Genomic DNA, 144,179 nt, shown 5'->3' on the forward strand with positions numbered 1-144,179 from the left:
AAACCCAATGTCCCTACAGAGAAGCCAAAGGAAGTCGAGAAGGCCGAAGCACAGTCTAAGGAAGAGAGGCCTGGAAGCGAGTATGAGTACACAACGATTTCGAGTGAAAAATTCCTATTCTTGATGCAACAGGCCATCAACAGGTCCAAGAAAAGGCAGAGAGAGGAAGCACGTGCTCATTGCCGACCGCACGCAGTGATTTAAGGTGCAGTCGAAGAACACTGCTGAAGAACAGGAGAAAAGACTTGCCTGAGGCGGAGGAGCAGGGAACCTGGGGGGGGACATGCCTCTGCACAACCCAGGCCCCATAGTTAACAGGTTTTTACACGGCTGAGGTAACCAGCCCTGAATGTAATTGTAAATGCTTTAATGTATAGATGTAAGGCAGAAATGTAGAAATGTTTTGCAGTTTATAGGTAATGTTACCTTGAAATGCTTTGTTCTTTAACAAGAGACTGTACCAGGACTTTAGTTGTCTCCGACATAATGCCCGCGGACTGGCATTCTTCCAGCGGGGAAGCATGTGGCATCCCAGAATTGGGCTACCCCCTTTTTGGTGCCACAGAATCATTGGTGGCCAGGGCTGCCTAAAAATACACAGGATTTCGGGGGGTTGCTAGGCAACCACCCCGCAGCAGCAAGGAGGACAGCAGGGACTTTAGGACCCAGCAAGGTGCTGGGAGAAGCAGGAAGTGAGAGACCTGCCTGTTGCTGGGCAGATTGGAGTGTAACCAGTTTGCTGTGAGCAGTGAGAGGAACCAGGAAGGCAGTCAGTCAGAAGTGTGCCTGAGAGTAAGGAGTAAGCAGCGCGTTACGCTGGGCGCGCTGAGGAGAGTGGTGAATAGTGGAGCAGAGGCAGGACAGAGCAGCCAGAGAGACCTCTGCAGCAGCTTCCCAGTGGTGATTGATGGTTGGGAGAGAGGGAGAGAGAGCCTGCAGCCCACACTCGTGTAGAGGCGTCCCCGCACAGCAGGACACCCACAGATCCTGTGTGTCCCCAGAAAGCCCTGACAGGAGTCAGCAACAGATGTGCAGGTACCCTGACAACACCCCACATACCAGTTACCCATCTCACCTTCCCCAATGGCCTTGTGGCCTGTCCTCTTCTTCTGCCACAAGTTAACCCAGCACAGTGCCATTTTAGCCTGAGGCACGGCCCAGCATACAGGGACTGCCTTTACCCTCACCCTACCTTACTTGGAACCGGATAACCCATTTATTCAACCAAGTGCCTTTGACTAGCCAGAACCCGGACCCAGGCCTTTTCTTCAGCAAAGTCCCTTTTCAATGTTGGCATTGTGCCAAAATTACAGACACCTCTTTTGCCTTGGATTACAAATCCCATTACTAGCTGTTTAAAAGACACGGTGCACCTAGGCCAAACAGGTACCTTATTTCTGGAAATACTGTAACTGCGCAGTTCAGGGACTCGCTCTTTTTAGCCTGGACACTTATGGTTATTTATGCAAGTTATAAGTACTGCATACCATGTTCATTTATGTGAAAGCTATTGCATGTCTTGTTTGATGATTTGAATTGGTTACACGACAGTATACCGTGCGAATTGCGGCCTGCAGGTGTTACAGGTGGCCCCATCGCGCACGATATCTTCTTTATAGAATATCTTTATTCTTTCATCTCTAATTGAATTTATTGTTGAACAGTGTATTGCATTTACTGCAGTGTATTGTGCGAAGTGCGGCCTATGGTGCCACAGTGACCCCATCGCGCACAATATCATAAGGGAGAATTGTCTTTTTCATAAACTGCCAATTGTTATCATTGTTATTGCATTGTTTCATCATTTTCATAGCGGTGATTCACAGTCCTTTTCGCTTCAAAAATAAATCCTTTTTGATCACCGTCCTCACGTGTGGCGACCATTCTGTGTGGTTGTGTTGGGTATTGTCTTCCCATGGTGCCTTTGTCCCTCCGCCCTCTGAATTGCAGGCAAGTCAAGCAGTCAGGTAGCAGCCAAGCAGTACCGAGAGGAGAACAGGAACATCAGGTAACGGTCACACACCTGCACGTAGTCTGACAACATCACACTTGGCGTCCGCGAACAGGATTCAGCGATGTCAGACTCAGACCAAGCAGAAACTCCCACATTGACCAGAAGGAGGAGACGACTTCCTGCATCACCTGGAGAAGGAAATCCAGTGTCAATGACGGCGGCACCAATCACCATGCCATACTATTATGGCGCGCCCTGGGTACCGACTTATTCGGGAAACAACACCCCGGGGACGCAAACGCTGAAAGAATTCAAAAACCGGATACTCTCCATGACACAGCTGTACCGGCTCAGCAACGAACAAGCGATTGAAATACTGGTGGGGCAACTGAGAGGCCCAGCACTACGTGAAGTAAGAACGTGGGAGGCCGACGAAAAGGAAACGGTGGAGCAAATTTTTGAAAAGCTGCAAGAGATCTTTGAATCAAAGACAATAGCAGATTTGCAGAGCCGCCTGTACTCGAGAAAACAGCGACCGAATGAACCACTGCGGGAGTATGCACTAAGCTTACAGGAAGCCATGAAGGCCATACAGTTGAGAGAAAAGAAACCAAAGGAACAAGTGGATGAAACACTAACCAACCTGTTCATCGAAGGAGCGCAGGAGGAGGCAGTCAAGTCCCAATTGCGCATGTGGAGACGACAACAACCTGACAGCACCTTCGCCAAATTTAAGGAAACTGTCCTACAAATCCTGGGCCTGAACCAGAGTGGTCGGGATGAAGATGAGGACTCAGCGGAAGGGGAAGCCTGCCACCAGGCCTCAAAAGGGCAAATTGCAGACACCCTATGCCTGAGCAGAGCAGTCACCCAACAGACACAAGCCCCCATGGAACCGGGCCCACTGGAAGTGCTAACCCGCCAGATGTCTGAATTAACGTGTAATATGACGCGCATGGCGCAAAAGTTGGAAGACCTAGACAAAAATCAAGGCAGAAACCGACGCAGAAAATGGCGTCAAGACCGTGACACAAGGAACCGTCCGTGGCGGGAGGTGACCCGAGAATCGAACCGACGACCCACCGACAAGTATGATCTACAAGGCCAACCGATTTACAGAAGGTGCCACCAGCGTGGGCACATTGAGAGGTACTGCCCAAACGCCACCTCCAGACAAGAGGATCCCGAGGCAAGAGACAGACTCTCAAGAGAAGCCCCAAAAACAATAGTGCAGAACCAAGTCCAAGTGAATGTGCCATCCGACGCTGTGGATTGGCGAATCAGAACAAGAAAGTTAACAGGCCAAGTGATGTGGTTTGAAGTAGCACGTGGCTATGGTATTATCCGAAGGACAGATAATGGGAGAACCGTATATGTCCACTATACAGGCATCCAGAAGACCCATCGGAATGAATGCTTCCGGACCCTAGCAAATGGAGAGTGGGTCGAATTTGAAATGGCAAGTGGAAGGAGAGGCGTCAAGGCCATTAACGTGACAGGCCCCGGTGGTGCTGCGGTAAGAGGCAACAGAGACACAGGCCAGAGTGAACGCAGACGCTTCACGCATCACTGTGATAACCCACACAGCCACCGGCCATATGGTCAGCAGAACCAAAGGGAAAGAAGACTACAGGAAGGTCTTGGCGAGACTGACAGGCCTAACACGAATTCTCCGCGACCTGAGCAGATGCCCAGACCACCAGAACCTAAAGTCCCCAGGAAGAGGGAATGGCTGGAAACGAGCCAGAGACCAGTTGTGATGACTCAGAGCGAAGCAGAGCAGCAGTGCATGGAAGGTGTGGTTAGGCCACAATTTTCTCCAGAGCAGAAGCGTGCTGCTACACAGGGAATGGAAGATGCAGATAACGGAGAAGCCAACCCTCGACTGACAGATGTTGAAGCAACAGACCGAGGAAAGGGCAGTGAAACCGTGCATCACGTGGCAGCGGAAGAAAGGATGGACCGCATGGAACCGAAGGGCTCAGAACCCATTATGCCACTGTCTAAACCCAATGTCCCTACAGAGAAGCCAAAGGAAGTCGAGAAGGCCGAAGCACAGTCTAAGGAAGAGAGGCCTGGAAGCGAGTATGAGTACACAACGATTTCGAGTGAAAAATTCCTATTCTTGATGCAACAGGCCATCAACAGGTCCAAGAAAAGGCAGAGAGAGGAAGCACGTGCTCATTGCCGACCGCACGCAGTGATTTAAGGTGCAGTCGAAGAACACTGCTGAAGAACAGGAGAAAAGACTTGCCTGAGGCGGAGGAGCAGGGAACCTGGGGGGGGACATGCCTCTGCACAACCCAGGCCCCATAGTTAACAGGTTTTTACACGGCTGAGGTAACCAGCCCTGAATGTAATTGTAAATGCTTTAATGTATAGATGTAAGGCAGAAATGTAGAAATGTTTTGCAGTTTATAGGTAATGTTACCTTGAAATGCTTTGTTCTTTAACAAGAGACTGTACCAGGACTTTAGTTGTCTCCGACATAATGCCCGCGGACTGGCATTCTTCCAGCGGGGAAGCATGTGGCATCCCAGAATTGGGCTACCCCCTTTTTGGTGCCACAGAATCATTGGTGGCCAGGGCTGCCTAAAAATACACAGGATTTCGGGGGGTTGCTAGGCAACCACCCCGCAGCAGCAAGGAGGACAGCAGGGACTTTAGGACCCAGCAAGGTGCTGGGAGAAGCAGGAAGTGAGAGACCTGCCTGTTGCTGGGCAGATTGGAGTGTAACCAGTTTGCTGTGAGCAGTGAGAGGAACCAGGAAGGCAGTCAGTCAGAAGTGTGCCTGAGAGTAAGGAGTAAGCAGCGCGTTACGCTGGGCACGCTGAGGAGAGTGGTGAATAGTGGAGCAGAGGCAGGACAGAGCAGCCAGAGAGACCTCTGCAGCAGCTTCCCAGTGGTGATTGATGGTTGGGAGAGAGGGAGAGAGAGCCTGCAGCCCACACTCGTGTAGAGGCGTCCCCGCACAGCAGGACACCCACAGATCCTGTGTGTCCCCAGAAAGCCCTGACAGGAGTCAGCAACAGATGTGCAGGTACCCTGACAACACCCCACATACCAGTTACCCATCTCACCTTCCCCAATGGCCTTGTGGCCTGTCCTCTTCTTCTGCCACAAGTTAACCCAGCACAGTGCCATTTTAGCCTGAGGCACGGCCCAGCATACAGGGACTGCCTTTACCCTCACCCTTCCTTACTTGGAACCGGATAACCCATTTATTCAACCAAGTGCCTTTGACTAGCCAGAACCCGGACCCAGGCCTTTTCTTCAGCAAAGTCCCTTTTCAATGTTGGCATTGTGCCAAAATTACAGACACCTCTTTTGCCTTGGATTACAAATCCCATTACTAGCTGTTTAAAAGACACGGTGCACCTAGGCCAAACAGGTACCTTATTTCTGGAAATACTGTAACTGCGCAGTTCAGGGACTCGCTCTTTTTAGCCTGGACACTTATGGTTATTTATGCAAGTTATAAGTACTGCATACCATGTTCATTTATGTGAAAGCTATTGCATGTCTTGTTTGATGATTTGAATTGGTTACACGACAGTATACCGTGCGAATTGCGGCCTGCAGGTGTTACAGGTGGCCCCATCGCGCACGATATCTTCTTTATAGAATATCTTTATTCTTTCATCTCTAATTGAATTTATTGTTGAACAGTGTATTGCATTTACTGCAGTGTATTGTGCGAAGTGCGGCCTATGGTGCCACAGTGACCCCATCGCGCACAATATCATAAGGGAGAATTGTCTTTTTCATAAACTGCCAATTGTTATCATTGTTATTGCATTGTTTCATCATTTTCATAGCGGTGATTCACAGTCCTTTTCGCTTCAAAAATAAATCCTTTTTGATCACCGTCCTCACGTGTGGCGACCATTCTGTGTGGTTGTGTTGGGTATTGTCTTCCCATGGTGCCTTTGTCCCTCCGCCCTCTGAATTGCAGGCAAGTCAAGCAGTCAGGTAGCAGCCAAGCAGTACCGAGAGGAGAACAGGAACATCAGGTAACGGTCACACACCTGCACGTAGTCTGACAACATCACACTTGGCGTCCGCGAACAGGATTCAGCGATGTCAGACTCAGACCAAGCAGAAACTCCCACATTGACCAGAAGGAGGAGACGACTTCCTGCATCACCTGGAGAAGGAAATCCAGTGTCAATGACGGCGGCACCAATCACCATGCCATACTATTATGGCGCGCCCTGGGTACCGACTTATTCGGGAAACAACACCCCGGGGACGCAAACGCTGAAAGAATTCAAAAACCGGATACTCTCCATGACACAGCTGTACCGGCTCAGCAACGAACAAGCGATTGAAATACTGGTGGGGCAACTGAGAGGCCCAGCACTACGTGAAGTAAGAACGTGGGAGGCCGACGAAAAGGAAACGGTGGAGCAAATTTTTGAAAAGCTGCAAGAGATCTTTGAATCAAAGACAATAGCAGATTTGAAGAGCCGCCTGTACTCGAGAAAACAGCGACCGAATGAACCACTGCGGGAGTATGCACTAAGCTTACAGGAAGCCATGAAGGCCATACAGTTGAGAGAAAAGAAACCAAAGGAACAAGTGGATGAAACACTAACCAACCTGTTCATCGAAGGAGCGCAGGAGGAGGCAGTCAAGTCCCAATTGCGCATGTGGAGACGACAACAACCTGACAGCACCTTCGCCAAATTTAAGGAAACTGTCCTACAAATCCTGGGCCTGAACCAGAGTGGTCGGGATGAAGATGAGGACTCAGCGGAAGGGGAAGCCTGCCACCAGGCCTCAAAAGGGCAAATTGCAGACACCCTATGCCTGAGCAGAGCAGTCACCCAACAGACACAAGCCCCCATGGAACCGGGCCCACTGGAAGTGCTAACCCGCCAGATGTCTGAATTAACGTGTAATATGACGCGCATGGCGCAAAAGTTGGAAGACCTAGACAAAAATCAAGGCAGAAACCGACGCAGAAAATGGCGTCAAGACCGTGACACAAGGAACCGTCCGTGGCGGGAGGTGACCCGAGAATCGAACCGACGACCCACCGACAAGTATGATCTACAAGGCCAACCGATTTACAGAAGGTGCCACCAGCGTGGGCACATTGAGAGGTACTGCCCAAACGCCACCTCCAGACAAGAGGATCCCGAGGCAAGAGACAGACTCTCAAGAGAAGCCCCAAAAACAATAGTGCAGAACCAAGTCCAAGTGAATGTGCCATCCGACGCTGTGGATTGGCGAATCAGAACAAGAAAGTTAACAGGCCAAGTGATGTGGTTTGAAGTAGCACGTGGCTATGGTATTATCCGAAGGACAGATAATGGGAGAACCGTATATGTCCACTATACAGGCATCCAGAAGACCCATCGGAATGAATGCTTCCGGACCCTAGCAAATGGAGAGTGGGTCGAATTTGAAATGGCAAGTGGAAGGAGAGGCGTCAAGGCCATTAACGTGACAGGCCCCGGTGGTGCTGCGGTAAGAGGCAACAGAGACACAGGCCAGAGTGAACGCAGACGCTTCACGCATCACTGTGATAACCCACACAGCCACCGGCCATATGGTCAGCAGAACCAAAGGGAAAGAAGACTACAGGAAGGTCTTGGCGAGACTGACAGGCCTAACACGAATTCTCCGCGACCTGAGCAGATGCCCAGACCACCAGAACCTAAAGTCCCCAGGAAGAGGGAATGGCTGGAAACGAGCCAGAGACCAGTTGTGATGACTCAGAGCGAAGCAGAGCAGCAGTGCATGGAAGGTGTGGTTAGGCCACAATTTTCTCCAGAGCAGAAGCGTGCTGCTACACAGGGAATGGAAGATGCAGATAACGGAGAAGCCAACCCTCGACTGACAGATGTTAAAGCAACAGACCGAGGAAAGGGCAGTGAAACCGTGCATCACGTGGCAGCGGAAGAAAGGATGGACCGCATGGAACCGAAGGGCTCAGAACCCATTATGCCACTGTCTAAACCCAATGTCCCTACAGAGAAGCCAAAGGAAGTCGAGAAGGCCGAAGCACAGTCTAAGGAAGAGAGGCCTGGAAGCGAGTATGAGTACACAACGATTTCGAGTGAAAAATTCCTATTCTTGATGCAACAGGCCATCAACAGGTCCAAGAAAAGGCAGAGAGAGGAAGCACGTGCTCATTGCCGACCGCACGCAGTGATTTAAGGTGCAGTCGAAGAACACTGCTGAAGAACAGGAGAAAAGACTTGCCTGAGGCGGAGGAGCAGGGAACCTGGGGGGGGACATGCCTCTGCACAACCCAGGCCCCATAGTTAACAGGTTTTTACACGGCTGAGGTAACCAGCCCTGAATGTAATTGTAAATGCTTTAATGTATAGATGTAAGGCAGAAATGTAGAAATGTTTTGCAGTTTATAGGTAATGTTACCTTGAAATGCTTTGTTCTTTAACAAGAGACTGTACCAGGACTTTAGTTGTCTCCGACATAATGCCCGCGGACTGGCATTCTTCCAGCGGGGAAGCATGTGGCATCCCAGAATTGGGCTACCCCCTTTTTGGTGCCACAGAATCATTGGTGGCCAGGGCTGCCTAAAAATACACAGGATTTCGGGGGGTTGCTAGGCAACCACCCCGCAGCAGCAAGGAGGACAGCAGGGACTTTAGGACCCAGCAAGGTGCTGTGTTACCATATATAATTTTGTTTGCATAGAAATTGAATATTATTTTGATACTATAAAGTAATGTAGCTATATCATTTAAATGTTTACAGAATGTAGCAATATTTGTATTTAGGTAGTCTGTGCTGTAAGGAGTAAGCAATGTATACACTATAGGCCAGACACCAGCCATCTGGTTTCCTTTATGGAGAATGTAGCTGCTAGTACATCATCCAAGTTACTTTGCAGGACAAACAAGACACTATTGTATTTTGACAACAGGAGTGTAAAATAGATTGATGCACAGGGAGAGACCAGAACAGGAGATCTCGCAAAGGAGATTACCACTAGCGTCCAGACAAGCAGGAGACCCTGTCACCATTAGCATCTATAAATTCAATAACGTCATGAGAACAGGGAACTTCAATTCATGTATTTGTGATATAAGGAGAGAGATAGAGTAGACATTCACTCACATTCGCACACAGACACACACGGACAGTCAGCAAGAAACCTATTCAGTGAGTCAGGAGGAGAGATGTGAGCCACGAGCAGGAGAGAGGAACGGAACCTAGAAGCGATGGGCTGGAGTGAGTGAGTAATCATGGTAGATATAAATGTTCAGTTGTTGATAAAGTTATGGAATACTGAAGTCTACAATTTATGTTAGTTTTATAGCAGTCTTAAGTCTGTCAATTGTTTAATGTTGTTTTAGGTAATATAAGCAAGGAGGCGTATATAAATATATATATAATAGCATATACAACAATCACTGTGTTAATGTATTCTGTATGGTTTGTTTTGCCTATAAATAAAATCCTCCAATTGGAGCTAAAATTACAAGTCTCGAACTCTCATATTTGGGGAATCAAATTATGACAAGGACTCTGCATATTGTATTGTAAAGTCTATTAGAATATAATTGCAGATGTCAAATATATATGTTATTATATCAATACCAGATATAATAAATATATTTTATATAATATTTCAATCTCAATAACCATTATTGGGATAAGAGAGATATATGACCCCTAAAATAAAACTCTACAATGGCGACCGCAGCAGGACTTGTACATTTTGGTATCTGATTGTATGATTATAATATTTATAAGGAGTAGCAGATGCGTGAAGCTGGCTACCTAACCTACAGAATCACAGTGAGGATGTATCTAGGAAAACGTAATACTATTGTGTATTTTTATCTTGCATTGTTTGTAGACCTAGAATAACGTATTGGTGAAACAGAACTGATAGTCCATTGTTACCATTATCTGGGAGTGCACGCTTAGATATTGATAATATGGCATTATTCAGAAACATTTTTAACTAATACTACATTTACTAGGCTTAGCACAAGGGCTGGTTAGCCTGCTGACACATTGCAAGATCACAGTGGGGTATGTTACTAATAGGCACTTCATAATTGTAAAGGCCTAGAATAAATAAACTGTGGAAATGAGCATTTCCAAATAAATTAAAATTAGTACCAGATATTAGAGTTAACTTTGAGAATCCGGACACTCTCATTGGGAGGATATCTTGTGTACAAAAGTATAAATACAGCATTGTAAAATAAGTGCAATGTTGAAAATGCAAAGAGTTGCTGTAGCATTTAGGAAAATGCACAGAGCAGCGACTTTAGAAGTTAAGCAGGAATGTAAAGAGAAATCAGATTCACGTCTTAAGAGTGCATGCCTTAAAATGAATGCAAATGTGAATTCCTTCTTAAAATCCCTAAAGGTTAAGAAGTGTACTCAGAAGAATTCTGAGACAAAAGTAAATTTTCTGGCAGATTGTGAACAAACTGCCCAGATCTCTCATGAAGGGATCACAGAAGCACCCAGCAAAGGTGTTAGGAGCAGGGATGAGACCACAGAGGGGCTCATTCACAAACAGACTACAAAGTCTGAAATGGTCACAGATGCTAATCAGGGCTCTGTAATAGAGAGAGAACGTAATATTACTACAAATAAGGCAGGAGCAATGAGAGATGTCCCCTGCACTGTTTTGATTAAGGGGGGAGATCAGTACAATAAGGAGAGTGATTCTGCAAAATCCACACTCATAGTCCCTATTGTGACAAAAGGAATTGTGTTGCCCTCAGGGAAAAGGGAACTGGCAATAACCTTGTACACACACACTCCAATTGTAGGTAAAGTTGTCACAGAATTAAATGAGCAAATGTATTCAGCCACAAATATGTCTGAGCTGAGCAATGGCATGAATTTGAGCATGCATGATCACACAAAAGGTTCCACCATCTCTGTAACCCCCACACAGCAGTTAGAGACATCTAGTGGTGGAGCAAATGTCCACAGTCTCTTAGAGAGACCACATGCAGAGTGTCAATCTGTGAACACCACACAGAAGTACAGGAATGCTAAAAAGCATCACCAGGATGAGAATGTTTATATGTCCTGGAGTCCTAACCATTTTATTTTAGGTTTGGTCAAACATGAAGCTCCGAGTCATACTAAGCATATTTGGTACAGCCTAAAAAGTTTTTCGCCCCACAAGTATATTTTTCAGAAGCTCCAAGTTTCCAGACTGAAGAAACTCGCAGGACCACCAAAAGCAAATCGAGAAAAGATGCATCCTGGCAATGACAACAGGGAGTATCGTTTTTTTACTTTTTAGATTAAATCTAGTCCTTGGGTGGTGTAAGAAACTGCCACATTTTTAAATGGATACAAGATCCAGATTAAATGTAACCTGCATCATATACCTGCAGCAAAGTTTATGTTGTCAGTGACATATACTATTACATAGGAGAGAAATGGTACAAACCAGAAAACATGGCCAGCAATGTTGGACCAGCAGATAGCACAAAAGATATAGCTAGCAATGTCACACCACTAGCAATAATAGTAATTGTATTTCTTTTTGTTTCAATTTTAGGTTACAAGTTCTACACAGCAGCTTCAATACTAATGGAAGCAAAACCCCAAATAAAGCTCCAATTCACACCAAAGAGCAAAGTTCTATTAACCCTTTTATTGCTGCAATTATGCAAAGAGCCAGTACCTCGCACAGCTTGTATTTGTCACCTAAGGAGGATCCAAAAACTGTCACATGGGCAAAAATCAAAGGACTTTTTTTTTTTATTAGTTTATTTTTCTTTCTTCAGTCCTTCAGAGAAGGAAAAGGTTTAAATACAGCAACTACTATTTGTTTTCTGGACACATGGACAAAATCCCCTTTTCTCTTCTTCAGGAGAAGTTCATTAACCCCCTCACTACAGCAATCATTGTTTGTTTGTTTGTTTGTCAGGACACTGTGACACATGGACATTCCATTTATAGTGTGCTTTATTCTAACCACCAAGCATGCAGAATCCTTTTGTACATACATTTTTAATTGCCGATCAATTCACACATATGATCTTCATTCTTATGTAATTGTATATACCTTGTAAATATTTTTCTTCTTCTTATGAGTATATGCTGATTATATATACGCTTCCTTCTTAAAAAGCTTCAAACTAATTTAAATATCAGACAAAGAATGGTATGCCTTACATCAAATTGTAAAAGAGAAACGTTTTGTTAGTTGTTGAGATGGACCATTCTCTTAATACAGACTTAACCAAGTCTAAGAGAATGAATAATAGCATAGATGGAATATTGTAGTTATTGTATATGCACATGGCTGCATATCACACAATACTGGATGGAATTCAATATAGTCAAGCCCATTCTTAACAGATATCTAATATTTGTTTGAAGCAAAATCATAGTCATTTATTGTATTGATAGGATGTTTTCATAGATACGTCAAATCAAAATATTATTGTTAGTTATTGGATTTAGTTGGTGAAGGGTTAATTTAGTTTAAGATAAGATAGTATATAGGAAGGTAGATAAGAGATCAGAGACTGAATGGTAAATTGTTATTCAGTGAGGAAATTTAGTATAGACAGGGTTATCCTTTAGAATCTACCCCAGACATTTACCTGCCAATGCCTGAAGATAAATGTTCTTATCAACAACTAAAGGAAAAATACTTGGTTAAAGTTTCAACTGCTGTATTCAACGTCACAAACTGTTTTATTCAACACAACGAGGTTGGGGTTAAAGAGAGACATGGACACTTATGATTGCAGCGCGATAATCTTAAAGGACGCACAAGGACACTTGTCACGATCACAGCGATAATCTTAAAGGACGCACAAGGACACTTGTCACGATCACAGCGATAATCGTAAAGGACATACAAAGCAAACTCGCTAAGGACTGCATTAATGAGGCTTACCAAAGGCCTGTGTTTTGCAAAACTGTGGTGAAGAAATTTATCAAGACCACAGCACTCCAAGGGCCACACATGTAAAGCAACATTTCAAGCAAGTCAACAGCCTCTACACAAGTAAAGCAACATTTCAAGCAAGTCAACAGTGTCTATGAAGAATTCTACTTCTACGTCCACCATACTGCAAATGTAAAGTGTCTATGAAGAATTCTACTTCTACGTCCACCATACTGCAAATGTAAAGTGTCTCCAAGAACTGCAACCCACACAGGTGACAGCCCTCAGCCAGGAAATCACTGTGAGCAACAGTACAAGGAAAGTGTCATCACACATCGACCAAACAACATCTACAAGGCAAGCTGTGGCGTGGCATATAACTGTCTGTAGCAATGAAAATATTTTCCTCATGAATACTGAATATAAATAACCTCTGTCCCTGGTCAAATTTAGTTATTATAGGGTAAATCAGGTTAATTAAGTTAGGATATTTCACACTAATGGTTAATGTATGGTTAGGAGAGTTGGGAAAAGAATGTTTGAAAATATATATGAAGCAATTATGGTAATTTACTGTGTGACCAATCAAAATAATTTCTCATGGTCACAAGCGGGGGACTGTTACCATATATAATTTTGTTTGCATAGAAATTGAATATTATTTTGATACTATAAAGTAATGTAGCTATATCATTTAAATGTTTACAGAATGTAGCAATATTTGTATTTAGGTAGTCTGTGCTGTAAGGAGTAAGCAATGTATACACTATAGGCCAGACACCAGCCATCTGGTTTCCTTTATGGAGAATGTAGCTGCTAGTACATCATCCAAGTTACTTTGCAGGACAAACAAGACACTATTGTATTTTGACAACAGGAGTGTAAAATAGATTGATGCACAGGGAGAGACCAGAACAGGAGATCTCGCAAAGGAGATTACCACTAGCGTCCAGACAAGCAGGAGACCCTGTCACCATTAGCATCCATAAATTCAATAACGTCATGAGAACAGGGAACTTCAATTCATGTATTTGTGATATAAGGAGAGAGATAGAGTAGACATTCACTCACATTCGCACACAGACACACACGGACAGTCAGCAAGAAACCTATTCAGTGAGTCAGGAGGAGAGATGTGAGCCACGAGCAGGAGAGAGGAACGGAACCTAGAAGCGATGGGCTGGAGTGAGTGAGTAATCATGGTAGATATAAATGTTCAGTTGTTGATAAAGTTATGGAATACTGAAGTCTACAATTTATGTTAGTTTTATAGCAGTCTTAAGTCTGTCAATTGTTTAATGTTGTTTTAGGTAATATAAGCAAGGAGGCGTATATAAATATATATATAATAGCATATACAACAATCACTGTGTTAATGTATTCTGTATGGTTTGTTTTGCCTATAAATAAAATCCTCCAATTGGAGCTAAAATTACAAGTCTCGAACTCTCATATTTGGGGAATCAAATTATGACAAGGACTCTGCATATTGTATTGTAAAGTCTATTAGAATATAATTGCAGATGTCAAATATATATGTTATTATATCAATACCAGATATAATAAATATATTTTATATAATATTTCAATCTCAATAACCATTATTGGGATAAGAGAGATATATGACCCCTAAAATAAAACTCTACAGCTGGGAGAAGCAGGAAGTGAGAGACCTGCCTGTTGCTGGGCAGATTGGAGTGTAACCAGTTTGCTGTGAGCAGTGAGAGGAACCAGGAAGGCAGTCAGTCAGAAGTGTGCCTGAGAGTAAGGAGTAAGCAGCGCGTTACGCTGGGCGCGCTGAGGAGAGTGGTGAACAGTGGAGCAGAGGCAGGACAGAGCAGCCAGAGAGACCTCTGCAGCAGCTTCCCAGTGGTGATTGATGGTTGGGAGAGAGGGAGAGAGAGCCTGCAGCCCACACTCGTGTAGAGGCGTCCCCGCACAGCAGGACACCCACAGATCCTGTGTGTCCCCAGAAAGCCCTGACAGGAGTCAGCAACAGATGTGCAGGTACCCTGACAACACCCCACATACCAGTTACCCATCTCACCTTCCCCAATGGCCTTGTGGCCTGTCCTCTTCTTCTGCCACAAGTTAACCCAGCACAGTGCCATTTTAGCCTGAGGCACGGCCCAGCATACAGGGACTGCCTTTACCCTCACCCTTCCTTACTTGGAACCGGATAACCCATTTATTCAACCAAGTGCCTTTGACTAGCCAGAACCCGGACCCAGGCCTTTTCTTCAGCAAAGTCCCTTTTCAATGTTGGCATTGTGCCAAAATTACAGACACCTCTTTTGCCTTGGATTACAAATCCCATTACTAGCTGTTTAAAAGACACGGTGCACCTAGGCCAAACAGGTACCTTATTTCTGGAAATACTGTAACTGCGCAGTTCAGGGACTCGCTCTTTTTAGCCTGGACACTTATGGTTATTTATGCAAGTTATAAGTACTGCATACCATGTTCATTTATGTGAAAGCTATTGCATGTCTTGTTTGATGATTTGAATTGGTTACACGACAGTATACCGTGCGAATTGCGGCCTGCAGGTGTTACAGGTGGCCCCATCGCGCACGATATCTTCTTTATAGAATATCTTTATTCTTTCATCTCTAATTGAATTTATTGTTGAACAGTGTATTGCATTTACTGCAGTGTATTGTGCGAAGTGCGGCCTATGGTGCCACAGTGACCCCATCGCGCACAATATCATAAGGGAGAATTGTCTTTTTCATAAACTGCCAATTGTTATCATTGTTATTGCATTGTTTCATCATTTTCATAGCGGTGATTCACAGTCCTTTTCGCTTCAAAAATAAATCCTTTTTGATCACCGTCCTCACGTGTGGCGACCATTCTGTGTGGTTGTGTTGGGTATTGTCTTCCCATGGTGCCTTTGTCCCTCCGCCCTCTGAATTGCAGGCAAGTCAAGCAGTCAGGTAGCAGCCAAGCAGTACCGAGAGGAGAACAGGAACATCAGGTAACGGTCACACACCTGCACGTAGTCTGACAACATCACACTTGGCGTCCGCGAACAGGATTCAGCGATGTCAGACTCAGACCAAGCAGAAACTCCCACATTGACCAGAAGGAGGAGACGACTTCCTGCATCACCTGGAGAAGGAAATCCAGTGTCAATGACGGCGGCACCAATCACCATGCCATACTATTATGGCGCGCCCTGGGTACCGACTTATTCGGGAAACAACACCCCGGGGACGCAAACGCTGAAAGAATTCAAAAACCGGATACTCTCCATGACACAGCTGTACCGGCTCAGCAACGAACAAGCGATTGAAATACTGGTGGGGCAACTGAGAGGCCCAGCACTACGTGAAGTAAGAACGTGGGAGGCCGACGAAAAGGAAACGGTGGAGCAAATTTTTGAAAAGCTGCAAGAGATCTTTGAATCAAAGACAATAGCAGATTTGCAGAGCCGCCTGTACTCGAGAAAACAGCGACCGAATGAACCACTGCGGGAGTATGCACTAAGCTTACAGGAAGCCATGAAGGCCATACAGTTGAGAGAAAAGAAACCAAAGGAACAAGTGGATGAAACACTAACCAACCTGTTCATCGAAGGAGCGCAGGAGGAGGCAGTCAAGTCCCAATTGCGCATGTGGAGACGACAACAACCTGACAGCACCTTCGCCAAATTTAAGGAAACTGTCCTACAAATCCTGGGCCTGAACCAGAGTGGTCGGGATGAAGATGAGGACTCAGCGGAAGGGGAAGCCTGCCACCAGGCCTCAAAAGGGCAAATTGCAGACACCCTATGCCTGAGCAGAGCAGTCACCCAACAGACACAAGCCCCCATGGAACCGGGCCCACTGGAAGTGCTAACCCGCCAGATGTCTGAATTAACGTGTAATATGACGCGCATGGCGCAAAAGTTGGAAGACCTAGACAAAAATCAAGGCAGAAACCGACGCAGAAAATGGCGTCAAGACCGTGACACAAGGAACCGTCCGTGGCGGGAGGTGACCCGAGAATCGAACCGACGACCCACCGACAAGTATGATCTACAAGGCCAACCGATTTACAGAAGGTGCCACCAGCGTGGGCACATTGAGAGGTACTGCCCAAACGCCACCTCCAGACAAGAGGATCCCGAGGCAAGAGACAGACTCTCAAGAGAAGCCCCAAAAACAATAGTGCAGAACCAAGTCCAAGTGAATGTGCCATCCGACGCTGTGGATTGGCGAATCAGAACAAGAAAGTTAACAGGCCAAGTGATGTGGTTTGAAGTAGCACGTGGCTATGGTATTATCCGAAGGACAGATAATGGGAGAACCGTATATGTCCACTATACAGGCATCCAGAAGACCCATCGGAATGAATGCTTCCGGACCCTAGCAAATGGAGAGTGGGTCGAATTTGAAATGGCAAGTGGAAGGAGAGGCGTCAAGGCCATTAACGTGACAGGCCCCGGTGGTGCTGCGGTAAGAGGCAACAGAGACACAGGCCAGAGTGAACGCAGACGCTTCACGCATCACTGTGATAACCCACACAGCCACCGGCCATATGGTCAGCAGAACCAAAGGGAAAGAAGACTACAGGAAGGTCTTGGCGAGACTGACAGGCCTAACACGAATTCTCCGCGACCTGAGCAGATGCCCAGACCACCAGAACCTAAAGTCCCCAGGAAGAGGGAATGGCTGGAAACGAGCCAGAGACCAGTTGTGATGACTCAGAGCGAAGCAGAGCAGCAGTGCATGGAAGGTGTGGTTAGGCCACAATTTTCTCCAGAGCAGAAGCGTGCTGCTACACAGGGAATGGAAGATGCAGATAACGGAGAAGCCAACCCTCGACTGACAGATGTTGAAGCAACAGACCGAGGAAAGGGCAGTGAAACCGTGCATCACGTGGCAGCGGAAGAAAGGATGGACCGCATGGAACCGAAGGGCTCAGAACCCATTATGCCACTGTCTAAACCCAATGTCCCTACAGAGAAGCCAAAGGAAGTCGAGAAGGCCGAAGCACAGTCTAAGGAAGAGAGGCCTGGAAGCGAGTATGAGTACACAACGATTTCGAGTGAAAAATTCCTATTCTTGATGCAACAGGCCATCAACAGGTCCAAGAAAAGGCAGAGAGAGGAAGCACGTGCTCATTGCCGACCGCACGCAGTGATTTAAGGTGCAGTCGAAGAACACTGCTGAAGAACAGGAGAAAAGACTTGCCTGAGGCGGAGGAGCAGGGAACCTGGGGGGGGACATGCCTCTGCACAACCCAGGCCCCATAGTTAACAGGTTTTTACACGGCTGAGGTAACCAGCCCTGAATGTAATTGTAAATGCTTTAATGTATAGATGTAAGGCAGAAATGTAGAAATGTTTTGCAGTTTATAGGTAATGTTACCTTGAAATGCTTTGTTCTTTAACAAGAGACTGTACCAGGACTTTAGTTGTCTCCGACATAATGCCCGCGGACTGGCATTCTTCCAGCGGGGAAGCATGTGGCATCCCAGAATTGGGCTACCCCCTTTTTGGTGCCACAGAATCATTGGTGGCCAGGGCTGCCTAAAAATACACAGGATTTCGGGGGGTTGCTAGGCAACCACCCCGCAGCAGCAAGGAGGACAGCAGGGACTTTAGGACCCAGCAAGGTGCTGGGAGAAGCAGGAAGTGAGAGACCTGCCTGTTGCTGGGCAGATTGGAGTGTAACCAGTTTGCTGTGAGCAGTGAGAGGAACCAGGAAGGCAGTCAGTCAGAAGTGTGCCTGAGAGTAAGGAGTAAGCAGCGCGTTACGCTGGGCGCGCTGAGGAGAGTGGTGAATAGTGGAGCAGAGGCAGGACAGAGCAGCCAGAGAGACCTCTGCAGCAGCTTCCCAGTGGTGATTGATGGTTGGGAGAGAGGGAGAGAGAGCCTGCAGCCCACACTCGTGTAGAGGCGTCCCCGCACAGCAGGACACCCACAGATCCTGTGTGTCCCCAGAAAGCCCTGACAGGAGTCAGCAACAGATGTGCAGGTACCCTGACAACACCCCACATACCAGTTACCCATCTCACCTTCCCCAATGGCCTTGTGGCCTGTCCTCTTCTTCTGCCACAAGTTAACCCAGCACAGTGCCATTTTAGCCTGAGGCACGGCCCAGCATACAGGGACTGCCTTTACCCTCACCCTTCCTTACTTGGAACCGGATAACCCATTTATTCAACCAAGTGCCTTTGACTAGCCAGAACCCGGACCCAGGCCTTTTCTTCAGCAAAGTCCCTTTTCAATGTTGGCATTGTGCCAAAATTACAGACACCTCTTTTGCCTTGGATTACAAATCCCATTACTAGCTGTTTAAAAGACACGGTGCACCTAGGCCAAACAGGTACCTTATTTCTGGAAATACTGTAACTGCGCAGTTCAGGGACTCGCTCTTTTTAGCCTGGACACTTATGGTTATTTATGCAAGTTATAAGTACTGCATACCATGTTCATTTATGTGAAAGCTATTGCATGTCTTGTTTGATGATTTGAATTGGTTACACGACAGTATACCGTGCGAATTGCGGCCTGCAGGTGTTACAGGTGGCCCCATCGCGCACGATATCTTCTTTATAGAATATCTTTATTCTTTCATCTCTAATTGAATTTATTGTTGAACAGTGTATTGCATTTACTGCAGTGTATTGTGCGAAGTGCGGCCTATGGTGCCACAGTGACCCCATCGCGCACAATATCATAAGGGAGAATTGTCTTTTTCATAAACTGCCAATTGTTATCATTGTTATTGCATTGTTTCATCATTTTCATAGCGGTGATTCACAGTCCTTTTCGCTTCAAAAATAAATCCTTTTTGATCACCGTCCTCACGTGTGGCGACCATTCTGTGTGGTTGTGTTGGGTATTGTCTTCCCATGGTGCCTTTGTCCCTCCGCCCTCTGAATTGCAGGCAAGTCAAGCAGTCAGGTAGCAGCCAAGCAGTACCGAGAGGAGAACAGGAACATCAGGTAACGGTCACACACCTGCACGTAGTCTGACAACATCACACGTGGCCCCGCACGTGCGGTGCCCTAATCCCAATGTGTGTGCAGTCTATAGCTCCCAGCACGTGAGGGAATGCTGAGAGTCTATAGAAAGCAACCTTGTGGTCCTGCCACTTTGACTCTGAACTGGGGAATCTGATGTATGTCCGCCACAACTTCTTTAAAGCAAGTAACACTTGAGTAAAATGCTTTGAGAAAGTGGCTTGTGATACCCCCAAGGACCATGAGGTCACGGACTGAGTGGAGCCAGTGGCCAAATAGTAGAGGGTACACATTAATTTCTGCAGCCCAGACACTACATAGTTGCCCCCCCCCCCCAAAAGGGACCAAATCATCTCTCACCTGCTCATATAAGTTCAACAAGTTATTGCGGTTCAGCCTAAACATCCCCACAACCTGTTGATCCGAGAGGGAGTCCAGGTACAGCCTAGCACGATACATACGTGGGGTACGCACTATTTGGGGTTGTACCTGGTTCTGGTGCGCAGCTTTCTCCCTCCTGCCCAGCTCCTCCAAATGGGCCAAATCCAAAATGAGCAACTCAAATCCACTCTGCACAATCTCCATGTCTCAAACCCTCACAGGTGTCCTTAATGATGTGGGGGTATATGTAGGAGTGTTTGTGAGTGAAATAAAGGACACCTGTGATGACATTAACCATGTGTGCACTTGACCAAATTGAGTTCTGGGCCAAATCGCCCAACAGAACCTGGTCTGAAAAAATGGCGATTATTAGACACCTTAAAAGTGCGATTTGCGAAATCCCATTCCATTAAATAAGCGATTTGTATACTTTTCTATTGGAAAACATCTGGATGCGATAAAAGTGCGAATTTTTACCGCACTTTTAGTACGCATGAATTATCGCACAAAATATGCGATTTAGGGACCTTTTCGCATCAGATTAAATATGCGATTTCACGGAAAAATGCGAATTAGCCGTTTTTTGGAGTAAAATTCGCCAAAAAACACAACTCTCATTCCATAGAATGTCACCCAACATATCTTAGATTGCAACAATATATGGCTATAAAGTAGGTGCATGTTACTATACATCATAAGGTCATAATTGATCCATCAATTATTAACCATTCTTTTTAAAATTCTTTAGAATAAAAATGTATAGAATAAAAGAGATCTCATCTTCTCTAATAAACATTGTGAGCCAAATGTAATAGACTGTACATTGCGAGAGATGTCACTCTTTACCCAGGCCTGGGTCTGATGGAGGGGCCAGGGGCCCGCTACCCCCTCCCCATTAAAGAGAGATGGGCAGTGGGAGAGAGAGGACAGGCTACAGCACAGTCTCTCTCCCCAGCCCAGCACACGCTGCTCAGTGCTGTTTACTGAGCTGGGGAGAGAGGCATCTGCAGCCTATCCTCTCTCCCTGAGCAGGTGTGCGATCCCACCTGCGCCATGCCACCTGCCCGTTTGGACACCGGCGGCCCTTGCTATTTATTTATTTATTTTTTACAGGGACATGGCCACACACCCTCATTTTACTGTGGCCCAGCAAAACTATCGGCATTCCTGTTTGTGGTGTTTCTTGATTACATACTGTACTGTTGTGAAGCTAGATATTTCAGTGTTTCCTGACTTCCAGAAATGCTGCTGCTTGTTGTTATTAGACAAAGCATATGCCTTGCCAAGGCAGGTGTAAAAACACAAGCGTCAGCATGCTTAGCAGTCAATGGCTGCCAGGAAATGCTGAGACTTGTAATTCTGCAATCAGATTGGATCTACTAATTAACCCCTTCAGTGGAAATCCCACGAGAATTTTCCGGGCTGTGCCTCAGTGCCTAGTCTGGCAAGCCTGGAAAATTCTCGGGATTGCCACTGTTTACAGCCCGGCAGCGCTGCTGAGTTTAATCACTGAACTCAGGCAGCTTCAGCGCTGCCCGTCTCCCTCCCCTCTGCAGCGCCGCCTCCTCCCTCCTCCTCCCCCCTCCCCTCCGGGTTTTGTATTGAAGTCCCCGGCTCCGGCTTATGACAAGCCGGCTGCCGGAGACAGGTACGCAGTGCGGGGGCACAGGTCCGGGCAGCCGCTGATTGACAGTGCAGCTGCCCGGACCCAGGGAGGCAGTGGTGTTTTTTTTTTAAGGGAGCGCTCCCCATAAAAAATTTGCCCAGTTGGGAGCACTCCCCAAAAAAACACCACCACTGAAGGGGTTAAGGGCCTGATTTAGAGATGGATGCTTTTGCACAGCAGCTGCATATTTGGACGTATCTATGGTGCAAAAATATACTAATACCTGAAGAAACCATCTGAAGAAAGAAGAAACCTCCTGCCAGCATCTTAGATCCAATGACTCTAAAGATGCATTATGGGACCATCGGCAGTATCAGACAGTATTCATAAGATACAAAACACAAAAAAGATGATGGCCCTTTAATGGCGCTCTTATCACCTGATATCCAAAATGTAAGATAATTTCCTCCTTGTTAGAGTCTTTCTCTACCTCGTTCTCTCTGTATTTTTCAAAGGTAGTTCATAGCAAGAGAGGAAAAGAAGAAAAAATGGTACTTGTTTCCTAGCACGGCCACACCGATTTACATCGGGGTGGTCGTGTCGGAAAAATCGGGTCGATCGCATCGCATGCGATTTGGTCGCATGCGATGCGATCGTCGCGACCGACCGATTTTGGACCCGATTTTTTTTTTTGAATTAAATGTAAATCGGGTCCCTGGGACCCGATTTTACATTGGATTCAATGTAAAATATTCCCAACCCCCCCAAATGTCACGGCGTACACCCCACCCCACGATAGATGCCAACCCGAAGCGTGGCGAGCGCAGCGAGCCCGCGAGGGGCGGCGGTGCGCGTCCTCCGACCTTTTCATTCCCCTACTATCCACGTCGGCGTGGAGTTGAGAATAGAATAGTGTGGCGAGCGCAGCGAGCCACCGAGCCCGAAGCGTGGCGAGCGCAGCGAGCCCCGCGAGGGGACGCGGATACCTTCACAGGTAAACGCGTCCCTTCGCGGACTTCACAGGTGTCCGCGTCGCCACGGACACCTGTGAAGCCCGCGAGGGGACGCGTATAACTGTGAAGGTATCCGCGTCCCCTCGCGGGGCTCGCTGCGCTCGCCACGCTTCGGGCTCGGTGGCTCGCTGCGCTCGCCACACTATTCTATTCTCAACTCCACGCCGACGTGGATAGTAGTGGAATGAAAAGGTCGGAGGACGCGCACCTCCGCCCCTCGCGGGCTCGCTGCGCTCGCCACGCTTCGGGTTGGCGTCTATCGTGGGGTGACGACAGGGACATCTAAAATGTGAAATGGGTCATATTGGCCCATTTCACATTTTTCACATTTTTTCAGGATTTCAATGTTAAAAAATCTTTTAACATTGAAGCCTATGTAAAAATCGGGGGCATCGCGTCGGGACCTATGTTAATGGTCCCGACCGACGCGATGCCCCCGATATTTTACCTTTCCCGACACGATTTCAATGTTAAAATATTTTTTAACATTGAAGCCTATGGGGAAATCGCGGGCATCGCGTCGGTCGCGTCGGGACCATTGTTAACGGTCCCGACCGACGCGATGCCCCCGATATTTTGTCCTAGCCGGCCAAATGGACCTGATTTCAAAGGAAATCAGGTCCATCGTATGGATCGTGTACCTTAACTAAAGATACACGATCCATAAGATTTGTGGCCGTGCTAGGAAACAAGTACCGAAAAAATATATATAGTATAGTATGTGTGACACAGTGACAGTCTGGAGAGACACTTTAAAACCTCGGTATCCAAATTCTGTAATTGGGGTCAGGCCAGTGATCTTATTCTGGGACACATGCAGAAAGGAACAGCCCTGGGTCACTGTACCTTTTCTGCAAAGCGGTGTGTCTGCCGGAGATGTGTTTTTGATGACGTCATACATAGACGTCCCTGTGGACCTAGCGGCGCGGGTACTGCACGGGTGAACTTCTCTATATAGATCACCAGATCCAGAACAGAAGGAGAACCATCCCCAAGTCCAAAAACAGGGGAGTTAAAACTCTTTCATTTTTAGCGCAATCCTTTGGTGGAGGGCAACTTTACCTTTTATTACGAGAATTCCCCTGTATTTGACTCCCAGCAAAGCTGCCGGGCGGGTGGGTGGGCCACTCAGACCGGCTATGGGAGCCGCATACGGCCCCTGGGCCTGAGGTTCCCCACCCCTGTTTTACAGGTTGAAGTGTTCATGAAACAAATAAAAAGACAGTTTTATACAGATAACGTTAGAGGAGATCAGGATCACTCACAGCTGATCGATATGTTTCTCAGTGACAATTTCACAATTTATTTTTAAAATAAATAAAAAAAGACCACATACTGCATAGTTATTCTCCTATTTGTGGAACACTGATGACAACCTAACAGCATAAGAAAAAGTAATACTTCATATCTGTCTGGCCAAATAGGTACTTTGCTTCCCCATTGCTGCATTGGTTTGATATCAATAACTGAAACAGTTGGGCTACTAATGATGACAGATCAGGTCAATGGTTTATATGTTCAGGTACAGCTACTGCTTGTCAGCAGGAAACTCAAATACAGTAGTTTGCTGAGAGTTTACATTTGGCATCTAAAACCTTGTTAAAATGAATTCCCTTTTCAGCATGAAGTCATATAATTGGAATTATAAATCAGCCAAAATACAAAAACAATGGTCATGTCAATGGAGCTTTGCCTTTTCATTTTAAAAGTAATGTCTGTATAAATATCCTATTGCTATGGACATGTTAATTTATCGTAAAGCTTCATTTTCTTGAGTTACAGTATTGTACTTTCCTCATAGGGAAAACAGCATTCATTTGCCATTATAACCAGCTGGATGTAACAGAAAATTATTACTGGCTTCACCTAGGGGAAACAAGTGGCCCAGATTCATCTTAAAAACAGCAACACGAGACAGTGGAATTCCATGTTGCTGCCATTAAGTGTTCAAGGCAGAAAGCCAACGATCCACTGGCAAATTGTTCTAGTTCCAGACATTAGTTCTTAATATGATAGAGTGGAACATAGAGAGGTCTGGGTCATATACAGTAGACGCATGAATTAGAAATTATAGCCTGTAAATTATGACCCATACTGCACACTGTGCATGCTTATTTTGATCATATACTATTTTTTACCAAATTGTAATTTATTATGAAACCTCATACACTTGCAGTAAATATGTGAGACATTAGGAAGTTGGAAGGCTAATAGTCTTTCATGACAATGGAAATCATTTATATGCAGCTGATCAATACACATCGGTAAGCTTACTGTAGTCTCGCAGAACTAGCAGCCTTAGGACAGGATGCATCATATATCGTATTATCATGGATGCCAATGTTTTTTTTTTTCTTCTTATATAGAGCAGTCCTGGCAAAGTGACTTCAGGGTCTAATGCGTATGTAGTATGGCATCAGATCCATCTTTGGTGCTCTTTGGCAAAAAGAAGGCTTTGATAACAATGGCATTTATTTAAAGATAAATGCCATTGTTATCTATCTTGCCCAGGTTCCTGAAGTTCTGCTTTCTAGAGCATGTTATATACAGTATACTCACATTGTGGACCCACAGAATTCTATTGGGCTCACTGCGGCTGCCAGATGTTTTTCTCACATAAAGCCAAAACGAAGCAACCAATTATTTACAACACCAATATAATTCTGCATATCTATAGACTAAGAGCTTTCATTTGGTAGAACTTCATTGGTTATTTCAAAACTACTACAAGCAACATTAATGTCAGAATTGTCTATCTATCCTGAATCCTGCAGGAGCATCCTGTTTTAAGTTCCTACCGTATCTCCTGCTGCCCTGTATCTGAATTTTACATATAATTTAATGCAGGCAGGGAACCACAAAGGAATTTGCAAGGGCAATGAATTGCTGCAGTCCCTATGACTGTTATCTGGGCACAGTAGTCCCACATGCTGACTCGCAACAACCTCATCTTAGTCCCCCCTGCAGCAGAGAACACTGTGTAACAGCAGTCTTCTTATCTCTTATGTGTGAGCTGAGGGTGAGAATGTTTCATTAGTAATAGAAACATAATTTGAAAACATATAACCACTTGGCCCATCTAGTCTTAAGGGCCCTAAATACGCAGAGATTTGTGCCAGAGATTCATAACGGGAGATTCAGCAAGAGAGATTTCACTCTCTCAGATAATGAGCCACATACAGAGAGATTTGTGTCCAAGATTTATAATGGGAGATTCAGCATGGGAGATTTCAAATGTCACAACTGTCACAGAAAGTGACGTAAAAAACTGCACTTCATCACAAAAAAATGTTATATGCTATAGACATCTACCACATAAATAATGTGTTCTTTCCCCTCCCTCTAGTGTGCCCTCCCCAAAAAAAAACAATCAGTGGCGGCTAGTGGACCCCCCCTCCCCCCAAAAAAACTTAAATCATTGGTGGCTAGTGGACCCCCCCAAAAAAACCTTTAAATAATCGGTGGCTAGTGGACCCCCCAAAAAAAACTTTTAAATCAATGGTGGCTAGTGGACCCCCCCCCAAAAAAAAAATACTTTTAAATCATTGGTGGCTAGTGCCCCCCCCCCCCCCCCATGCAAACATTTAAACATTGGTGGCACAGTGGGGACCAACAGAAAAAAATACTTAACAAGTCCGGGGTCCAGCATCGCGTCCTCTCGGTCCTACAGACAATAATTTTCTATAATAGCGAAATAATTTTAAAAAAATAATTGCGTGGGGTCATGACCAGCCCTGGGCTCTTTGGGTGGTCCTGGTTCCCAAAATACGGAGGACAAAGAAAGTGGCGGTCCTCCGGATTTTGGGGACCAGCACCAGCCTCTTGATCTGGCCCTGGTTTCCAAAATACGGGGGACAAAATGAATAGGGGTCCCCCGTATTTTCCCGCTGGTGGGTAAGGGGGGTCAGGGGTGCCGGTGGGTTCTGCGGTGCGGTCTGCGACATCCTCAGTCCCTCGGACCTGCTCATCTGCCCGCAGCCACAGGAGAGATGAGCAGGAGCTTTCTGAGTGACTGCTCTCAATTGTCCGGCGGGTCCTTTCTGAATCTTGGGCAGATTCAGAACGGCGTTGGCACGCATGTAAATCACTGTGTGGGATATACACACAGCGATTTCCATGCATTATTAGGCATTTTCTGAGTGATTTGTTAAAATCGCTCAGAAAATGCCTGAATATCGCTTGTAAATCGACAGACAGGGCTAATTTGGGCTGTTTTCTTAGCGATCTGTCTAGATCTCTTAGAAATTAAGCAAATATCACTCTGTGTGTATGCCCGATGTCGGTGAGCAGTCCCGTGCATCGCCATTGCCCATTCAGATCTTTAGCACACGCAGTCAAGATCTATACATGTGCTGAAGAAAGTATCAGTTAGCACAGATCGCTCAACACCCATGGCTATGTGTCTATGGGTAGTCTAGCCAGCGATGTGTGCTGAGCGATCTGTGCTAACTAGAGTGCTCAGCAGCACAAGTCATCATGTGTGTACGAAGCTTTATACACACAAGGTTAAATTGCATTTGAATTTATTGTATATACAGTACATCTATTATCCTGTATACTATGCTGAGTGAGAAGAAAATAAATGCCACAGCAAATACAGGTAGTTGCAAACAAATTCATTATTGCAGGCAGCAATTAATACTTGCTAAATTTCCCAAAATATACAGTTAATAATGTTATGTTATGTAGACATATTTCGCATTTAATCCCATATATGGAACTAGACACGTCCTTTCGTGGAGTATGATTTGCCCCCTCATCGGGGCACCGTGCAAAATTCTACTACCAACTGTAATCTCCCTGAAACTAGTTTTTAAAGTAGGCAAGCATGATTGAGGTTTGGCTAGTGCATGAAACAGATGTATGTATAGACTGTGCAGTTTCCATAGAGATCACTAGGAACAGAACCTCAGTAGTTGCATTTAGCCTGTGATGAATGTAGCTGAATGCTGACACATATCAACAGATGGGAACCTCAATTAATTTTCAAGTGAGAATGTGCCCTAAGGGCCTGATAAAATGGCAGACACTGCTGCAGTTGCTCATTTTGAAAATAGGGACATTTCTAGAAATAAAATGTAGAAAATTATTTCAAACAAACTTTTAAAATCTGAACAGCACCTCAGCATTATTGACAGAAGCCTATTATTCAGAATACCATCTGGGGGTTATTCTGGTTCCCACGCAATGCTGCGAATTTCACAGCATTGCGTGTGGCCTAAACGCTGCCTGCCGCTAGCAGGTCCTCACCCCCGCCGCCCACCCCCTGTCCCCAACATCCATTTGCAGCCTATGGGCCAGCACCCACATCATTTGATGGTCACGGACCATCAAATGATGTGGAAGGTACACGCATATCTAAGAGACTTTCAGGTCCCTTAGATATGCATGCACGCTCAACAGGAACGCTCATCTGGTGATGTCAGCTGCCCGCCCGCCGCACCCGCAGCACTGGGTGATTTGCATGTGAACGCCCAGCATTTTCATGAAACGCTGGGCGTTCTCGTGGGCAAATTCCCCAGCCCACCGCCCCCCTCACCTGCAGTCTTGGGTGCATACGCCCAGTGAGCACTCTGTTCGCCATAGCCGCACGTACCCAGTGCATTCAAATCCACAGAAATGCGCATGAGCACAAACAAAACATCGGTCCTCTATCTGCGCGCGGAGGGGGGATTGAGCCAGAATATCCTCATCTGTATCCTCAAATGAAAAAATAATAAGTATCCACAACTAATCTTTGAATAGCCTACATACAGTAATATGTCATACTACAAGCAATGTTCAGGTCTAGTCACCACATGGAGCATACATTGCATCCGGAAAGTATTCACAGTGCTTCACTATTTACACATTTTGCTATCTCACAGGCTTATTCTAAATGGAATAAATACATTTCCCCCGCAAAATTCTACACACAATACCCCACAATGACAAAATGAAAATATTTTTTTCTGATTTTTTTACAAATTTCATAAAAAATATAAAAACTAAGAAATAACATGAACATAAGTATTCACAGCTTTTGCCATGAAGTTCAAAATTGAGCTGTTTCCGAGGTTCATCCTTGAGATGTTCCTACAGCTTAATTGAAGTTCACCTGTGGTCATTTAATTTATTGAACTTGATTTGGAAAGGCACACACCTGTCCAAATAAGGTCCCACTCTTGACAAGAGTGCAAAAACCAAGTCAAGGGAATTGTCTGTAGACCTCTGAGATAGGATTGTCTCGAAGCACACATCTGGGGAAGTGGCCTTCATCATCCATAAATGGAAGAAGTTCAGAACCACCAGGACTCTTCCTAGAGCTAGCTGGCCATCTAAACTGAGTAATTGGGGGAAATGGGCCCTAGCCATTGAGGTGACCAAGAATCAGAGCTACAGCATTTCTCTGTGGAGAAAGAAGAACCATCCAGAAGGACACCCATTTCTGCAGCAATCCACCAATTAGGCCTCTATGAGAAAGTGGCCAGAAGAAAGCCACTCCTTAGTAAGAATCACATGGCAGCCCAGCCGGAGATTGCCAAAATGCACCTGAAGGACTTTCAGACCATGAGAAACAAATTTCTCTGGTCTGGTGAGACAATGACTGAACTCTTAGGCGTGAACGCCAAGCATCATGTTTGGAGGAAACTAGGCACCACTCATCACCAGGACCATACCGTCCCTACAGTGAAGAATGAATGGTGACAGCTATCAGGATATCAGACTCAGAGTAAAACTGTAATCATGGGATTTTATTATGTGTAGTGATTAATGTACTTTTTAGTCCATCTGTACTCTATGTCCATCTTGTGTATGTCTCTATTCCCCATGTGTGTGTTTTTCCAGAACTATAGTATTAGCCTGTATATCATTTGCTGTTACCCTTATATGGTCATACAGGAAGGATCCCAAGAGAAACTATATGCAGCATCTAACCAAAAGGCATACTCCACAGGGGTTGATCAGGACATAACCCAATTACCCTGTGATTGTTCTTTCTATTTGCACTTCTTTGAGCATCTCTGAACTCTAGCAGACATTGTGGAGCCTGATACAGCAGGTGGGCAGCAGAAGATTGACAGCTGTAGATTGAAGGAGCGATAGACCTAATGCTTGAACCCACCAATCAGGAAGCTGGGAAAACCCCACTGATGTTTCAAGCACCGTGGGAATTTGGAAGGTCTTAAAAATCACTTGCACAGCCCAGCTCCTCAGGTTGGTCACTGCCCTGGGCTAAGAGGTAATACTCTGCCTAGGTTTCTTGTGGAATGCATCATCTGCCCGGGGTGGGCCCTACTGTGTGGAGAATCTGCTATCACTGCTGTGTGGATAAGCGATAGTTTGCTCTGGGGAATTGGTTTGGAACTGTGACGCTACAAGGACTGCCTGTTTGGACTTCTAACTGGATATCGTTTCTATGCTACATTTGCCTCTTGTTCCTGTTTTTTATCTATTTGTGTGTGCTGTGGAAAATAAACCATTATTTTGGTTTAATCTGCTCGGTGTCTGAATGTTTGGGGAACCCGTATCCTCACAACAGCATTTGGATGTGGGGAAGTTTTTCAGCAGCAGGAACTGGGAGACTAGTCATGAAAGAGGGAAAGATGAATGCAGCAATGGATAGAGACATTCTGGGTGAAAACTTGCTCCAGCGCACTCTTGATCTTAGACTGGGGTAGCGGGTAATCTTTCAGCAGATCAACAATTCGAAGAACACAACCGGAGGACAACTCTGTGAATGTCCTTGATTGGCCCAGCCAGAGCCCAGGCTTGAATCCGATTGAACATTTCTGGAGAGATTTGAAAATGGCTGTGCACCGATACTTTCCATTCCACCTGGAGGGCAAACAGAATGTCAACCATACTGACTTTTCTGATGCTCACTCCAGGAAAGAGCAGCTTCAGTATTTAAGCACGACAGGAAGTGGTGCTCTGAAAAGGGGGTCTTTAAACATGAATGCATCATAACGGCCTCACCCCCACTAGGAAATGCCCACATTACTGGCATTACATGGTTATGCAATTTAGTGTGAGTTGCACCATGCCAACATTTACGGGGGTTGGGAGTGATACTCGATTTTTAGGAACCTCCTTGCCATTCTGAGAGTATAGGCAAGTATGATAGTAACAAGTAACATATCCGCGACTCTCCCATAGCATGCCCATAAGAAGGACCATTGCCATCAGCCTGAACAGTCGCCTCCCAGTCAGCATCTATGAACCATCATATACGTCTGATACTATGCCTCTCATTTGCAAATGAAACTCATAATCTATATGCCAGAGTCTTCCAAACTCCACCTTTACAGTTCAGGTTTTAAGGATATCCTTGCTTGTGTCTAGATGTTTAAATCAATTGGACTGAAGTACTAATTAAGTCACCTACGCCCAATCATAGATATTGGTAAAACCTGAAATGTAAACTTGTAGTATGAGAAATTCTGCAATATGCAGTTCTAGAGAATTTTGTTCAGTTACAGTTTAATATCGCTTAACTATGTGAACATCAGCATTGCCATGTTTAGGCACCAAGGGGTAGATTTTCTAAAGTATGGGTTTTTAGCAGTGGAGACTCTGTCCCCATACGTCATTGGCCTCATCCCGGGATATGTGACAAAGCAGTATGAATCTCCCCATGGTGTACAATGCCCCTTAATCCAGCTCCTTCCTGGGACCATCCCTGCAAGCTAGCCAGGTTGGGCCACTGGGTCACTGGACAAGGATTTACACTTTACTACTGAGTCGTGAACAGGATATAACAGCAATAATGTGTCGAAAAGGGTCATCAGTCTTCCCAGCCCTACTCTTACCATTCCACACAGAAGAATGAATTGGCTTACATATTTCCTGTGCTGGGCATACTAAAACTAGTACCAGCACCATCAAGGTCTGTCCAGCGTGTGAAACAAATTTGTGCAGGTACAGACCATGTGTAGGTACAGACCATGTAATCAGATCCATTGAAGCTTCATTTGTCGTGTGTCAATTGCAGTTGAATACTGACACATAAAACCAGATGGGAAGCTCAATTAAATTTCAAGTGAGAACATACCCTTCTAGAGGCTCTGGTAATTAGGTCAGGAAGTATATTTGTTAAAAATGCATGTGTAATTTACAAAGTGCCAGCAGGTATTTCATAATAGTCACACTGAGTGCATTGTCCGCTTAAGTACAAACATTTTAATTAGCTTGCGAGATACACAGGGCTTTTTAATGTCATAAAATATGAAGCTGTAGTGGCTGCAGTCTTTATGGAAAGGAATGGGTGAAGCCACGCTTAAAGTATTAAAAGAAATCTGAGCACTTTGTTCATTTAACATAATAAAATACAGCATAGCATGGCTCATTGGCTGTGCAGTACGAGGAATTTCCTTCCAGATCACTGCATATTGTTCCAGTGTCTTGAACAGACCAAAAAAGACTGTATGAAGCTTGGAAATCAGCACAGAACATTCTAATCTGCACACCACATTCGTATGATGGGAATCTGTAAATAAACTGCAAGGGCAAAATGGGAGAATGCATCTGTAAACCCGCATTACACATAAGGGATGCCTTGGGAAAGCCAGAGACAATAAATTACCAAGTATACGTATTGCAAAATGCCATCATTATGAAATACAGAAGCAAAATAATAAAACACAGATGACAACAATATATGAGCTGGTAGCAGTGAGGGATAGAGGCATATTTATTAAGCCTAAAGGTGCTGTCAGTCTTCCATCGACGGCTATTATTGGAGGATTGCTTGCTGCATTGTTTGATCACTGGGGTTACTTTATCTAGGGGTTAACAAAGCATATACTGTAGCATATATTATCAGATTTATTTCATCTTTCTGGTGTGAATCCAAATAAATCATATGCATGTCACCATTCCTTATATTATATGCTTATTTTATAAGGAGATATATTATATGGTGGGCGTGTGGTTGATGTGTGCATCTTGGGGTTTATGTACAGTAAATCCTTTAACCCTTTCATATGCCGTACGGGTATTTAAGCTACTTGGTGTACAGTGGAAGTAGATTTGTACTTAGAAGGATAACCTTATTGTTGGTTAAATTATATTACACTATTGTGCGTATTAAGCGGCCCACACACGGAAGGGTATTTTCAATGATATGGCCATTCTTGACCAATTGGAACGACCAATCATTTAAAAACTTTCCATGTGTGATAACGTTGCACTGTAGGCACCCAATGGTCATTCATCTAGCTCATTGATCCCTATAACATGCACACAGATGAACGACCTGTCATGCATGATTTGACACACATCGTTCCATGTATAGTCATGATGATCGATGTGCTAATGAGGTCTATATGATTTAAACAACTCGTCTAAGCTTATGATCATTTATTCAATCATTCTGTGTGCGTGCATGAAACTGTTTGGCTAAGAATGTTCTGGATTTCAAGGGAAATTGGGTAAGAGTTTGGATTGTTCATAAAATCTATCTATGTATGGGCACCTTTAGTTCTATGGATTGCAAGCAGGGCTTTCCTAACGCCTTCCTATTAGGGATGTGCGTTGGCCACTTCTAGTGTTTCATTAAACGTGTTTTGGTTCTGTATCTCCAGCAGTGTTTTGGATCTGTATTTGTTTACACCACCCTTCGGTGTATCGTCTTTCGTTGTGTCTTGTGTTTTGGATCTGTATTTTTTTTTACATAAAATTGCTAAAATCGCACTTTTTTTTTTTGCTCCTACGCTATTACTTACCTCAATAACCTTAATTTTCACTCATTTCCAGTCTATCCTGAATACCTCACACCCCACAATGTTGTTTTTAGGCCAAAAGGTTGAACCGAGGTAGCTGAATGACTAGTTGCTAAGTGACACAAGTGGGCGGCACAAACACATGGCCGATCTAGGAGTGGCACTGTGGCAGCAGACAAGATGGTAGTTAGAAAAACTATGCACCAAAGAACACATAATGCCAAAAAAAAGAGGTACAAGACCCATGTCAACCTAGACCCATGTCGACCTTATTGTTTGTCAACCTAGTGATGTCGACCCAATGCTTTTCGACCTACTTGGTGTAGACCTAACAACCCACACCCGTTATATATCATGTGCTGTTACAGATGTCACTAATAGTGCTGTCACATATCATGTCCTCCAGTAGCAGCTCTTACCGTTCTGGAGGAGCGGGGGGCTTCTGCAATGTGCCCCCCCCCCTTCACTGCCGCTGCCACTGCTGCATTCCCCAGCCACCGTGCTCCCTGCCGCTTTCCCCTGCATGTGCAGTAACTACACACATACTGCGCATGCTCTGGCCCAAGCCTCCATGGGCTGCCTTTGCAGCAGCCCCGGAGGCTTAATCATGTTCCCGGGCACATGTTCATGCGCAGTATGGCCCGCTGTACTGCGCGGAACCCGTTTTTGGGGCTGCTGCGCATATGCGCACAGCAAAGAAAAATACATGGTGCAGATGCACACTCCATATTATTAATCAATAATTGAGGTTCTTGGTATATTAATTGGCCAAGAAATATTTGCGCACCAACCAGCTTCACGGTGACCTCATTTCTGGTGGGTCCCTAGTACTAAGTTTGAATCTGGGGCGCGGAACCCTGAAAAGGTTGGCATAGGCCAGTCACCCCAGGGCAGCACACAAGTGAAAAACTAAGCTAAAGGTGTATTAATGAGAGAGTAGCAGATGCTAGAGGTTAAAAAGTGAAGTGCTAGAAAGTATAATATATTAGTGGGAAATAAATAGTGCTAAATAAATGTTAGGGTGTGCCACCCGGAAAGCAACTCAGCCACACCAACCCAAGGGGAGCCGCACCCCAAATCCATCACCAAGACTAGCAAATGATGTCAACTTTAGGTCTTACCTACATTGTGCCTCAGTATTGCGGTTACAGATGTCTCCAGTAGTGCTTTTAACACACACACACAAAAAAAAAATCAGTTTCTGGAATGAATGGTTTTTCTCTCTCTCTCTCTCTAGATGCACACAGGGAGCATTTTATAAATGTCAGATTTGCATGCTACTTGCTCTGCTGAGCTAAAAAGGAGATATTTATCACTGCTCTATCCGAATTGATATAATATTGCAGTTACAAAGTACATGTTTGAGTATCAGCAGACAGCACAGAGCAGGGCTGCCCAAACCGGTCCTCTAGAGCCACTAACAGTTCACATTTTCCAGTCCACCTAGCTGGTGCAAAGGTGTAGTCATTCCTAACTCATACCTCCCAACGTTGTTTCACATGAAGGAGAGACAAATGCTCTTCGCTGTGGCACATGCCCGTAATTAAGGATAGTGACCTTGATGTCACAATGTGTGGCCTATGATCATGGCACTTCCCATGAGGCCACACTCCCATTTTGACTCATTGGCTAGTGCCATAACTAGACATGTGTGGCTTCATGGAGCAAAGGTGTGGTCACATAATGGTACCAATTCACATTCTACCATACAGTATAGTGCATTATTCACCTTACACACAGTGCCACTTGTACACATTGAGCCAGGCACACAGTGCCACTTTTACACATTGAGCCAGACGGAGCACTTATACTCACTGCACCTTATGTAGTTTGTGCCAGGTAGAGCCCTTTAGACAAACTACGCCAGGTAGAGTCCCTTACATACATTGTGGCACAGAGAGCCAATTAGGCACTTTGCACCCATTTTACACACTGCATCAGTAGAGCCTGTTAGACACACTGATTCAAGTAGAGCCCCTTAGACCCTCCCTTTCACACACCTAAATGATATCACTAAAGTGATTAAGCTTCTGCTGGTATATTTTACTGTTGTAAGAGGCATAAGGGAGCTAGCATCAGAAGGAGGTGCTGGTAAAGTAACCAGATTTAATCTACATGATAATATAGTTTATAGAGATGTGTGGCGGCCACTTTTTCGGGTTTTGGTTTTGGTTTTGGATCTGGATCTCCCTTCGTGTTTTGGATCTGGATTGGTTTTGGCAAAACCACCCTTGCGGGTTTTGGTTTTGGATCTGGATTTTTTTTTAAAAGATGCAAAAAATGGCTAAAATAACAGAATTTGGGCCTGTTTTTGCCCCTAAAGTATTTTTAACCTCAATAACATTAGTTTCCACTCATTTCTAGTCAATTTTGATCACTTCACAGCTCACAAAATTGTTTTCATTTACTGTAGTTGGGCCAAAAGGTTATACCGAGGTAGCTGGATGACTGAGCTAAGCGACAGCAGTGGGCATCACATACATATGGACCTTACACTTCCAACCTGGCACATCTTGGAAGCAGAGCGGCACTACAGGGGCAGACAGGGTGTCAGTTTAATAAACTACCCCAAAAAAAGAGAAATGCTCCAAAGAGCAAAAAATACAAAGAGGTATCGGCCTTGTCATGACTGGTGGTAGAAGCTTCAGCACTTCTATCAGGTTGTTGATCTCCCACTATTTCCTCCTCCATCATCCTCCAAAAATGTGTTTTTATTTTATTTATTACTTTTATTTATTTTTCTTTCTTTACACTGGACACAGCCTATCACACTGGACACAGCCCCTTGGACACTGGACACTGCCCCTGGACATAGCCCCTGGACACTGGACACTGCCCCTGGACACTAGACTCAGCCCGTCCCCCTGGACACAGCTTCTGGACACAGCCCCTGGACAATTGACACAGCCTCTGGAAACAGCTCCTGTACACTGGACACAGCCGTCACACTGGACACTGCCCCTGGACACAGCCCCTGGACACTGGACACAACCCCTGTACACAGCCCCTGTACACTAGACACAACCCCTGTACCATACCCTCCAACATTTGAAGGGCAGAAATCGGTACACATTCAGAAGGGGGCGTGGCCACATGGAAGGGGGCATGGCACAATACAAAAGGGGCGTGGTATTTCACGACACATCATAATGCCCGTTACACATTTTAGTAAACGCCGTAATGCCAATTACACATAAGGCCACACACCGTAATGCCTATTACACATTGTACAACACATCGTGATGCCCATTACATACTAAATAACAAACCATAATGCCCATTACATATTTGATGCATAAATGCTGCTTACCTACATGCTCATTGCTAGAGGGTTCTTTCTTGATGCCAGGGCTTCATGTTTGATGTCAAGGAGGATTTGGCTTCATGCTTGTTGCCAAGAGGGAGTTCATGGCATGTTGCCAAGGGGGAATATAATGCCGATTGCAAAGGGTGGGGGACTTGCTCGTTGCCAAGGGGGGGAGAAAATGCTGTTGTCAAGGGGAGGAATTGCTCGTTGTCAAGGGGGGGAGCAAATGCGCTTGTCAAGGGGGGGGGAATTGCTCGTTGTCAAGGGGGAGCCGCCGGACACACATAAAATGACAGCCGGGCATAGAGAGCAGTCTGTGCGCGCTGCCCGGCTGTATAGTGTAAGCAGCGGCAGCATCCTCGTCCCTGACCCTCACTATTTTCAATTCTCCCGCTGAGCGCCGCGAGCCAATAGGAGGTCGCGGTCAGACAGCCAATCATGTGCGGCTGCTAGACCGCAAGCTCCTATTGGCTCGCGGCCGTCCACTGACTCCAGCCTGAGCCTAGGGAGAAAAAGCCTGCCCTGGGCCATGAATTACGCGTTAGAGACTATGCTGCTGCTGCCGCCGCTTTAGGTAAGCAGAAGGCAGAAACTAAATCCAGCCGGGCAGCGCACAGACAGCTCACTGCTGTCTGTGCGCTGCCCGGCTCTGAATTCGGTACATGTTTAATTTGCCGGTACAGACCGTAAAAAAACGGTACTGTACCGGCAAATTCAGTACTGTTGGAGGGTATGCTGTACACAGCCCCTGTACACTGGACACAACCCCTGTACACTGGACACAGCCCCTGTCACACTGGACACAGGCCCTGTCACACTTGACACAACCCCTGTACACAGCCCATGTACACTGGACACAGCCCCTGTACACAGCCCTTGTACACTGGACACAGCCCCTGTACACTGGACACAGAGAATGTACAAAGCCCTTGTACACTGGACACAGCCCCTGTACACTGAACACAGCCCCTGTACACTGGACACAACCCCTGTACACAGCCCCTGTACACTGGACACAACCCCTGCACACTGGACACAGCCCCTGTACACAGCCCCTGTACACTGGACACAGCCCCTGTACACTGGACACAGCCCATGTACACTGGACACAACCCCTGTACACTGGACACAAACCCTGTACACTGGACACAACCCCTGTACACTGGACACAAACCCTGTACACTGGACACAGACCCTGTCACACTGTACACAGGCCCTGTCACACTGGACACAAGCCCTGTCACACTGAACACAGCCCCTGTACAGCCCCTTGTACACTGGCCACTGCAGCCCCTGTACACTGGACTTGTGTACAGCAGCCCCTGCAGACCCTAATCGAGTGAGCAGCAGCAAAATAATATATTATTATTATAGCACAGCACACAGCACAGAGCACAACCACCCTCTTCCCTCTCCTATGCTGGAGTAAAGATGGCGGGCGCGCATGCGTGTTATATAAAATCCAGATCCCGCGAGAATCCGACAGCGCTCTTTTTTGGTCTGGAATTCAGGCTGGAACTCCCGAGCCGACTCCGATCCTGACTCGGCTCACCATATTCGGATCTGTCTGATACCGGCGATCCGGACCCGCTCATCTCTAATAATTTAGAGATCTTGGTTACATATATTTGCAAATATATGCCCCCAAGCCAATCATCAAGGCTTCTCAGAGTATTGGGGTCCATATTTCTACATCTAGGCCCAGGGTGCGGCACCCAAAACTGTCATCTCAATTCTTGGGATAGCAGGAATCACATTATCATTAAAAATTCAGTGGCAGTAGAATCTAGTGACTTTCTTGAAATTCTGTTACATTTGCTCTACCTACAGTGCAACATGGTTTTGCCTATTTTGAGAACAAGTTTTAACTGCGATCAAGTTCGAATTATGCCTATTATGTAAAGGGCATAACAGTGTGTGGCATAATGTGTAAGGGGCATTACTATAAAGAGAACAAATAATATAAGGAGCATGAATCAGAACTTTTTTTTTCCATTGGTGTTCAACATCTGGGTGTCCAGGGTAAAACTGAGGTGTAACGTAGTCTTTTTCTGCAAAGCCACACCCCATTTAAGATACCACACCCCCTTTCTGGTGCATTCAAAAAATTTATGAAATGTGTATGGAGGTGTTTTTAACATTTACGCACTGCACGCTAAATAGTCTAGAAATGGCCCTGATTAAGTGTATCCATTTCACACAAGCTCCCATTTACTTTTGCACAAAGACATTAGACTTTTTATCACTGGATATGGAATACAGTATTAATATAGTATAGGCTGTTTCAAACATTTAAAATAAGATAAACATGCCATAATAAAGAAATACATAGATATAATCAGTGCTTAAAGTGGTAATGGAGAGGTGGTGGAACTCTCCTTCCCTGCCACCGCCGCCCCCACTTCCCCGCCACCGCCCCCTATCCCCCACCTCTGCCACCCCCCTCCCCTCCCAGCAGGCAGAGCCAGGATTGGTACTGTCCAGTTTGGTGCACCTTCCAAATTCAAAATGTGTTCCCTGCTGCCCAAATACAATAAAGAAATAGTGCGCACTGGAGACGTGTGACGAAAAATAGGGGGTTGTGGTATAAAGAAAATGCCCACATAATTACTCACATAACACTCCTTATACATGCCCCACAGTATTAAATGCACTTATACACAAAAAGCCCTACATACATTTCCCTACAAATGCCACACTTTATTTAATGCCCCAATATATACATAGTGACACACATAATGCCCCTAACACATGCCCCACAGTATAAAATACACAAAAAGATAGAAGCAAAGGGTTTTTACTGAACAACCCACAGCACATACAGTGACACTCTGCCCAGGAAATACAAAGTAAGCCTTCACCAAAGCTCAAAAGGACATAGAATACAACAAAGATTTTGTAAATCCATTGGCGAGTTTCACATACAAAGAAATGTACAGATCACTTATACTATTGATTAGTACACTCTATATTGGAGTCTCTCAGATCTATAAGAAACTCAAACAAGAAAAGACCATAGTGCAGCAAGGTTTTAAAATGAGAAATTGATTAGTTGTTTATTCAATTCACTCACATTCCATTGGAATAAATGCGCATATCAATGGGTCTTTGTTTCATCCAACATGATCCTCCTCATACTGTAACTGTTCCATGTGGTTGACAAAAACAGGCAAAATACCCCTCAGGGTGATTGGATCCTTAGACTGTGCCGTGGATTTGCAGACAACTCCCTCTAAATAGCCGGCCAGCGGTCTTCAGCGGGGATGCAGCTCTCTCTCTCCAGTGGCCTCAGGATAGGATCCGTTTGTGGGGTTAATTCAGCTTGAGCGCGCTTTTGGGCAAGTAAAGCGCTTCCTCAGAAGCTTCTTATGTTATACACAAAAAGCCCTACATACTTTTTCCTACAAATGCCCCACTTTATTTACTGCTCCAATATATACATAGTGGCACACATAATGCCCCTAACACATGCCTCACATTAATAAATGCCCGTATACACATATGCCCCCCACCTCCACCACCTCCCCTCCCCTGCAAAGCACTTACCCAGAAGGTGGTATGCGGCTGAGCAGGAGTATTTGTGAGCCGGTGAGCTAGGGAGGCAGCAGCAGCAGCAGTTTCAGAAGCACGGGTGTGTGTGGATGTAAGTAATATCCCAGACACGCGCGACTCCTGGCCTCATACCCCCTGGTCTCCATCACCTCCCTGCTATGTCCTGCACTTTCTAAGCTCACATTCTACCACCTCATGGTAAGGCTCCTGTCTCTTCCTCCTGGCAGCTACTCTCTGTTCTATTGCTATGTTTGAGGGCTCAAATCCACACATACACAGCAAACTTGGTAGAAGAAGCTGCTCCCACAGGGCATGTGCAGCAGCTCTGCTTTGTCCCTTACACTGATGTGGTGGCAGCTCTATTGATCATATTGCAGTATATACCAGTGCTAATGTTGTCATAATTTAAGGCACTTGTCAAGAGGAGGGGGTTTCTGTGCAACCAGAACAACCCCCCCCCCCCCCCCCCCCCCCGCATTTGCCTATGGTGACATAACATTCAAAATAAAATATTATTCCTGTTGTATTAGTATATAATTACACAACACAAAATATGAAGTAATGATAATAATTAAATTAGTTTTTATTAATTCAATTAAAGTTAGAAGCTGATTGGCTCAACTCCATTGAGCAACCTCTCCACTTTATCTCTCTCACTAATACCCCTTTCCCTCTGCAGCTCTTAAACGCCATTTTTTTTAGCCTTTTTAAAAGGGTAGAGCTGCAGTGGGAAAGCTCCAGGTTGCTTTACCCGTTTAATAAATACCGGTATTTGTTAAATGGGTAAAAAGCAGTGTCCTACACGTTTTTTTGGCAGTGGGAGTCTTAAATGGTATTTAAGATCCCACACTAGTCTTCCCCCTCCCCTGGTACCCCCCCCTCCCCTGGTACCTGGCAGCTGGTACCCCCGTCCCCTCCCCCCTCCCCCTGGTACCTTGCAGCTGGTACCCCATTGTCCCCCCCCTCCCCTGGTACCTGGCAGCGATGCAGCAGGGCAGCACAGTAGGCAGAGTAGGCAGCAGGCGTGCCAGGGCTCCTAGTCTGCAGGTCCCGGACTGATGCATGAAAGCATCATGCAGGAGTTTGATGCAGGAGGAGGCTGCAGCTGGTGCACAGACAGCGGGGGCACTGGGGATCCGGGCAGGTCCATGCCCCAGGGGAGATGGGGGAGTGGGGGTACCAGCTGCCAGGGGGGGGGGGGGCAGGACAGGTGCCAGGGGATGGGTGGTATATTACTGGTGAATTACCATTTTTGTACCTTTCAAATCGGCTGCATTGTGAATGGTACAAAAACGGTAACTAACCTTAAGTCATGTCGACCTTGGCCCATGTCGACCTTAAGTCAGGTCGACCTTCCTGCCAGTCGACCTAGTGGGGTCGACCTAATGACTGTAGACCTAAGTTCATTCTAATAGATGACCGCTTCCCCCAGTAATATACCGTTTACAACATGCAGTGGGAAAGGCTCAGACTCGTTTTAAAGTCCCATTTAACAATACCGGGTCTTTTTTTTTTTTAAATTCGATAATTTTTATTGAAATTTTTTACATATTACAACTTATACAATGCAATAACAAAAACAAAAATTTTTTTTGGAGAGATAGGAGATGAAAGAGAGGGAGGAAAATCAGAAGAGAAAGAGAAGAAGAGAAACAGAAGGCAGAAGGCAAGATAACATCTGGCAGTGTGCAACACAGCCCACCCATTGGTGCCATCATCATTTACATACATTCTTTAGGTTTTTTTTACCATTTAGTCTGGAGATACATTGAACAGGTATATTATCAAGAAACAATAAACGCATTTATTTCCCAGAGCCATGTAATGTATTATAGGATTTGGATTGCTGAATAAAGCATGACAACCCATCTTGTGTGTTTATAGAGTGTTTACTTGTGCATTGTTAGTCAGAAGCACGTGGTTACATGTTCCCACTCAGCCCACACCCCATGTAGTGTTACCTTACTAAGTATACGTTCACAATGCTCGATAGAGCCTAATCAGACAGACGCATGAGGGGCGAGTCAGCCCATAGGTCCCATATTTTGTGATAAGTTTTTTTGGAGCCCCTGGCAGCATATACAAATTTTTCGTGTCTAATCACCAGGTTAGTCAAACCCGTCCATTCTCGCAAGGTAGGATCCTCTGATGCGAGCCATTTTCTTGCCACACATACCTTGGCAAGCGCACATAGGTTGGTCACATATCTTAGCATATATTTATCTAACCCGTCCACCTCCAAAAGTGCCAGAGTACATAGTCGTGGGGTGAGAATGTCACGGGGAACACCCGTGGAGACAATAGAGGAAATTATTTCCTGCCAGAAGGATGTGATTATTGGACAGCTCCACAGCAGGTGCCAAAACGTGCCCCCTGGGGAGCTGCACTTAGGGCATCTGGAGTCAGTCCTACCCCCCATCCTGCACAGCCTAATGGGAGTCAAATAAACCCTATGCATCACATATAATTGCACCTGCTGGTATCTAGAGGATGTGGTGGAGATGCGCGGGCTGCTCAGTGCTGTCTCCCAGTCTTCATCAGTAATGGGGCCCAGATCCTGCTCCCATGCCTCCCTAATGGAGGGCAGGCCGGGGGCATGGTGCGCCGCAAGCAGGGCCGCATAGAATCTGGAGACAGCTCCAGGGGGCCCCGTCGACGCCAGCAGACCCCTAACAGGCGAACCGCTGATCGCCGGGGGGCCACCAGGGAACTGTGTCTGACAGGCATGTCGAAGCTGGAGGTAGCGGAAGAAGTGTATATTTGGCACCTGGTGTTCGTCTTTAATTTGTTGGAAAGATTTAAGTATGTTATTGGAATAAATTTGGCCAATCGAGGTGATGCCCCATGTGCCCCAGAACTCCCTAATCTGAAGTCCCTGTAATTCTGGGAATGCTCTAGTGCCATCCAGGGGGGTGTCAGGGTCATGTCCCTTTGTTGACAGGAGTCGACCGGATTGTCGCCACACCAGGATCGCCTGTTTAATTATTGGCATCTTTATTAGCTGGACGTTGTCGCTTAGCAACAACTGCAATGGAGACATACCTGGCAACCTATTTGAAATGAGTACTGTGGGCAGCAGGTCCGCCACGTCCTCGCCGACCCAATCCACCAGCTGCGCCAATTGCGCTGCGATATAGTAGAGACGGAAGGAGGGGACAGCCATGCCGCCACATTCGCGTGTCATTGTAAGGGTATTAAGCTTAATACGGGCCCTCTTGCCGGCCCAAATAATAGAAGAGAGCAGGCCCTCTATCTTCCTGAATGTCTGGAGGGGTATATATATCGGGGAGTGTTGCAATATATATAGGAGCTTAGGCTGGGCCGTCATCTTAATAAGGCTTATTCTCCCTGAAACGGTTAGGGGCAGCTTCCCCCAGACTGCGATCCTAGAGTGCAGATAGGCCAGTTGAGGTTGAACATTAAGGGAGACGTACTGGGACGGTGTATTAGAGATGCAAATCCCCAGGTATTTAAAAGAGTTAACCCACTGGAGGGGAAGCTGGATTGCGCGATTTGCTGGGACGTCCCCTGAGAATGGTAGAACACAGGACTTATCCCAATTAATTTTTAGGCCAGAATAAGTGCCGAACGTGTCAATTATTTCTAACAAGGGAGGCATGGAGGCAGCGTAATTGGAGATGAATAGCAAAATGTCATCTGCATATAGCGCAATTTTTTCCTCCAGTCGTCCCACTCTAAACCCCTTGACCGCTGGTGACATACGTATCAGGCAGGCCAGGGGTTCCACCGCGATAGCAAACAGAGTGGGCGATAGGGGGCATCCCTGGCGTGTTCCCCTCTCTAAATTGAATGAGGAGGACACGAACCCATTCACAGAAACCCTAGCTCGCGGGGAGGCATACAACATACGAACCCATCTAATATATGTAGGGCCAATCCCCACTTTTGTCAGGGTATGCCAAAGGAATTCCCACTCAATTGAGTCAAATGCCTTGGCTGCGTCTAGTGAGACCACAACTGAAGTGTTCGCATCCCTGCGCGGGTTCTGCAAATGGGTATAAAGCCTACGTACATTGATCATGGTGGACTTGCCTGGCATAAAGCCAGTCTGGTCGCTGTGAATAATTTTGGAGATCACCGTGTTGAGGCGGAGTGAGAGTATTTTGGCAAGAATTTTTATGTCTGTGGGGATTAGGGAGATGGGCCTGTATGACTCCACTAAGCATGGATTCTTATCCGGCTTCAACAGTACCACTATATTTGCTTCGAGCATGGATTGAGGCAGGGAGCCGTGGGTAAACACCTCATTATATAAGTTCAATAAGATAGGGGCATAGAACGAAATATGTTTTTTGTAGAGGTCTATAGGGAGGCCGTCAAGGCCTGGGGCCTTGCCAGCTGGGAATGATCTGATGGCTATCTCCACCTCCTCCACCCGGAGGGGCATATCAAGAGCCTCCCTGTCCTCCGATGTCAGTGAGGGCATATCAATTTGATCTAAGTAGTCCTGTATAGCCTGGGCATCGTAAATCAATTTGGAGCTGTATAGGGTTTGGTAATAGTCTACGAATTGACCTACAATATCCTGAGTGTTTGTGTACGAGACTCCCTGGGGGGACAAGATCCTGCACACAGTGTTACTAGATCTTTTTGAGTTAGCCAGCCGTGCCAGGTAGCTGCCGGGCCTGTCCCCAAATGCATACTGAGAGTGTCTAGTGTAAAGTAGTTTATATTTGGCTTTTTCCTCAAGGCACTCCACCCACGCCTCCTGTGCAAGTAGCCACTGGCGCCTGGACGAATCCAGGCCATCCTTCAGGTATTGTTCCTCCCTATGTTGGCATGTGGACTCTAATTCCATTTCCCTCTGTTTATATGATTTTTTAAGGGCAACTATTTTCTGAATCAGTGAGCCTCTGATGTGGGCCTTGAAGGCATCCCACACCACTGCTACCGATGCCGTGTCTCTGTTTAGTTCCAGGAACTCCCCCCAAGCACCCACCAGGTCCTCCCCAGTGCCCAGACCCTCCAACCAGAACTTGTTAAGTTTCCAAAACGACTGGCCTCTGTCGCCTCCCAGCTGAACATCAAGAGTCAGGGGCGAGTGGTCGGATATGCCTCTGGGTTCATAGCCGACAGAGTGGACACCGGGGAGGAGGGATCGAGACACCAAGGCCAGGTCAATTCTAGAGAAGGTGGAGTGCGTGGAGGAGAAACACGAAAACTGTTTGGCAGTGGGATGTCTATGTCGCCATGCATCCTCCAGACCCATGCCCTCCACCATTGCCCTGAACTGTTTGTGTCCAGACCTCACCGGCACTCTGGAGGCGTGGTGTGCATCTAGTGTCGGGTCTAAAATATTGTTATAGTCCCCCACGCTGATGATGGGTATGTCAGGGCAGTCTGCAACAAATTCTGCGGCCTGTTTAAGTACTTCGGCCGAATAAGGGGGGGTACATATATGGCAAGCAGCAACAGGGGGATGGAGTGTACAGCGCACAGCAAAAACACATATCTGCCCCACTTGTCAGTCCTAACCTTCTCCACACTAAAAGGAACATTTTTGCGAATCAGGACTGCCACTCCCCGGGAGGAGGAAGTATGGGACGAGTGGTACACCCCGCCAATCCATGGCTTCTTAAGTGACATAACTCTGGTGCCCATCAGGTGTGTTTCCATAAGACATATAATATCAGCTTTATATTTACGAATTTGGTTAAACACTAAGGAACGTTTAATTCTGTCGTTGAGACCACGGACGTTCCATGAGGTGATCCTAACTACGTTGGGAGCCATAAAACAGTTCTAAGGTCAGAATCGTAGTCTAGCAGCACATTGAATCTGGTTCTCCACAGACTCCAGTGTATGCATAGTAATATTAACATTGGGTTACCGCATGCACATAACATAGTAAAAGAAAAGAAAAATAGAAAGAGAGAAAAAGACAAAGACAAGATACTCAAAGAGGACCAGCTTACAATTTGAGTTATCCTACAACTACCCCAACAACCCCCCACCCTGCATGTCTCCCGGAACTTTGACATACTTGGATCCCTGAACTATTAAGTCCCTTGGAGAAAGGAAAAAAAAAACCCTTTCTTCCCTTAAGCAGTAACAGTTAACTAAACATTTCTAATAAACCGTGGGCAAAGAATATAATGACTATCAGGGGCAGGTTGCAGACCTAGCCCACCTACATTTATACATACGCTCTTTCAACACAGGATTAAGTCTGTCGCAGCACAGAGGGTGGAGTCCGCAACGTTATGTAGTGACAGTCAGATATTTAGGCCCAGCAGCAACTTCTTTGGTAGTATAACGGGTAGTAGAGAGCCAAACACTCAGGCATCATCTAGCACGGCCCGTCTGGCCGGTCTTGTGGTGTCCAGCCATACTGATGCCTCCCTTGGGGTAGCAAAAAACTTTGACTCGCCGTCTACGTTGACCCTCAGCCTTGACGGAAACAGCATAGAATAGGATATATTAAGATCCCTCAGGCGTCTCTTGACTTGAGCATATTGAACCCGACTTTTCTGCACCTCCACCGCAAAGTCTGGGAATATCGATACCCGTTGACCATTCCAAGTTAGTGGACCTTTGGTGCGATTTACTTTCAAGACCATATCTCTGTCCCTGTAATGTAGGAGCTTAGCAATGAGGGTACGGGGGGGGGGCGCCCGGTGGAAGGGGGCGCGTAGGGACGCGATGAGCTCTTTCCACAGAGAAAAAGGGGGAGAAAGTATCCGTGCCATAAGTATCCTGGAGCCATTTCTCAACAAAGGCCTCAGGGTGTATACCCTCCTCCTTCTCCGGAAGACCCACTATTCGGATATTGCTTCTCCGTCGTCGCCCCTCCATGTCCAGCAGCTTGGTCTGAATGGAAGCAACTTGCGAGGATATGTCAGAGACCCTGTCGGTAAGAGGCGAGAATCTATCTTCCAATGTGGATGTACGAGCCTCCACTTCGCCCATTCTCTCCCGGACCCTCTGTAGGTCATGATGGATGATGAATACAGGGGGGTGAGTTTCATTCGCACAAGACAAAAAAATTTTTGTATTACGGACCCCCAATATATCCTCCAAATTATATCAATTTCTGGGGAACAGGGGTGTGCTACCCTTGGACACGATGTAATGACAAGCAGAAAAAAGAAAAAAGAGTGTCCTTTGGGTGGGTGCACCTTGAATAATAGTCAGTTTAAAAATTAACCTTTATTATTTATTTGTTAAAAGGCTGCGAAAAGTTTTAAAAATACATTCATAAACATATACGGTAGGGATGACACACATAAAACGAAGGTGGCGGGCAGGAATTGCTCTAATTGAATCTTTATTAACAAATATAATATGTGACGTTCAGCAGTGTTTCAGACTGGTGGCTCTGTGCATTGGATTGGTAGTGTAAATGCTGATGCCAATCTCTTCAAATGCCAGAATCTCTATGTCTGAACTGGGTAATCGTCTCCCAGTATATCACGGTTTAACTTGTAAAATATATGTAAGCGTGAAAAAATAATCCTACGTGACACCAATTATGGTGGGATATTCACAGGTATGATAACCCGGTTCTCCCAGTAAGGGATAGGATAGAGACTGTAGGATCTCTATGATAGATTTTATAGGTGGTCTGTAGGCTAGTTAGCTTAAACAGAATCAATCAAATGAATTTAGAACACATTGACACCTGCCGGTAATCTGCCGAGCATCAGTAGTCTATATGGATAATAGGTGGGGTGTCGCTCTGTATAATCTCAGAGAGACCTCGACCCCTTAAAAATAGAAACTATCTCAATACTAGGTAAACCACAATGTATCACCTTGTTCCTCTATCCACTGCCACCACAATGGTAATCTGCAGCTGGGTAAGAGTACTGAGGGATAAAACACTGGGAGTGTCCCACTGAGAGGTGTCAGGAGAGTCTTAGGATAAGGCTCTTGCCAGGGACACGCTGCAAAGTAAGAGCCCTAAAAAGGGCTTCAGTGATAAATCACCGCTGGAACGTACAGTAAATCAAAATACATTGTATGAAAAGTAATAAAAAGAGCAATAATAACTGCCCGCGCACCGCTAGCCGGCACGCGCTTCGCAGTTCAGCTTCCTCAGGGCCAACCTGCCTACCTGTCTGAGGGGTTTATATACCTGTATAATAAGGGTATGGTCCAATTGTGGCTCGGGTACAGGGCGCGCCTCCGGAAACACTTCCGGAAGGTCGTAACGCCCATTGTTCAATGGTATTCAGGTGTGAGCGTCTGGGTTGTCATAGGAACCCCCGACGCTGTATGGCATTGAAAATGGAGGCGCCTGATGTCTATTGGATCGGACATAAAGTCCGTCTCGTTGTCATGGCAGCCTGCGTCTAATGCGTACTGTGTCTGCTACGTGCTGATAGAACGGAAGCCTATCTGGATCAATTCAAAAATGTCGTTGCTGAGTCCGTCTGGTTGCCCCGGTAACTCTCGTCATACTGACGCTCTGGGGATGGAAGCCTGTACGGTCCAATTAGCAACAGTCTCTAATTGGAATCAATTGACATGTGGACATGTTGACATTAGAGGGACGGATGCCTGTGTGGCCCAACATGTTCCAATCGCTATCTCTACAATTAAAAAATCCCATTTACACATCGGATACAATATACATAGGTTGTTGATCCTCCTATATATAATAATAGGAATGTGAAGAGAACATCTAAATAGACGCAGTGACGGCATCATGTCAGCTGAGACCTGTCATTTGGTGGTGCATAATTTGCACTGGAGCCCTAGTGTCTCACTCATAAGTATTCCGTAATTGGAATGTTATTCAATAACTCTCTCCTGTGTGTCATGGGTAAGTATGTGAATGTAAATGTAAAATCTTCTCCTAGGACGGTGCTATGTCCGTATCCCATAATTCTGAACCATGACCTCCTCTTGGGTATAGATGACATGTGTGTCGACTGGTAAACATGTCGATAAGGAAAAACTTGAATGGTTACGATATAATAAGCAACCAAACCTCCAACCCCATCACTCCACTATTGAACATCAGGCATCGATGTGTACAAAAATGGATCTATATCAGAAAAAATAGATGCATGCTCAAAACATGGGAAATAACAGTATCTTATGATCTGATAGATGGCCCCTAAAGAGGTGGGGAAGCTGAATTCTTATATCATACTATCGGAGTTTGAGATGTGCGCTAAGATTATAAAAATGTTTCTCCGGAAATGAAATCAGAGAATTAATGTAAAAGTAGTGTCATGTGGTGCACTAGGGAAAGAAATGTGAGACACCCTTTAAGAAAATGGTGTCGCTTTTGTGTGCTGGAATAGACTCCATGGTGAATTGAACTGTGTCCTCTTTCCTTCATTTGGAAAGTTCAAGTGAGATTTTAAAAAGAGGTGACATTGCATTGTGTCATAGAAGAATGTGTACAAGCCATAACATGCGAAGAATGACGTCAATAATGTAGGAGGGTCTACTCAAAACGTGAAAACAGCAAATATCAACATCTTAAATTAGGTGAGCAAAACAAGAAAAAAAGGTGGAGTAAGCCTCTCCTTCTAAAATATAGAGGAGTGGTGTGATTTAAGAATAAGGATACCTGGACTGATCCTAATATCTGGATTCGTGATAAGAAGTGCTTGAATGGCACATCGATTAAGAGGTGCGTCTTGTGGTTAAGACCCTAAGTTGGATGTATTCATGCATCTGGGAAGAGGAAATAGGGTTTGAAAATGGGAGGTCAAGAAAGTTTGATGGAAGAGGAGAGATAGACAATGAAGGCAGAGAACGTTGGTTATTAATGAATAGACATAGGGCATATCTTTGATCTTAAAGGATCCGTTTACAGAAAAGCAGAGTAGCTGTTCTCTTCGTTAAGGCCTCCTGGTGTCAGGGTGTTCATGAGAAAGATGAGACGGGTTTCATGTTTCAGTAACTCTGTGTCTACATCTCCTCTTCTGATCCCTAGGTCTACCTTGTGCATACCATATGCTGTTAGGCCTGCGGTCTTACTCTGATGGTATCTGTAAAAATGTCTAGCGACCGGTGTAAGGATTTTCATGGCTTTTTTGTCCTTTTCTGCATTTTTAATGCTCGATAGATGCTCCAGGATCCGTTTTTTGAGAGGTCTGATCGTCTTCCCTATGTAACTTTTATTACAGGGACATTTCAAATGATATACAACTCCTGATGTATTACAGTTAATGTACCGATTGATCTTCCATGTATGTTGAAATTTGTCTGTGTATTCATGTGTCTGGGTCATAACTGAGCAGGCTTTACATGAGCCACATTTATAGGAGCCCGTCCTAAGTGGAATGGATTTGTTAACCTTATCCAGATGACTCTGTACCAGGATGTCTCTTAGATTTTTGCTCCTACGCCAACTGAGTTGTATTTGATCGTCGAGTATGCTAGCCAGATCTTGATCGGTCTTCAGGATGTACATATGTCTGTTCAGGATGCCCTGTATCTGTTTCCATTCCTGACAGAAGGATCCAATAAAGCGTACAGGTTCTTCCGTTTTGTCAGTTTTGTGGGGGTTAGGTATCAGTAATCTGTCTCTTTTATACGAGTTGACTTCATTGTAAGCTCTCTTGATTCCTCTCTTACTATAGCCTCTGTCTTCGAGGCGGGAGCTAAGTTCTTTAGCTCTCTTTCTGTAAGTGAGGTCGCTGGAGCAGTTTCTCTTGGTCCTCAGAAACTCTCCTTTGGGGAGCCCCTTAATGACAGGAGGAAAGTGTGAACTGGTGTGATGGAGTAGAGAGTTGGTCGCTGTCTCTTTTCTGAAGAGATCAGTGGATATTGAGCCATCGTCCTCAATAGTGATCTGTAGGTCCAGGTAATTGACCGTCTTTTTACTGATATCAAATGTGAGGAGCAGGTTCAGATGGTTGTTGTTAAGGATTCCCATCATTTCTATAAATAGATCTTTATCTCCTTCCCACAGGATAAGGAGATCATCTATATAGCGTACCCACAGAAGGACATGATCTGTATACTTCTCATTCGCCTCACAGAAGACAACTTCACGCTCCCACCACCCCAGGTACAGGTTGGCATACGTGGGGGCACAAGTGCTCCCCATCGCAGTCCCCCGTACCTGGAGGTAGAAGTTCTCATTGCAAACAAAGTAGTTTTTGGTTAGCACAAAACGTAATAGTTGAATTATGAGTTTGTGAAGATTGTCTTCTTTGCCCATTTTCAGAAAGTATCTGATTGCTTCAAGCCCATACTGATGGTGGATGCTAGTATATAAACTCTCCACATCGCAGGTTATGATCCATGTATTCTGGTTGACAGTGATGTCCTGGAGTTTGTTGAGTACCTCCATTGTGTCTCTCACATAAGATGGTAAAGTGAGGACATACTCGCGGAGGTAAGCATCAACAAACTGGCTGGCTCTTTCAGTTAGGCTGCCTATGCCAGATACTATAGGTCGGCCTGGTGGTACCTTGTCATTCTTATGGACCTTAGGGAGGAGATACAGGGTGGGGATCCTGACCTCAGTAACTTGTAAAAATTCTGACTGTCTCTTGGTTAAGACACCTGAGCTTGTTGCTTCCTTAACAATTCTAGTGTAAATTTCTAAAAAATCTTGGGTGGGATTAAACATGAGTTTCCTATAGCATGTGGTGTCATTGAGCTGCCTGTCGAGTTCTTTTACATAAAGTGTCCTTGACCATAGGACGACATTGCCGCCTTTATCCGACGGTTTAATGACGGTGTCATCCCACTTTTTGATTTCATTAAGTGCTGCCCTTTCTTCTTTGTTCATGTTGTTTGGTTGGTATGAGATGGGCTTGGAAAATTCCAACTCATCCAGATCTTGACTAACCACATCTATGAAAGTTTTTACCACAGGGCAAATTTGGAAATTTGGATAAAATTTTGATTTTTTCTTAAGTTTTAATAACCGGTCATTTTCTTGTTCTTCTGCATTGGTACTCGGTATTTCAAAGGGGACCCCCGTCTCTAATTCTTCAAGAATACTCAATGCTAATTCATCTTCTCTTGAAAAGAGAGATGGAGATGACTCGGTCACATGCCCAGTAAAATTTTGGGTATTGTCTATGGGCATTTCATTTATATTGGTTTTAGTACAGTAGAATTTTTTAAGGAGCAACTTCCTCGCAAACAAATTAAGGTCTTTTTCAATCTCAAACCTATTAAACGAACTGGTAGGGGAGAAGGAGAGTCCTCTTTGCAAGACATGAATCTGAGTATCTGTGAGGGTATGGTCCGAGAGATTGATAATTTTAAGAGCATCGGAATCAGATGTTATTTCCAGTATCTCTGATAGTCTCTCGGATCCTCTCTCCACTCTCTCGCGACTCTCTTTTTTCTTCTTCCCCCTCCTTGTCCTGCGGTGTCCCAGCCTAGACGATCCCTCGTGTCTCTGGGACTTATCCCTAAAAAATTCCTTTGTGAGTGTCTGCTACCAGTGTCAGATGTTGTCTCATTTTCGGATGAATCTATATCCGATGTACTGTAGTTCAAAGGATTGGCTGATGGCGGTCTTTTATTTTGTGAGGTATTCCATTTATAGACCCGATTGGATCTAAAATCCTCAATATCTCTCTGCAGTTTATTTTTCTTTCTGCTTATCACCTCCTTTTCCATATTCTCTATCTCTATTTTAAATTTATGATAGGTTTTCTGGAACTTATCGAGACCTTCAAAGTCTTTAAGCTTGTTACTTAGTCGGGAGATCTCAGCCGAGTGTCTCTCCAACATAATTTGGTCATGCTTGACCAGGATCCCAATAAGTTCCAGGGAGCATCTAGTAAGGGTTTTCTCCCACTCTGATCTTAAAGTATCGTCTGCCAACTCAAATGAGGGAAATACACGTGGTCTCAAACCACGGGGTGTGATATTTTGTTTAAGATAACTTTCAAAAGTCATCTTATTCCAGAAAGTTTTTGATTGCTTAATGAGCGCAAATTTTAATAATTGTAAGTCATTAAGCCAATCCTCTTTGGAGGTGTTGATATGTGAAATGTCTGTATTAAGCAAAGACTCCATACATTTTTGAAGATTAGATTGTCTATTGGACAATTCTTGGCTAAGACTGAATACAGATATACTTTCCCGAGTAGCCTCGGAATTAGACATGTTTGCCACGTTAGAGATACAATGTAAGTATATATTCAGAGAAAGCCCCTCAAGACAAATAACAGGTTGTCAATGTGTGTATTCTATCTAACACACTAAATTTATATAAGCGGGGAAATATACTCCTCATGCGTCTGTGCTGAATGATAGAGAAGGTAAGTTTGGATCTTCACCATATAATTAGCGAATACAGGGGGGTGAGTTTCATTCGCACAAGACAAAAAAAATTTTGTATTACGGACCCCCAATATATCCTCCAAATTATATCAATTTCTGGGGAACAGGGGTGTGCTACCCTTGGACACGATGTAATGACAAGCAGAAAAAAGAAAAAAGAGTGTCCTTTGGGTGGGTGCACCTTGAATAATAGTCAGTTTAAAAATTAACCTTTATTATTTATTTGTTAAAAGGCTGCGAAAAGTTTTAAAAATACATTCATAAACATATACGGTAGGGATGACACACATAAAACGAAGGTGGCGGGCAGGAATTGCTCTAATTGAATCTTTATTAACAAATATAATATGTGACGTTCAGCAGTGTTTCAGACTGCTGAACGTCACATATTATATTTGTTAATAAAGATTCAATTAGAGCAATTCCTGCCCGCCATCTTCGTTTTATGTGTGTCATCCCTACCGTATATGTTTATGAATGTATTTTTAAAACTTTTCGCAGCCTTTTAACAAATAAATCATGATGGATGATGGACAGGTCCGACTGAACCTGGCCCATCTTTTCTGTCAGCCTCTTTTCGCTGGAGGTCACGGCCTCCAATACTTTTTGCAGGGCATCTTCAGGACCCTCAGCTACCGGGGGTATTGAGTGCTGTGGGGAGGGTGCACGGGAGGAGGATTGATGTAGCTCATCCATGTCTGGTGCCTCTGAAGCTGTACGTGGGGTTCTTGCGAATTTCTCCAGCTGGGCGGCCGCAGAGCTGCGGTTAGTCTTCCCCATGCTGTTAACTGAGGGCAGGGGACTCAGCGGTCCCGTGGACTGTAGCCGTAAGAGGCCTAGTAAATGAATATACTGGCGTGGGCTGTGGTTGCCTAGGCAGGCTATATGTGCAGGGATGACAGGCACAGAGGAGAATGGAGGCTATTCAGTCTGTCGTGTGCAGTGGAGCCTGTATTTTGGTGGCAGGTGGGCTGACAGTGAAACACAGAAGTACAGGAGTACAGGAGGCCCTGGACAGGTGGGTGATATGTAGCTGGGCCTCTGGGACACGCTTTACAGCGCAGTTGTTACTCACTGTGTTCCTCCTGTGCCTGCCTCCCTTGGTTCTGTATGTTGCTGCTGGGAGCGCCTGGCAGCACTGTCTCTGCCTCTCCCAAGATGGCGCCCGGGTCTCTGCGCCGGGCCTGGAGGGTCCCTCACTTGATCCCACCGTCTGTGGGCAGCTGTCCGCTGATGTTAGGCGGCCAGGCAGGGGGGCCGCGCCGTCACAGGATGTTAGAGACGGGCGCCGCGACCTCTCCCCTTCCCAGCGCGATCCAAGATGGCGCCCGGACCCGGCCGCCGATGACTGACAGGGAGCCGCAGGGAGCAGACAGTGCCTTGAGGTAGCCGGCGGGCGGGATGGGGCTCCGGAGTGCCGGGGGGACTCTACCCTCCTCCTCCTACTTCCACCGCGAGACACTCCAAGCCGGGGACAGCGGGGAGCAGCTCGCCCACCTCCTCTCCAAGATGGCGCCCAGGCCCAGTCCCAGCGCCGGGAGGGGAACGATATGTATCACCAGGGGTCGGCGGGCGGACACTGCGGGGTCTTCAGGGGTGTCAGGAGAGCCTGCTGCCTTCTCCACCCCGACTGCCAGGTATTTTTAGTGGTTTTAGAGCGGTGTAAGGATCTTTCCCAGGATATTCAGGGCTGGAGCTGCAGAAGCACACAGCCGCTCACATGCCCAGCGAAGCCACGCCCCAACAATACCGGGTCTTTACCCGTTTCTGCAGTGTGAAAGCAGCATTAGATTAGATTTGATAGATAACACCCCCCCCCCCCCCCCCTTCATGTTATTTTAAATATCTTAATTGAAGATTTATCAAGTATTGGTGAGGATGTATTTGTATTTGACAGCACTGTACTTCCCTGTGTAAGGGTTGCTCTTATAAAAAGGCCAACTGCTTATACAGACAGTTGGTTTATGGATATAATTCAAACTGTAAATACACTTTCTAGCTTATTGCAAAACTGAATAATAAATGTAACACTGCTTGAGGTTATTCCTACACATTATAGAAATACAAACGTGGCAAGTGACTCTGTACACCCATGAGAGTGACCCATTTCAGTTGCTTAAGCACAGCCTTATGTAGAGCTGACATTTATTGATTCCAAATTTGTATTTATAACCTAAGTTTGGAACCTTTGAAGATTTGGAAAAATGTTATATGCAGTATTTACGGTAATAAAAGATGTTATGTTAAAATTGTATAACAGTGTAATAAATCTTCTGTCGGATTTCTCCCTATTTTTTTTTTTTTAAATATCATGTTAATCATATAAGCATGTACTGTACCATAAATGTCATCTCTTGTTCTGCTCACATTTGTCTTTGATAAAGTACTATTGTTGCATTAAATGAAACAATTAAAATAGTCTTATACAAAAATGTAATCATACTTTCCATTTGTCCCTTTGGGCCTTATTCTAGTTCACTCTTTCTGACAAAATCCTTCTTAGATGGACAAAACCATGTGCACTGCAGGTGGGGTAGATGTAACTTGTGCAGAGAGAATTAGATTTGGGTGAGTTATTTTGTCACTGTGCAGGGAAAATACTGACTGCTTTATTTTTACACTGCAATATAGATCTCACTTTGAAGTAAAACCCCACCCAAATCTAATTCTCTCTGCACAGGTTACATCTACCCCACCTGCAGTGCACATGGTTTTGTCCATCTAAGAAGGATTTTGTCAGAAAGAGTGAACTAGAATAAGGCCCATTAAGACACTTTTTGTTTTTAACTTGTATACAGCCTTTGCTACAGATGGTATAGATGTGTCCCCACAGACTGTGGCTTCAGTCATACCAAACCGCCCCTCCTGGTGTGCCATGTCCCTGGTGCCTCAGCCGCGCCAAGCTCACATAGAAGCAGCAGCAATATGGTAATGTAGCATTACTGATTGGATCATGTCCAACACCACCTGGCAGCTGCGTGACCCATGGGTACACACAAGCCGGCTGCCCCATTTGCTATACAGAGGTCAAGAACTCACCACCCTGTGAGTGAGATCCCAACCTCTTCCCTCCTCCACAGTAACAAGAAAATTAAGTCTGTTGCCACCGGGTGTCGGTCATACGGTTGACAGTGTCTAATTTGAACCCAAAAGGTCGACATAGGCAAAGGTCGACACATGAAAATGTCTACATGGGGGGTTTTTGGGTGTCAATTTGTAGATTTCAGCAAATGGACCAAAAATGAGTCTACTCCATCCGCTTACTGTGCTTTGGACAAGGTACCTCACTGCACTCGACACACTTTTGCAGTTCCATTCAGAGTCCAAAAAGTTCATGCTGACCTTTCATGAGTCAATTACTGGCACGTTTACCATTTTACCATGTTGACCTTCTGTGTATGTTGACCTTGTGCATATCGACAATATGGTGTTGACATATTGACTGTTGACCTAGACACTATGGACCTTTCATATGGATCCCATTGTTGAACCTCCCCTCCTCAAAATAGCATAACACTATTGATCACTGCAAGTCTGATGCCATCCTGCGTCCTCCATTACAAACCCATACAACACAGGTGCCGTGCGGGACTGGCATTGCAGCATGTGCAAAATCCACAAATTCTTTGCGATCTGAATGAGGGCCCTTTTTGCACAAATAAAACACCTGGAAGTGTTAAAATGTCTTTGCTAGATCAATGCTGGTCAATCCGATGTGCAACATTTGTATATTTGTGTGTGAAAAAATCTGAGTCTGTGGGCCCGATTCAAGCCTGTTCACACGGCCACGAATTCACAGCAGCCAGCATTCAGTTAAGCCACCGCCCACCACCCCATTAGAGTGAAATCCCACCTTGCAAATAAATGTGCATGCTGTGTGTACAAATGTGTATGGCTACACATCCATTGGCAGCCGTGTGAATACTGTATATCCAAAACCCATTATAACAGGCTCACCATCGGATGATCTTTTTACATTGGTTCACAAGACATCAGAGTCACATAGCCAGAGTCTAAACTCGGCAGTGTGATGAAAATGGGCATACCCAGGCTGGACAGTCACACACCCTCCCCTGAATAGCTCAGACACACCTAGCATTTTACCGGACACGCCCAGCATCTTCCTAGGCACACCTGCATTTTTCTTAGCACATCCCCACACGCCTGCTTCCTGTCAATCACCTTGTGAGCGGCACGCCTATAGAAAATGTTGCAGGACTTCATCCCAAGATGGCCTTGTGCATGTGTGCTACTGGCCGTATGCAAGCGTATTGATGATTGAATGCTGTGTGAACTCACAGCCGTGTGATCAGGACTGAATGGTAGTGGTACGATATAGCAGTTTTTCTCCAACCAAGTCCTGCTGTGCTTCATCTGAGACTTTGTTTGTGTTTGAAGGCCGCATCCACTACAGCGAGGCATCGCATCCCGGCTATCTTACCTGGCAGTTCCTGGGCAGCAGGATCCCATAGGATACATTGTATGTGGTCCTTTGCATATGACATATCGTATGCAGTGCTTTTCCTGGCTGCAGGATCCGATTACTCCTTGGTGCAGCCTTGACGATCTATAGCTCCGATCTAATGCGCATTGGATCGGAATCGGAGGCTAAACAATTTTCATTCTATTCATTGGCCCAATGCCTTGGAATCAGATGAAAAGGGCTCAAGTCAGCCCCCATCGCAAGGGACTAATTCTCGTGTGATGAAGGTCACAGACCCGTGTCTCTGGTACACTGTGAGCAGTTATGTGCGGCATCTTCAATACAAATAAAGTGCAAAGTTTAAAGAAAAGACATTACACTACTCCAGTGGTAGCAACCCAGTCCCCCTGTATATAGAGGTTAGGTGTATGATGACACATCTATCACTACCTAGTGCAGAATTGACTAACATACAGACTGAAACCACAGTACAAATTGTAATACATATCTTTTCCAGAGTTGCCATTATTGTTCAAACTGGCTTTGTCCACTGCAATGTTGGTGGTATATAAAAACTAGCACAATGATAAGAAATGGTCATTTTGGATTGTTGTTGAACATTGGTAAAATAGGTCACATTTGACTTATGTAAATGGTCTTGTGTATATGGGTATAGCTGACTCCTCAAACAGATCCCCACATTATTTGGAAATGAACCAGCACACAAAACGTTCTCACACGTATGAGTTTAAAGTGAGGTGATCCTGTTACAAAATGCAGTGGCCAAGGGCTAAATGTAATAAGGTGTGAGGATCAGAAAGTATGAGATTTTGGGAGAGTTTTCACATTTTTTTTAAAGCGGCAATCATTTACATGGCAAAATCAACCTGGTTTTGCAGTGTAAATTACACTTTTTTTTAAAAATGGGAAAACTCTCCCAACATCTCTCAGTTTCTGATTCTCGAACCCTATTGCATTTGGGGCCTTATTCTAGTTCACTCTTTCTGACAAAATCCTTCTTAGATGGACAAATCATGTGCACTGCAGGGGGGCAGATGTAAAATGTGCAGAGAGAATTAGATTTGGGTGAGTTATTTTGTTTCTGTGCAGGGTAAATACTGGCTGCTTTATTTTTACACTGCAATATAGATCTCACTTTGAAGTAAAACCCCACCCAAATCTAATTCTCTCTGCACAAGTAACATCTACCCCACCTGCAGTGCACATGGTTTTGTCCATCTAAGAGTGCCAACATCTCTGTGAGAGATGCGCAATGCCAGCGTCACTCGCATTTATTATATGAATTCAAATAAAAAATGTTGTAGGAAAAAAAAAGATTATATTTCCTATAAAACATTACAGGTCATTATAATGAATAAAAATGTTTGCTTGCCAATTTTCACACCAATTTTGACAAATTAACTTTGCACTCAAATGGTTAATACTAGTAGAAGTAAATTTACTAGGACACAAGTTCTATTTCAGATGGGATGCCCATAACAACCAATTACAATATACTTCTTATTTATTTAGCACCTTCTAGAAGAAAATAGATAAAATTTGGTTGGTTGCCCACAGCAACATCCCATCTAAAATAGAAACTCCCATCTTCAAAAATCTCCCCCGTGGCGGTTTTTTTTCTATATGAAATTCATGTTTTATAAAGGTGCATTGGACACTATTCTTTTTTGCCGAGAACTTCCTACCCGTTGGTGACGGCAGCAGTCAGAATACCGATGATGGATGTAAACATACTGTACTTACCAGACCCTTGCTGGGAATCCCCCCATGCCCGTATCGTTATTCTGACCACTGGCATCCGCTTTGCTGGTCATATGCATGTATTCCCATTTTTCTATATCAGCATTAAAAGCATAACATTACCAGAGGCATAACTCTGGGAGGCAATGGAGTCATCTGCCGCCTGGCTCCTGCTCCCAAGGGGGCATCTCTCCTCCCCTGTGAGTTTTAATCAATTAATTGAAAGCTGTCGATATTGCTTCTGTCGCTGACTCCTCTTCCTAGCAGGACCATAGACATGTCACACTATCTTTATTCTAAACATATACATTACATACACACATGCATACATATATTTATATAAAGTGGTGTGTATGTGGGGGCGCCCCAATATTTAACTTTCTTCTGGGCAACTAGGATGAACTTACGCCGTTGTACACCACTACTGGCAGTTGAGAGTGCTACTAGTGGTTAACTGCATGTTTTATACTCCTTTGTACAGCCATATTGAAAGTGTCTAACACCTCCTATTGATGCTGTCTAACACCTCATCATTGCTATCTTGTAATATCAGCATCACAGTAGGTTAGGAATATGGTTTGTAAGTCTATGTGTTTGATAACCAGCTTGATGTTTTCTCTGCTTTCTGACAATGTTAGTAGCCACATTTACTGTTATCACACAGCTGGTGACTGGTGACCAAGTACTGTAGATGCAGTCACTGTACTGTACATGGCGAATGGAAAATGAGCTTCACGCATCAGAGCATTTGCATGGAGTACACAAAGTTATATGTAGAAGCAGCACATCAGTGGGAAACCTTCTGCTTCTATCACATCTCCCAGCACCTTGCGGTACATAAAAAAAACAATTGTTAATACAGTACTGTACATCAGTGATTTTCAACCTTTTTCTACTTACGGAACACCAAAAAAAGATGTTAAACTTGCTGAGGCACAACATCAGACCCCAACAGAAATAAGCACATTAGTTCACACAGGAAAGAAATACAAAGTTATTGGCCCCCATGTGAAAAAAAAAACACTGTTCCCCTCAGGTAACAAAAATAAAATAAATTGTCCCTCACTGAAAACAAATATCACATTGGTCCCCCACATTAAAAAAAAATATTTTGTATTGTCACCCATAGAACATAGGATAGACCTTATGATAGGGACATTCATTTTTAGTTTGTAGTGCCCCAAGTGTTAAGCTAAAAATGCCCACATGTGAACACCATACAAGTCACTGCCTAGCTGCCATTATGTTCTCCTTGGGAGCTAGTTGGGACAGTAAAACAGCAGGACACCGGGACTAACACTGACACCAATGATGTGAGAGAGGGAGCAACAGCCACTGCCAACCAATGATGATTATCGGATGATAAGAGAAGGGGCCAGCAGCCATACCTGGAGCAATTGACATAAAAAAGTGGTCTCATATGCCCAAGATACAGAGAAAGGACTGGAGCCGGAAGAGACCAGTGAATACCAGTTGAACTAGTGTTGGTGTCTGTAAACTAGTGTGGACATCTCTAGCTCTGGGGACACACTTGAGAACAACTTAAGGCACACTGGTTGAAAAATGCTGCAGTACTGCACATAATCATTTAGGGACCTATGTATGTATAATCTCTTCAATGGTCTGTTTAATATATATTGTATTCTAGGGGAAGGTCAATCAGGTGCGGATATGCAGATTTTCTATGAATACTGCTTCCTTGGAAGCATAGTGATAGCGCTATATGGTAATGCAGCAGGAGCATCTGTTACAAGCCGACGCCTCCTGCTGCAGTAGTGATCCGAGCTGCATCCTAGAATGTATCATGGGATCATTCAATCACTATTGGGTGGCATTTCAGCACCATCACAGAGGCCAATAAATCACAATGCTTATTATCTGTGTGGGATGTCAGACAAACTTGGATGTTTTTTAAGGGGCGAACGCTTAAAACCATGGTTTTGCTCTTAAATAATTGCCCCTTTGAAAAAAAGTCTGAGTTCATTCAGCAACCTGTACGGCTGCTGAACCATGACACTATTATATCTTGCCATTGGCTTATCACAATGGTGAAAGAATGATCTGCACGGTATCGCCTGCAGAGGTGGGAGGGAAGGGGATCCAAAAACAGATATGCTATTGCCATCATCAGATGGTACTAACTATCAAATATAAAATATGAAGAGCTACTCCAGCTTCAGCAGGTAGCCTAGAAGTTTAAAAATAAATAAAGCACTGCAAATGTGTCTATAACCAATTGGAAAATAATTCCAGTTTGTTTGTTATGTGTAGAAAATAAATTGCTAGTGGTATTGTTTTTCAACAGCTGGTCATGTACATGTTCACTGCCATCTACAGAAAATCCCTTCCTGTTCCACTTGGACTAATAGAGAACAATATTTAGCAAGGTTATGTAGTAAAGCAGTTTTAATACGGCTCACTCACTTAAGGTACAGACACACTGGGCGACTATGCCCATCGTACATGGACAGCGATGATCGCTGTCATCGCTGGGGGAAAGCCGCTCAGTGCATACACATGGAGCGGCTTTCCCCCTGCCTTGCACCATCACAGGGAGGCAGACGGCTTTCCATGGCGCAGCGCGATGCAAAGACATCCTCAAAGCCGCTCATCTGCTGGTATTACCAACAGATGAACGGCTTTCCGGGCGATGAAGCGGGAGTGTTCATCGCCGGGGCATACACACTGGGCAGCTTTGAGATGAAAGCCACTTAAACATGCTGTTTTGAGCGGCTTTCAGCTCAAAGTCGCACAGTGTGTATGGACCTTTACACTGTATAAACATTCCAGTGAGTCACAGTAACCAATCAGCAATTACCTTTTTTTTGCTCAAAGCTAGTTAGACTCTAAGAACAATTATTGTATTGGTTGTTATGGTTTAAAGTGTAAAGTTATTTTAGTAAATGAGCACCAAATACTTTTTATCTATCATTAGACAGCATAAATGTGCTGTAACACAAAAAGACATTGTTTATTATTAGCCTCTAAATTACTCTAGATGAGTCCTGTGTAGTGAATGAGTATTTGGTTGCTAAGAGAAGTTTTTTTCACCACAGAATCAAAAGGAATCATTTGATCACAAATAGATAACAACACACCCATGTACATTGCTAGAAGATTGGTCCAATTTTTAGTTAACAACACACCATGTACACTGTTCGATGATTGGTCCAATTCTTAGATAACAACACACCCATGTTCACTGCTAGATGATTGGACCAATTCTTCGATAACAAAAATAAAACAGACAGAGTGGCAGCAGAGCCAGAAAGCTAATCATAGTAAATAGCAGGTCCCAGCTGCCAGATCTCCATTAATCTCCACCACTGAGTCACTGGTCCCCGCTGTGAGGGTCCCAGCAGCTGTACAATATACAGTAGCTGTCAGGTGTCGGGCCCAGGGCATGAGCACTACTAGCGGAAAAACTGTGCATGTTCAAAAGTTTGGGTTATGGGCTGTTTCAGCTGCAGCCCATAGAGGCTGGCAAAGGCTGCAGTGTAAGGCGGGGAGTGGTTTCCACAGGAAGCCAACTCTCTGCCTACTGCAGCCCAGACTGGCAGTCTCGGAGGAAGAGAACACCAATGGGACTGCCTGTCATGCAGGTGACTAGTAGGTAGGACTCTCAATAGAAAGTCATTGCCAGTCATTGGCTTCACTAACGCTGAGGAGGTTGTGGATTTTACATGGGAGGGCATCAATCCTGAAGCCCATATGTAAAAACCACCACTGGTAAATAGAGATACATATGGGACGAGACAAGGACAAATGTCATGATGCCACTCATTTGCGACCTGCAGCAATGACCATAATGCATCGTTGACTATAATGCACATATACAGTATGGTTATACAACTGGTCTTCCTCTCTCCTTCTGTATCCCTACTTACTATTCCTTGTGTAGTTTTATACAGGGATGTCTTAATTGCATTGTAGGCCCAAGGTAAATCAAAGCACTGGGCTCCTACACAGCTATTCACTGGAATACATTAAAAACTGATATCTTACTCCTTCTTCGGTATTTCCACATGCTTTCATACATTGCATGGCTGTCAGCACTCTTATTGGTCAAGAGCTTCAGCCATCCATCAATCAGCATGCTGACAGCCATTCACTGTCTGGCTGCTGGCTAAGGGGCAGGGAGAGAAATATGTGCTCCAGGTACTCTGCCTGTGGATTTTGGCCAGTCAACATTTTCTATCTGCCTCTCAAGAAGCTCCGGAGATACCAACTCAGTGGACACCATGCCCCTTGAACCAGCCTGCACTTGATCGATAGGTACTGGAATCGTGGGGCTCTGGGCAGCTTCCCTGTGTGCCTATATGTTAAGATGGCCCTGGTTTATATGTGCTTGAATTATATTTTCTAAGCAGTATGTCATGATTTGTGATATTATTGTTATGTAGGGACTCATGGGCTGGGCACATGGGTAGGTAAGTTCCTTATACTGTTAAGGAGCCCACACACGCACCAATCCCGGCGTGCGTTGTGGGCTTAACTAGCACACATAGCATTGCATCGTATGCCTTGTGCATGCGATATGCATGCGATGCGATGCTATGCTATAAAAAGCTAGTACAAAAAGTATGTGCAGCACATACTTTTTGTACTGTGCGATGAGGTGCCACGGGAGCGCGCACCCCATCGCATAGCATCGCACCGCCGGCATCGGTGCGTGTGTGGGCTCCATAAGTAATAAAGGCTGGAATATTACTGAAATCAAGTGGCTCAGCAAGCATCAGATAACTGCAAATAACTGTTGTTTCAGTATTGTCAGTTCCTAACAGTGCTGCACACAGTTACCAATTAGTATTACAAGGAATTATCTACATGTGTCCCATTGATTTCCAGTAATGAGTCACCATTTATAAATATACTGTATATACTTTGATGTAGTATAGTTCAGAGAGAGGAGCCACAGGTCAAAGAAATACAGCTGGACTAATTGAACAAATGATTTCTTACCTATTAAATATCAAATGTACCGTACTGTAGGCAAAACTGGAACATTAGACAATGGTAACAAACTGAGTAGTTTAAAATAAGCTAAATAATGGTACATCTTTATATAGAATTTCAATTTATCTCTCAAAAATATTACTTTAACAGAATAAATAATATTAGTATATGCGTACAGTAATCTTTCTGTGATCATTAAAAAAATACCCACTCTTAAAATAAGGCTCAGTTATTCCGCAAACAGGAAATTATAAAGGCATTTACGTAATACTTTACACAATCCATCATGTTAATCATGTCACAACCTAGTCATTAATTGGACATTTTATTGTTTCTACAGTTAGTTTTCTTGATGTATTATGGCAAGAGTCAGGAAAGAGTCCAAAAGTTTGGCAGTAATTTGTCTAGCGAGAATAATTAGGTCAAAGGAAAATTATTATTTTTTGGTCTTGTGTATTTTTTTTAAATTAAAAAAAGGGCAAAATAGTGTCTTCAAGATGCAACTACGATTATAAGAAGCATATAACTTAAAAAGAACCTGTGGCCTACAAATAAGGGGCCAAATAGTCATGAGAATCATGCCTATAAATTCATAAGAAGCCGGTAATGTAACTGAGAAACTTTTGGGGGTCTATTTACTAAGCCTCGGTACATTTGTGTGAGGTGTCGCATGCCAGAGAGGCAACTGCCACCGGGAAGCCGACGGGCTCCCGGTGGCAGGATTACATAGGATACGTCATATGTGATTCTTGTGCTAATGATGTATCGTATGCGATCCAAGTAAGGGCTGCACTAAAGATTTGTCAAATCTCGCAGCCCTTGCTTGGATCACGAGTGCGATATCTGCACGGAACCGCACATCGGGTCAGAATCAGAGGTTAGGAACATATGATTTAGTACATGCACAAAAGGGTTTTATGGGAAAAATTCTGCGCTGCAGAGCAGCTTAACTTGTACAGTGGGTGCTTCACCAAAATGCACCAAACATAGACCGACAATACACAAGATTCACTGACAGTTCTCCAAGCGCTCCTTTCATGTATCTCTTTCACATGGACCACTGTGGATTACTTGTGGGACATGAAAAGAGAAAAAAAGGCAATATAGTGTAACACCTTCAAATATGAGCAAATCGATGTAGATATTGCTTTAAGATGGGAACCGTACCCTCTTTAATTGTCCACACACTGGTAGACAAAAAGCGATTATTGTCTACCAGTGTGTGGACAATTAAAGAGGGTACGGTTCCCATCTTAAAGCAATATCTACATCGATTTGCTCATATTTGAAGGTGTTACACTATATTGCCTTTTTTTCTCTTTTCATGTCACACGAGTAATCCACAGTGGTCCATGTGAAAGAGATACATGAAAGGAGCGCTTGGAGAACTGTCAGTGAATCTTGTGTATTGTAGGAACATATGATTTGACACTTTTCACTGGATTTCTCATCCCAATGCATTAGAATCGGGGAAAAGTGCCCAAATCGTATAAGTGTACGGGCACCTTTAAGTCCCCCCATACACTACAGCAATTTGGTCTGATTTCACCTGAGAAATTGGCCCAAATCAGATGCTTTTGATGTCCCCTCCTGAGTCGGAGGTCCAGGTCCGACCTCCAACCTCGGACCCCTCTCCTGGCGGCGGGGAACAGGGGTCGCATGCGATACATCACATGTGAAAGAACCATATACAATATATCGCATGCAATTCTGCCTCCTGGGAAGGTCTTCACGGGGGATTGGCTGGCCAAACACTGCTGTTATACATCCCGGTCTTGTATGGCCACCTTAAGATGCAAATAAAGTGGATGCCATGTTACAGACTGTGTCTGAAAAGCCTTTAATATTTGGTTGGCATTTTGTCTCCATGCACTTTATGTCCTTCCAATGTTTATTTATTAAATAGACCCCTCAATTACTTATTGAGGCCTCTTTAAATTGTACAAGGCACTGTTTCCTAATGAACCAATGGGCTGCAATCACAGAATTGCTACCATCAGTGTATTTGGGTTTACATGCATTTTAAAGAAACTGAAATAGTAAAATAACCAAATTATTAAGGGTAAAAGTGTTGCAAACTGTACATTATCTCTAAGATTAAAAATGATAATTGATAAATATCAAATGTTAAAAATAATGAATTAAATTCTATAAAATTTCAATAAACTAATTATATAGGTATTGCAAAACATACTTAATAAATTTGCTTGTAGCACACATATAGATTAAATAAATTATGTTGATAACTAGCAATCTCTAAAACCATGAAAAAGAAAAAAAGAAACTGAAGACCTAACGAAACAGATCTGGATATTTTTTTCCACCTGAAATGAGTTTATTTTTGGTGCATGTGGACGGAGAAAAATCACCATCCAACCAGCACCTAACGGTAATTTTCAAACAAAGCCTATAACATGGCAGGTAGGAGCTGATTGGCTGGTACATTATCTCTGTCTATTTTATCTTTAACCAATGCTTAGTACATAGACCCCCTAAGCGCTTTGCTACAAATCAAATAAATTGCTGGGGGTTTTTCATATACAATCAATTGCAAATCAACTGCCTTAAATATTATAATATTGATAATACAGTATGTCACTATACCCTTGTCTACTGATCCATCTGCCAGCGTTTAGTGTTCCTTCCTAGCAGTTCGCCTGTTTACAAGCCACAACTTTTGCATACTGTTCTGACTCCTGTATATTTTTAGTGAAAGACTTTTGTTTTTGTCAAATGTCTACACAATAAATAAAAACACATTCTCAATAATACAGTATGTACTGTATGCACCATCTATGAAATGGTCTTATATTTATAAGCTTATTTCCCTGTTAACATCACAAAAATAAACACTTATACAAAATACATTGGAATTCCTTTTTAGAAATCCATTTATCGGTCAGACACCTTATCTAATAAGGATCTGAAATCATGTCCAAGTAGAAGTCATCCTTCATGGTGTAATGGTCTTATAGCTTGACGCCATCAGTTCTAGGTTTTTGGCTGCCCATTTTGCGTGATAGGATTTATCTTTTCTAGCGAGACTTCTGCATCGTAATCTAGAATTCCAGAGAATGCAGGAGATATCTTGTCCAAACTTTTAGAGAAACCACTTTCCTCTTCTTTTTTTAAGACCTCCTCTTCAGGGCAGATAATAGCATGTGGGATTAGGTAAACTAAATTACACTCATTTGGAATTGAACCTTTGGGCTCCTGGTGACATGAATAGATCACTGCCCCATTATTATTTATGCTTACTGTTTCAATTATATTGTTCGATGTAGGGCAGAGTTTGTAGCAGCCTAGTAGCGTTGAGAAAGCCTTGCGGAAATCAGCATTGAAAGCATATATGATGGGATTCAGTGAAGAATTTGCCCACCCAAACCACACAAAAATGTCAAATGTGGTTGAACTGATGCAGAACGGTTCCGCGTTACTTGCCGGAACACTCGGATCGCAAAATGGCACCATACAGTTCAATATGAAAAAGGGCAACCAACAGCATACGAAAACTCCCATTATCACTGACAATGTCTTCAACACTTTAGTTTCTCTTTTAAATGAGGTCTTCAAAGAGCTTTCCGGTTGCTGGCAATCAATGCTCCCTCTCTCACCTGTGCTGCTTTGGCAGTTTTTGGCATGCACAGCTGCCCTTTCCAGAGCTGAGATGCGCCTTATTTGTTTAGCTGCTATCCTGTATATCCTTGTGTAAGTTACAATCATAATGGCCACTGGTATATAGAAACTAATCAGTGATGAAGAAATTGCATATGTCCTGTTTAGGCTGGAGTCACAGTTGTCCATCACGTTTCCTTGCAAGGTAATGTTTAGGTCAAAAAAACTGGTTGTTTTTGCTTTATGCCAGTTAAGTTGCACAGGAATGAAAGATATCAGGACTGATAAGGTCCATGCAACACTTATCATTATGAAGGCTACTTTCGGGGTCATTTTCCTTTCATATCTAAATGGGCTGGAAATGGCCCAGTACCTATCAACGCTGATGACACAAAGGTTCAAGATTGACGCCGTTGAACACATTATATCAAAAGCAACCCATATATTGCAGAATGAACCAAACGGCCAGAAGCCAGCAATCTCTGCAATAGCTTTCCAAGGCATGACCAGCATTGCTACTAAAAGGTCAGACACAGCTAGGGAGATCACAAAAAAGTTTGTGACCTTTGACCTCAGGTGGCGAAATCTGATTACAGCTGCGCAGACCAAAGTGTTTCCTAAGAGAGTTGAAAGTATTAGAACTGAAAGGAAACAGCCTGTGAGGATGCGAAAAGATGAATCCTTTTCTGCAAGTAGCATTTCTCCATCCATAATGGTCATGTTTAAAGTCATATTGCCTTGTAGAAGAATATCATTTTATAAGTCACAGCAATCTCCAGTTGCTCTAGCAGTGTTCTTTCAAGTTCCCATCTTATCTGCTGATTTGAGTTTCCCAAAGCATGTGAAAGGAACCCCAGGAGGAACCATTTATCATTTAAAACAAGACTTCCAAACAATCCAGTGACAATATACAGCCATCACTAGCAGCAAGACATCGTCAATAAATCAACGACTATAGGTATATCATTTTCTGCTAAATTATTGACATGTGCGGTATCCAAAGGAGTAAGCGCTTGTCACAGCAGTGGCAAATAGGTTATTGATCTTGGTTACTTGGCATTATTTTAACTGCCTCTTTCTATTCACTATATCTTCGTATGTTGTGAATTATTTTTCAGTCTTGGGCAGCCTCAGGACATCTTGGTATGCAGATCAGTGCTTTAATGTGGTCATCATTCCATCTTGCTTATCATTTTCACACTTATTCTGGTCGCTTTACAGAAAGATCTTTTCACCAGGCTGTTGAGAAGAAAGTAAATTGTATTACTTTTTTTAAAAAAATGTTTATTTTTCATTTTTCATAACCATCCTTCCTACACTATTCTCAAGTTCCAATTTTTTCTTCCTAGGAAAATTCTTAAGTGCTATAATGTGGCTTTTATTGCCATTAAAACAACGTGACAAGAAATGTTATTTCAGAGCTCACGTCTTACGGCTGTATTTGGAAATGCATGAACATAACAATGATCAAAGTGTGAGAATATTTTCCTTACATAAGTGTTTTTGTTGAATGGTGACCTGTGTACTGTATCTTGCTTTTCCCTCATTACATAAAAATCTTGTATCTCCCTTTTCTTCTAACCTGCTGAACTTACCCTTGTGTGGCAGACATAGAAGATTCGACAAAGCTTTATTTTGGCTGTATTATATAGACCTATAACCAGTGACGGCTCCTGCTATAGGGCTGCAGGCCTCCTACAGTTAAAATTACAACACCAGAGACACAGACAGACAGCGCCAGAGCTCCGGAGCTCCTTCCCCCCCCCCCCCCCCCCCCCCCCGCTGGTAACCCTACTACCTCCGGAGCTCTGGTGCTGACTGTCTGTGTCTCTGACATGCTGGTGACCTCCTCTCACCAGGCTCCATGAAGCAGCAGGGCAGACACAGCAACAGCCCAACCCTGTGGGGAGGAGTTTAGCATGTAGTAGATTTCAACTATTGTAAGCTGCTACTGCTCATCATACACAGAGCTGGAAACTCCTCCCCCTCTTGGGCTGCCAGTACATGGCGTGATGACAGCAATAGCTTCCAACTGGAAGCAATTCTGTGCATACATCAGAAAGACATTGCACCCAATCATACAATCTCAATTGATTGTAAGATGGATTGTATGCAGATTGTGTGCAGATCGTATGTACACAACCATACAATCACACAATCTCCCGGCCCCGGGAGATTGGAGGATTGGTCCTCTTATCTGATGTGCTGCACGTCAGATCAATTGTGATTGAGAGCAGATTGCATGTGCTTTTAAGCACATGCAATCTGTCTTTAGATGGCTCATACAACCAGAGTCATGTCACATGACTGGCAGGGAAGAGAGGTGCAGCTTCCGGGCGGCCTGTGTCAGTGAAGATACTGGGAGCCGCAGAAGTTTCCAAGCGGCAGATGGGCGGGAGGCTGAAGAGAGCGGTGGATGTCCTTTTGCACAATTTTTTCACTACTCTGAAAACAGTTTTCAGAGGATTACTGCATTCGGGCTATTTAATATTGGCATAACACAGCAGATATGAGCAGATTGGTAAGGGCTGGCAACCTGTAAATAAAAAAAAAAATGGATGTTTGGTACTCCTATCCTTTTGATCCTAGTAGGCCAGCCTCCTATTTAAATGAAGCTTCAATCATACAATCATGGAGCAGATGGATTGTATGATGGGTTGTATGACAAATTCTGAGTACATTGTGTGTCCAAGAACCACCAAGGACTGCCGGGGAGTTGAAGGGAAATGGGACACAATCATGATAACCGGTCTTTCAGATGTATGGCTACCTTAAAGGCCCCCATACACTAGTAAGATTTATCTGACCTGTAAATTGCATCTGATTTCCCTTGAACTTCCCCGGCAGCTTCCCAGGAGACCTACATGCAATTTGACACTTGATGTGCCGTTTTATACATCCAATTTGCGTCAGATAAATCACATGTGATTTATCTGACGCACAGTGTCAGCGGCCCTGAGCCGTCAGCAGAGTCCCTGATCCTAGGCTGTCTCTATGAGCCCACGTCCCCTGTGCCAGGAGACCTGGAGCCGGTTTCTATTTTTTTTTTTTATAGTTTTTATTTTAATATTATATTAATAATATTGATTTCGTAATATTTTTAATAATGTAATTATTTCTAGTTGTCAGTGTAGCCCCCCACCCCCACTGCCCCAGCAGGGCTGCTCCTAAACTGTAGCCCCCCACCCCCCAGTAATGTAGCTGGGGTACATATATTGTTAATTGACAGTATAAATTGGTTTCAGGACTAGTTACAGTTTTAACAATACAATGTTGCTGGGAAGACCAAATGAGGCTGGGAGTGGGGAAAGGATCTCTGTAATCACAGAGTGATTGCTTAAAAATGGGTCAATGATTGTTGGAAAGGTATTTTTCATAAAAGAAAGCACATATGTGTGTGTGTGTGTGTGTGTGTGTGTGTGTGTACACATATATTCTATGTGCCTGTTCTGCGGGAGAGGAGGAGCGTGTCCATTTATATGGAAATAACGCTTGTGAGATCTATGGGAGAGTTCATCATATAATGAGTATTAAGTTAAGGAAGGCTGTATTGTGTGGATTAGTACTTGGAACATTGATTTTTGTTCTTATATATGTTAACCTGTTAGGTGGTCATAGAGGTAGGGCGAAACCTGTGATGCTGTGTGTTCCTACTGTGAAAAGAGTGTACCTGTGGAGGCTTAATGTACTAACTGGAGGTGTGTATTGTGGAGAAACCTAGAAATTTATAATATACTGCAAGTATATGCCAAAAAATGTTTGTCGGGAGGAGAGTCATAAATTGATTAGTTTGTGTTGAAGACTATAGTGTGTGTCCGGGGAGGGTGAGTGCAGAATGTTTGTGCATCTGATAGTGTCCTCTCTAGAGAGGTCTGTGAGTATGTCTAGTAATAAATGTGTCCCCCTGCTTGGGGAGGTGGACTGCTAAGGTGAAAAGGGCGATGTGGAGAGGATTGAAAGGAGTTAGTTGACACGCGTGCTGAAATAAGTCAAGAGAGTGACTGTGCACTGCTGATGATTAACGGGGCAGTGTGTGGTGCGGTGGGTATGATAAATAGTGCTGGTCTGGGGGAGTGTACCACGGATAGGATTGTTGGGAATGAACAACAAGTAGTGCTCTGTCACCTCCGGGCTGAGCTCCAGCAGCGTACGGTGTCTGTGCGGCTCTCTGTGGACTCCTGTGTTACATTCTTATAACACTGGAGTCTACAGAGAGCCGTGCAGGCAATCAGCTGCCGTACACTGCCGGAGCTCAGCCCAGAGGCGACGGAGCACTGTTTCTTTTACCGCTCAGTGCTCACTTTTGTGACAGCCTGACAGCCAGGACGATGCAGCGGCTTCCGGTGACGTACACGTGCTGCGGGGGGGTGGGAGGAGGGTCCAAACGGGTCCAAACATATAGATATATCGGATCTGATGCATCATGGGTGCAAAAGCACCCACGATGTGCCCATGATGGGTCAGATGCCGATATATCTTATGTTCAGCAGGTCCGACGCCCTGATCAGATCCGATGCGCACGGGACCGCGCATCAGGTCAGATCAGATGTCAAACACATGCGATTTTCGGCCGATTTCACCCGATTTATCGGCCCAAATTGCTGATATCGGGTGAAATCGGACGAAAATCGCATAGTGTATGGGGGCCTTAACAATCATGATTGTGTCCAATTTCCCTTCAACTCCCCGGCAATCCTTGGAGGTTTTTGGACACACAATGTACTCACAATCTGTCATACAATCCATCATACAATCCATCTGCTGCATGATTGTATGATTGAAGCTTCGTTTAAATAGGGGGCTGGCCTACTAGGATCAAAAGGATAGGAGTACCAAAAATCCTTTTTTTAAATTTTTTTTTATTTACAGGTTTCCACAACTACCAATCTGCTGACGTGTTATGCCATTATTAAATAGCGCGAATGCAGCAATCCTCTGAAAACTGTTTTCAGAGTAGTGACAGAATTGTGCAAAAGTACATCCACCACTCTTTTCAGCCATCCGCCCACGTGCCACTGGAAGTTTCTGTGGCTCCCAGCATCTTCACTGCCACAGGCTGCTGGAAGCTGCACCTCTCTTCTCTGCTAGTCAGGAAGGGAGTGTCACATGACTCTGAATGTATGAGCCCTCTAAAGACAAATTGCATGTGCTTAAAAGCACATGCAATCTGCTCCCAATCCCAATTGATCTCACTCACGTGCAGCACATCAGATAAGAGGACCAATCCTCCAATCTCCCAGGGTCAGCATTGTATGATTGTGTGCACACGATGTGCACACAATCTGCATACACTCCATGTTACAATCCATTGAGATTTTATGATTGGGTGCAATGTCTTTCTGATGTATGGTCACCTTAAGTATCATGCTCCCAATCATCATACTGAAGGCTTGACCTAGCTCTCCAAGCGCTCCCCAGGCTCCCCTGGAAGAGTTTGGATTAAAATGCCACCCATCACAGGTATAAAACACTGCTCGGTGACACCAACTGTTCGGGTGGCACCAAATTCGTAGAACAATCAATACTGATGGCAAACATAACACTAAAAAGAGACTGTAATAATAATAATAATGATAACAAGAAAACGTATGCCTCTTTCTCACTGCAGGTCTTAAACGGTATATTGCCGTTTTTCCCCTTTCTAAAGGTTTAAGGCTGCAGTGGGAAAACGCCAGAGTTGATTTACTGGTTAAAGTTAACCGGTATTTCAACCCGTTTTCAAAGCAGAGTCCTACACGTTTCAGAGCCATTTTTTATGCAGTGAGAATGGCTCTGAAACGGTATTTAAGATCCTACACTAGTCTTCCCTCTCCCCTGGTACCTGTTCTGCCCCCTGTACCTGCCAGCTGGTACCCTCGCTTCCCCTCCCTGCCCTGGTACCCCCCATGCCCTGGTACCTTGCTCCCCCCCCCTCCCTGGTACCTTGCAGCTGGTACCTTGCATCCAGGCAGCTGGTCAGCATGGTGGCAGTGGGCATTCAAGGGCTCCTAGTCGGCAGGTCCCAGACTGATTGCTGAAAGCATCATGCAGGAGGAGGCTGGTGCACAGACAGCACTGGGGATCCGGGCAGCACGGTCTGTGCTCAGGAGGAGGAAGCGGAGGAAGGTCCATTAGAAGATTGTCATTTCATTGGCGGGGGTCCCTGCTGCGAATGGGAAATAGCGGAGCCGTTCATTAAATATGTGCATATTTAATTAGTGGCTCATTAGATATGTGCATATGTAATTTTCGGGCTCCGCTATTTTCCATTCGCGGCAGGGACCCCCGCCGATGAAATGACAATCTCCTAATGGACCTTCCTCCGCTCCTCCTCCTGGGCACGGACCGCGCTGCCCGGATCCCCAGTGCCCCCGCTGTCTGTGCACCAGCCTCCTCCTGCATGATGCTTTCAGCAATCAGTCTGGGACCTGCCGACTAGGAGCCCTTGAATGCCCGCTGCCTACCATGCTGCCCGGATGCAAGGTACCAGCTGCAAGGTACCGTACAAGGGGAGGGGGGAGGAGCAAGGTACCAGGGCAGGGGCGGGCTACCAGGTACCAGGGCAGGGGGGGGAGCGAGGGTACCAGCTGGCAGGTACGGGGGGAGGGGGGGCAGGACAGGTACCAGGGGACACGAGGGGATTAAACGGTTTACTGCGATGTGAATGGTACTTAAACGGTATTTAAAACGGTAATCTACTGCAATGTGAAAGCTAATATCGTTTTAAATACCGTTTAAAAATACCAGTTCTTTAAACGGCTTGGCAGTGGGAAAGCAGCATTACTTTATTTTAACTGTTATTTAACTTTAAATCTTATATAAAAGTTCAGTACTGGTTCCAATAAAAAGGCAGTTTTTTATGCTTTCATACTGACAATTGCTTATCACATGTTTATCAGTACATGGCTTAGAAATCATCACTCCCAATAAAAATAATTTGATCTATTGATCCACAATAACCTTCTCTAACCTTGCATTGTGCTGATCCTGTTGAATGCAAATTTACAACATTAAGGGGCAGATTTATCAACCAGTGATATTCTTGTTATCACTCGTTGCGTATGTTAAGTGGTGCTCCACCCAATCAGCTCCTGTTATTTTTCAAACACATGACAAGAGCTTATCGGCTGGAGCACCATTTCTCATAAGTAATACGTGATTCAAAGAATATCACTCATTATTAAATGAGCCGCAAAATCTTTCCAGTTGTTCTATATTACAAACAAGTAACTAGGGTGGCCAATCCCGGGATCGGGATCGGCGGGATCCCGGGATTTGGCCCCTAAAACGCTGGGATTTCAATCCCGGGATTGGAGTTTCCAATCCCGGGATTTCGGGATTAGACTGCGCATGCGCAGTCTAATGCCGGGCAGCGGCTGAGCTAGTGCTCAGATGCTGCCTGGCTTCTCCCATCCCAGGCAGTGTGGCTCACACAACAGCCTGATGCGCTGACCTCCCGCCGCCTCCGAGACCGTCCACCCACCGAGGCTGACCCCCGTACCATCACCCGCCTATCATGCCATCCACCCACCCAGGCTGCATCCACCCGGCTGCACCGCACCTGTAAGTAAATATGCGGGTGGCTGGGGCGGGTTTTTGCATTAGGGAAGCCAATCCAGGGATCCCGGGAATCCAGGGATCCCGGAAATCCCGGGATTGGGCATTTTGCAATCCCGAATTACAGGATTGAAAAAATGCCCCGGGATTGGCATCCCTACAAGTAACCAACCTGTCAAAATAATTGAACAACATAACAGCAATACTTGAATACAAATACTTGTATTACTTTGTGTTTATGTTGTTTGTTGTGTGTGTCCTCTTACTGTCCATATGTATTTTAATGAAAATAATATTAAAAGTTAAGTATTAAATACATGTTGTCCTTCATACAAAACACAGATTAGCCATACTTTGGACACAGATATGTGTTTGCTATATACTACACATATCATACATATTTCTTTAAGAAATGTCTTTCTTTCATAAGAATGCCTCTTAAAAAAAGAGAGTGCTTTCTTCTTTTTTTGCCTACATATTTTACTCTCTAGGGTGCACCTCCACGACAATTACTACGGATGAGAACACATCTCATCATACACATTAGGAATTGTGGATGACTAATATCAATTGACATCACTGTACGATACTGACCTGTGCACTGATTTCCCCTTCTCCCCCTTTCCCTTACCACAACATAACAGCAATGCCAGTGCCGGCAACTGTGAATACACGGACGAGGCAACACTTCACTTGCTCTATTGGGGGCCATCTAGTGGCTACTGTTGCTAAAACACCTGAATCCCCCCCCCCCCCCATAAAGGTGAGGTGCAGCGTTAGCCTTTTATTATATAGGATGGTGAGTATAGTATTCAACCCTGTCTCAAAACGTGTCTGATATCTGTCTCGCTGCCTCTATCTCTTGTTTTATTTACTATACTATCTCAACGATGGCTGTGTTAACTTATGCTTGGTCAACATACATGCTTCATTTATTTCTAGATAAATATTTCAGATCACACAAACTAAGTTGTGCAACTTCACTGATCAGCTGATCTTTCTATGATTAAAATTGAAAATAAATATATGTGCAACATAGAGAAGGTTAAATTCGGGGCCAAGAATATGAAAGTCATTTTCCATTGTAAAACAATCATATAAAGCATTAGAGGAGCTTTGTTAATACATGTCTAGAAAATGGTTTAGAACAAATAAAAACACCCTGCATTGCATCCATCAAATACTATGTCCCGCAATTCACCCATGCTATGCCCTGCACTGCATACTAAGCCCTGCACCAAACACAGCACAGACCCTACACTGCAGCCACAGATCCAGCAATGTGCCCAATACATACCCAGCCAGTAATGAGCCCAGCACATAACCAACGCTGAGCCCAGCACATAACCAGCACTGAGCCCAGCACATACCTAGCCAGCGCTGAGCCCAGCACTGAGCCCGGCACATACCCAGCGCTGCCCCCAGCACATACCCAGCGCTGTACCCCAGCACATACACAGCGCTGCACCATCACTGCCCTTGCTCCTTTCCTTGCAGCATTCACTCAGCCGCTGGAGCGCCGAGGCAGAGTTCTTTCAGTGATGGGCGGTACTTGTGGTGCTCTCCACGCTGCTCCCGCTCCCCCCCCCGTGCGCTCACCTGCAGGTAGGAGCCGGCTTCGGCATCCAGGGGCGGCATCGGGGGTGGTGCCATGGGGGCTCTGGGTGGATGAACACTCAGAAGGCCTCCACACGCAGAGATATGTGGGCCTCCTGAGCGATAATAAGAAGCAGGTCTGTTATAGATCATAGTCCCGTGGGGCCGCGCATGCCTATCGCATGCGATTATGTAAAGTCGCTCAGAAAGTGGCTGAATGTCGCTCTGCATGTAGGCCCCTATAGATTTGAAATCTCTCATGCTGAATCTCCTGTTATGAATCTCTGGCACAAATCTCTCCGTGTGTGGGCTCATTATCTGAGAGACTCAGTTTAAGGGAAATCTCTCATGCTGAATCTCCTGTTATAAATCTCTTGCACAAATCTCTGTGTGTAATGGGCCCCACACATAACACAATTTTCAGGCATTTTCTGAGAGATTTTAACAAATCACTCAGAAAATCCCTGACAATGCATGTAAATCACTGAGGGCCAGCGGCGTAACTATAGCACCGCAGCCCCCGCCACCGTGGGGGGCGCTGTGCATGTGGGGGCGCCGGGGGCTGTGGTGCTATAGTTAAACCCCCCCCCCCCAATCCCCTGCAGACTTACTAATATCGCTGGTCCCGGCGGCTCCGTTCTTCTGCTGAGGACCACCACAAAATGGCAGCCCCCATATAGCACACAGTTCTCTGAAACTGTCTGCTGTATGGGGGCGGCCATTTTGTGGTGGTCCTCAGCAGAAGAAAGGAGCCGCCGGGACCAGCGCGATAGGTAAGGCTGTGGGGGATTGGGGGGGTTTGCATAGGCGGTGAGGCGGCAGGGCAGGGGGGTAGGGGTGCTTGGCGGGGCGGCGGCGAGGGGGGGGGGCGCCCCCCCTAACGGCGAGGGGGGGCACCCCCCCTCTAACGGCAGGGGGGCGCCCCAAAACGTAGCTACGCCACTGCTGAGGGCCTTATTGTAGTTCACTCTTTCTGACAAAATCCTTCTTAGACTGACAAAACCATGTGCACTGCAGGGGGGGCAGATGTAACATGTGCACAGAGAATTAGATTTGGATGAGTTATTTTGGTTCTGTGCAGGGTTAATACTGACTGCTTTATTTTTACACTGCAATATAGATCTCACTTCAAAGTAAAACCCCACCCAAATCTAATTCTCTCTGCACAAGTTACATCTGCCCCACATGGTTTTGTCCATCTAAGAAGGATTTTGTCAGAACGAGTGAACTAGAATAACCCCCTATGTGTGTAGACCACGTAGCGATTTAAATGCGCATCACCGACGTTCTGAATCTGCCCAAGATTCAGAATGGCCACCCCGGATAATGCAGTGACAGGTGCTCAGAAGCTCCTGCTCATCTCCCGCATGTGTGGTGCGGGATGAGCAGGGCCCTCTGAGCGATTGTCATTGAAGCCCCGCTGCCTCCGAAAAGACTGCTGCCGCCACCACCGCCACCGCAGCTGCCGAGAAGACCGCCGCTGCCACCGAGAGGCCCAGCTGCCGGTGCTTCTGAAAAGACCCACTGATAACGTCACCAAGAAGACCCGCTGCAGGACTGAGAGGACGCAATGCTGGACCCCGGACTTGGTAAGTAATAGACATCAGTGACAATTTCCCCATTCCTTTTGTGAATGGCAAACAATCCTTCTAGTACAATGGATCACAATGTTATTATATCAAATTCTAATTTTTTTTTTATTTTTATTTTTTAAAGGGACATACAGCCTTCTCCAGTTTCCCCAGTGTTGTTCTCAGCAGACATAAACCAGTCATAATTATGCATGCCATATTCCTCTGTCCCCAGGGCCGCCAAGAGAAATCCTGGGCCCCGGTACAACAACTTCCTGGGGCCCCCACGGACGGAGCTCCCGCACAATCTACGGACCTGTTGTTACGCCACTGCTTCCAAGGTGGATACACGTACAACAATTTACACTGTAATGCCTATTACACATGTCACACACCCATTACATATTATACCACATGCCATAATGCTCATTACACGTTATGCCACACACCGTAATGCTCATTGCATATTAAGGGGTTAACATGCTCTGCCAGGGGTTAACATTCTCTGCCAGGGATTAACCTGTCTGCCCTGATTTACATGCTCTGCCAGGGGTTAACATGCTCTGCCAGGGGTTACATGCTCTTTGCAAAGGATTTACACATACCCTCCAACATGGCCCATTCCATTAGTTACAAAATGCTCTGTTCCTGGACTTCCCTGCCAGTGGCAGTTACAGATGTAAGCCTGCAGCACAGTCCAATATTCAAAAAGGGGGGGTCATATATACTGCCACCCCAAGCATCACTGTCCTGGACTCACTGGCAGTTGATGTGACTGCCCCTCTTTGAATTTTGGACTGTGCTGGAGTCCAACCTCTGTAACTGCCACTGGCAGGGAAGTCCAGGAACAGAGCATTTTGTACCTAATGGAATGGGTCATGTTGGGGGTACTTGCCACCAAATAAAAAAAACCCTGTGTGTCCAGACCAGGGCCCCCCTGACAGGCCCGGGCCCGGGTAAATTGTACCTGCTCCCCCCCTCTCTCGGCACCCCTGTCTGTCCCTAGTCAGCAGCATCCAAATAGCAGTCTCCTGAGTGCAATGCACAGTAGCAATAATACATATTACCGGTCTACAGCACAGGCTGCTGCTCCAATGCAACATTATACATGCCAAGTACCAGTATGCACAACCATCACAAACACCTGCATGCTACACAGACATATGCTGGGAATAATATGCATATCCAGTGCATGCTAATTAATATCTGGTGGGATCAAAATAATGGGCAGCAGAAGAAGTTTCCCAGTGGAGCTATAGCATAGACCTCTGTACTCTGGTGCTGTATAGGAGAACTGTATATGAAGTTTTGGCATAATTGGTTATAGGATGGGATGGGAATGAGTGCTTTATATAGGGATGTGTGCGGGACAGCGCATTATATTAGGGTAAGTGTAGGGAGCAACGCGTTATATAGGGGTGTGTGGGACAACGCATTATATTAGGGTATGTGCAGGGAGCAACATGTTATACAGGGAAGTGATCGGAAAGTGTCATTCCCAGCTGAATGCAACGGATGATGGGGAATTAGAAGTTCCCGCAATGTGAGGACTAGAAGCAGATGAATGCATGACAGCGCAGAGTTGCACTGGGTTATTTTTATTATTAATATTAAAGAATACATTATTTATGTGGTAGATGTCTATACCATGTAACATTATTTTTGTGATGAAGTGCAGTTTTTTACGTCACTTTCTGTGACAGTTGTAACAGATTTGAAATCTCCCATGCTGAATCTCCCATTATGAATCTCTGACACAAATCTCTCTGTATGTGGCTCATTATCTGAGAGAGTGAAATCTCTCTTGCTGAATCTCCCGCTATGAATCTCTGACACAAATCTCTGCGTATGTAGGGCCCTTAAGGCCCTAAGATTGTTTTACCTTTACTTAAGGTGCCCATATATGGTACATTTTAACAGGTGTGATGCTTGCTCCTGCACACATCACAATGCACAGCACAAAAAGTATGTGCTACACTACATTGAATCATGTTCAAAACACATGCAATGTGATCAAGTACAAAACCCATGTTGCTATCACAGCAGGGCCCTCATTATGATTGACCTGCAAAGCTGTCATGTAAACGCTGCCCGCATGCAGATTTCACCTGCATGCATGCAAATTGATGTTTTGCATAAACATCCATTCGCAGCTTGCGTGCGGGGCAGAAATCATTCGATTGTTGCTGACCATCGAATGATTTCTCTAGCGCTTGCAGATCTAAGACAATCTCTGGTGTCTTAGATCTGCTGCTCCCTCTGCGGAAAGAGGGTAAGCAGCTGACATCCATTGATGTCAGCTGCCCACCCCTGGTACCCACCTGCAAATTTCCAGGGGAATGCCCAGCATTTTCATGAAAATGGCCATGAAACGCTGGGTGTTCCCATTGCCACCACCCCATGACCCTCGCCCACACCTATGATTATTAGCCACTCCTCTCTGGTCAGGTGGCCACACCCCTTAATGGGCCAGCTGGGACTTGTAGTCCACCTGTAAAAAGAATGTCAAAAGAAAACACACACAGAGAAAAGTAAATCTTTATTACATACACACACACATCTCACTTTTGCACCAATATACTTACCGATCCAGGATCCAGCGCTGGTCTCCCTTCTGCAGAGCCGGCTACCCCCGCACTGACAGCGGGGACAACCGTCTTTCTCCAATGGAGCTAACAGCTTCTGTCGCGCTGTCCCAGCGCGACACAGGCTGAGAGCGTGATTGGGCGATGCGTCTCCATGGAGACGCATAGCTCAGCCCTGATTGGCCGAAGACGCTCTCAGCCTCTGTTGCACTGGGACAACGCGACAGAAGCTGTTAGCTGCATCGGAGAAAGCCGGTTGTCCCCGCTGTCAGTGCGGGGGTTGCCGGCTCTGCAGAAGGGAGACCAGTGCTGGATCCTGGATCGGTGAGTATGTGGGTGTAAAAGTGAGATGTGTGTGTGTGTGTATGTAATAAAGTTTTACTTTTCTGTGTGTGTGTTTTCTTTTAACATTCTTTTTACAGGTGGACTACAAGTCCCAGCGGGCCCATTAATGCCCCGCATGCTGGGACTTGTGGTTCTCCAAGTCCCAGCCTGCGGGGGAGGTCTGCTGGTACTTGTAGTCCTCCTGTATAAAGCAATGTTAGTATTGAAAGATTTAACCCCATCAGGCCGGCGTCCACTGGCCAGGGACACCGGTGACAGCCCCGGGCTTCAGCCCTGGATGGGTGAAGCCTGGGGGGGGGACCCCTTTATTGGGGGGGTCCCCACTCCTCCAGGTACCCCGTCCAAGGCTGACCAGTCACGGTGCTAAAAAGTGTCCCCTGGCTGTGGCATGACACTGCGGGCTGTTGGGAGCCCGGTGCTGGTTTCAAAATACGGGGGACCCCAGATTTTTTGTCCCCCGTATTTTTGGAACCAGGTCCGGCTCAATGAGCCCGGGGCTGGTTATGCTCAGGAGGGGGGACCCCACGCAATTTTTTTTTTTATACAAACCCAAAATCGCACATAAGCTCAAATTCGCACATTTACATGCCTAAAAATCGCACATTTTCATGCCGAAAATTCGCCCATTATCGCACTCAATCGCACTTTTCTTGCCGGAATACGCACCTCAATAAATATGCGAATCCAAGGCAAAAATGCGATTTAAAAAAAGTGCGATAATGGGTGAAAAACTGACGTGCGAAAAACTCTCATCCCATAGAATGTCACCCATGGTCTTTACTTAATTGTACTTTTATAAACTTACTGTACATATACAGTATATGTGATAGTATATTTTTGTCTTTTTTGGACACCAACCATGAGTAGCCAGTAAACAACACAGGAGTCTACACTACAATATTCTTCTCATCCACAGAGGAAGTACCTCAAGTACAGATACCCTTTAAATTATTAATTTGGTACGCACATCCTTATTATTCTAAATAACTCAATATCACTTATTATACACTATTGGGCATCTGTTTCTCTCCCCCACTTTTCCAGACCTACATAACTAAATCACCTTATCGGTCATCAGAGAATACGGCAGTCGCCCCTCAGATCCGGGGACAAGTGACGTATATATTTTTTTGTTTTCACCCTTGGAAGCACAACTGAATTATATATATACCCAAAAACAGCAGAGAGTAGCACTCCCAATTATACAATAAGACTCCAGTGCCTTCCTAGGTTCCCTTGAGTCGGCTCCATCATACATGCACAAGCGGCTGCTCTCAGAAATTAAAGACCGTTTAAGCTGTTACCATGCTGCTGGAGCTGTCTTTAATCTCCGAGTGCCGCAGCTTGTGCATGTATATTATGCAAAAGGGGCACTCAGAGCCATAAAGGATCACAAACATACACATACTGTACACAAATAAACACATATACTTACAGTTGCATCCTCATACATCTAGCCTCTATACTTAATTTTTGAGGGTACGGATAGCACCCCTGAGCACCTTCCCCCTGCCTTGCTGGAGGATGCATTCACAGAGGAACACTCCCTCCAACCTGTTGGGCGTCACAGAAGCCACCACCATTAACAATCTTCCTCCCTCTCTGAGGGCATATGGGTATGGGCCCCCAGAGTACTGTTTTGCACAGGGGCCTACACTTCTGCTAAGATGGCCCTGATTGTGCTTGGCTGCTTCCACAGCCTGTGCTTGTCACTATGGGGTTTATTCTATTTCATTCTTTCTGACAAAATCCTTCTTAGATGGACAAAACCATGTGCACTGCAGGGGGGCAGATGTAACATGTGCAGAGAGAATTAGATTTGGGTGAGTTATTTTGTTTCTGTGCAGGGAAAATACTGACTGCATGATTTTACACTGCAATATAGATCTCACTTTGAAGAAAAACCCCACCCAAATCTAATTCTCTCTGCACAAGTTACATCTGCCCCACCCGCAGTGCACATGGTTTTGTCCATCTAAGAAGGATTTTGTCAGAAAGAATGGACTAGAATAACCCCCTATATCACAGGCAGCAGTAACATGAAAAGCAGCTCCTTAGTTTGCATTCCACCAGTTGCCACTGCTTACAGGTGTGTGAAGGCCCACGAGCCTGGCTAGAGAGTCCACGTGGCCTCCTCCAGGCAATTGTTCGCCAGGGCAATTCACAGCTCTGAGCGTCAGCTCTTATGCCCAGTCTCATTCTGCTGCTCTCTCTTTTTTCTTTCTAACTCTCACCCTTTTCTCCATGTCTCTCTTTCTTTCTTTCTTTCTTTCTTTCTTTCTCTATCTCCCCCATCTCTCTGTCTCTTTCTTTCTTTCTTTCTTTCCATGTCTCTCTCTACCATGTTTGTTTCTTTCTCTCTCTCGTTCTCTCTCTCTCTCTCTCTCTATATATATATATATATATATATATATATATATAGGGAGACAATACTCCGGCACTCTGTGTGTCCCCAAGGACTCCCTTGCTCCGGTGCCCTCTTGATCGCTCCCGTCAGGAGCGTGGTATACAGTCAACAGAACATGCGGCACTCGGAGACTGCGACTTGGTGAAATCTGTCTGTACAAATCTGCTATAATGCCCCTGAGGAAGTCAAGTTTTTGACGAAACGCGTTGGGCTACCGACATCTTGCAGAAGACACTTTTGAATAAAAGTTGTTTTTTTAAAAACATTTTATTGTAACTCATTGAAGTATTATTTGTGATTGTAATTTGAGGCGCACTCTGAACTCCCTTCTATCTCATATATATATATATATATATATATATATATATATATATATATGTAGACACAGTATGTCTGCCTTTCCCCCATGTCCCTCTCTTTTCATCCACCATGTGTCTCTCTCCATGTCTCTCTCTCTTCCTCCATCTATCTCTCAGTCTCTCTATCCACATCTCTTTACATTTCTCTCTACCACTCTCTATATCTTTATCTGCCCTAAGTCTCTCTCTCTCGACATTCCTCTCTCCACCACACCTCTTCGGCGCACGTCCATTTATGAGTTGGGGGGGGGGTGCAAAATTATAGTTTGCAGGGGGACACCGAACACCCTAGCACCGGCCCTGAATTTGTAAATCGAATCAATATTTGGTGGGACCGCCCTTTGCCATTAAAAAATAAAATAAAAATTAATCTAGGTACACATGCACACAGTTTTTGAAGGAACTCAACAAGCAGGTTGTATCAAACATCTTGGAGGACTAACAACTGAACTTGTGTGGATGTAGACTTGCTTGAATCCTTCTATCTCTTCATGAGTGATAAACCACCAGCCAATCAGCTCTTAACTGCCATGTAACAGGCTGTGTTTGAAAAATGAGACGTAGGAGCTGATTGGCTGGTGGTTTATCACTATCCATTTTATCACTTTTCAAGGCTTAGTACATTTTGCCCTTAATGAGGTTGAGATCAGGGCTTTGTGGGGACCATATTATCACTACCAGGACTTCTTGTTATTCTTTATGCTGAAGATAGTTCTTAATGATACTGGCTCTATTGGCCTAATTCAGACCGGTTCCCAAAGCAGCTTTTTCTCACATGGACAAAACCATGTACACTGCAAGTGGAGCAAATGTAACACATTCAGAGAGATTTCAATTTGGGTGGGTGTCAGTGGCAAATGCAGGATTTTTAGAGGGAGTTTCCAAATGTAATCCAAAATCCCCCACTCTGCAGCACATTGAAGTAAGTATGAGAGTCTGGGGGAGCGGTGACAGCCCTGAAAATTTGTCTTTTCATACACTAGAGACTGTATGGAATACAGTATTATTATTTAACTGTACAGATGGTCTACAGTATAGGCTAAAAGCTGAGGGTCCCCTATTTCCATGGGTACAAGAATTTTTAAAACCAGCTCTTGGGAACCGGAGATATCTGACTTCAAAGCAGTGGTCCCCATCCAAGCCTGTTAATTGCTATTCCCAGTCAGATATTTCAGGTTCTGTCTAACTTAGAGTTTTTCAGAGGATATATTCCAAAAGCTGGGACTCTCCCCCTTTGATGGATGCTAGTAGCTTGTCTCCACTGTGCCCATAACCAGAGATATCAGCCTTCCAACAGCTGGGTACTGCTCCAGCTCCACACACCCGGTATTCCATTAAAATCGAAGAAATCTTTTTCCGGGAACTGGAGATATCTGCAGTCAAGCAAGCTGTCCTCTAACCAGAAAATGATGAATAATAAGCCCACTCCACTATACACCCCTCCTCTGCGTATTAAACATCCTCTAACAGCCTGGAAGTTATGTATCAGGGCCCCTTCATTCAGCCCAATGCCCCCTTCTCCCACCCCATCTACCACCATCTTTGCAGTAAAGGGGTAATTAGTGGAAATTACTGATCCAGGCCCTACATGCTGATCGGTTGATATAATACCCTCTACCACCCGCAGGACATCAAAGCTTCCCCCACCCCTACCGCTAGAGGATCGGTAGGGGCCCCAATACATTGCTATGCCCAGGGGTCTACACTGCTGTTGACGCCCCTGTATGTGTGTATATATATATATATATATATATATATATATATATGTGTGTGTGTGTGTGTGTGTGCATATATATATATATATATATATATATATATATATTATTTATATACATTTGGTCTATCTATAATACTTTAACTGACCCGGCATATACTGGGTCACCTAAGTGTCCATCTCCATACTTTGCTCCGCCCCTCTGGAAACCCCATTCCTGCGTTTGCCCCTAAAAAGTGGTCAGGAAAAGATTAACATATCATAATGTATAAATACACAAACATAATAGAACCAGTGCTGCACTTTCTAAGCTCATAGTCTCCCACTTCTTGGCAAGGCTCCTGTCTCTCCCTCCTAGCAGCTACTCTCTGGTCCATTGCGATGTTTGGGGGCTCAGATCCGCACACACAGTAAATGTGATAGAACTAGGCATGTGCAACAGCTCCGCTCTGTCCCTTATACTGCAGAATGTGGTGGCAGCTCTATTGATCATATTATATACCAGTGCTATTGCATACCCTCCAACATGACCCATTCCATTAGGTACAAAATTATCTGTTCCTGGACTTCCTGCCAGTGGCAGTTACAGAGGTGGGACTCCAGCACAGTCCAAAATTCAAAGAGGGGGGTCACATCAACTGCCAGTGAGTCCAGGACAGTGATGTTTGGAGTGGCATTAGGTATGGCTCCCCTATTTGAATATTGGACTGTGCTACAGCCCCAACTCTGCAACTGCAACTGGCAGTGAACTCCAGGAACAGAGCATTTTGTACCTAATGGAATGGGTCATGTTGGAGGGTATGCTATTGTTGTCATATATTAAGGCGCTTGAAAAGAGGAGGGGGGTTTCCAGGCAACCAGAACCCCCTCACCCCTCCTGTGTTTGCCGTGTGTTCAAACTGAAATCTAAATTGCAGTGTAAAAATTAAGCAGCCAGTATTCACTCTGCAAAGAAACTAAATAACTCATCCAAATCTAAATCTCTCTGGACATTTTACGTCTGCCTCACCTGCAGTGCAGCATGGTTTTGCCCATTTTGAGGGGAAAAAATGTGCTTTGTGATCAAGTCTGTTGCTTTCTTTTTAATGTTACAATATTTTAGACAAAATGTCAAAGTGGAAAGCACCATAATGATTTTATCCTGCATTAGTCAAGACTGTAGTGTTCTTCTTTCCTCATTAATGACAGTTCCCTAACCAGAAGAGGTTGTATAATTAAAGCCTTTGCTAGAAATCTAGGGCAATCCATGTTCCACAGTATAATTAGTAGGTTCATCAGCTGAAAGCAAAAGTATCAATGTTTTACAGCCCTTTGTGAAATAACAGTTTCAGGATGCGGAGACTAATAGCAGATGAATGAGAAATTACCACAAAGACTAAACACTCAAGGAAATGTACTAAGATGGGATGTTGCTATGGGAAACCAATCAGAATCTAATTCTTATTAATGTAGCGCCTTCTATAAGATAATAGATAGTATCTAATTGGTTGCCCATAGCAACATCCCATGTGAAATAGAACGCCCATCTTAGTAAATTTCCCCTTCAGTATTAATTCTCATATGAAGAGATGACAAATAAACTGCATACAGAATACATCTCACAGTATCATTAAAGTGAGGCTTTTTAGTTTTATGTACCTGATAAATGAGCCATAAAGAAAAACTATGCATATTTATTATGCGTGACTGTTTTCAGGAGAAAACTAATGGTGTGTACACACGGTGAGATTTGACATTAGATTTTGATCATATACAGATGTAGCGGGATTCATCTTTGCAGGGGATGGCGATGGCTTCGCCATCGCCATCCCCTGCCCCGCCGCCATCTGTATGCCTGAAGGGGACGCGCGCGCGTCCCCTTCCTACGGTGCTGCCCTCGGTCGCCCGGTGCCCACACCGGGCAACCGCACCCCCCCCCCCCCACAGTGGCCAGAGGTCCCCCCCAGCCCCCTCGAGCGGGAGGCGGACAGTATTGCGTCTGTCTCGCCGCCCCGCCGCCCGGATACTGAGACGCGCGTGCATGGGGGACGCACGCGCGTCTCAGTCAGATAGAGGCGCCGTGTTGCTGGCGATCCACCAGCAGCATGCTGCTGGCGGATCGCCAGCAAGAATAGGGCCCGATACATCTGTAGTTAAAATCGCATGCAGATCACACAGGTTTTTTACCTTGCGATCCCGATGCGCTCTCCCGTGACAGCACAAATCGAAAACCAGATAGACAGGGCGCAATGACTATATAGTGCAAATCTGTGCTCCTTGCTCATTGCCCATACACACTTGAAGATTTTGAGCTCAAACTATCTCAAAATGTAAAAACTGAGGTACTTTGAGCTCAAAATCACCTAGTGCATATGGGCCTTAGGGGTATACATACTAAATTGTAGGTTTTTAAAAGTGGAGAGGTTTCTAATTATCATTTATTTACATTTAACACCCTCATAGCTAGAATCTGATACTTTTGGCAACCTCTCCACTTCTAAAGAACCCTCAAAATATATCCCTTCAGGAAGGTTTGATCCTTATAGGGCCTAATGCCTCTGGCGGGACATTGAAGCTGTGCCGAAATAAGAAGTATGCAAAAGCTGGTACTAGGAGGTGGGGATGGGTTATATCATGGGCACTAGTGGATTTACACATCCCAGCATGCCCTACCAAAGTTCTGATGTTAAATCATGTTAAAATTGTGGTAGGTATAGCTTGGATGTTGGGTTACAGGGCAGTTGGAGTGTGACAGTATGCCTATCCAAAAGACAATGGGGCAGATGCATGAACTAGCGTTAAGTGCATATGCTGCGCTTAACGCTAGTTAACTGGGGGGAATAAATTTTTTTAGAATGTAATATCAGCGCTAGGGACAGGCTGCCAATTAACACTCGGCGCAACTGTCCCTTCAATTAGCGGGGCAGGCGATATATAACCAGCCTCCTAGCCATATATCACCCGGTAGCCACCCCAGCCGCTTTGCCAGCCCAGGGCTATTTCCACTGCAGGGACAACGCTAGCTCTGCTGCTGGCTCCGGGCTGCACATTAGATCTTGTGATAAAAGCGAGATCTCGCGCATGCCCACTGGGCCGGCCAGGCAGGCAGAGACAGTGCGCCAGTCTGATCTGATATGCTGTCTCCAGGAGGGGACATCACCAGAGGGGGGAATTTACGTTCCCCCGCTTACACCTTGTCAGTGTCCCTTACTGCTCTGCCTTTTAAATGAGGCGAAGCAGGAAGTATTATAGTGGCGCGATAACAGGGGCGGGCTGGGCCGGGGGGCAGGGTGCCATGTGCCCCCCGGGCCGCTCAATCGTTTTGTGTGCGGGCCGCCGCCACCTTGCTCTGACTCTGAGGCTGCTGCTGCAGCCACGGCTGACCTGTCTGGTTTCTGGTCTCCAGAAACATGGCCACCGGCCTCCTGCACTGAGGACACGCCTAGTGCAGGAGGCTGCTAGAGTGGAGGAGAGTGCACGGCCCGGGTCACAGTGCAGCAGAGTATCAGATGGAGCAGGCTGCCAGCGGTAAGGACTCTGCCCTTTATTGCAATGCACACTGAGGCAGCCCGCCCCAAAGTAGTGGCTGTATGAAGTCACCACCCGGGGAAGGTTGTGTTAGACTAGGGAGACTGCGGAGGGCAGGGAGGGGGTGTTTATATATACATATGGAGCCGCACTAATGTATTAATGGGGGTAGTTGGTGTTTGTAATTGTGTATGGAGCTGTTTTGTATTGTTGGGAGGGGGATGGTGGTGTTATATATATGTATGGATTTGAATGAGGTGTGTCGATGTATATATGATTGGATTGATATAAGAGAGGCAGTGTATGTATGTATGTATGTATGTATGTATAAGAGCAGCAGTGTGTGTGTGTGTGTGTGTGTGTGTATGTATGTATGAGAGCAGCAGTGTATGTATGTACAGTATGTATGAGAGTGCCAGAGTATGTATGTATGTATGATGTATGCATGTATGAGAGTGCCAGAGTATGTATGTATGAGAGTGCCAGAGTATGTATGTATGAGAGTGCCAGAGTATGTATGTATGTATGAGAGTGCCAGAGTATGTATGCATGTATGTATGTATGAGAGTGCCAGAGTATGCATGTATATATGAGAATGCCAGAGTATGTATGTATGTATGTATGTATGCGAGGGCTGGAGTATGTATGTATGAGAGGGCCGGAGTATGTATGTATGTACTGTATGTATGTGAGTGCCGGAGTATGTATGCATGTATGTATGTATGAGAGTGCCAGAGTATATATGTATGTATGTATGAGAGTGCCAGAGTATGTATGTATGAAAGTGATGGTGTATGTATGAGAGTGCCGGTATATATATGTATGATAGTGGTGCTATATGTATGTGAGAGGCGGTGCAGGTATATATGTAGATGCGAGGTGGAGGATGGACTGCCACTCATGGGCCTGTCCTTTGTGCATGCCCCCCAGGCTAAACTTTGCCAGCCAGCCCCTGCGCGATAAGCGCCGCTATAATACATCTACCCCAATAAATGAACCCCTTTATGAGCATGGAGGATGTAGATGCAGTCATAGGTGCCGATTTATATCTTTGCTGGTGGGTGCTCAAGCCAAAAATATAGGGGAGTGGCTTTATGGGGAAGGGGCGTGGCCACAACATAATACCAGTTTATATTACGCAGCACAGTTTCCAATATTTAAATTACGGCAGCAGAGTTCCCCTTTTTACACATTACTTGTGGACCTGCAGCTGTTTCTATATGATAACCGTCCGTACCCCCATGCACAGGAATGCCGGGCAGATGCTGCTGTCAGCTCAGGTAATGGCGCCGGGCAGCATCTTGTATGCACGAATGTGCATGCGGCAGCCGCCGGGTCACTAAAGAGCTGAAAAAACTGTTTCCCAGGCGGTGGGTCCGGTGATGTGGGTGCTGCAGCCGCAAATTAGCAAGGTAATACAGCGGCCAAGCAGCGGGACTCAGGCCCGTGGGTGCTCAGCAATTTCCATGGGTGCTCGGGCCCTTGAGCACCCACAGAATCGGCGCCTATGCATGCAGTAGGTCACATTAGCTTTCTGTGTTCTATGTCTTGGTGAGAGAAAAAAGTGGACAGAAAAAAAGTACCATACTGTAACTGCTATTTTAGAGACTGCTGAAAAATAACACTTAGGGGCCAGTTTGTTGGTAATTAATCCCTGTCCACTGTATTTCTCTCTGTGGCAGATGTCTCAAGTTTTAAAAAGTGATAAAATGGACAGTGATAAACACCCAGACAGTCAGTTCCTAACTGTCATTTGTCAAACCCAGCCTGTAACATGGCAGTAAGGAGCCGATTGGACGGTTGTTTATCACTCTCCATTTTATCACTTTTTCAAGCTTGATACATCTGGTCCTCTTTAGCTTAGCACAACTCCCCCATAGGCATATATTTTAAGGGTCATTTGTACGCAGCTGCACTTCTCACACTGTATTTCATAGTACTACCACCACAAACAGTATGAACTACCACTGTAATGTACTAAAGTACAGATTTTAGCAGTGCATTCTCTTGCCAACTAGAGGTAGGGATTGACATCAAAGTAACTAACACCACCCAGAGCAGAGGTGGGATTATCATGACAAGCGATGAGCTATTAAATAACTGTCACAATAATCCTGATAATTACTTTTGATGTTAATCCCTGCTCTGGTTCATACATTACCACCTAGGGAGTTGCAGTAGGTGACTGTGAAGAAAAAGCACATAAAGTTGCTGTACAAAATAAAGGTCTAGGCTAAAGTAAAGAAAAACAATGCTTCCCAGTTACACAGCAGCAGCCTCTAGCAATGATGTTCATGTTGCACTCAATAGGCAAGTGTTACTATAGTGTGACATAATAATTAAAGTGATAGTTGTTTCAATTATGGAAACTACACAGTAGTAGTTTTTATAAGTCTTTTATACCCTTATATCAGACCTCACGGCCATTACAAGAAATAAACATGTACTGCTAACTAGGTACAGCAACTGCAAACTGTAACTTATGCCTGTGATTCTCAAAGGGTCATTCAGCGGAGACTAACCCACATCGTCTTTTAACTTGCCTATAATAGCATTTATAAAAATATCCACAGATAATTAGCAGCGATATGATCCAGTTCCTTTTACATTAAAGATTAACCCCAGCATTTAGGATTAAGGGACATATTTATAGACTATAGAAAAACCTCCTCGAAAAAAGTCTGAGGTCACAGAATTGAAGTTCTTAAACTTCAGAATGCAGACTTTTCTGAGCCAGGGTATTGAAAATGGGGGGGGTGCTTAGACCTTGAGTTCAGTGGGAAGTCGCTGCTTGTAGAATTGTTCCCATCCTGACCAATAGGACAAATTATTTTGCTATGGAAGACATTGAAAGTAAAGATTAGACATTTAGGGGTACATTTACTAAGATGGAAGCAGTGGCGTAACTATGGAGGGTGCAAGGGGTGCAACTGCTATGGGGCCCGGGCCTTTGGCGGGCCCAAGGGCTAAGCAGGCATCCCCTGCACCCATTAGACATTTATTAGCTAGTGCCTCGGCACTGCCGTCCCGTCCCTATCTTCCCCTGATCCCTACTGCTGTACCCTGTGCCTCCCCCCCTTCGCAGCAGCTTTGGTGTCGCCAATGAAGGTGAGGAGCTAGTCTGGCTAAACCAGCCTCTGCTCTCCCCCCCCCCTCTGTATCTCTGTTGATGCCAGGGCTCAACGTCACTAACCGGTGACCAGCCCAGGAGCGAAAAAGTGCTAGTGCTGGCTATGGTGACAGCATGACCTGGGGCTGGCTGCCTGACATCTGTGGCGCTGAGGGACCCACGCTGAGGAAATCATCCACTGATGTGGACACGCTGCGCTACCGCTGAGGTCCCGGCGCTGATCTGTAGGTACAGTAACACAACAGTTTATACTGTGGGAGGGCAGAGGTGCACAGGATGCCTGGTCAGGTGGGGTGGGGTGGATTAAGATCTCCTCTCTCCTCTCTTTTTTTCCTCTGTCTTGCACTCTCTCTCCGTCCCCAGCCACCTCTCTCTCCTATTTTCTTCCCTCTCATTTCCCCTGTCTCACCCCCCCCTCTCTCTCTCACTTTCCCTACCCCTCTTTATCCCCCTCAACCCTCCTTGTCTCCCCCCACTCACTCATCCTCCCCTTGTCTCATCTCTCACTCTTTCCCCCTGCCCCTCTCACTCTCCTCTTTCTTTCTCTCCACTGTTCTCTTTCCTCATTCACATGCCCCTATTCTCTTTCTCCTCCCCAGCTATCTCTTTCCTCCCTTTCCCCTCTCTCTTTCTCCCCCCATTCTGTCGCTCTACCTGGCACTGTCTATACCAGACTATCTCCCTTCCTCCCTGACATTCTCTCTCACTCCTGCTCATACCTCTCCCTCTTTCTCCTCACATTCCTTCTGTTTTCCTGACCACCCCTATCTCACATCTTTCCCCAGCATAATTTTTGTCTCTCAGCAGCACGAGGGGGGGGGGGGGGGGGAGTTCTAGTTACGCCTCTGGATGGAAGCTCTATTCAAGATGGAATGTTGCCCAAAGCAACCAATCTATTCTATCTATTATCTTCTAGAACAGGCATTTATTTAGCACCTTCTAAAACAGGCAAGTTCAACCTGCGGCCTTCCAGCTGTTGAGAAACCACACATCCCAGCATGCCTTACTATAATTTTGGCATTCCCTAATACCTGTGGCAAGGCATGATGGGACTTGTAGTTTCACAGCTGGAGGGCCACAGGTTGGACATATCTGTTCTAAAAGGTGCTAAATAAATTACTAGAATCCGATTGGTGATTAAGGGCAATATCCCATCTTCAATAGAATTCCTATTTTAGTAAATTTAGCCCTTAGGGTCTAATTTAGAGTTGTGAGGAACTGCAAGGGATCATTACTGTACATACAACTGGTAGGCACTATTTCCAGCTGGGTATAGGTCATTGGGTAGACTTATATTTGGTCGACAAGCATTGTGTCGACTTAGCCATTGCCAACCTAATGATTGTGTCGACATTCCGACCCTGATGATCTTAGCCATGTCAACACATTTCATGTGTCGGTCTAAGCCATGTTGACCATCAGTGGTCGACCAATGCATGTCAAACTATTATGTGTCAACCTAATGATGTATCCCTTCTGGCTTGCAAAACCATGTTACACTGTAGTGGGAGGCCATCTTGAAATGATTTGTGGTCGGCTATGAGGGTGCAGCCTTGGTCATCCCTACATTACAAGGAAATAGTACATCTGTCCAGGGTGTGAGCTACATGTGACACCAGGTGGCATTCTTCCTGCATGCATGTGTTATTGATACTATTCTGATTGTAGATGTTTAAGGCATCTTAGTGTTTTTATGATATTATTATTATTATTATTATTATTATACATTTTACTGCACCTTAGTGTTTTGCTTTACAGAATAGTGGGATAAAAAATGGCGCACACAAATAGAGAGATACAGTATGAATTAAAGGGTAGACAAGAGAATGCTATAAACACCCCCATACATTACTGTGACTTCTCCGAGGGGAGATCGCAGACAATCGCCTGCGGTTCTTTTGCATGTGATATATCACATGAGATCCAAGCAAATGCTGCCAGAGGCTGTCTGAAGCAACAATCCTACATGCAGCAGTTGCGATCTAGTTGCGACCACGCATCAGCTCTAAAACGCATGCAACTGGCCAATTGGACCCAATTTCTCAAAAGAGTTTCACAAAACCGAACCGAGTCTGAATCAGGCCCTTAGTCCAACTGCAGTCCTCTAACCAGTGGCGTAAGTTTGTCCCAGTTGCCCGGAGGCAAGATAAATATTGGTGCCCCCCCACACACAACGTTATTCAAAATATATATAGTCTGTTATGAAATATATATTATATACTGTATGTATATACAGAAAGAGAGGGAGAACACATATATATTTCAGAACTCAGCCACAGAAGCAATTTTGATGGATTTCAATTAATGGATTTAAACTGGAAGTGGTGGTGAGGTGCCCCCTCGAGAGCAGGAGCCCGGCGGCAGATTACTCCATTGCCTCCCAGAGTTCTGCCTCTGCCTCTAACCTTTAAAAGGGTCAGACTTGATATAACTGAAATGTATATTTACAGACCTAAATTATTCAATCCATAAATGCTTCCACTTGCCATTTATACCCCCAAATGCCACTTTATTTAATTATTTTATTTGTGAACAAACAAAAATACATCACATGATCTTAAGGTACACATTACACAATAAAATAATTGATAACGACTATTGCTAACAATATTTTTGGTTTTAATTGTTGGTTCTTAAAGCACTAAGCATTAGCAAAAAGACGGAAATGGTGAATCATTTAAAGGTGGCAAGTTCATGTGCACACAGAACTGACCAGCAGACAAATGTTGGATATGACTGCAAGACTGTCGTAGTCATCTACCGGATGCAGAACAGGGAGTGGGCAGACTTGTTAAGTACCACAGATGTGCATCTGTTCATTAACTTATGGATAATGCGATTCAGGGAACAATTCAGAGAGCCTCTCAGTACATCGTAAATTCACCAGCGCAGTCTTAGCTCCCACCGCTGCTGCAAACGCCAACAATTATCCTACATCAGATTGTGCCATTTGCCACTTATTTCTGTGGAGAAACACTGCATTAGTCTCTGTGGGGGAAATTTACTAAGATGTGTATTCTACTTCACATGTGATGTTGCTATGGGCAACCAATCAGAATCTACAGGTACTTCTTATTTATTTCGCACCCTCTAGAAGATAGTAGACAGGATCTGATTGGTTGCCCATAGCAACATCACATGTGAAGTAGAATACACATTTTAGTAAATTTCCCCCTGTGTATCTTTACCTTTCCATTCTTACACAGATTCAGACTTCCTACATCAGCTTATCTGCAAAGAGCTACTTTGCATAAAATTGCCCGGTGGCCATAATAATTTGGCCACTCAGTATATGTGCTGCGTGACAGCCCTGCACTGTGCAGAGAAAAGACCTGGCACAATTTCCAAGCTGTAGTCACAGGGCCAGATTCTCTAAGCTTCAAAAGTGATAAAATAGAGAGTGATAAACAGCCAGCCAATCAGCTCCTGCCTGACATTTTTCAAACACAGTCTGTGGCATGGCAGGTAGGAGCTGATTGGCTGGCTGTTTATCACTCTCCATTTTATCACTTTTGAAGCTTAGAGAATCTGGCCCTATATCTGAAGACAACAGTCATGTGCATGTGTAATCACTGCAGCCACCACATACAGACAGAGGGCCTAATTCAGACCTCCTCATAAAGCTGCTTTTTTAGCAATGGACAAATCCATGCTGCACTGCAGGTGGGACAGGGAGAGTAAAGGTCCCCATACTCTATGCGATTTGGGCCCCCTTTCACCTGATTCCTTGAAACCGGCCCAAATCACATGTGTATGACATCCGATCCCGTGCGCTTCAGATCGGATCCGGATTTCATACGTGCTGCACATAAGATAAATCTAAAGCTGCCCATACACGGTCCGTTTAATGGATCCGTTTGGGACTTAAATAGCACGCATCGCATGCCTTGTGCATGTAATGCGATCCGATGCGATGTGTAGCTAGTACAAAATATATGTGCAGCACATACAGTACTTTTTGTACCGTACTATGTGATGCGCGGGAGCGCGCATCGCATAGTACAGAACGGAGCCGGTCCACAACGGACCGTGTATGGGCAGCTTTAGTGCTTTTTAGCACCCAGGATGTAGGGCGTTCCGATGCAGAGGGAGACTCCAAGAGCCGAGCCAAGGTTGCTAGGCGGGACACAGAGAAGTGGTCGGGGGAGCCAGGCAGCAGGCAACATTTTAAAAAACATACAAATGAATAGGCAGCTCCTGGATCCCTCCACCCAGCTCCCCCAACCCAGTTCTCAGTGTTCCCCCGCCCGGCTCCCTCCGCCTACAGCTCCCCGGAAGCCTAATTGTACTTGAGACCTGCCGAGGAAATCAGTTTGACTTGTCCTTAGGACAAGTCAGCCTAATGTATGGAGGCCTTTAGATTTATAGTTTGTTTCTTATTAGTGTTATACTGTAAGTACTTTCCATATACTGCTTCAAACTCTTATATGTCCATGATTCTCACTAAGTGCACTTTTGCTTTGTTGTCTTATAAGCCTAGTATATTTATAACAAGCTAGAAATACAAAACAATACTGCCCCATTTTTTTTAACTACCGTAGTTCCCAAATGCCATGATGAAATGAATCAAGTATAGCCATTGGTCTGCTCACTGCACTGAAAAACCAGGAAGGAGGATCATCTGCTCTCCTGGGAATCCTGGTGAACTCCCCGGAATTCCCCAGTATTCAAGTACGGAGTAAATATCTCAGCTGTGCACAAATAAAGATTGTCTGTAATTTCAACATAAACCTACTTATGTCTGTTAGACTTCGGGCACATACAATAGATATGCAAAGTCTGGAATAATATGCATATCTGTGCATAAATGGACAAAGTGCTTTTGCCTTTTTCCCATAAACAAAAATAACTTCAGTCCTTTGTGCTTAGTAACAAAAATATAAACAGATCATGTAGACTGGAGGATGTCATGGTAAGTATAATATTGTCATTGGCGCTTCCAGACAGAGGTTATGGGACCAATCTATCTTCTATTTAAAGTGTAGACATTTTGATAAATAATACCCACCGGGGACACTGACAAAAAAGCCAAGGATTAAACTTCAGAATAAGTTTAATTTCTTGTGGAATAAAGCATACGATACATTTATGATTTTGTACATTGAATAAATTAAAATGGGGGGCATGACAGCATAACAGCCAGCATGGGTTCCTACTCCCTGATTCTCTGTGTAACCCTCACTACTACTGTAATGATATATAAGGCAATCCTCAAACTTCTGCACTCAGCTGATGGCAACGACATATTGGTCCAGTTATAAAAGTGCCAAAACCCAGGTGGCCAATGGTAAATGCTTGATCTCCTTGTCTGCCAGAACCATACCCTCCAACATGGCCCATTCCATTAGGTACAAAATGCTCTGTTTCTGGACTTCCTTACCAGTGGCAATTACAGAGGTTGGACTGCACTACTGTCCAATATTCAAAAAGGGGAGCCACACCCACTGCCACCTCAAACATCACTGTCCTGGACTCACTGGCACTTGATGTGTCCCCCTATTTGAATTTTGGACTGTGCTGGAGTCCAACCTCTGTAACTGCCACTGGCAGGGAAGTCCAGGAACAGAGCATTTTGTACCTAATGGAATGGATCATGTTTGAGGGTATGCAGAACATACATTGATCCACAACCGAAGTCTGCTTATAGGAAGTGTACATAGGTCTTACTTCTGCTGCACTGCTGGTCCAACTGAAGATCCACATGCTGGGAAGAGTAAGCATCCAGCCTATTATTACTATAGCTCTACCCCATTTAGTCCCCTAATAAATTAAACCTTTTCATTTTACTGATAATATACTAGCAAAAGCTGTCCCATTAAATGTAGAGCACCATTTGACTTTAAGCCATGTTTCTTATGTACAAATGGGTGCATCTGCACAAGATAAGGACATGTCTCTACAAATTGACATAAGGTACAGGGGCATATTTTTGGACTTCCATATATTTGTGAACCTTCGATGACCCTGAAATCAACTGGAGGAAAAACATACATGAATTGCTTCTCACTGAGGTTTGAGGGCCCACGGAGGAGGCCCAGCTGGTCTGTTAACTACGGGGAGGGATGGAGGAAGTAATAATAGGTGGATAACCCAATAACTAAAGGTACCCTATACACCTGCTATTATTGTGATGTATATAGCAGCTGCTAATATTGCAAAACAGAAAAACACAAGAGGAAGCAGCGCTTAAATAAAAATGAGTGAATTCATTAAATAAAATTTGTACATTTAATATTAAAAATGAAAACATATAGGACACAACTTAAATTGACACTTTTTGCATGCTATGATGACGTGTCGCTATTGTGGGAAATCAGTTAAAAGATAATATATATCAATGGCTCGGTGATCAGTGTGTAGATGAACACCAATCGGGGTTGGAGTATGTCCTGCACTGTCCACAATGCGCTAGCCCCAATTGGATGGAGTCCTGTAACTGCGGCAATAGATTGTCCTGTGTGCCCACCAAGGGAGTGGCTGATGTATTGAGCCTGACTGCAACCTCGTGGCACTCTGTATCCAAGATGAAAGGTATTTAGCCGAAGACTTCCACTGATTGGGGGACCTGTGGTTCATCTACCCACGTGAGATCTGATCATGAGCCATTGATATATATTATCTTTTAACCGATTTCCCACAAAAGTGACACAAGTGTCATAATAGCATGCAAAAAGTTTCAATTTAATTGTGTCCTATATGTATTAATTTTTTATATTAAATGTACAAATTTTATTTAATTGATTCACTCATTTTTATTTGAGCGCTGCTTCCCCTTGTGTTTTTCTGTTTTGAAGTTCTTCATGGGGATTGACCCTCCCCACTCCAGCAGCTGCTCCTATTTAAGAAAACAACTCAGCATCAGCGCTCCCGGGGTACAACATTTTGGTGTTGACCCCATATTGCACACTGCTAATATTTCTCATGAAATAAAATAAGTCTTCATTAATTAATTTGGTAATATTAGCAGAACAGGAGGTGTCCCAGGTCTTTGGCTATATCTTAAGCCCCATACACACTACCCGACAGTGACCGATGCCAATTTTACCATATCGGCCATGGAGGCCGATATTGTCTGTATACATTAAATGTTATCAGCTGCCGATACCAGTCAGTGATGTCACAGGGACCCGCTGAACATTTGTGTCATCTGGCTATATTGCCAAATTGGGCTGCATGTTTGGTCGCTATCAATCAGGAAAATACAATTTGTAAATAGGACAGATTCATATTTCCACGATGGCATAGGGCAGATCTGTGCAGGCTTCAATGTAAAAAATAGAAAATATTAATATGGGGGGACCCCTAGTCATTTGTCCCCCATATTTTGTGAGCCAGGACCGGCCCTTGAGCCTGATGCTGGTTTTAAAAATTCCGGGGATCCCCTACTTGGTTGGACCCATGAATTTCTAAAACCAGGACCAGCTATTTGAGTCCGGAGCTGGTTACGGCTGTAGGGGGGGACCCTACGCCGTTTTAAAAAAATATATATTTATTTTATTTTTTTCTATTTTTTTTACGCTGCAGCCTGCACAGATCTGACTGATCCGTGCTTATTTCTGCCAAATACAGCTGGAAAATTAGGATTATTTTCCAGTCATATTTTCAAGTCAACTACCGCCGTATATTACATACGGCTGATTAGTAAATTAGGAATCACCATTCGAATGAATGGTGATTCCTATTGGTATTTTTTCGATGTCCTATGCATTTGTTTTCCTGAATAGGAATAAGAATACGCCTGTCAAAAGAATACGAATGGCCGTATATCGGCCATAGCAAATTCAGGAAATATGAATTTACTGCTGTATATGGCTAGAAATGGCTAGGAGTAGGCATACTCATAGCAATTTCTGCTTAGTAAATTTCCCCCTGAATGATATTGCTCAGAAGCCCTGTTCTGAGCGATATTGTTAACAATATTGTCTAGTGTGTATGGGGCTTTACAGTTACAAAAACTGTGTTCTATTAGATAGAAAAGCACAAAGAAGTTAAACCCCATACACAGTACAAGGCATAGTAAAATATATTGGTCAAAAGAAACCTGCCAGGTCCCCGCCTAGTGAGTATTGCTTCTTGGCACCCTAGCTAGAACTTCAATTTACTAGTTCCTCCACCCGGCCTAACCCCACACTGCCAGAAATACCCAAGTATTAAGTACAACAAGGATGACTTCCTCATATACATCCTTCATTTTGTAAGAATCAGACTCATTGGCAACCCCCATATCCCAGAGCCCCTGGGCAGCTGCCTAAAGCTGCCTAATGGTAAAGCCCACCCTGACTGTACTTCAACATCCCTGGATTTAAAGATATCCATGCTTAGGCACATGTGACTTAGGGGTCTGTACTAAGCATGTACTGTACTAAGCATTGGAGAGATAAACTGGAGAGAGATAAAAGTACAAGCCAACCAGCTCCTGTCATTTCCTAAAACACCCTGTGACATGGCAGTTATGTGCTTATTGGATGGTACTTTATCTCCTGCCATCTGTCTCCAAGGTTTAGCAAATAGACCCGTAAATTACTACTTCAGTCAGTCTATCTGTGCTCAAGCAGGGATACATCAAAAACTGGGACTGTTGGGGTGTCTCTAGGACAGTGTTTGGGAAACACTGGTCTAAGTGGTTAATAGACTGGACACCGCAGAAAGTTCCACTTTGCTAACTTTCTCCCTAGTTATGAAAACTATTTTTTTTACTATAATAAATGAACCATTATACATAATTGTATTATAATACAACTGCATTTCTCATATGTCTTAGGCAAACATGGGTGAAGACTACTTATCAATATGGCCTGATAAACAGAATAAACCTGACTGCATCATGGGTTAGGATAACTTGGAACCAACCAGTGTGTAATAGATACAGATGTGTGCCCATACAACTTTGCACTAGTCCTGCCAAACGTGCCCTCTTGGCTGCCACGTCCCGAGAGAATCTGCTTGCGTCTTTCTACATCTTTTATGTGTCTTTTATTCTGAAATTGCATCCTAGACAAAACACAATGTAACTAGGACACAGGATATCTAACACTTGTACCTTGTGTGCAACTGAGCCTTTGGGGGGAAATTAAATAAGATGGGAGTTCTATTTTACCTGGGATATGGGCATCCAATCATAATCTACTTCTTATTTATTTTTAACATTCTAGAAGATAATAGATAGTATCTGATTAGTTGCCCATAGCAACATCCTATGTGAAATAGAACGCCCATCTTAGTAAATATCCCCCTCTGAATATGCATATAATGTGCTACAATGGTTTTTCCATATCAAGTTCTGTTGCGCTTCATATACAGACTCAGCCGCACGCATATGTACAAGTGTCGAGTATTAAAAAAATAAGTACTGTCTCCAAGTGCATCCTAGTTGCATTGTGTTGCAGCTAAGACGTAACAAACGGATTTGCAGAAGACCAGTGGCGGTTTTTACCTGCAACCCCCCCCCAGGTAAAATCCGCCATTGTAATGAAGCCAGATGCAGTCTGTGAGACTGCACTGGCTTCACTGTAACTGGCAGTGACATCCTATTGGAAGTCCGACTTGCCAGTCACCAAGGCAGTCCCATTGGGAGATGTCTTTCTGCAGGCTGCCCTGCAAATTAGGAAATTGCGCATGCGCAGTACCTATATCGGTACTGCACCGGCGCTGGGCCCAGTGTCTGTCATTTATATTGTACAGGCGCCAGGACCAAGATTCCTTCAATGGCCTGTTGCCGAAGCAGCCCACAGAAGCTGGCCGCATGTGCAGTACATATGTTTGTACTGCGCATGCGCCAGTCCTGGTGCCTGTCATCATAGGACAGGCGCCTGGAAAGGGAGGTGAGCGGCGATGGCGGCAACAGGGGGAGGGAGGTGCCTGCAGCCAGAGGCAGCCCCCCTCCCCAAAAAGGTAGGGGCCGCCACTGCAGAAGACCTATCTGCTCACGTGCACCAGTATCTGCATGGCGTATTGAGGCTACATGTGCTGTATTAGGAAACATCTGTAGATAAAAAATTTGAAAAAAAGGAGACACTACACTGAGGGGTACTTTTACTATGATGGGAGTTCTATTGAAGTTAAGATGTTGCCCATAGCAACCAATCAGATTATGGGCCAGATGCACTATGCTTCAAAAGTGATTAACAGGAAAGTGATAAACAACCAACCATTTAGCTCCTGCCTGACAATTTTCAAACACAGTCTGTGACATGGCAGGTAGGAGCTGATTGGCTGGCTGTTTATCACTCTCCATTTTTAGAAGGTGCTAAATGAATAAAAACTATAATCTGATTGGTTGCTATGGGCAATATCCCATATCCTATTGAACTCCCATCTTAGTAATTATTACCCCTAAGTACCCCTAAAGGAGCCCATACACGCTCCGTTCTGGGCATCCGTTCTGTACTTTTAAAGTACACATCGTATCGCATTGCATGCCTTGTGCATGCATTGTGAATGCAATGCGATGCGATACGATGTAAAGCTAGTACAAAATGTGCAGCACATAGTTTTTGTACTGTACTATGAGATGCCGCGGGAACGCGCATCTCATAGTACAGAACGGACGGAGCAGGAACGGAGCGTGTATGGGCTCCTTAAGTCCTGACTGAGTAGTCCTACCTACAAATGCATAATTGCCTATTTTCTGCATAATTGCCATGACACCTGCTGCCAGCAATGGCATGGTCATCAAGGTGAGGATGAGCCAAGATCCTGATACGTAAGTACAGTACATGTGGGCTACTTTCAGAACAAACTGTCCACACTACATTCTATTAATATTAGTTCCCATAGACATATATATATATATATATATATATATATATATATATATATATATATCCAAGTCTAATTAATGTCTAAAGTTGGCAAAAACTGTTAATTGAAACCCTGAAATTTATTATTTTGACACAAATAAACAAACTTGGGGATAATGCATATTTCACATAAGAAATGTCCATATAACTACTATATGTTACCATTTTTTATCTATATAAAAATAATATTGTCCTCCACTGCTAATAACAATATGTGCAAAAAGTCCAAATGCAACTTCTATAGTGTTAATGACAAAACGGGACCCTTGGTGTTAATAGCAGTTGTATAGGCGTATGATTTCTGAAACCCCTGTCACTAAGATATTTTAATTATCCCATTTAGGCTGTCAGGAACTGTCTAGAAAAGAATAATTTCAAACCAATGTCATTTTGCAACATTAAATGCTGTCTTTAATGATTAATAACTTCAGATATCAGATTACTTTTGATCATACTTGCCTACCTGACGCTCTCCATGCTGGAGAAAGTCCAGGAGCAGAGCATTTTCTCCCGCATGGAGAGGGTCAGGTAGGCAAGGATGTTTCTATTCAAAATTAATATATGTGACAGTGCATAGGGCATAATATAAATGCCTACCTACCTGACCCTCTCCTTCAGGGAGAAAATGCTCTGTTCCTGGACTTCTTTGGTAATGTATGATTGCCAGCACCTGTGATGAAACACCTTCACCTAGCTCCCCACAGGTGATGGCAATCATACATTACCAGGGAAGTCCAGGAGCAGAGCATTTTCTCCCTGAAGGAGAGGGTCAGGTAGGCAAGTATACTTCATTGTGGTAAATATAACTGGCATGTTCTTTTCCTCACATGGGTCATATAGAGTGTAGCCCAGACATTCCTAATCTCTGTCCTCAAAGTACACTTAAACAGGCCAGGTTATACTGATAGCCATGCTTGAGCACAGGTGACTTACTGAGTACCTCAGTTATTTTGATTTATACATCTGTGCTGAAGTCTGGAAATAAAAAAAAAAACTTGACTGTTAGTGTTCCTTGGGGACAGAGGTTGCAAATCCCTGGTGTAGCCAGAAATCTTTATAATCATTATAATGATTAATAAGTAAATATTAATGTATTAATAGGGTGTTTGAAAAAGTTATTCAATATTAATATTTACTTATAGTGTATTTTCCCAAATCAAAGTTTATCCGCAAATACAGTCCAGGTTTTAAGAGTATCATACCTCCCAACATGACCCTCTCCAGGAGGGACACAATACTCTGTTCCTGGACTTCCCTCTTAATTATTGATTGCCATCACCTGTGGTGAAACACCTTTCTCATCAATTACACTGTTCAAAACAGGTGATGGCAATCATAAATTAAGAGAGTATTGTGTCCCTCCTGGAGATTGTCATGTTGGGAGGTATGGAGTATCCATATTTGAGTCCAAATGGTTAAATCAAATTGACTGGGGTACTAATTTTCACCTGTGCTCAAGCATGGATATCTGTAAAACGTGGATGGTAATGGCTGAGTTTAGGAAACTCAAGTTACTGTAGATGCATTTGAAAATAAGTTGTGGTTTAACTAAGGGTTTTTTTGTTTTGCTTTTTAGTTTGCTTATAGTCCTGCTTTGTCATCTGTTTTCTGCTGAGCACAAATCAGGCACTGCTATTACACTCGGATATACCCGATACATTTATTGACTGTGTATATTCTAAATTGTGTTTTCCTATTGGCTATTCTGCTCATTGTATTATAGGACATTTCCTCAGTAATCTACAATCTATTCTCTTCAGCACTCTGTCACCAGCCGTTCTCTTCTATTATTTTAGTTGACAAGAATTTATTTTACTTATTTGTATTGTAATGACATTGAAGTTCACAGTGCACATGAGCCATTAAGTAAACCACTAGCAAACACTGTTAAAGACAACTGTAGAGTCCCGTTCCTGCCGCAATGTGAGTTGTGATCGACCAATGGCCATAACCTAAGCCAAAGCCATGTTGGATCTACATAGTTTACCTGAACTCTGAGCAACCAGATCTGTAAAATACGACCCACTACTTATGTGAATAAACTAATCACAGATTTGATTGTTGATAACCTGTCCAGTTTTTCTAGTTCAGTGATTCTCAAACTCGGTCCTCGGGACCCCACACAGTTCACGTTTTCCAGATCACCCGGCAGGTGCACAGGTGCATTCATTACTCACTGACTCATCGTAAAAGATCCACAGTTGGAGCTAATTATTTCACTTGATTCTGTGAGACATGCAAAACATACACTGTGTGGGGTCCTGAGGACCCGACTTTGTGAACCTGTGGTCTAATTAAACCCCTATTTATGCAAGCTACAGTAAGTTATTTCTGTGGTCTATGCTGTTCTGTGTGCTGGACACCGGACACCACAGCACTTGCCATTCCTACAAATGGGGTACAAACTGCACTCGCCATTCCCAGGTTGGGGTGCAGTGGCTTGTGACCACATACTCTAATAAATATGTGTTGACCCCCTGTATCTGTATATATACATACATATACACAAAAATATATATATATATATATATATATATATATATATATCTCATGGACATTCTTATAAAGTATATTGCTTTGTTTGCTTATACATGCTGTAAACGTAATGTTTGTTGTGTTGGAACAGTATACATGAATGTGAGGCTAATACTGGGCTACATTTTAATAATGGCTGTACCTAGAGCTAGTAGTTAGTTAATATTTAAAATTATTCAAACACATTTCAAAACTGCATCTCATTAATTATAAATATGATTAACACATGGCCATTTGCAGCCTGTTCAGTGTTCCAATCAATGCTAGTAGTGTCCCTTACAGTATATTAAATCTGCTATCATCCGGAATATTCATTGTGCATCAGAACTGTTCAATACTGAAATACAATGTAGCTGCTTCCCTGTGGTGACATTTATTACATAATTCACATGCTTCGAGGTTAGAAAAAAATCAGATCTTACAATGACCTTATGATGCTTGGAAATTACTAATTGTAGATGTATGGAAAATAATTGCATATTGATTTTGCTCTTCTCTCCTGAACCTGCAATTTTTAAAATGCTTAGATTCCAGCATTTTCCTATTGAAGTATTTGTAATGTAACAGTATGCATTTTATTATTAATACTATGACACTTTACAAATAAATGCGCCTATTGATCTTGACATCGTAAACAATGATGGATGGTTGATCTAATTCCACCACAGTGGCTCAAAACACTTGTCTCTACAAATGAGATCTGGTCACTTCTTTCATAGACATGTTTTATCTTAGCAGTAAAAAAACCCATAGTGATTTCATTTTGTGGGGAAGCGATTTAAAAGTAGTTGCTTTAATGCTTTAACCATTTATCTACAAAAACATATACGCCATGTATAAGTATTGACCATATTGTGTACGTCATATGATAACTAGTAAGGGGGACCCTGCAGTTTACATCACGTCACAAAAGGTCCTTTAGCACAATAATAATTACTATAGTCCCTTTGCACTTGACTGTTCTATCTAGAGTCCCATATTAACCATCATAACTTTACAGCTCATTAGGTCTGTATGTTGGTTAAGACTCAAGAATTCTAATTAAGCCTCTGAATATCCTTATTATAAGCTCATGGAGAGCTTGATTTATAGTCAACCATTAAAAAGACCACATTCTATCCTTCATTATTATGGTCTGCATAACTAGGGCACTGAGGACCGGACAAGGCAGCCCTAAATGTATCACACAGAATTAATGTCACTGCATCATTTATTTATTTTATTTAGCTTCAGATGCTGCAGATGGTTTTTAAGACACACTTTGCATCGTTAATTATTGACACTGATCATTGCAGCAGATTCCCCTGCCCACATCACATACCAGAACTAACAATACTGTACCTGGAACACCTAAGGCTGGATTTCTCATGGAAGTCCAATAAGGAGATCTTGCCTTGTTGCTTTATCGATTGTAGGCTTGCGTACTTGACCCTTCTCCAAGTCTGACTGTACGTTTACATTCTTCTTGTTGGTCATATAGACACTTGACTTCAAAGCATTCCTTAAATCGCTATATACTTTATCTTTATACATGTTTCTTTTTCTTAAAATCATCGATTAATGACTAAAACAAAACGTAATTTGTCCCATCGCTGATATTTTCTACGTGACCACCAGTATCAAAATTCCTTAACGCAAATGACCCATTGAAAGTTAACGTGAATGAAAATGCTTCTGGTAGTATTTCTGGTACAAACAGTGAATGAGTATATAGGATTCTTCATTTACCATCTTATTCTTGAAACAAGGCGAAAAATGGGATCAGTGTCCTCCCTTCAGAGGAAATTGACCATAGGTCAATAAGACATTGGACTTCACGGCACTCTTCATTAAGTGTTGATAATCTTTCACAACCAAGTAAATATTCCCCAAATCAGCTGCTGCGGTCACCGAAAGTGGCTTTCGAGTAGCTCAGGATGGTCCCCAGAACTTCTATCTTGGGATCATCTTTTGCAACTAAATGTTTGGATCCCTGAAGGTTTTCCTAGTGTAAATAAAAGAAGGGTCCAAACAGGAGATCCCCGGCTGCTGTCCTCCAGATTTTGCCTTCTCTGATGGATTTTCATCACACAGCATGTTTACATTAGCAAATTGCATTAATCTTATCCAGAAGACAGTAAGGGCAGAGATGCCTTCTTTTGGTTTGGTCCACTTCTCTAATACATCATGGCCTTAAGTTCCGCAAGTCTACCTGAGCTGACGCAGGGAAAGACGCACACATTCATCGTCCAGAATCTTTGGTGACTCCTAAGAACACAGACATTGTACTATCACAAAACAAGAAGTGATACAGTTCAGTGCAATTTATAAGAAATGGTGAAGAAAAACATCACACCCAACGTCAGATAATTAAGAGATGATGTAGAAAGTAACACGCCTGTAACCACACACCATAACATAAACTTTCAGACTAAACTGAAAATGACATAAATATAATGTACACCAGTTTTAATTATTAAAAGACAGGCAATTAGAACATGTAGGTTTCAGATTTGCTACAGCCACTGTTCACATACAACTCTAGTACTGTATGCTATTTTTAATAAAATGAAATACAAAGACATATGTACATGTATACATTAAGAGGCATGCAGCATAAGATTCAGTAGAATATTGCATGCAGCATGTATCACTTACACAGATCTGGGAAAAATCAGCTGATCCTCAAGATGACTCCGACCTCATCCTTTAGTAGATGAAAGTAGCCTTCCTGTTAAAACAATGCTGTCTTGTCTTCTTCACTTTGAGAGTGCTGTTGTTTCTCTCATCCTGGTTATGGTGTAGATTCCATTGTTAGATTATCTGACGTCCTGTGGAAAGAATATGAATTCATAGCGCCCTCTCGTGGCCAAAAACGGATAGAGCGCCTTGATGGTTTTCTCTCAATGACAATCACACTGCACTAGATTCTACTACGGACACAATTGTGCTCCTCCTGTCAGTTCATTTTAGCACACAATAGGTTAATTGTAATCACGTGTTTCATTTAACCCTGGTCCTATCTATACTGAATTAAATTGTAAGAAAATAAAGTTATACTATTTGTAAAGTGTTTTCTTAAACAACATATTATTTGCAATTATAAACCAATATTATTTTGAACCTGATTATCGATTTTGCCGTATTATTGAAGGATTTCTAGGTCGACCACTATTGGTTGACAGGCAAAAGCTTGGCATGGTCAAAATATCGACATTGACAAAATGTTGACACAAGCAGTAGGTTGACATGGAAATGGTCGACACATGGCAAGGTCGACATTAATTTTTCAGAAATTTTTCCTTAAGATACTTTCCTGAAATTCTACAAACCACTAGGACTCTGATGCAATGCGGGGCGAAGCCCCATTAGCAAAGCCTGGCGAGCGAAGCATGGAGTGTAAGTGTTACAGTAGTTGGGAGTTCACACAGATATATGTCGACATAGACACCAAAAATGTAGACCTTTTCATGTGTCGATCATTTCAATGCTGGTTGACCTTTTGTCCTTGTCAACCTTTTGTGTGTGTCAACTGTATTCACATGTCAACCTTTTCATTGTCGATCAATAGTGGTCGACCTACTGACTGTCAAATTAATTATGCGTTTGTATAAATACTTATACCCCTTTCACATCGCACTTTTAAAACGGTATATTGCCGTTTTTTTCCATTTTAAAACGTTTAAGGCTGCAATGTGAAAGTGCCAGAGTTGATTTACCGGTTAAAGTTAAGCGGTATTTCAACACAGTTAAAAAGCAGAGTCCTACACGGTTCAAAGCCGTTTTTTTTGGCAGTTTGAACAGCTCTATTTCAATGGCTTGAAACGTGTCCCTTGGGGGTTATACCCCTTTCACATTGCAGCTGTAACACGGTATATTGCCGTTTTTTTAGTGCTTTAAAACGGTTCCAGCTGCAATGTGAAAGCTACATTGTCAATTTACCGGTTACAGAAAACCGGTATTTTGACACGTGTTAAAAGCAGGATCCTACACGTTTCTGAGCCGTTTTCCCTGCAGTCTGAACAGCTCAGAAACGGTATTTGCTACAAATGATAACCACACTTGATCCCCGCCCACAAGCAGGAAAAAAACATTTAAAATGACATTGTATGGCTTTCTATGGGTGAAACGGGTTGAATCTGAAAGGTACAAAACGGTATTTAAACTGAAATATACCTTTACATCATGCAATATGAAAGGGGTTTAACTGGCTTTTGACCAGTTTTAAGACACGTTTAGAAAATCGGGTTGAAAGCAGGTTTTTGCAATGTGAAAGCAGTATTAAACGGGTTGAATGTTTGAATGGTATTAAATGATTTTTAAAACGGTTTTCACCTGCAATGTGAAAGGTCTCAAGGCTCAGACCCGTTTTAAAGTACCATTTAAGAATACTGTGTCATTACCCATTTCTGCAATGTGAAAGCAGTATTTGAGTACTCTCACTGCTTAAAGGTGATAGATCTGCAGTAAGTTAAACGGATACAGTCACATTGTCAATTCACAACCCTTCATGTTTTGTTATACCACAATATGTTATCAGGTGTCTATAAATTTTGTTTTGTTTTTGCTTTTTGTTACATTCTGGGCAAAACTGTTTACATCGCTTGATTAATTGCAAATTGTGTACTCTTTCCTTATTGTTACTGAAGTTTCAGATTTTATGTTTCTTTCATTTTACATTGCCCTGGAGTTTTGTAAAATGTAAATGAGTGAATTAGGCAGCAGATCAAAACTACTACAAATCTTATCTGCTATAGAGAAATACATAATAGGGTTAATTTTTGTTGGAAGCCTATTAACCTCCCAGTACATTTGTGGATTGTGGGAGAAAACTGCAGTACTCTCATTCAAGCTCAGGCATCTCAACACCTTTGGACCATGGTGGGTATTAAACCCATAAACTCAGTACTGTGAGGCAGCAATGCTAACCATTACACCAACCATGCTGTCCCATCTGCCTGTGTTATTTTGAGTAGGAGACATGAGTCCTAATTGCTTTGCCCATTTCCGTACCTGGGTGGATTTAATTAATGATCCTGACAGGTCCAATTGAGGATAGTGCCTATCAATATTTATCACGCTGTGGGCGGTTCATCCTTAATTTATTGAAAAGTCTTGAGATTCATTAACAAATTTCCTCCTTTTACAGACAGCGTTAATTGTCATTGACCTTTCACCATATTTGTATTTGCATACAACAATTCTCTTGGGTTTCTTTTGGATTGTTTATTGAATATTGTATATGTACATTTCTATATTTTTCAATTTTATTCCATTGTTCTCTGCAATGAGCTTTGGATAATGTAATCTGAATGACATGCCTCGGAACACTGACGCAGGCTCCAACTGTCATCTTACATAGGCTATTTATGCTCTTACATGTAAGGCATTTCAGATTTATTTATTATTTTAATGATAAGTCAAAAAAGAAATCCTCTGACAGACCCTATTGCATACTTAGAACAATGGTGGTATGCAGGAGGCATTTGTGTTTGCTGACTGCCAGGGTCATCATTAGCTGGCTAATGCCAACAGCCATGATTTAATTAAGCTACAATGACGTTATAGTTGTAGTCAGACAAAGGATACTAGTGTCATAGACAGGATACTTTCTTATCAATTACTGATTTACCCTGACGGCTCCCATACACTACCTGTAGCTGTCCCATGTCTCCCAACTCTTCTCTAGACAGTCCAGATTTCTCATAGCAATCCTTAATTCAGAATATAGCTTTCCTAGCACCCAGTACATGTTATATAGTAATTTATGCTTAAGCATTGCTGTCATACAGTACTGGCTACATGCACAATGACGACACAGCTACTACACACCACAAAGCCTGTACAATATTTTCAGTTTTTCCTTCTTCCCCACTCATTGGAAGTTTTGTCTTATTGTTTTCAGATTCTGAAATGGGGGGAGGGGGGCGTAAGGGGGTTCCCCCACCTCACCCCAAAAAAACACATTCAAGATGCTCCGAGCAGTATAATCGGTTGTCTGGCACAATATGGCCACCATCTAGGATTACTACAGGCATTGACAGGACAGAGATAATCCAGTCACCAAAGCATGTGACTAGGTACTGAGAAGGGGCCAGCCATGCACATTTCTTACTTCCCATGTCTTGTGTTCTTCCCCTCTACTCCCTCTGCTCCCCCTTCATATTTTATCTCCAGATAAGCGGGAAAGGGAGGGGGTCTTTTCAGTCCAGTAAGGTCCTTTCTCAACAAAGGTGTGTGTGTCATTGTTGTCAGCTGTCACTGCTGCTGCCATTGTGATTCCTCATTTGGTGATCTCCACTCGCTTTGTTACAGCAGCTGATACAACATAGGGAGCAACTATCCATTATCCAACAGCAAGTTATACAGACAAACACCAGGCTAAGCATAGTTACTCCAAACTAACAGATAACTAAGACGACATGTGTAGCACTCTGGAACCAGCACAGGAAGGATGCTCATATATAATAACGGGCAGTCATGGTTGGCAACAGCTCACTTTTAGGATTTTTACAAGGACTGTTTAATGTTTTGTATCTCTGCTAGTTACTGATACTCATTTCATCTGAACAGGAAGATTGGTATAGACATGAACAACACAAAAAGTCTTAGCTCAGAGCGCCTGTGTAATTGCTAATACGTTATCAGTATTCTGACTGTAATACTGGAGCAATAGGTTGAGATGAGTTACTGTAATGTTACAGTGTTATTTTACCTATGTTGCCCAAACTGCTGTAGTTGCCTTGTATTACATCCATTTGTAAATCACATTTATTATATTTAAAATGTCATTGGCCAGTGCCAGAGTCTTAATACATTTGCTTTGACAAATGACTTTAAAGGTGGCCATACACCTTCTCGCAGCAGTGCATGGCCATCCCATCTCCCTTGAGCCGCCCAGGCATTCCCGAGCAGCAGGATCGCAAGTGATATATCGCATACGGTCCTTTTGCATGTGCTGTATCACATGCAACCCCGTTCCCTGTAACCTGGAGGGGGTTCGAGTAGTGAAAGCAGATACGACCTCCAGATCTGATGCGATGCCCAAGTGGCCGCACATAGGATCAGGTGGAATGTCAAACACATGCGATTTTAGCTGATTTCACCCGATTTCACCACCGATCCATCGGTGAAATCGTCTCAAATCACATAAGTGTATGGGGGCCTTAACATTGGTGCTCCAAATATACATTCTGGCATTTTACAGCAAAGTTTAACTAAGAATGAATGCATTTAGTGTATATTATAATACATTGGTTATGTACACCTGCCTCCCATAATGCTTTTGGCATTTACCTCAATGTGAACAAATGTAAATGTAACACAGACAAAATAAATTCTTAATGAAGTTAAAAATAACACGTGAACAAGCCCTAACATTCATTGCAAAGCAGGCTTCCTAGCTGTCAGTTGAAGATGACTACCTGCACCTGATGCTTTCGTGTGAAGTAGAAATAGGTTCATAATCGGTCCCTAAGGAAAAGTATTTTTAGAGAAAGAGTGGGGCTGAGAAAGCATTAAGGCAGAATCCAGCACAACAATGTGAATGCCTATCATTTCCATGCAAGAGGCGTACAGTATGTTTGTCTGTCATGCTTGCCTGTTCTCTCGGAATATCTGGGACAGGAATTTCACGGTGTCCTTCAGAGTCCATGGAAGAACAGGCCGCTTCCCAGATCCCGATTCCTTAGTCTTGTCATATGAAGGGAGAGGCCATGTTGATGTGATTTTAAATATTCAGCACAGAAAAAAAAGTACAGCATATTTGCGAGGGCAGGATAAATCATTTCATGGTCGGAGACCATCTTATGATCTCTCCTGCAGCAGCAACATGCGAGGGGATGTCTCTTTGTTACACATACCCTCACATGGATACGTGAGGAAATGGTGGTGGGGGGGGGGGGTATTCAGCAGGGCAACTTCTCTGGTGCTCAGTAAGCTGCGATCTTCACAGCCCACTCAGCCAACTAGAATCAGGCCCATTATGTATTGGTATCCATAATATTGCAACTCTGCAGGAGAATGTCCTTGTCAATAATGGTGAAATAAAGAGAGCACACAACTGGGAGCTAAATAATTATCCTTTAGGGACTGACGGGTAGATTTATAAAGCAATGATAAGGGAGGAGAAGTGATAAAGTGCCTGGTACTTTATCACTGGCCAATCAGCTTCTGACTGTTAAATTACAGGCTGGGTTTAAATAGGAGCTGATTGGCCGGTGATAAATTACCAGGCACTGTATCACTTCTCCTCCCTTATCACTGCTTCCTAAATCTACCCCTTAAAGTGGGATTTATTAAGCTTGGTGAAGTGATAAAGTGACCGTGGCAACGCACCAGCCAATGAACTCATTTTTCAAACCCAGCCTGTAACTTGACAGCACGGAGCTGATTGGCTGGCTCGTTATCATCTGCCACTTTATCACCTAAATAGGATAAATAAATCTGCCCCTGGAAGTTATGATCATTTCACACTAAAATCCCATTTCCTACCTGGAACTTGAAACACAGTCAAGTCTCGGGGCAGAACCCATTCACAACATGGCTCTGACTGTGTTACAGTGTAGCTATTCTGCCAGCGCTATGCTGTAAATAAATGGGTCACCTGTTCATACTGCAGCTGGTTACCCACGCTAGCTACCTGGGTTGGATTCCTGGTGACTGGACCCGGGTTATTTTTCAGGCACCTTTCACACTGGCAATAACTCAGATGTAATAAGTGGTGTGAAAGTGATATTAGTTTTCCAGTAGTAACAGCATTTGGAGGTTTCCTTAAGTCTTTACAAAGTTTGCTTTTAAAACAGTCCCTAATTATTTGCCTATAAAAGGTCCACTTAGGACCAGTGACATCATTACAGAGGGGCTGATTTAGAAGTGAACACAGAAGCTACCCATGGCAGGCGCCAAGGTTATGAGGCTAATCAGATAGCCCCGAGCAAGCCTATTATCTGTGACCATGAGAAATCAGGTTTGGACGTGCACACAGGGGGACAAGTGAAACCCCAGTGGGCCCCACTGCTTGGGGCCCCACCGCCTCCTCTAGAGACTATATATATATTTGTGGCCCTAGGGTCACCTAGGAGCGCTGGTTAGGACAGAAGGAATAAGTACACTAATGGTGATAGCAATAAATAGCCTGGACACTGTTGCTGCTCCCTGTAATCAGAGGTTGTGTGCCTTTGTCGGAACAAGATTAAAGCTAATAATGCATGCTGCCTGGCTCACATGCATTGCCAAGGAGCGCAGCTGTGTTCAGGATAAGGAGATGACAAATGCAAGTTTCCTCAATACTAAGAATGTATATTTTAAAGAAATAAAGCAAATTGTATACATAAAAATATATAAAAAATATATCTCTCAAATTACAGAGAAGTGCACTTCGTGAATAAAACACTAAACAGACTAGACACACAACATATAACATTCTTGACATATGTATTGTTAGGCTAAAATGGCTCAATTCTCAAACTTTGACATAATTAGGCAAGGCATGTAATTATAGTTGCCAGTCAGTGCCGGTGCAAGGCGCCGGAGCGCCCCAGGCGGAGGGGCGCCCCGACGCTCACCCGCTCCACGGGTGGGGGGTGGGGAGGAATACGGACTACGTGCTGCTCCTGGGGGGGGGGGTGATGCGTGATGCGGCCGGCGCGCTGATTTGGGGGGGGAGAGGGATACGGCCGCCGTGCTGTTCCGGTGTATATATAATTACTCACCCTTCAGGAGGAGCTCGGGTCTAGCTCAGCGGGCGGGAGGGAGAGCTGGAGGTCTGGCTTAACGGACAGGAGGGAGGCCTCGCAGTTCAGTCCCGGCGCAGTGTGACTGACATCTTCCTCCACCCGCACAATGTACAGCCGCTCAGCCGGGCAGCGCTGAGCACCGCGTACAGCCGGCTGAGCGGCTGTACGCGGTGTGAGTGGAGGAAAATGTCAGTTAACATGCACCAGGGTCCGGGACTGAACTGCACACAGTGCAGCGAGCCCTCCCTCCTGCCCGCTAAGCCAGACCTCCAGCTCTCCCTCCTGCCCTGCTCCCAACTACCGCCCCCCAGCCTAACACTGTCTAGTGGTGGCGCCAGCCCTGTTACCAGTCCCGCTTATTATTAGGGTTTCAAGGCTGTAATTGTATTACCACAGTTGGCCTTAACTCAGTCCACCCTCACACTCAGCAAGATGTTTTGAAAAGCTGAGGAGGGATATGAGCAACAGCCCAAAGTACAGGTGTCAATCAGCTGGTGATGTTAGCAGCAGTGGATGATTGTGCCTCAGCGGTGACTGGAACTAACACAGCTACAAAAACGCCTTTGATGAGTAATCAGCGGCTTCCTCAGTTTGTGCTGTATGGTTGTCATTGCCCTCTTTAAATAGCCGTCCCGTTCAAGGGGTTCTTAATACCGCACTTTCGGGTTTTGCGTGTCAAGCCTCTCTTTTATCTGGCTTATTTATAGACTCCCACAGCCATCTTGCTTTTGCAGGTCAAGCCTCGTTTTCAGTGGCGCTGCAGCCATGTTTATTCTCTGGACATATTTATCCTTATAGCCTCCCGCGGCCATGATGCTTTTGCGGGTGAAGCCTCGTTTTCAGTGGCACTGCGGCCATGTTTATTCTCTGGATATATTCATCCTTATGATTCATGTTTGTATCCCTTGGCGGACATTTTTTATGTGGGTCAGACCTCTCTTTAGAGACAGCTAAAGAGAGGTGGGAATACCTGTTGTAAGCTGTGAGTTCTTCAGTTGAGAGTGCCGCTCCTCCCCCCAGCTACTATATATATATATATATATATATATATATATATATATATATATATATATATATATATAAATATATATATATATATAGTATATTAATGATTTATTTTACTTGGCAGTCTGATGTATGGCCCTCATTCTGGTTGACTTGGTAAACTGCGAAGTCTCAGATGGCACTCCCCGCCACCCCATGCAAGGGCATGGGTCACGAAGACCCATCCCCTCGCATGTCCCACTGGCAGAGAAACTATTTGATGGTCAGCGACTATCTAATGATTTCTCCAGGGCTCACAAATATAAGTCAGTGGAGACTCACTTACATTTGCTGGTTTCTTTCAAAGACATAGTGGGCGGTTGACTTCATGTGAAGTCAGCCACCCACACCCGGCACCCAAGTCACGCCAACATTTGCATGGGAATGGTCAGCGATTGCATGGGAAAGCCCATGAAATGCTGGGCGTTCCCATGCCCCATCGCCGCCACCGCCCCCCTTCCGCCCATGTTATGATCCTGCTTGTCCAATGCAGTGAAATGGAAAGGAGGAGGCTAAACAAGAGAGTCAAAGAGAAGACCTAAAGGTAACTAAACTATATAGGCAGGGCTATTTTTCAGTAGGCTCCAGCAGGAACTGAGGCCCTTATTCTAGTTCACTCTTTCTGACAAAATATTTCTTAGATGGACAAAACCATGTGCACTGCAGGTGAGGCAGGTGTAAAACCCCACCCAAATCTAATTGTCTCTGCACAAGTAACACCTGCCTCACCTGCAGTGCACATGGTTTTGTCCATCTAAGAAATATTTTGTCAGAAAGAGTGAACTAGAATAAGGGCCTCAGTTCCTGCTGGAGCCTACTGAAAAATAGCCCTGTATATAGGGGTAGTTAGCTGCGACTAGGGGGAAATCTTAAGGGGCTCACCTACCATGAGATAAAGTTAAGAAAAAAACTCTTAATATTAGAAGTAATGGCAGATAATCTTAGAACCATCAGATCCCCAGAAAGCCTTTTTCATATTCACCACATAGCTGATTTTCAGCAATATGTCAGAGACTGTAAAGTGCTAGCGGGAGAGAGATCGTAAAGACCCATCTTTTACAAGGTTACCTACATAGGAATAAAGTGATTTATTCCATCTAAGGTAAAAGGACCAAACTCTAAAATGCTTCATTTTTTTTAAATATTGGTAGATAGGAGTAAGACCATGGTCCCTATTGATAAGAATGGGGAGTACGATCTGCATCACTTGTGAAATCAGTTGCATTAGGCTACTAGTACATAGCAAGAATTTATACATTTATGCTAAAATTGCAGTTTCTACATAATAAAATAAAAATCTTGATATCTGCAGATATATTATAATATCCATTGGAGAGAAAATGCTTGAGAGTAAACATGGTAGGTCAGAAATGGATGTACGTGGCTCAAACCATTACCATTTGCATGGCATTACTGTATGTGTATAGTAAATGGGGTACTACTATGTAGCATAATGTTAATAAGAAGCACTACTATGTGGCATAATTTGACATGGAGTTATTATTGTTTGGCCATACCTCTTCCCCATTAGTCCATTTCCGTTGAGAAGTGTGGGGGGGGGGGGTGCCAGTCCTTTTCTTTGTTAGGGATGCACAAACCCTTATTTGCATCCCTGCTAAGTCAGCAGCAATGTTTACAAATCCCAGTTCATTTAAATATTCTAATTGAATAAAGTGACCCATTCAGTGTAACAGAAAACAGCAGCACTTCCTTACACAGCTGCCACTGCTGCCTTGATCACAACTGTACGATGACTCCTGACGATGCAATGTTACTGAATCCTAGAATAATAATAAGCTGAAAAGCAATGAACATTGTGTTCCACATTTCCACTGTATGGAGGAAACACATATATAAGGGCTGTTTTGAGGTTCTTCAGAAAGCAATTTATTTCTACTTGATATACTGGAGGTTCATATTCCCTATAATACAACAAAAAAGGATTCGGAAAGTGCATGAAAAATGAAACCCCGGGATATGATGACTTCAGTTAGAGCAATTATTTACAGTACATGTTTTCATCTGTCACTTCAGGGAAGCTATTTCAGTGCTTGTTTAAGAGATGCCAAACATTAGTAACCTCTGGGGACATTGTTTAACAAACTGTCAGGCAGTTTAATATATTTTTTCCTAAATTGTTTACATAGACAGAATGAAATGATGCACCCCAGTATGCAATTGTGCTTACTACAAAGCCGCTGCCTGGGAAGAATGCATAAGCTCCACGTCATATGTTGCATATTCATCCACAAGTAGACTAAAATGAGTCTCTTGTGAATTTCATATTGAAATTTTATTAACATGCCTTCTTGGAACCCACCCTGCATACACTTATGAGTGGTGAATCTGGTTATAAATAATAGTTTCCATTTACAGTATCTTTTTTTATGTGATGCTTGGTCCAGCAATCATGATGTGTTAGAACTTCCCTTTTCAGCTGTACAACAGGCAAAGGAAGAACTAAAAGTTATAAGTGTAAAAAATAATAGATTAGATTCATTATATAAGGTAAACATGACAAGCAATTATGATGAATAGAAATGTTTGCTTGGCAATCTCCACACCTATTTTGACAAATTTACCTGGCACTAAAATGGCAAATTGCTGTGTAAAATAGCTGTTATTACTTTAGCATTGATAATATAGGATGAAACATATTGCACATTATTATACAAGCTAAAGTTTTCACCATGTCTCCCCACAAATGTTATATCTGTGTCAACATAACTTTTTAGGTTCATCTTAGATAAATACTAAGAAATTACTATTTTACTGACTGACCTAGTAGACTGCTGTTTGAATTATGTCTAATAGACTGTAATAAACTTACAAACTTACACAAATATCAGTTTATAAACTGTAACAATGAAGGCTACGTTGAAAATATTCAAGATCATTTCTCTATACTTACAGTATATAGTTTTAGTTGTTTTTATCATCCAAGAAAGCTATTAGATGCTATAAAGCAGTGGTTCCCAACCCTGGTCCTCAAGTACCCTCAACAGTGCACGTTTTCCAGGTCACCCGGCAGGTGCACTCATTATTCAGACACATTTGAAAAGATCACAGGTGGAGCTAATTATAGCACTTGTGATTCTGTGTGGAGACCTGCAAAACATGCACTGTTGGGGGTACTTGAGGACCAGGGTTGGGAACCACTGCTATAAAGGAAATGTTCTTTTTTGTATGTTATCTTTGAAGACCTAATCAAGACTCATAGACTTGACCAAGGCCACGCTTCCATCTCAACCACCTACTTCCTATTAGAAGATGTAGAGAAAGCCAGCTACTCATTCAAAATGATTCACTGTATTGAGGATAGAAGTGGAAGAATGTTTATGCAGTTAGTGGATGGGAGCCCCAATAGAACATGAGGGTGATGTTAGGTCATGGAATATCCATTTTATAGCACTAATGCTATCATTAATTCACAAGAACTGGAGCATAGTACATTGCATCACACAGGTTGAGTATCCCTTAACCAAAATGCTTGGGACCAGAAGCCTTTTTTTTATAAAGGATTATTCTGTATTTCGGAATATATTTATATTTCAATGAGGTATCTTGAGGACAGGACCCATGTGTAAACACAAAATGCATGTATGTTATTTGTGCATGAAACATTGTTTTAAAACATGGAACAAAGTTTGTGTACTATCTCATGCACTGAATTGGAATGCCGAAGCCGGGCTAAGCAGCGGCAATCCCGAGAATTTTCCGGGCTTGCCAGTCTGGGCACTGAAGCATAGCCCAGAAAATTCTCTGGATTACCACTGAAGGGGATAATACATCTGCCTCACAGTAATATTACTTCACGCCACTGTTACTGTAATTATCATAGGGACCGACCAGATTGGCCTATGTTTCTATATAAAATTCCCCTTTATTGGCTGTGGCAGCACAGTCTTTAGATCACAGCTATTTGGTTTGGTTTAAAACTATACAAAAGCCACATATTTTCAAATGTATTGAACATCAGTTGGTGACTGCAGGAGAGGCTGGAGCACAATAAACTTCTTTACAGTTCTAGACAGACCTCAGTAGGCAGAATAGCATGTCTGATACAAATGTCAGCAGAATTTACAGCAGCAGTGTTACCATTGTGGCATAACACCCATCTTTCCCACCCTCTCTGATGGAGTATTTGGTGTAGCCAGAAAACAGCTATCAATAAGTCAAACAAGATGTCCATCAGCCAATGGAATATATAACTTTTGTTAAGAGGGTTGTTGGTGTCAGAAAAGGAGAGTCAGATCCATGTTTGCAGCAGTTGGTTTAATTTTTTTTTTTTAGTTCATATTAGTATTTTTTTGTAGTTAACTATTTCTTTGGTGTTACTTGAATGTAGGAGTGAGAAGTTCTGTCTTTTTTTAGAATTACAATATATTTGGTAATATTAGGTTTGTTCCATATTTGTTTTATGCCCCTGGAGATATATTTAACCCCTTTGCTGGTGAGGGCTTTTTTTTTACGTTTGTTCCTGTCACATTCCGTCATCCATGTGACTGATCTGTTTCATGCAGTAACCACACAAATCACAAATTATAACTTGGTATTTCAGAAGATTTTTTATTCTCAGAAAATACTTTTTGTCTTTTTAATAATTTTAAGACACCGAAAATGTGTTGTGTTTGTTCATTGAAATAGCAACAGTGATCCAAAAGCAAACAACAGTCTACAAACACCCCAAAAAAGTTTTTCTTAAGCCGTGTACACACGGCAGCGATAGGGGCTGATATCGATGGGAATATGGTCGCTGGCAACCATATTGTCAGTGATGGGAGTGTGCCCCGGCGATAAATCGCTGGGTGCACGCTCCCATTTTCATCCCCGTTCTAATCGCCTGCAGAGGTTCCCTTTCATCAGAGACCATCTCTGGTCGCTGATGAAAAGGAGACACTAAGCAATATATTGCTCAGCAATATATTGCTGAGCAATATATCTCTCCCGTGTGTACGCACCTTTATTCTTGTTTCTACTGTACATCACTCATCCTTTCCAAAATATAAAAAGTGGGATTCTACTACAGGTTGAGTATCCCTTATCAAAATATCCGTTATCCAAATTGTTCTGAAAACCATAGTTTCCAAAATGTACTTTTATTTTTTATTTTTTGCTGAAAACTTACTGGCTACATCTGTAACTGGCACTACTGGGGCAATAACATGTAACTGGCACTAAATATGTGCAAGGACATGATTGTTTGCCATTCAAATTCTGTGCCTGAGATAGTACAAAAACTTTGTTTCATGTTTTAAAACCTTGTTTCATGCACAAATAAAATATATTTGTGTGTATTTCATGTGTTCGATGTGCTTATACAACATAAATGCAAGATACTTCAAGACAGTGGCGTTACCAAGTTTTTCCATAAAAGTTTGGCCATAATTAATTAAAATTTGATCATGGACCACCAATCCAGGGCACCCCTTCAAGTCCCCCAAGGCACCCTAGGGTGCCACGGCACACAGTTTGGGATTATTAGTATATTCAGCAGATAGGTAAAGAGAAAACAAAATCAGTCTGTATTAATAGTAATAACTATATACATTGTAAAGGTAGGAAGGTATAAGCATATAGACTTTAAATATATCTCATACTCTGCGAGGGAGCAGCCATGTTACCAGTGGCGTAACTATGGAGGGTGCAGGGGGTGCAATTGCTATGGGGCCCGGCGGCTGGGGGGGCCCCAAGGCACGCCCCTGCACCCTTTTGATTATTTCCCCCCACAGCTGTGCATTTATTTTAACATGCCTGCAGCCTTGGTGAGAAACCATACCGGGGAGAGGAAGCCTGGCACGGTGAGTGGCATCAGGAGACTGTGCAGTGGAGAGTTAAGCGATGAGAGCGGGTCGGAGCAGGAAAGGTTTTTCTCTCCCCAGCGCGGTGAGTGGCACCAGGGGCGTTGTGGAGTGTGAGGCCGGCGCTGTGAGCAGGGAAGGCTGGGCCGGGGAGAGGGAGCACGGGCGCGGTGAGTGATACCAGGGTACTGCGCCATGGAGCTGGAGTCGCAGTGAGCAGGAAAGGCCGCGCCGGGAGAGGAAGACCCGGTGCGGTGTGTGACACCCGTCTGCGCCGTGGCAAGAATGGGAAGTCTTGCGCGGTGAGCTAAAATAGGTGATGCCGCACGGGGGAGAGGAAGGCTTGGTGCGTGAGCGGTACCAGGAAACAATGCACTAGGGAGCAGGAAAGGCCATGCCGGTGAGCGGAAGACCTGATTCCTGCACTCAGCACTGCCTACTTGGACTGAGAGCGAGGTACAGTACATGCAGCTACACACTCCCCCTGTACTTGGGGGAGGTGGGGTGGATTAGGTGGGACAAGCTGTGAATCCCCTGCTTACCCTTCTCTCCTCCTCTACCTTCCTTTCTCTACCTCCCCTCCTATATGCCTATCCTGGCATCCTCTACTCCCCCCCCCCCTCTCATCCTCTACACCCCCCCTCTCATCCTCTACCCCCCTCTCATCCTCTACCCCCCCTCTCATCCTCTACCCCCCCCCTCTCATCCTCTACTCCCCCTCTCATCCTCTACCCCCCCTCTCATCCTCTACCCCCCCTCTCATCCTCTACTCCCCCTCTCATCCTTTACCCATCTCTCTTGTCCTTTACCCCGCTCACCCCTCTCTCTCACCACTCTTTCTCTTTCCCTCCCTCCAAAGTTCTCGGTCACTACAACTCTATCGCTTGCTTCTACCCATTTCTCACTGACACCCTCTTTCTTTCATTCCTTTTTTTTCCATAAAGCAGCCTCTCTTTTTATGACCACCCTCTCTCTCTCTTGCTCGCACTCTCTGACACTGTTTGTGGTCGAGTCAATTTATCACAATGTGAGTGGCGTTGTGAGAGCTCCTGGTGAAATTCAAATAAGCGCGTTGCTAAGTCCAAATCTGACAAAACTATCTCGGTAATGCCGTTTGTGGCCTGATGCGGCACAAACAGCATTGCGGCAGGGCACTTTAGTCGGACAATACCAGTACTTGTGACCAAACACTCACAAGTTCCAGAAGTTCTCCGACATAACAGTGCACTGATTTGAATAGCCCCAGGAGCTCCCTCCCATCATTATTCACAGCGTGCTGAATTACATAGACCTCTTTGTTGCTCACTCTCCTGCCCCCCTAATGGGTATTTTAGTGACAATGGGGGAGAGGGCCCCTTTCAAGATTTTGCTATGGGGCCCTCAAAGTACTAGTTACCCCCCTGCATGTTATGTAGGGGGGATCGTGGAGATGCGATCACTTCATTATAGTCCAGCACCACCAGTTAATTTGCCATATTATCAGCATTGTAAAGCAGGAAGTGGAGCTCAGATGATGTGATTTACCGCAAAACGCATAACCCCACCCACTTGTTAGGGATGTTGAGCGGATGAAGTCTGGGGTTTGTGGGGGTGAGTGACTTGAAGGGGGTGTCCACATGGAGGGGAGCAGGATGCGGCTATTCCAAGAGTATAGGCAAGTATGATATAATGTTCTGTGATAACTAGACCTTACAAAAAGCCAATTCTTTACTATACTGTAAGCTACAATGGGGGGCTATTTAACCCTTTGAAAGACAGCATCTCTGTGAGAGATGTTCAAAATATACGTTAAAGGTCCATACACTCTTCATTTGAAGATAGCGTTAGATGATTATTTTAAGGCGGCCCATATTGTGATAGAGGAGAGTCCAATAAAAAGTCTTATTAAGAAAATTGGTAAAGTAAAGTGTATCTCAAAAAATTTTATAAGCAAATAATGGATACTTCCCAGGTAGATGAGCTGGACTCCCTTAGGATGAAATGGGTTATAGTCATTCCAAATTTAACAACTGGATCCTGGGAGAGGGTCCTCGCAAACATCAAAAAATCCACTAACTCCCTAAGAGTACAACAGATCCAATATAACATCATTCACCAAAGTTATTTATCCCCAGTTAAAATAAGTAAAATCTTTAGGACGGAATTCTCTAGGTGTCCTAAATGTAAACAGAGCGGTGGAGACTTTTGGCATCTACTCTGGCAATGTACGGAGGTGCAAAAATTCTGGCTGGAGATAAGAGGAAAGATCATGGATTTGGGTTTATCTCAACGAGAAATCAATCCTCTTTCTCTTGTACTGGGAGATTGGTCGAGTGGGCTGATGCCCGCTGGCAAGAGACAACTGGCTATTATATTAAGCTCATTAGCGAAAGTATGTATAGCACGTACGTGGATGGCTAAGAATGCCCCCGGAATAATACAATGGATAAACCTGGTTAATGATGTCCTCAAACACGAGAGGGAGATATATTATAAGGAAAAATATTGGTAAATTTCACGACATTTGGGCGAGTTGGATTCACTCAAAATATTATATTGAACATTGAGCTTATAGACACGGTACACTTGAAAGAATTGAAAGTGAAGAAAGTATACTATAAATACAACCTATAACCTAGAGTTGATTAATGAAAGTATTCACGTTTGCTTTATAAAGAATAGATTTATTTTTTTGCACTGTAAAACATTACACGTTTGTAAGATATATTCGCACACACGGTACACATGAAAGAATTGAAAGTGAAGAAAGGAAACTATAAATACAATTTATAACCTGGAGTTGATTAATGAAAGTACTGACGTTTGCTTTATAAAGAATAGATTTATTTTGAGGCACTGTAAAACAACACTACATATTTATAAGATATATTTGATTACTGGATACAATTTTTTTTTTCCCCTTCCCGATAAAGTGGATTGATTTTTTATCAAACGATAAACGGTTTTGACATAAAGGTTTTCATTGATAGTAGGGACATGTACTCAACAGATGGTAATGAACACCTTGCGCTGATATACTAGGATCGAGGGTAATGGGGCTTATGGGCTGAATTTTAACTAAGTTTTTGTTAGTCAGTGTATTTGTAGTAACTTGGAATGATATGGAAAGTATGTATGTGTATTAATATGAAATATGTATTTGTGTGGTTTGTATTTAAAAATCAAATAAAAATTTATATAAAAAAAAAAGGTCCATACACACTGGGCGACTATGCCCAGTGTGTATGGACAGCGATGATCGCGTTCAGTCGCTCAGTCGCTGCAGGGAAAGTCGCTCAGTGCATACACACTGAGCAGCTTTCCCCCTGCCTGGCGCTGACGGAGGGGGGGAGGACAGCATTGCATAGAGATTATACCCTGCTGGTATAATCAGCACATGGATGACTTTCTGGCATTGTTGCGGGAGCGCATAGCAGCGCTCAACGCTCATCGCCGGGCCATACACACTGGGCAGCTTTGAGCTGAAAGCCACTCAAACCGCTGTTTTGAGCGATTTTCAGCTCAAATTCGCCCAGTGTGTGGGCCTTAACATTGCCAGCATCACGCATCATTTGTTATATAAATTCAAATTAAAAAATTTAGTGTTAAAAAGGATTACATTTCCTATATAAATGGTAAACATTACGGGTCATTATGATGAAAAGAAATGTTTGCTTGGCAATGGTCACACCTATTTTGACAAAATTCACTTGCCACTCAAATGGTTAAACTGAAATAAACAACTCGTGAACGGCAACCATATGTACATAGTGGGGGATGCTTGACAGACTCTTCTACAAAGGAGTATAATGGGCTTAAGTAAGGATGCATGCATATACAGGGCCGGATTTAGGGGTCACGCTGCCCCTAGGCACAATATTCTTTGTCACCCCCTGGACCCGGAGGATCGGCTCAGCTGACCCCACCTCTGGACCAGGATACAGGACCGCAAATATCATTCATGTGCACAGGGCTAGCAATAGACTGATATTTCTGTGGGACCCTTACCCCCTAGGGTTAGGCACTAGTGGGGAGGGTTTGGGTTAAGCCCTAGTGAGGGGGGTTAGGCCTCCCATACATGATTTGCACTGTGCATCTTGAACTAGATCGCATCTAGTTCAACATGCATGCGACATACTAAAGCACCGAGCATTTTAAACTAGATGCAATGCATTCTAGTTTAAAAAGGACAGACAGAACAACTTCTTGTACCGAGTGATGCACGGGAGCGTGGAGGAGACATCCTGAATAAATTGTCATCTATTCAGTGGAAGGCTGAACAGTGGTTGTGTACTGCCGACGTAGGCACGTTATACACCATTATAGACATAGAAAAGGGACTTGAAGCCGTATCTTACTTTTTAAGTCAAAGTTCCTTGTCTGAATCCGTAAAGTCATTTTTATTAGCAAATATTACTTTTATTCGAACTAATAATTATTTGGTACTGCTTTCCTAGCACGGCGCCCGTCTCATTGATTGTATGCCTTAAGTTTAAGGTACTTAAGTCATACAATCAACGCGATGGACCCGATTTTTTAATCTCATGGATCTTATGCATCCATAAAATGCATGAGATCCATGAGATGCATGAGATAAAAAATCGTGAGCCCCCAATAACCATTGTTAACGCCACCAGCACTATCAATGCCAACCCAAAGTGTGGCAAGCGCAGCGAGCCCGCGAGGGGCGGCGGTACGCGTCCTCCGACCTTTTCATACCCCCACTATACACGTCGGCGTGGAGTTGATTTTATAAAGTGTGGCGAGCGCAGCAAGCCACCGAGCCCGAAGTGTGGCGAGCGGACGCGGACTACTTTACATGTATTCCGCGTCCCCTCGCGGGGCTCACTCGCCACGCTTCGGGCACTATATAGAATCAACTCCACGCCGACGTGGATAGTGGGGGTATGAAAAGGTCGGAGGACGCGTACCGCCGCCCCACGCGGTCTCGCTGCGCTCGCCACGCTTCGGGTTGGCGTCAATAGTGGGGTGGCGTTAACAAAGGGGGGGCCATTTCACCCATGAGCGGGGGGTAGCAATTAAAATTGGGGTTTTGGGGGCTTTTTACGTTGATTCCAATGTAAAAATCTCGTTGATCGCGTCGATTGCATCATCTCATGCATCTTATGCCGCACAAACACATAAGATGCATGAGATGCTTGAGATATCAGCCACACAAATACAGTCTAGATCGTGGGCGCCGTGCTAGGAAAGCAGTACCAATTATTTTTTGCACAAAGGTTCTTATTATTTACAGTGCACGGGAACAGCGATGCGCAACAAGTTTGCCCCCAGTTACACCAACCTGTTTATGGCCCACTGGGAAGATCAAGTAGTGTGATGGGGAGGCATGCTGGGGGTAGACCTGGTGTCCTGGAGCCAGTTTATAGATGATATTTCTTTATTTGGGCTGGGGACAAAAATGCCTTGGACTTGTTCTGCTCCTCTTTAAATACTAATGATCGCAATATTAAATTAACCTTTAATTGCACTCAGAAGGAGGTCTCTTTCTTAGATCTGAATTTATATATAGAAGATGATAGATTAAAAACAAAGACATTCAGAAAAGAGACTGATAACAGTTTCGTCTACACGACATGTCAACACCATCGGAATTGGTTAGATACTATTCCGTTTGGCCAATTCACTCGAATCAAGCGTAATTGCACTGATGCTTCCACTTATGAACAACAACTACAGGAGGTTTCAAAGTGTCTGGCAGTTAAGGGTTACTCTAAAGACCTTATAAATAATGCAAGAGAAAGAATAGATCATATCGAGCGACCGGCACTGTTGAAACTGAAACCTAAGTCGGATACGACTAATGAAAGATTCAAATGGGCTTTTGTTAGCAGATATAATTCTGTTCATAAAGATGTAGAGAGATTTTTACGTAATAACTGGCACCTACTCCAAAATGACCCAATTATCGGTCAACAATTACCACCAAAACCTCAGTTCATATATAAAAAGGCTCCCTCATTGAAAGATTATTTGGTTCATAGCTCTACAGATAATAATCCTCGCCAGACCATCAGAAATATTGGCTTTCATCGTTGTGGGTCTTGTCTTGCCTGCAGAATGGTGAAAGTCAAAGAGAGAAAGATAGACCAATTTAATGTAAATGGGATTAACTTTACAAGTAAACAATTCTTGACAGGTCATTCTAGGAATGTCATATCTATTACAGTGCAGTTGCGGGCTTTCATATGTGGGCGAAACCTGCAGACAATTGAAGGCTCGTACTGCTGAGCATATTTATAACATACGCAAACAACTGAAGACACACACGGTACATTTCCGTGTTGTGCATAACTCAATGAATGTCAGATTATTCATTTCTGTGCCATTGAACAAATTCTCCCTAAAAATCGTACGAATGATGTAGCAAGGAGACTCTCAATGACTGAGATGCGCAGGATACATCATTTAGGAATATTAGTCGCGAAGGGTCTAAATGGGGAATTTGAGTTAAAGCCTTGCTTGAGTTAACAATAGAGCTCATTTTCCTTGCACCTTTATGTTATATCTCTTGCTCCTTTTACTGTTCACTCACTTACAAATGGTGTTAATGCATATTGTATTTTAAAATATTTTTTTCTTTTTTTTTCCAGCTTTTGAATAACTGGAGATCATGTGACTGTACACAACATCCGCTTTCCCTGTGAAATGTTGAAAATATTCAATATAGTTATGTTTAGTGCCCCATCTGTATATTATAGGCTAAAGAAATAGGATGGAACGCAAGCGCTATCGCTTTGAAACGCACAGCCGCGTCTTGCCGATGATCACTTACGGCAATTGGAACGCATGTGGTGACGTATTTGCACTTTGTGGAACGCACCACCATATTTGTTTCACACAGAGGCCGGACGCTGTATGCCGATTAGCGGCAGGTGTAATGTTTGTGCTTTTGATTGAAGGGGGTATATATATATGCCCCACTATGGACATTTTAAACACACGCTTCTGACGAAGGAATCTTTTCCGAAACGCATTAAGCGTGTATCTACTGCTACACGGACGTGTGGTTTCCTGGTGACAGTTTGTGACAGCGAAGAATCCTGGACTGAGCCCCCCTTGCTTCCGGACCAAGGGACCCAGACTGAAGGACTACTCCTTACATCTACATGCTTGATCTTTGCCTGGGCCCATACTGTTTTTGCCTTTTAAACAAGTCACTACTTTGTAAGTGCATTGTTCAAATTAAAACCTTTTATACTTTATTGAACTGCACTATGTTGCTCTTTATTATGTCTCCGCTGTATGCTGAATAGGGGAGAATCTGATGGATTAATCTGGATCACCTACTCCATCCATTGTATAGAATTCCTGTGTGATCTCTGACGAGTTGTATCTGGTCTATATATTTTATCCACACAAGGTTTATTTACCTTTAAACTTCGCTACCTCTGAGCACTATTCACTCCTTTCCACTTGTATCACGTATTGAGTAGTCTAAGGTGTTTCAGCACTTTGGTTTTATTGCGCACCCTTCAGCCATACCTTTTGTATTTTGCAGGAAGGGAGGGTTAGGGGTGCAGGGGGAGGAATTCCCTCCATTAGGATGCTGGTGCCAGTATTCTCACCCCTGACATTCCAACCACCGGTCATACAGATGCGACATACAGGTATGCTGTACTTACACACACACACACATATATATATATATATATATATATATATATATATACACACATACATACATATACTTGTGTACCCTGAAGACGGATACCAGCCCGAAACACCGTTGATAAAACAAGCACAGCCACTTTATCTTGTTGTTGGAGTCCAGGAGTGATGCTAATTTATTCCATTGAAATATATATATATATATAATGCATACTTTGTCCGGCACTGCCCATCTTCACACTGACAAGTTCACATTGCCCAGGTGCCCATAGTGGAAATTACCCCACTGGTATAGCATGAATAGAGCAATGTCACTCCAGGTCTTTCAAAACAAAAACAGGTTTACTGGTGCCAGTAAACCTGTTTTTGTTTTGAAAGACCTGGAGTGACATCACTTTATTCATGCTATATATACATATATATATATATACATATTATAAGGGCACGGTAGTGCCCTTATATTAAGGCTGAATCCAACGAACGGATTTTTCCCATAGGGAACTTTTCGGATGGGGGCATGGTGTTTGAGGGACTGCACCTCAAAAGTGACTGGGCGTACTGAGCTGAAATTTGGCAAGTACGCGTAGAACCGTCAACCGGTGCTGCGTGCCAAATTTCAGGTCGAAATATAAAAAAATGACCAATTGGGAGCGATCTAAACTTCCAACTGCCAGTTTTTTTCTGACACTTCAGAAATGACACTTTGTCACCCATGTTAGTCTATGAGGGGGTTTTTGGGAAGGCATAACTCGGGGTAGAGGAACAATTGAGACTTGGGGTTTGTTTTATTAGGTAGATATTGTCCCAGTGGAGTGCCTTTTGGGGTTGAGGATTTTCAGATAGGTACAGTTTTTATTAAATTTAGTGAAACGTCCCCCATTATAAAGATAGGAGCTCCAACTTGTTGCGCATGCGCAGTACACAGCCGCCAGCAGGGGGAGTTAACACTACAGAGAGGCTTCATTGGGTGTACAAACATGGCCGACTGTGAAGCAAGTGCTGCGGCCAGAAGAACCTCCATAAACTTCTGCCTGGACAGCGTTGAGGTACTGGGGGCACAGTAAGTGGGTGGCGCTGGCGACTCATCCAGCTCCCCATAGCCCATGCCTCTCCCTGCCCGGTTCGGCCCGCTCCCCACCGCCTGCCCGGCTCATAGCACATGCCTCTCCCTGCCGGCTCGTCCCGCTCCCCACAGCCAGCGCCGCTTGGCTGGCTCATAGGGTCTCCAGCCCCCGTCCCCCACTCCCGGGATACAGTCCTGGCTACTGTCATCACTCTCCAGGCACATCGTCAGCTGCTGCCCGGAGCTCAGCCGGTGGTCCCGGGCAGCGTGATGTAGGAGACTCACGTTGTCTCTCAGTGCCCTGGGGCTTCAGCCGGACATCTCCCAGTGCTGCTGCGTGTGACAGCTCTGACTGGGCAGCGTCCTCACCCTGCCCCTCTGTATTTGTTCGTCGGGAGGCTTGCCACCTAGCAACAGCTGGTGGGTTATGGTGTAAGCCTCCCGACATACGCTGGAATGGTATAGTGAAATAAAATTTTCACTTACCTTACCACAGCCAGGGGAGTAGGGAGCTTAGCTGCTGATGCATGACATGTGCACAGGCAGTGCACATATACTGCAGGTCATGCAGGTGCACTCTAGTCACATGCACCTGCTGTATATAAGGCTAAGCTCCGCCCCCTGAGGTCAGATTTTACCTCAGCGCTGAAGGAAGGAGGAAGCTGTGTCTGTGTCTGCTACAGACAGACTAATAAAATCCCCATCCTTCAGCAAAACAGACGGCCCTCCAAACATTACATGGCTGTGGCTGCTTATACCTCCTCTTCCTCACAGAATGAGGTATTATTTAAGAGGAGAAAGTTATTTAACCCTGTCAGGTCGGAAGACAGCAGGGAAGTTTCTGTGGAGAAAGGAGAGCCCAGTCAGGCAGAGTTTCTTCAAGAGATGCCTGTTCAGGCAATAACATCTCTTTACCAGGTATTGCCTGCAGTAGGAATACCTGAGAGGTCTGTAAAAGGAGAAAGGAGAGCCCAGACAGGCAGAGTCTCCTCCTCCCCTTGCCTTTTCTCACAGTGTTGTGGAAAGGCACAAAAATTAAACAAACAACAGTACATGTTTCTTCAAGAGATGCCTGTTCAGGCAATAACATCTCTTTACCAGGTATTGCCTGCAGTAGGAATACCTGAGAGGTCTGTAACAGACCACCCTCTCTTGCCCATGGCCAGCACATTTTCCTGCCTGTCACTGGCAGTATGCTCAACAACAAGCTCATAACAGGGACTAGTGCTCAGAAAAGGGACTAGTCACCACAGTACACAGTCCCCAGCTAACTCACAGGGAGTGGCTTGGGAGTTGGAGGATGTAACAAGATCCAGTGAATCCTCTCACAGGGGTGAATATAGTGATTTGCAAATGACCTGAGTGGCATTGGCAAGTGAAATGCCCCATTTATGCTATACACAGCACACTCTGCCCTGAACAAGTGCTTGAGGTGTAGTAATTCACCCAGCTGGCTTTTGCAGCCCCTCATTAAGGAGGACAGATTGTTCTCTGTAACACCTGGGCATTCCTGAAATCCCTGCCCTTTTTACCCTAGAGATTGACTCTGCTTTCTCAGCACAAGTGGGGGGGAAAAGTGCTGCAAAAAATAAATAAATAAAAATAAATAAAGTTCATAGTAACTGACACTGTGGGCCAGTATTATTTGCCCTGGATAAGGCAGAGTAAAAAGGGTTCCAGCGAACTCCCTAGATTCCCTGCTTCCAAATGGCCCTATTGAAAGCTGTTAATAGAGCTACCCTGATGATTGGCCAGGCCTTTAATTCTATTTCAAATGCCTGCAGAACTGCCAGCAAGCAAGTGCAGATCTCAGTAATGTAGCTCCTGCATCAGTGGATGTCCCAAACCTAATTCTGATCTTTCAGTCCTGACTTCATACACAAGGTTAAGTTCTGCTAAAGTCCCCAGCCCTTCAAGGGGCCTGTTTGCTAGGAGGGTCATTCTGTTAGAACCAGCAGTTTGAACCTAGAGCAATGTGACAGCCACAGAGTGCTCAGAGGAGGCTTCTCCCAGACACAGGTCACGAGAGGTGAAGTGAATATCATCCTAATAAAGACAGAGGATTCCTCCCTGTCTTTCCAGAGCATTGGCCTCCTGTAGGCGAACTACCATGTACAGATGGGAGGAAGGGCATATTCCCCTTGTTCCTTTTCCTAACCAGATATGCTCCCATCCAGGGAACACTAGTTCTGGATGCTGGATAAATAATGTCCCTGGCCCTTTAACAGGGCTAGATCGAGTCGGCAGACAATTGCAAATAGGTTGGGTCAGCTACCATTTCCCTGTAAGGAAACAGGACCTTTCATATAGGCCAGTACTGAATATATATGAAACCTTGGTCTTTCCATATGGAGGGTTTAGCAGATATACCCTTTAGGCTGGTCCAAGCTAAACATTGTAGCTAAACAGACCCGAAGGAGGCATTGAACATGATACTGGAACATCCAAATCATAGGAGGCTGCTAAGTTCCCTGTGGAGAGACGTTCCATGCAACTGGACTGTAATGGATTTCGGACTGTCCAATGCCCCTTACATACTCATATGCATCATGAAGGCAGCAATTACACACCTCAGACAGTAAAGGGTTCACTGTTATTATCTACCTAGGTAATCTCCTGGTAGTGCATGCAGAACAATTGTCCCCCTTTTCTCCCAGGTATCTTATCCTGTCGCTTCTCTGGCATCTAGGTTTTCATAAGAACCTTGAGAAATTTGTATTAATACCTTCCCAATCTGTTGTCTTTCTGGGGTCTTTGATAGATTCCTCTTCTTTATCAATAGCGGTTCGCCCAGACAAGTGGAACGCCATACAAGTCTGTTTCTTAGGTGCTCAGTTTTCACTGAGAGACTTGGCTAGGCTGATAAGGAAAATGAGAGCCTCAGATCCTGGGTTTTCTCCACGTACCTCTCATATGCAGACAATTCCAGAACCTCCTATCATCCCTTATTTGACAGGATTAGGACAGGAAAATGATACTATCTCCCATAGTCCACAGGGAGATTCACAGTTGGAAAACATTTCCTATTCCAGATCTCCCCTACCTCCTACTCCAGACATAGTCATCACATCAGATGCATCCCTCATGGGCTGGGGGGCATTCACCCAGTGCAATACAGTAGGAGGGAAGTGGACCGCTTGAGATTCTAAAGCTCATATCAATCTCAGAGCTAAGAGCTGCCAGATTGGCTATATCCTCCGTATTTCCCTCAGACCCACGGGATAATTCAGTTCAGCTCTGTCTGGACAACAAAACCACTGTTTATCTACCTCAAAAGAATAAGAGGCACTTGATCTTGCATTCTCTGTCAGCAGGCAATAAATGCCTGGAAGTGGGCAGTACAGCGGTCCATTCTCCTGTTTGCTACATGCATACAAGAAGAGTTAAACAAGATAGCCATTTCCTTATACATAACCAGTCATACTGTGGATTGAGCGACTCTCCAGTTCCTTCGGAGGGGTAGATTTAGATCCCACTGCTGCCATAACACACCAGAGATCTTTCTCAGAATTGCAAAGACCTTGGGTCACCCACAAGTGGATACGTTTGCAACACCATCAAACGTACAAGTTCTGACATTCATATCCAAATATCAAGGGACTCTCCACATGGATGCTATGTCCTTTTTCGCGGGCTGACATTCCACTTTCATATGCCTTTTTCCCTCTGGCTCTGCGGTTGTGGGTCATCCACAAAATCAAAACAGACGTGTCCAAAATACCCAAATATTTCTGGCATACTCTGTCTGGCCCTCCAGAGTTTTGTTCCCTTTATCAACCTTTTTCACAAGGATCCGGGCTTCCTCTAGGTTCATCTACAGACTGCTTCCAGGGCAGCACAGACCTACTGAAACATCTTCCACATTGTATGTGGATTGCAACATTACTAGGTTGCAGACCATTCCCAACCTCTCTGCCTTTTCCACGCCTTGCCTGTTTTAGGCCTAGAATAAGATCCAGATATCAATCCATAATTGAATTTCTAGCCTTACAGTCCTCTAACCTTCCTTCTTCAGGCCCCCTTTTCCGAGCCTAGCATAACTCTGGACTTCCTTGCCACCACATTCGAAACAGGTTTGGCTTATGCCAAGATATGCTCATATGGCTTGACTCTAGCTCTCCTTATCCCAGGCCTCAGAGAATAAGAATACTTAAAGGATTCTTTCTAGCTAGCCCACCATGCTATGGCATTCTACCTGGTGGGACATTTTTGTACTTCTTGGCCACTATACCACCATCTGCAGATATCTTTGGCCTTTCAAAGAAGTTAGCTTCACTGTTAGCCCCTGCCTTTGCAGCCAGAGGGGCTGAGTTTTCGTCAAACCACATATCTGAACCTGGATGACCCCTACGCCAATGGGTTTCCTTATTATTCTACGGGGACACACAAAAACAAGTTCCATGCACACACCTCTGGTGGAATGTGATCTGGTCAGAGACCAGTCAGATCCAGATCTTTGTATAGTTGATTGCCAATCCACTTACTTACCCCTCACAGTACCTGTAAGGAGAGACATCAAACAAACTTCTCTCTCACATGCCAGAATATTTTTCATCCTGCCAGACCTTTTTATGACCAGGGAGTGTATAGTTTCCACCATACAGAGTTCTGGAATAGACACTCCACTTCAGAGGCCATCCCCTTCACTGTGACGCAGTTAATTCAATGGCTGCTAGAGGCATACCATTTCAGCCTGTATTGCAAGCTGCACATTGTTCATCCGCTTGGACTTTCTTTAGACATTGCTGGAGGCCTTCTGGTTCTCAAAGAATTGCGTTCCTTAGAGCAACCACCAGGTGTGTGGTAGTCTACCCACCAGCTGTTGCTAGGTGGCAAGCCTCCCGACGAACAAAAACTAGTTTGCAGGAATCTATGATCTGCAAACTCTCTTTGTTCTAGGGAATAGGATTGCCACCTAGCAACAGCTCCCACCCTTCCCACCCAGTACCTTGCTAGGTCTGCTGCTTGTTCTCTCTAAGGTTCGGTTATATACCTAACTTATCCTTTGAATCAAGGCACTCCAAAGGCCTAGAAGAAGCAACAAGTGCAGTCACCTAAAGATCAGAAATTAATTATTTCCTCTTCTCTGCTATACTCACAAGTTTGCCTCAGTTTATAACATGCCTGGCTACAATACAGCATGGCAGTTATTTCAGTTGTTGGTTCCTAGTCCAACCCAGTTTCATTCTTACTCCTTCCAGTAGAGTTTTTTCAGATCTGATCTATGTTCGTTATGAATGTTCTAGTTAACATTTATTTTTGCATACAATGGTCTTTGCATACAATGGTATTTCTCTCTTGTTCCACTTTAGGATTGCCATCTGTAAGCTTCTGTAAAATCTGACCTCAGGGGGCGGAGCTTAGCCTTATATACAGCAGGTGCATGTGACTAGAGTGCACCTGCATGACCTGCAGTATATGTGCACTGCCTGTGCACATGTCATGCATCAGCAGCTAAGCTCCCTACTCCCCTGGCTGTGGTAAGGTAAGTGAAAATTTTATTTCACTATACCATTCCAGCGTATGTCGGGAGGCTTACACCATAACCCACCAGCTGTTGCTAGGTGGCAATCCTATTCCCTAGAACAAAGAGAGTTTGCAGATCATAGATTCCTGCAAACTAGTTTTGCATAGAGTTATGTCTGTGTGCCCGGCTGTGTGTGTGGGTGGGGGCCGGGGAAGTGCCGCCAGGCTGTTATAGCACAGTGCTGGGGAAGGAGCTGCCGACACCTGAGTCTACTATTGTCGGGCTAGTAATAATCCCATGCCGGCAGCTCACCCCATTCCAGCACTCACCGCCGTGCGTGTCCTGCTGCTCACCTCTGCCTAGCTGCTAATGTCACAGCCCCGCACACCATATTCTGCCCGCAGAGCTAGGCAATAATTTACCATTGGACCTGGTGATCAGTGGGGTGGCTAGGGCAACCTCTGCAAAGCAGGGAGGAGCAGTACTGAAGAGGCTCTCTCCCTGCTTTAAATACGCTGCTGCTGGCTGCCGCTGCCTGTGTCTATGACACCCCCCCCCCCCCCCCAGACAGTAGCGGTAACGTGTCCCTGTCCCCCGCTCCCCGCCAGTAGCAGCCCGGCTTGCGGTTCCCAAAGACAGGGAATATCTGCAGCAGCCTGGCTGGCGGCTCCAGGAGCCCAGGGGACACCAGCAGCAGCCTGGCCGACGGCTCCAGGGCCCCAGGGGACACCAGCAACAGCCCGGCCAGCGGCTCCAGGGAACATCAGCAGCAGCCTGGCCTGCAGCTCCAGGGGCCATAGGGCATCAGCAGTAGCCCAGCCTGCAGCCTCAGAAGCCAGAGGACATCAGGTAGTGAAGTGGTCTCAGTGTGTCTTGACATGTGGTATGGTGGGATGGATATACTGTATGTATGGAAGCAGTGAGTGTATGTATGTTTGAGTGAGAGCAGCAGTGTGTGCAGTATGTATGAGGGCAACAGTATGTATAAGGGCAGCAGTGTGTGCAGTATGTATGAGGGCAGCAGAGCGGCAGCGTGTGTAGTATGTATGAATGAGACCGTCAGTGTGTGTAGTATGTATGTATGTATGTATGAGGGCAGCAGTGTACATAGTATATATGAATGAGAGCGGCAGTGTGTGTAGTATGTATGAATGTGCGCGGCAGTGTGTGTAGTATGTATGAATGTGCGCGGCAGTGTGTGTAGTATGTATGAATGAGAACGGCAGTGTGTGTAGTATGTATGAATGAGAGCGGCAGTGTGTGTAGTATGTATGAATGAGGGCGGCAGTGTGTGTAGTATGCATGAATGAGGGCGGCAGTGTGTGTAGTATGCATGAATGAGAACGGCAGTGTGTGTAGTATGTATGAATGAGAACGGCAGTGTGTGTAGTATGTATGAATGAGAACGGCAGTGTGTGTAGTATGTATGAATGAGAACGGCAGTGTGTGTAGTATGTATGAATGAGAGCGGCAGTGGGTGTAGTATGTATGAATGAGAGCGGCAGTGTGTGTAATATGTATAAATGAGAGCGGCAGCGTGTGTAGTATGTATGAATGAGAGCGGCAGTGTGTGTAGTATGTATGAATGAGAGCGGCAGTGGGTGTAGTATGTATGAATGAGAGCGGCAGTGTGTGTAGTATGTATGAATGAGAGCGGCAGTGAACATAGTATATATGAATGAGAGCGGCAGTGTGTGTAGTATGTATGAATGAGAACGGCAGTGTGTGTAGTATGTATGAATGAGAACGGCAGTGTGTGTAGTATGTATGAATGAGAACGGCAGTGTGTGTAGTATGTATAAATGAGAGCGGCAGCGTGTGTAGTATGTATGAATGAGAGCGGCAGCGTGTGTAGTATGTATGAGGGCAGCAGCATGTGTAGTATGTATGAATGAGGGCAGCAGCGTGTGTAGTATGTATGAATGAGGGCGGCAGTGTGTAGAATGTATGAATGAGGGCGGCAGTGTGTGTAGTATGTATGAATGAGGGCGGCAGTGTGTGTAGTATGTATGAATGAGGGCGGAAGTGTACATAGTATATATGAATGAGCGCGGCAGTGTGTGTAGTATGTATGAATTAGAGCGGCAGTGTGTGTAGTATGTATGAATGAGACCGGCAGTGTGTGTAGTATGTATGAATGAGACCGTCAGTGTGTGTGGTATGTATGAATGAGACCGGCAGTGTGTTTTGAGTATGTATGAATAACGGCAGCAGTGTGTGTAGTATGTATGAATGAGGGCGGCAGTGTGTGTAGTATGTATGAATGAGTCCGGCAGTGTGTGTAGTATGTATGAATGAGACCGGCAGTGTGTGTAGTATGTATGAATGAGGGCGGCAGTGTGTGTAGTATGTATGAATGAGTCCGGCAGTGTGTGTGTAGTATGTATGAATGAGTCCGGCAGTGTGTGTGTAGTATGTATGAATGAGTCCGGCAGTGTGTGTGTAGTATGTATGAATGAGGGCGGCAGTGTGTGTAGTATGTATGAACGAGGGCGGCAGTGTGTGTGTAGTATGTATGAACGAGGGCGGCAGTGTGTGCAGTATGTATGTATGTATGTATGTATGGAAGCAGTGTATGTATATTTGAGTGAGATCGTCAGTGTGTGTAGTATGTATGAATGTAGGCAACAGTGTACATAGTATGTATGAATGAGAGCGGCAGTGTGTGTAGTATGTATGAATGAGAGCGGCAGTGTGTGTAGTATGTATGAATGAGAGCGGCAGTGTGTGTAGTATGTGTGAATGAGAACGGCAGTGTGTGTAGTATGTATGTATGAGGGCGGCAGTGTGTGCAGTATGTATGAGGGCAGCAGCGTGTGTAGTATGTATGAATGAGGGTGTCAGTTTGTGTAGTATGTATGAATGAGGGCGTCAGTTTGTGTAGTATGTATGAATGAGGGCGTCAGTCTGTGTAGTATGTATGAATGAGGGCGTCAGTCTGTGTAGTATGTATGAATGAGGGCGTCAGTCTGTGTAGTATGTATGAATGAGGGCATCAGTGTGTGTAGTATGTATGAATGATGGCGGCAGTGTGTGTGGTATGTATGAATGAGGGCGGCAGTTTGTGTGGTATGTATGAATGAGGGCGGCAGTGTGTGTGTGGTATGTATGAGGGCGGCAGGGTGTGTAGTATGTATGAACGAGGGCGGCAGGGTGTGCAGTATGTATGTATGGAAGCAGTGTATGTATATTTGAGTGAGAGCGTCAGTGTGTGTAGTATGTATGAATGTAGGCGGCAGTGTACATAGTATGTATGAATGAGAGCGGCAGTGTACATAGTATATATGAATGAGAGCGGCAGTGTGTGTAGTATGTATGAATGAGAGCGGCAGTGTGTGTAGTATGTATGAATGAGGGCGGCAGTGTGTGTAGTATGTATGAATGAGGGCGGCAGTGTGTGTAGTATGTATGAATGAGAGCGGCAGTGTGTGTAGTATGTATGAATGAGGGCGGCAGTGTGTGTAGTATGTATGAATGAGGGCGGCAGTGTGTGTAGTATGTATGAATGAGAGCGGCAGTGTGTGTGGTATGTATGAATGAGGGCGGCAGTGTGTGTAGTATGAATGAGACCGTGAGTGTGTGTAGTATGTATGAATGTAGGCGGCAGTGTACATATTATGTATGAATGAGAGCGGCAGTGTACATAGTATATATGAATGAGAGCGGCAGTGTGTGTAGTATAAATGAATGAGAGCGGCAGTGTGTGTAGTATGTATGAATGTGCGCGGCAGTGTGTGTAGTATGTATGAATGAGAACGGCAGTGTGTGTAGTATGTATGAATGAGAGCGGCAGTGTGTGTAGTATGTATGAATGAGAGCGGCAGTGTATGTAGTATGTATGAATAAGAGCGGCAGTGTGTGTAGTATGTATGAATGAGGGAGGCAGTGTGTGTAGTATGCATAAATGAGGGCGGCACTTCTCCCAGTGCCCCCTGTGTGCACACAGTCCCCCCCTCAGTACCCCCTGTGTGTATGCTGTCCCCCCCTCAGTACCCCGTGTGTGTGCTGTCCCCCCTCAGTGCCCCCTGTGTGTACGCTGTCCCCCCCTCAGTGCCCCCTGTGTGTACGCTGTCCCCCCCTCAGTGACCCTTGTGTGTACGCTGTCCCCCCCTCAGTGCCCCCTGTGTGTACGCTGTCCCCCCTCAGTGCCCCCTGGACGCTGTGCCCTTTAATATTATTATTATATTTCCTGCCTAGACGCTGACCACCCCATGGTACCGCCGGGAATGAGGCGCTTCCACAGACTGCGGACCAGATTCAGGCGCTTCCTTGAGTTGCCTCCGCCACCAGGAAGGCAGAAAGAAGCCACCCTGGTCATCAGAGGAGCAGCTGCACCCAGGTAAATCTGTCCCCCCACTGTACCCTTTCCCCCACCCCACTGTCCCTGTGTGTACCCAGTGCCCCGTGTGTGTGCTATCCCCCCCCTTAGTGCCCCCGTGTGTGCGCTGGCCCCCCCCCAGTGCCCCCGTGTGTGTGCTATCCCCCCCTTAGTGCCCCCGTGTGTGCGCTCTCCCCCCCCCAGTGCCCCCGTGTGTGCGCTGTCCCCCCCAGTGCCCCCGTGTGTACGCTGTCTCCAATCAGTGCCCCCCGTGTGTACGCTGTCTCCCCCCGTGTGTACGCTGTCTCCCCTCAGTGCCCCCCGTGTGTACGCTGTCTCCCCTCAGTGCCCCTCGTGTGTACGCTGTCTCCCCTCCGTGCCCCCCGTGTGTACGCTGTCTCCCCTCAGTGCCCCCCGTGTGTATGCTGTCTCCCCTCAGTGCCCCCCGTGTGTACGCTGTCTCCCCTCAGTGCCCCCCGTGTGTACGCTGTCTCCCCTCAGTGCCCACCGTGTGTAGGCTGTCTCCCCTCAGTGCCCACCGTGTGTACACTGTGTCCCCCTCAGTGCCCCCCGTGTGTACGCTGTGTCCCCCTCAGTGCCCCCGTGTGTACGCTGTGTCCCCCTCAGTGCCCCCCGTGTGTACGCTGTGTCCCCCTCAGTGCCCCCCGTGTGTACGCTGTGCCCCCGTGTGTACGCTGTCTCCCCTCAGTGCCCCCCGTGTGTACGCTGTCTCCCCTCAGTGCCCCCCGTGTGTACGCTGTCTCCCCTCAGTGCCCCCCGTGTGTACGCTGTCTCCCCTCAGTGCCCCCCGTGTGTACGCTGTCTCCCCTCAGTGCCCCCGTGTGTACGCTGTCTCCCCTCAGTGCCCCCCGTGTGTACGCTGTCTCCCCCCAGTGCCCCCCGTGTGTACGCTGTCTCCCCTCAGTGCCCCCCGTGTGTACGCTGTCTCCCCTCAGTGCCCCCCGTGTGTACGCTGTCTCCCCTCAGTGCCCCCCGTGTGTACGCTGTCTCCCCTCAGTGCCCCCGTGTGTACGCTGTCTCCCATCAGTGCCCCCCGTGTGTACGCTGTCTCCCCTCAGTGCCCCCCGTGTGTACGCTGTCTCCCCTCAGTGCCCCCCGTGTGTACGCTGTCTCCCCTCAGTGCACCCCGTGTGTACGCTGTCTCCCCTCAGTGCCCCCCTTGTGTACGCTGTCTCCCCTCAGTGCCCCCCGTGTGTACGCTGTCTCCCCTCAGTGCCCCCCGTGTGTACGCTGTGTCCCCCTCAGTGCCCCCCGTGTGTACGCTGTGCCCCCCGTGTGTACGCTGTCTCCCCTCAGTGCCCCCCGTGTGTACGCTGTCTCCCCTCAGTGCCCCCCGTGTGTATGCTGTGCCCCCCGTGTGTACGCTGTCTCCCCTCAGTGCCCCCCGTGTGTACGCTGTGTCCCCCTCAGTGCCCCCCGTGTGTACGCTGTGCCCCCCGTGTGTACGCTGTCTCCCCTCAGTGCCCCCCGTGTGTACGCTGTCTCCCCTCAGTGCCCCCCGTGTGTACGCTGTCTCCCCTCAGTGCCCCCCGTGTGTACGCTGTCTCCCCTCAGTGCCCCCCGTGTGTACGCTGTCTCCCCTCAGTGCCCCCCGTGTGTACGCTGTCTCCCCTCAGTGCCCCCCGTGTGTACGCTGTCTCCCCTCAGTGCCCCCCGTGTGTACGCTGTCTCCCCTCAGTGCCCCCCGTGTGTACGCTGTCTCCCCTCAGTGCCCCCCGTGTGTACGCTGTCTCCCCTCAGTGCCCCCCGTGTGTACGCTGTCTCCCCTCAGTGCCCCCCGTGTGTACGCTGTCTCCCCTCAGTGCCCCCCGTGTGTACGCTGTCTCCCCTCAGTGCCCCCCGTGTGTACGCTGTCTCCCCTCAGTGCCCCCCGTGTGTACGCTGTCTCCCCTCAGTGCCCCCCGTGTGTACGCTGTCTCCCCTCAGTGCCCCCCGTGTGTACGCTGTCTCCCCTCAGTGCCTCCCGTGTGTACGCTGTCTCCCCTCAGTGCCCCCCTTAGTGCCCCCCTCCGTGTGTGCGCGGTGCCCCCCTCCGTGTGTGCGCGGTGCCCCCCTCCGTGTGTGCGCGGTGCCCCCCTCCGTGTGTGCGCGGTGCCCCCCTCCGTGTGTGCGCGGTGCCCCCCTCCGTGTGTGCGCGGTGCCCCCTCCGTGTGTGCGCGGTGCCCCCCTCCGTGTGTGCGCGGTGCCCCCCTCCGTGTGTGCGCGGTGCCCCCCCGTGTGTACGCTGTGTCCCCCTCAGTGCCCCCCGTGTGTACGCTGTGTCCCCCTCAGTGCCCCCCGTGTGTACGCTGTGTCCCCCTCAGTGCCCCCCGTGTGTACGCTGTGTCCCCCTCAGTGCCCCCCGTGTGTACTCTGTCTCCCCTCAGTGCCCCCCGTGTGTACGCTGTCTCCCCTCAGTGCCCCCCGTGTGTACGCTGTGTCCCCCTCAGTGCCCCCCGTGTGTACGCTGTGTCCCCCTCAGTGCCCCCCGTGTGTACGCTGTGTCCCCCTCAGTGCCCCCCGTGTGTACGCTGTGTCCCCTCAGTGCCCCCCGTGTGTACGCTGTGTCCCCTCAGTGCCCCCCGTGTGTACGCTGTCTCCCCTCAGTGCCCCCCGTGTGTACGCTGTCTCCCCTCAGTGCCCCCCGTGTGTACGCTGTCTCCCCTCAGTGCCCCCCGTGTGTACGCTGTCTCTCAGTGCCCCCCGTGTGTACGTTGTGCCCACTTAGTGCACCATCCCGTGTG

General features: G+C 44.8%; 1 protein-coding gene across 2 annotated transcripts; it reads right to left on the bottom strand.

Annotated features, from left to right (window-relative positions):
* Positions 1–66,050: 66,050 nt before the first annotated feature.
* Positions 66,051–109,193, bottom strand: DRD1 (dopamine receptor D1). Of its 2 annotated transcripts, none has more exons than XM_083182000.1 (3): positions 109,053–109,193; positions 107,757–108,662; positions 66,051–69,570 (listed from the first exon to the last, which is right to left on the bottom strand). In XM_083182000.1, the coding sequence occupies exon 3, from the start codon at positions 69,061–69,063 to the stop codon at positions 67,708–67,710; it is 1,356 nt and encodes a 451-aa protein (XP_083038126.1). In that variant the 5' UTR covers positions 69,064–69,570; positions 107,757–108,662; positions 109,053–109,193; the 3' UTR covers positions 66,051–67,707. The 2 variants fall into 2 exon arrangements, with proteins under 2 accessions (XP_083038126.1, XP_083038127.1); XM_083182001.1 differs by having other exon boundaries at positions 107,757–108,682.
* Positions 109,194–144,179: the final 34,986 nt, after the last annotated feature.

The sequence above is a fragment of the Crinia signifera genome, chromosome 4, assembly GCF_055691185.1.
Source record: "Crinia signifera chromosome 4, ASM5569118v1, whole genome shotgun sequence".
Taxonomy (NCBI): domain Eukaryota; kingdom Metazoa; phylum Chordata; class Amphibia; order Anura; family Myobatrachidae; genus Crinia; species Crinia signifera.

Coding starts and splice junctions, on each gene's coding strand:
- DRD1 (XM_083182000.1), bottom strand. CDS start 69,063: ATGACTTTAAACATGACCATTATGGATGGAGAAATGCTACTTGCAGAA.